At 32.3% G+C, this 144,179-nt stretch overlaps 7 protein-coding genes, 1 long non-coding RNA gene and 2 pseudogenes across 13 annotated transcripts; 6 read left to right on the top strand and 4 right to left on the bottom strand.

Annotated features, from left to right (window-relative positions):
* Positions 1-7,217: 7,217 nt before the first annotated feature.
* On the bottom strand, positions 7,218-8,438 carry LOC111307292 (gibberellin-regulated protein 12-like). Its single transcript, XM_089751766.1, has 3 exons — positions 8,364-8,438; positions 7,645-7,670; positions 7,218-7,514 (listed from the first exon to the last, which is right to left on the bottom strand). Exons 1-3 carry the CDS (start codon positions 8,436-8,438, stop codon positions 7,328-7,330), a joined length of 288 nt encoding a protein of 95 aa, XP_089607892.1. The 3' UTR covers positions 7,218-7,327.
* A 61,883-nt stretch (positions 8,439-70,321) lies between these two features.
* Positions 70,322-77,141, top strand: LOC111307866 (ubiquitin carboxyl-terminal hydrolase 2). Of its 3 annotated transcripts, none has more exons than XR_002692223.2 (4): positions 70,322-70,660; positions 71,075-73,914; positions 76,091-76,437; positions 76,688-77,141. XR_002692223.2 is itself a non-coding variant. In XM_022906167.2 (4 exons), the coding sequence occupies exons 2-3, from the start codon at positions 71,084-71,086 to the stop codon at positions 74,662-74,664; spliced, it is 2,889 nt and encodes a 962-aa protein (XP_022761902.2). In that variant the 5' UTR covers positions 70,322-70,660; positions 71,075-71,083; the 3' UTR covers positions 74,665-74,673; positions 76,091-76,210. The 3 variants fall into 3 exon arrangements, 2 of the variants coding, with proteins under 2 accessions (XP_022761902.2, XP_022761901.2); XM_022906167.2 differs by lacking the exon at positions 76,688-77,141 and adding an exon at positions 74,607-74,673 and having other exon boundaries at positions 76,091-76,210; XM_022906166.2 differs by lacking the exon at positions 76,688-77,141 and having other exon boundaries at positions 76,091-76,557.
* Positions 77,142-77,286: 145 nt separating this feature from the next.
* LOC111307871 (PLASMODESMATA CALLOSE-BINDING PROTEIN 2-like) lies at positions 77,287-82,747 on the top strand. The gene is made up of 3 exons (XM_089751990.1): positions 77,287-77,714; positions 77,819-77,852; positions 82,118-82,747. The coding sequence occupies exons 1-3, from the start codon at positions 77,402-77,404 to the stop codon at positions 82,362-82,364; spliced, it is 594 nt and encodes a 197-aa protein (XP_089608116.1). The 5' UTR covers positions 77,287-77,401; the 3' UTR covers positions 82,365-82,747.
* Positions 82,748-82,986: 239 nt separating this feature from the next.
* On the bottom strand, positions 82,987-88,533 carry LOC111307062 (purple acid phosphatase 15-like; annotated as a pseudogene). The gene is made up of 8 exons (XR_016332136.1): positions 87,697-88,533; positions 86,966-87,166; positions 86,011-86,333; positions 85,395-85,606; positions 85,093-85,283; positions 84,681-84,965; positions 83,440-83,557; positions 82,987-83,234 (listed from the first exon to the last, which is right to left on the bottom strand). The product of XR_016332136.1 is annotated as a purple acid phosphatase 15-like (transcript).
* A 484-nt stretch (positions 88,534-89,017) lies between these two features.
* On the bottom strand, positions 89,018-94,524 carry LOC111307868 (purple acid phosphatase 15-like). Its single transcript, XM_089751989.1, has 8 exons — positions 93,951-94,524; positions 92,147-92,338; positions 91,224-91,557; positions 90,768-90,985; positions 90,280-90,470; positions 89,857-90,141; positions 89,654-89,770; positions 89,018-89,183 (listed from the first exon to the last, which is right to left on the bottom strand). The coding sequence occupies exons 1-8, from the start codon at positions 94,216-94,218 to the stop codon at positions 89,154-89,156; spliced, it is 1,635 nt and encodes a 544-aa protein (XP_089608115.1). The 5' UTR covers positions 94,219-94,524; the 3' UTR covers positions 89,018-89,153.
* Positions 94,525-97,258: 2,734 nt separating this feature from the next.
* Positions 97,259-101,415, top strand: LOC111307865 (ER lumen protein-retaining receptor). The gene is made up of 6 exons (XM_022906165.2): positions 97,259-97,658; positions 99,031-99,296; positions 99,527-99,642; positions 100,740-100,813; positions 101,015-101,078; positions 101,158-101,415. Exons 1-6 carry the CDS (start codon positions 97,568-97,570, stop codon positions 101,192-101,194), a joined length of 648 nt encoding a protein of 215 aa, XP_022761900.1. The 5' UTR covers positions 97,259-97,567; the 3' UTR covers positions 101,195-101,415.
* Positions 101,416-102,427: 1,012 nt separating this feature from the next.
* Positions 102,428-104,384, top strand: LOC111307864 (arginine decarboxylase 1B, chloroplastic pseudogene; annotated as a pseudogene).
* A 1,027-nt stretch (positions 104,385-105,411) lies between these two features.
* Positions 105,412-108,749, top strand: LOC149512512 (uncharacterized). The gene is made up of 4 exons (XR_016332006.1): positions 105,412-105,735; positions 106,913-107,045; positions 107,746-107,952; positions 108,077-108,749. It is a non-coding gene; the product is annotated as an uncharacterized LOC149512512 (long non-coding RNA).
* Positions 108,750-111,397: 2,648 nt separating this feature from the next.
* On the top strand, positions 111,398-113,949 carry LOC111307290 (putative auxin efflux carrier component 1d). The gene is made up of 5 exons (XM_022905306.2): positions 111,398-112,596; positions 112,687-112,915; positions 113,017-113,102; positions 113,193-113,427; positions 113,522-113,949. The coding sequence occupies exons 1-5, from the start codon at positions 111,840-111,842 to the stop codon at positions 113,586-113,588; spliced, it is 1,374 nt and encodes a 457-aa protein (XP_022761041.1). The 5' UTR covers positions 111,398-111,839; the 3' UTR covers positions 113,589-113,949.
* A 7,706-nt stretch (positions 113,950-121,655) lies between these two features.
* On the bottom strand, positions 121,656-126,723 carry LOC111307289 (small ubiquitin-related modifier 2-like). 3 transcript variants are annotated; one of them, XM_089751694.1, is made up of 4 exons: positions 126,059-126,723; positions 123,049-123,198; positions 122,262-122,406; positions 121,656-122,013 (listed from the first exon to the last, which is right to left on the bottom strand). In XM_089751694.1, exons 1-4 carry the CDS (start codon positions 126,146-126,148, stop codon positions 121,946-121,948), a joined length of 453 nt encoding a protein of 150 aa, XP_089607820.1. In that variant the 5' UTR covers positions 126,149-126,723; the 3' UTR covers positions 121,656-121,945. The 3 variants fall into 3 exon arrangements, 2 of the variants coding, with proteins under 2 accessions (XP_089607820.1, XP_022761040.2); XM_022905305.2 differs by having other exon boundaries at positions 121,656-122,406; positions 126,059-126,720; XR_016332005.1 differs by lacking the exons at positions 121,656-122,013; positions 126,059-126,723 and adding an exon at positions 122,835-122,935 and having other exon boundaries at positions 122,268-122,406; positions 123,049-124,631.
* Positions 126,724-144,179: the final 17,456 nt, after the last annotated feature.

Genomic DNA, 144,179 nt, shown 5'->3' with positions numbered 1-144,179 from the left:
AGAGTTACTTTAATTCACTTTTTCGGCAGATTTTGACTGAAATATATTCTGACCAAGTTCTCTCACTAGTGCAGTTGTTTTGTCAATATTATTCAATAGTGCCAGCACATGCTCTTGGCCTAAGCCAAACATATGTTATTCCCGTCTAATAGTTGATTAGTAAGAAGCAGCATGAACCCATGTTTCTGAATGTTGCTTTGGCATCTTCTCTTTTTTTTTTTGTTTTCCCTTATCAAGCCATGGTTTGGTTCCTTTATTCCTTCCACTGTTTCTGGTCTCTAAAACAAGAAAGCAAAATACAATAAAAACTCATCTCTGCACACATCACTATTGCTTTAGTTTTGAAAAAAAAAAAAAAAGATGTGCTTATGACATTCCTTGTTTCTAACCTGATCTCTAGTCTCTTCCAAAACCCTGTTCCTGTTTCCCAACCTGGAAGATAAGAATCTTGAGGGCTGGTAGTTAACAAAATACTTCGGCTTGTTGTGTAGTTTGTTCTTCACTTAACTATCTAATTCAACTGATGGCTCAGTATTTGTCCCCCTCCTTATAGTTGCGTCTTTGAATATTGTCAATTAATTTTTTTATGAAAAAACCTTTAAGGTGAAGGGAGGCCTTTTCATTTCTCGTTTCAATATCAGAACAGACCGTAAGTTTTAAATAAAATTTACATTGAATTTATAGATTATTCACCAAGAAGAACTGCAGACAGTAGAACTCGAACTCAAACTGTACAAGCGAAGTATTCAAACTTTACCAATTCAATCACCCCTCGATGACAATATTGTCAATTAATATAATTAGTGAATCAAGTAGCTAATCTTTAGGGTTTTTTTTTTTTTTTTTTGGGGGGGGGGGGGAACACAAGAAAAAAGAAGCCATTTATAGTGGAATACCAGGGATGATCAAAGCTAAAACAAAGACTCAAAAGAGTAAACTGTTTGTTTCGATGTTCCTTTTCCTATCTACCTAGATGGTTTGATCTCATCAACTGGTCTGGATCTTATGTTTGTGGATGATACATGTTGTTAATCCTAAGAGTCCATTGTCACGAAACATATAAATAAGTATATAACTTTCTGCGATTGCCAATTCAAACATCAAATTCTTTTGATTCAAAGTTTAAGAGTTAAGGTACTTAACTGACCCCAAAAAGAATAGAATAATTCAACTGCACATACAACTAGGCGTGAATTGCATAAGCAACAGATCTAGTCCTTTTTCATTTTTATAATAATTTGGCGAATATTGTAAACATGTGGTCTGATGTACGAAAGAGAGAGAGTTTGTGTATTCATACATGCATTTTTTATGTCAAATAAGTATAAAACATAAAAATTATCGTATCAAATTCATGTCGACACATTAAACATAAATTTTTTATTTTTATCATATTTATATAAATTTTTATTAAAATTTTAAATCATATTATTTTTATATAATTTTTATATTATTTTCGTATTGTGTGATCGTTTAATATTTAAAATTGTCATATATTTTTTTCCTTTGTTAACAGTTTCTGGGATGTAGGCTTCTCAACCTTCACAAGTAACCTCAAACCTTTTGGTTAAAGTTTTATGACATTACCAATAAACTATTTGCTCTCTAGGGGGCTTAAGCTGACCATAAAAATACAAAGTAACATCTCCATTGTCAGATGCAACTACTCTTAGCATTTCGACAGAATAACTTCCCCTTTATGCTTTTATAATTTTTTTGTTAACTGTTTTTTTCTTCCCGGAATTCTTCCTCTGAAATCTTTTTCCCTTCTAATCCTGTTAAAACAGCTCACAGATGAATGATTTTATTTCCTAACATGATCCACACAAAGTTTGATAGAAAAAAACACAATAATTAGGACAAAAAGGTGAAAACAGCAGCATCAAAATGGAATCCTTCCTGTGCAAATGATTCTCTCTTTTGTTTTACACACCACTTTCTTATCTTTTTTTCTGATCTCTACCTCAAGTAACACCTTGTCTAGGTAGGATAGAGAATATATCTTTATGTAAGAATCTTTCCCATCTGACTATCTACAAAAACCTATGACCATCCCCATCATCACTCATTATCACCGTTGATAGTACCTTGCATTACTTCTGCAATGACCTTTAGTACTAAAGATTAAGCTGTCAAGATAGTGACATAAAATTTTCATTAATTCATGATCTTTAATTTTTTATGCCGAATTATTGCATTTGATCTCAATCTTTTAAAATCGTTCCATTTTGACTCAAAACGCATGAAAACTTTGTTTTTTTTAACATGGACAACTCATCTTAACATTGTTTGCAAAATGCCTTCAACATAGGTCATTTAACATGCCTTTATTCATCACTTTCTTTTTTCCATTGTCCAATATACATCAAAATGTTTAAGTTATCAAGATAGTGACTCAAAACGGGTAAATTATTCATAATCTTTATTTTTTTTATGCCGAATTATTATAGTACTTGGTCTCGATCTTTTAAAATGGTTTCATTTTGACTCAGGACACACATGGACAACTCATTTAACATTGTGAGCAAAAAGCCTTCAACATAGGTCATTTAACATGCCTATATTGATGATTTTCTTTTTCCAGTGTCCAATATATATCAAAATGTTTAAGCTATCAAGATAGTGACTTGAAACGGGTAAATTTTATTCATAATCTTTAATTTTTTTTATGCCGATCATTACACTTGGTCTTAGATCCTTTTAAACGGTTTCATTTTGACTCAAGACACATGAAAAACAATTTTTTTTCTTTTACATGGGCAAATCATTTTAACATTGTGAGCAAAAAGCTTTCAACATAGGTCATTTAACATGCCTATATTCATCACTTTTTTTTTTTGGCCAATGTCCAATATACATCAAAATATGACATACATATACGTGTACAGACAGCAAACCCTAGAAGAAGATACAATAGAAAACCTTATCTTGTCCTTTGGAAAAGCAAGTTGTACTTACCTAGACATCTCTCTCGTCATCATCATTATAACATCCACCAAACCCAAGCAACTTGAAAATAAAATATTAGGATTAAATATGCACTTTTTGTGCTTATTTTTAGCAATCCATGATTATCAATGTCGTTAACACTTATCATCATTATTTTGATTAGTTTAATTATGGCTGTAATAGACAAAGGTTAATGGGGTTTTTGAGGCGCCGACAATGGAATCTAAGAGGCTAATTACATGCATGAAAGGAACTGGTTAAACAGAGCCAGCAGCATGCCAATTAGGCCCGTCAACGTGTCAAAATTTTTGCGGTCGCCGATTGCTCACCACAAATTAATTTTATTCTACCGATTTGAGATTAGTTTTGGTTTTATTAATTTTTTTTATTTTATCAGGTTATAATCTCGTTAGATTTCTAATCATGTAATTGACTCAGATTTTCGAATCAGATTGTCATCTCAAGTAATTACAATGTAAAAAAAATAATGAATAAAGCAATAACAAATCAAAACATTAATTTAACTAATATTTGAAAAAAAAATCTGATATTTGGATTAAATTTACACATGATTAACTTAGATCTAAAATTTAATACAAAGTGCTCATTTATGGAACAAAAAACCTCGAAATTTCTCTTGATTTCGTGGTGCACACATGAAATGGATCAATTAATATGGGGTGCAAGAGTTTAGTACATTGTATAAACTCTAGCTACTGTATAAATGTAGGCATATTCATTCCCCTTCGGCAAATATAAAAATCCTAGGATAAGTTTGTTTACTTCAACCTTGTCTCTTCAAAAGACAAAAAAGAAAAAAGTTTCCATTTAATATTCCGTGAAATAAAAAAAGCAACCCCAACCCAACAACTCCATCAAATGAGAAGTGTTTAATCACTTGTTTATGTCATTGACTTGTTCTTTTCCAATTTTTATTTTGTCTTTGTTTGTCACTGACCACACATTGACAACAAAAATTTGGTGGGGGAAAACAAATGTGAAAGTGGAAATAATTATAATTGTTACAATTGTTTTTAAGGATTGCTGAAAGGTTTGTTATATTACATGGAGAAAAAAAAAAAAAAGAAGTGAAATTTTTACATATAAAACAAAACTTACTCTTTTGAGGTTAATATATAGAGTGCATTGCATTAGTGCATGATACGGGTTCGATTCTTACTCTAAGAATTCTTTGTTTAAGTGGGGGTTGTTGTGTTAATTTTTCAAGAATGACAAAATAAAATTGATGCAAAGGATGTGCCTTCCCCAAGTCCCGTTATAAAAGAAAAAAAAATGTGTGGGATTGAAGAGAATGAAAGGCACATGGCTTGAAATTGGGGTTCGTATTATAAAACTTTAACGTGCTTTGAAGTGGCGTGGGTAGCACGTCAGTTTGAACTACTTCGTCACTACTGCCCGATTGGACCACTGCCCTCACTTAACCTAAACTATTTGAACTTTATTTTTAGGGTAAATGACATAAATATACTTAAGATTTAACGCGATTTGAGTTCGTTCCTTGAGATTTAAAAAATAATATTTAATTATTTATGATTTGTTTTATCATATTTTTATTCAAAATTATTATTTTTTTTATTTTTTTCATCTTCAATTCATCTTTTCTCTCTACTATTCATCTTCTATCTCTACAATTCATCTTCTCTCTAAAATCAGATGAATTCTTTCTCTAAATAATTAAATCAAAAATCATCGAAAAACTCTTCTTCACAAACCTAAAAAAATAATCTCAAACTAAAATCCAAAATTTTGATTTTGCTCTTGAATGTTTCTGTTAATGGTGAACTTTGACTATGTTAATTATTTTTGGTTAAAACTTTTAATTTTTTTCTTATCTATTTGTATACAAATTTTAAGTTTTGTGTCTTTTGGGGAATAAAATTTTTGCTACTAAAAATTGTATCAAGCATCAAACAAATAACCAATTTTCATTCAATAGCCACCAAAAAACCAAAGACAACCATCAACAAACCCGGAAACTCAAAAACTCAAAAACCCAGAAACAAACTCAGCATCCATTAGAAAAACTCACAGAATCCAAATCTACCCCAAATTACTCACACAAAATAAACTCACAAAACAACCACAAATCCGCATAATAATAACAACAAATCATCAAAAAGGATTTTTTTTTTATGGGTTACAGTTTGAATTTTTTAAAAATTTTTGGATTTTTAAAACAAAGATGGAAAGAGGAAGAGAGAGAAGATCAACTAGTGGCACATACCATAATAGCATACTTTTTTAACATTTGATCCCCCACTTACGGAACACTGTGAAAAGTTTATGTTTTCAACCTAATTTTTTTTGAAAAATTTGAATATGAGAAAAAGCAAACAAAAAATTTTGAAAAAAAAGTTAAGATTTATTGATTACACGTTAACAACGTTAATAAAAACTAATAGAATGTCACAGATACATAGCTCAAGGTAGTTAAGTATCACTTTTTAAATTTCAGGGTGCAAACTCAAATCGTATTAAACCTCATGATATATTTATGTAATTTACCCTTATTTTTATTTCTTCCTTTATCAGCTCAAATGTTACTAATGCATTTTCTTTTTTTTTTTCAAGACCCACCACTTGATTCTATGCTCAAGGAGTCAAATTCAAATTCTTTTTATTTTTCTTTAAAAAAAATATTTTTTGAGTCAACCTCAAAATCATAATCGTTTTTGTTGTACATGCTTGCTCTAAAAATATGTAAGTAAATTTTCAAAAAAAAAAAATTCGATTAAATTCCAGTAAATTAATGAAATAATATCCCCTAATAAGCAAAACAAAATTTAAATTAATGATAGGACAAAAATAAGGTCTCAATTCCTAAACCTTATGCTTTACCCACTTTGCCTTTTCTTTTTTTTTTTTTTTTGTTGAAAGACCTTTTATATATTCGTAAAGAAGCCAAATATTTATATCATATGGTCAAATAGATAAAATAATTGAATGAACTAAAATCCTTTTTTTTTTTTTTCTTTTTGACTCTTTAATCATATTTTGTAAGCATCCAAAATCACCAAGGCATGTATATTGCAAGTTTGCAACTCATGACTTGGCCCATGATTAAGAATTAGTACTTGGGAAAAGCCCTATTAGCATAGACTATGATAGTTTTACGTAATTGGTGTTATAGTCATTTGATTTTTCTACGTAATTATATAAATCACAATTGCCAAAATATATAACTATATTTTTGAAGTTTATTTTTTCTTATAAAATGCCATTGGTTAAAAAGTAGTGTTTTCTTCTTCCATTTTTCTTATAGAATCAATTAATAGATCTGCTCTTAGTTATATTATAAGTTAGAACCAAACATTTTAAGACAGGTAACAGGATAGGAGAGCACACATGAAGTTTGTGGCGGGGGGAAGAAGTATTTTATCTTCCTAAAGCACACATTGGCATAATTGGTTTTAAGCTTATCCAACTAAATGAAAAGAATTCGAAAAATAAATAAATAAATAATACTGAACATGTTATTTTTTTTATAAATTAAAATAGACAGATAGACAAATAGATAAATTAAAACTATTAATAATATATTTTATACAAAATGGGAAAGAAGAAACAGATACAAAATGTTAAAGAAGTTAGATTTTTTTTTTTCAAGTTTTTTTTTCAATTAATACTTACATTATTACTGGTGCAGTTAGTATGCCTATATAGAAAAAAGTAAGACTTAAATTAGAATTACATCATAATATTTAGCAAGACAATTCTCACATTTTCATCCTTCAATCCTGAAGCCGACTGAGCTAATAGTTCATTGGTTTCTTCTTTTTTTTTTTTTTTTTTTGCCTCTTTAATCATATTGCGTAAGCATCCTAAATCCCTAAGGCTTGGAGATTGCAAGTTTGGAACTCATGACTTGGCCCATGATTAGAAATTACTACATGTCGAAAGCCCAATTGTCATAATTTATGGTTGTTTTAACTTCTTCTTTTTTTTTTTTTTTTTTTGCCTCTTTAATCATATTGCGTAAGCATCCTAAATCCCTAAGGCTTGGAGATTGCAAGTTTGGAACTCATGACTTGGCCCATGATTAGAAATTAGTACATGTCGAAAGCCCAATTGTCATAATTTATGGTTGTTTTAGTTAAGTGACATAGTAGTCCTTTGATTTTTCAACGTAATTAAACCACAATTGGCAAAAAAAAAAAAAGACATTTCCCATGTAGAAAAGATGAGACTTAAATTATATATAAGTTTTAATCATAACACGTAGCAAGACAAATTTCCATATTTCATCCTTCAAAAAAAAAAAAAATTCCACATTTGATCCAGCACCTAAAATTTATTGTAACATAAATAGTGTATGATTTGATAGTGCTGCCAACATGAAGACTTGATTGGAAACCTTTCATGGACATTTGTTCTTGCCTTCCTTAGTTTTGATGTTGTTGTAGCATGGACATTCCTCCCTATCACCGTAAGTACCAGAAGGAACACACAAACACCTCTGGCAGCAGTAGTTGCAGAAGAACAAACATGGTTTCCTATGATGCGTTTTCGAACGCCGAAAATCGCATGCCTTCCAGACAGTCTGTGTACACAATCACAATTTCATTATAAACTTTTTGTTAATCAGGATTTGATTTGATTATTGTGACTAAACATGAGAAACATAAGGGAAAATTTTGAAATTTGTGAAGAATGCTTTGCAATATTTTACGTTGAAGCTTAAGTGATCCTTCCTTTCCAGCCTGTAGACATGAAACAAGTACTATTAGAGAGGTTAATTATTTTCTTGAAATTTTAATTTTTTACAGTGGTAAAATTCACTTGTGTAGACTATTTGTTCTTCTAAAAGGGAAACACAATCTACGGTTAAATTCTAGGTCTATTCCCTGCTTAATTCAAGGAGAAATGTTATACAATTATTTTATCTTTTATTTTATAAATTTGGATATATTATATATGTCATCTAAATTTAATTACTTAGTGAAGGAATCACAGACATGTCAATTAATCAAATCTTCCTCTTTTTTCGATGAATTTATGAGTATTAGTGAAATTATAATCATAATTGATCGAGTATTATATTCATATAAAAGATCATCAAATTAAATAAAAAAACAAATCACTCAATATTAAACTAGTACATAACTAAACAATTCTAATATAGAAGTTATATTAAACCCACATTTAGTAGGATTTAAAATTGATATCGATATAAAAAAAAAGTTTGTTAATGTAACAATGTTTCATTTTAGCATATATATATATATATATATATATATATAAGAAAAAAAAAAGAAGTGAATTGACCATAAGAATATCAAAAGAAAAACAAGCCTATATATTAATATTCAATAATTAATACTTCACACACAAATATATATATATATATATAGAGAGAGAGAAAATAGGGAAGAGATGAGAATGAGATGCAATACATTTGCAGTTTGAAAAGCAAAACTCAATGCAACGATGAGAAAGAAGGCAAAGGGAAGCCAAGAGAACCCGGCCATGTTTATATTTCTTGTTTTCTAGAGGGATGAAATGCTCTAAAGCAATGATGTTTGTTATAATGGTTTTGAGAGCATTAGGCATAATGAATTTTAAAATCGAGAAAAATAAAAAGGAGTTGTCATCAATCTTTATTAAGGTGTGATTGACCACTCAAAAGTTTATCTTTTTAATAAAATTATAAAAACGAGTTTAAAGTTTATCAAAAAAATAAATTTTAATCTACAAAAAATCAGGTTGAGTCCGGGAGTCTGTTATGTGTGGGGAAAGATTAGCACCCCCACAATGCCCATAAATTGGTACCATTAAATTATGCGTTATTTTCGGTATTTAATAAAAATAATTTTAACTTGAAATTTAATACTAATTCCCTTCGTTTTAAAAAATATTTTTGCCAACGTTTTTATTTAGAAATATTGAGAAAATCTTTAAGTTAAAGAATTATCTTAAAATTCTCCAACATCTAGGCAAAATTTAAAATAACTCTTTTCGCTTAAGATTTAACACAACAATCCTTAAAATTAAATAACACTCTTTATAGAAAATTATTGGTGACTCTCCAACTTCTAGGCAGAGTACCAAGAATTATTTCTTTCGAAATGTTATTTTTATTTTATATTGATAATATCAAAAAAAAAATTTTAAATGTATTATTTTTTTTATTATAAAATATTTTATTACCAAGTAGTAAATAAAAATTAAAAACAAAATAATACAAATAATATCTAATAATAACATGTTAACGTATGTATGCCAATGAATGTTATGTAGGATAAGATGCAATTTTAAAGTTGAATTCTTAAGTATAATGAGACCACCCCGATTCTCTAACATCTAGGCAGAGCTTAGGTTCAAGTGTTTATATTTAAGATCCCAATTTACTATTATACTTTTTTATTCATTAATTTTATTATTAAAGCAAATTAAGAACTCTTATGAAAAACTTAATGAAATAAAGTTTCCTAAATACTCTATCATCCAGGCAGCATTCGGGAACAAATAATTTAAAATGGGATCTCACACGTGTCCTTAGGATTTTCAGAAAGTTTTGAGTAAGGGTTTGAGTAGAGATTTTGAAAGTTTGGTTTTAAGGTTTATAGGATTTTAAGGCTTGAATTTTAGGATATAGAAGGTTTAGGATTTTGATTTAAGGGTTTGGATTTTAGGGGTTTTGGATTTTATGGGTTTGGATTTAAGGGATTTTGAATTTTTAGGGTTAGTGTTTAAGGTTTCGTTTTTAAGAAAATACGAACATCTCTAAAAAATCTCCAACATCTAAGCGGATTTTTAGAGCAATTTGATTTTAATGAATTTTGAAAATTAATAAAAAAAATTATTATATATTTCTTTTTATAAAAATTTATTAACAATAACTCCCTAACATCTAGACGAAATTATTTTTTTAGGAAAATATTTTTTATTCCCTCCAACATCTAGGCAAAAAAAAAATAATAATTATTCTATTATTATTTTTTTTAAGCATTTTTAATATATATATTTTAATCATTATCTTACTTATTTTCATTTTTATTATTATTAAAATAAATAAAAAACTTATCTAACAAATATAAAACTTATCATGCATAAATATAAAAAAAAATACTTAAAATAACAAAAATAATAATATATAAAAAATTTAAAAATTCAAAAAAAAAAAATTTACATGAATAAGACCTGTCAACGGTGGTTCGGTTGGATCAAAAAAGGTTTGGTTCAACGCGCAGTTCGGTTGAGCCGGTTGAGGCTTAATTCAGGTCGGTCTAGAGAGCGATTCGATCCAGTTTGATCAAATTGGTTCAAGGCTGCTGAGGTTTCGGGTTAGCGGGTTGGTTATACGGACCCCGGATCAGGTCCGGATCCACGCGCGGATCTTCCCTTGCCTAATATGACGTCGTTTTGGCCTTTAGGCCTTTATATATAACGAAAAAAAAATTTGTTCATTCATTTTTTGTTTCAAAAAAAAAAACTAGGGGAGAGCTCCAGAGCTCTCGTCATCCGGTCATCGGACTGTCGTGCCGGCCACCCCCTAGGCCACCGACGGTGGTCGTCGCCGTTGATCGTCGGTGATCGAAAAATTACTGAAATTCACTGCAATGCCCATCTCGGCCTCCTGAGTTCAGATCCGAGATCTTTTTCGAGAGAACAAGCCCTAATCGACGTACATCGAGGTTTAAACTTTTTTTAGTTTTCTGTTTCTCTTTTTTTTTGTAAAAAGAAAACTGATCTAATTTTTTTATTCTTGCAAAGAGCTTTGACGCCGAGGTTCCTCCCTATAAGGAAGACTGTGTTGTTTTTTTTTTGTTTATTTTTTTCTGCAGTATTTTTTTTTTTGCAGGTCACTCTCTCCCTTTTTTTTCCTTTAATGGTTCGGCCAGGAGCTCATTTATAGAGCTCTGGCCATACGTGGCACAGGGCTCGGCATGAGGTGCAAGCACGGACCTCATGCCCTTTTTATTATTTTTTGTTTGATCTAACAGTGAGGGTAGTAAATAGGGTATGGATAGTAGGGTAAACAGGCAGTGATATGGGTGATTAGAGGGGTGGGGTAAGGTGGTAGGGTATGGTGGCAGTGGTGCCGGGAAAGGCACAACTGCCATCCCTCTTTTTTTATTTTTTTCTGTTCTGTTTATTTTTCTTTTTAATAATTAATTGATTTTTAATTTTAATTAAACCAATTTTATTATTATTATTATTATTAAAATCATTATTGTTATATATATATAAAATATATATATCGGACAAAATCGGTGTCTACAGCTACCCCTCTTTGCACATTACTGAGAATCAAGAATATGGCAAAGACAAAGAAAACGATTTTGTCCGGATGCAAATCATGGATTTCTCAAAAGTTTTTTTTTCTTTTTTTTTTTATGAATCTTTTAACCATAGTTCGAGTGATAAAGAAAATGATTAATATGACATCGTGAGTTGAAAAATAAAGAATCAATTAAGGCAACATCACAAGTCGGATAATAAAGAAAATGATCAGGGCAACACCGCGGGTAAAGGAATAACAAGATCAGGATTGAACTTAAATTGAATCACAAGTCAAAATATAAAGAGACCGGGATTAAATCACGAGTAAAAAAAAAAAAACAATCTTGATTAAACTGCGATTTTGGATTAAAGAAATCGAGATTGAACCGTGAGTCAGAATAACGTCAACTTGGATTGAATCACAAGTCAAAAAATAAAGAGACCGGGATTAAATCACAAATCAAAAAATAACAACAATCGAGATTAACCGGGATTAAACCATGAGTCAGAAAATAACAATAATTGAGAGTAAACTACGATTTTGGATTAAAAAAATCGGGATTGAACCGCGAGTCAGAATAACGTCAACTTGGATTGAATCACAAGTTAAAAAATAAAGAGACTGAGATTAAACCACGAGTTAAAAAATAACAACAATCGAGATTAACCTACGATTTTGGATTAAAGAAATCAAGATTGAACTGTGAGTCAAAATAACATTAATCAAGATTAAACTGTGATTTTTAGATTTAAAGAGATCGAGATTGAACAGTGAGTCAGAATATAAAGAGTTTGGGATTATGCCGTAAATTAGAAAATAAGGAGATTGGGATTAAACCGTAATTCAAAAACTATAAAAATGATAAGGATTAAACCACGAGTCAAAGATTAAAGATAACTAGGACTGAATCGTAAGTCAGAGAAATAAAAGCGACTAGGATTAAACCGTAAGTCAAGAAGCTATAAAAATAACCGAGATTAAATTACGAGTCAAAAATTAAAGATAATTAAGACTGAACTGCAAGTCAAAGAAATAAAAATGACTAGGATTAAACCGTAAGTCAAGAAGCTATAAAAATGTTTGAAATTAAACCACGAGTCAAAGATTAACGACGACCGAGACTAAACTATAAGTCAAAAAAATAAAAGTGACTAGGATTAAACCGTAAGTTGAAAAGCTATAAGAATGATCGGGATTAAACCACGAGTCAAAGATTAAAGATAACTGAGACTGAACCGCAACTTAAAGAAATAAAAGTGACTAGGATTAAACCGTAAGTCGAGAAGCTATAAGAATGATCGAGATTAAACCACGAGTCAAAGATTAACAACGACCGGGACTGAATCGTAAGTCAGGGAAATAAAAGTAACCATAACTGAGCTATGATTTGAGAAATAGGGGATTGGGTACTCCATAAACCGACAGTTTGGTTTTAAGAATTATCTTGGAGGTAACATATTACCTTCAAGGCCATCATATTTGTTTTGAAAAAGAGGACTCCTTCTTGATGTTTCATAAAAAAACCTTTTATGCAACTTACCAAGAGGTATGCGATGCATGTAATAATTGTGATGATTGAAAGGATAAAGATGCAACCAATGAATTATATCATGCGTTTTCATCCAAGTTAATTCAACTTTTGGTTTAATTCTTTCAATCTTTAAAAGTCGCTTCCAATAGTCCTACCTTTCTAAGTCTTTCGATTCTCCTCAAAAAATCTTCGTCTTCTAGTAGACCCATTTGGCTTTTAATTATTTTAAAAATCTTCTTTGAATTCTTTCTTTATCTCTTCTTTTTCTTTGTCTTCAGTGATCAATCAATCTCATTTCATTCTTTCTGACCCCATATTATTATTTTTGTCATCCTTATATTGCATTCTCTTTTTGAGCGATGTATTAGTCCATTATAAACTTTATCAATCATTATCTTAATTTTAAATGACAAATGCAATGATTTTCGATTCAAAATTAGGTGTGAAACACAGTCATTAATGGGGTATTTTAGGTTTGAAAGATAAAGATAAGCCTTTTCGGGACACAAAGAATAGTTAACTTAAAAGTATTTCAAGAACCAAATTATCAATTCTCTAGATAATGAATATTTGAATGACCTTAGCCTATTCATACTAGGTCTTCTCTAAAAACTCATTACATTTACGATCTTATCACATGTGATTTCATATGACCAATCCTTGCTCTATATCTGTGACTAATGGGAACTAGCCCCCTAAAAGTCATCTCCCTTAATTCTAGCGAGAATTCATCCATTTCGTGCCACTCTTTCATTTTTTTAAAGACCTTCTCGAGCTTCACTTTCATTCGAGTCACCTTTTTAGGTTTTCAGCTCAAATGATACTTTTTGATTCAAACCGCCCTTTTCGGGTTTTCAATCTGAATTGCTTCTTTCTTTTTTTTATCCATTTTTTTTAAGCAAAATATTTCTTGACAATGTCCGAATTTATAGGATTTGATAATTCATCACCATCCATTTCTGTAATGATCAAAGCTCCACCAGAAAAGGCATTTTTTACCACATATGGATCTTTTCAATTAGGCATCCATTTTCCTCTATTGTCATGCTGACATGGCAAAATCCTTTTCAAAATCAATTCACCCTAGCGAAAGCATCGAGGTCATACTTTTTGTCATGTACTCACATGATTCTTCTTTGATACATTTGTCTATAACTGAATGCTGAGAGCCTTTTCTTTTCAATAAGATTCAGTTGCTAGGAATGATCCTAAGCCCATTCTGCCTCATCCAATTTTATCTCCATCAACACCCTCAGAGACGGAATTTTCACCTCAATTGACAATACAGCTTCCATCCCATACACTAGTGAAAATGGGGTGGCCCTTGTGGAGGTTCAGATTAATGTTCTATAGGCAAGCAAAGCAAAAGGTAACTTTTCATGCCAATCCTTATATGTGTTAGTCATTTTTCTCAGTATTCTCTTGATGTTTTTATTCGTAGCTTCCACTGCACCATTCATTTTTGGACGATATGGTGCTGAATGATGATGCTTGATCTTGAACTATGCACATAATTCTTTCATTATTTTATTATTCAAATTGCTAGCATTATCTGAGATGATCCTTTTCAAGAGCTCATACCGACATATTATCTCTTTTTTTATAAATCTACACACCACTGATCACGTAATATTAGCATACGAAGCTGTTTCTACCCATTTTATAAAGTAATCGATTATCACAAAGATAAATCAATGCCCATTTGAAGCTTTTGGGGTTATGGGTCCCATCACATCCATTTCTTATATGGATAAAGGCCATGGTGGTGCCAAGACATGTAACGGGACTGAAGGGGAATGAATTTTATCTGCATAAATTTGACATTTATGACACTTTCTAGCATAACTGATGCAATCATTTTCTATTGTAAACCAGTAGTAACTAGCTCTCATAATATGTTTGGCCATCATATGCCCATTAGCATGTGTTCCATAAATTCTTTTATGTACTTTTTCCAGTATCCTTCTTACTTCTACAGTATCGATGCACCTTAGCAAAATTTGATCTCAACTCTTTTTATACAGGATTTCTCCATCAAGCACTAAACCTGCTGCTAATCTTCAATTGATCTTCGTATCATTTTCTGAAGCCTACTCTAGGCAATTTTGACACTTGATATATTGTACAATGTCATAGTACCATGGTTATCGATCTACCTCTTTTTCTATATTTGAACAGTAGGCTGGTAAAATTTTTATTTGTACTTTGATGGGCTAAATTCTCGTACTATTATTTAACTTGAACATTGTTGCCAAAGTAGCCAACGAATCAGTAATATGGTTTTCTTCTTGAGGAACATGCTGAAATTGGATCTCTTTAAAATAATTCATCAAACCAGTTATGTGCTTTTGATATAAAACTAATTTTAGGTCTCTGGTCTCCCATTCACCTTTTAGTTGATAAATTACTCAGGCTGAATCCCCATATACTTTTAGTGTTTCAATCTTTTTTTTAATGGCCATCTGTAATCTCATGACGCATGCTTCATATGCAGTTGAAATCTAACCTTGTAGTATAGGGGTAGTAATTCTCTTCTGGAGATATTAGCACTGCTCCAATGCCATGCCCCATTATATTGGATACCTCATCAAAAAACATTTTTCATACTTCTCTTACAGGCTCTTTATCTTCATCCTGCAAGATTGCCATCAAATTTTCATTTAAAAACTCAAACTTTATAGGTTCATAATCTTTTATAGTTTGATCGATAAGAAAATCAGCAATTGTACTATTTTTTATGGATTTTTATGTCACATACACAATATCATATTTTGATAGCATGACCTGCCATCTTGCTAGCCTGCCTGATAAAAATGATTTTTCAAAAATATACTTGAGGGGATCTAATTTCGATATTAGCCACGTCATATGGTAGAGCATGTATTGCCTGAGTCTATGAGTAGTCCAAACTATGGCACAACATATTTTTCTATTTGGGGGTGCTTGGCCTCGTACTCTGTAAACATTTTACTCAAATAGTATATAGCATGCTCTTTCTTACCAGTTTCATCTCTTTGTCCCAACACACATCCCATCGATTTTTCTTGAACCATTAGATATAAAATCAATGGTCTTCCTACAACTGGTGGAACCAACATCGATGGGCTTATCAAATACTCTTTAATCTTTTAAATGCATTTTGGCATTCTTCATCCCATTCACCAGGATTATTTTTACGAAACAACCTGAAGATGAATCATATTTCGAGGTAAGTTGGGATATGAAGCGAGATATATAATTCAATCACCCCAAAAAACCTTTCACCTCCCTTTACGTGTATAGTGCTGACAATTCTTGAATGGTTTAAATTTTATCAGGGTCACTTCTATATCTCTTTTACTAACTATAAACCCTAACAATTTTTCAAATTTAACACCAAATATACATTTGGTTGGATTCAGCTTAAGCTGGTATCTTCATAATTTTTCAAAAAGCTTTCTGAGATTAATAACATGATTTTCCCCTTCTTGAAACTTAGCTATCATATCATCAACATATACTTTCTATTTCCTTATGCATCATATCATGAAAGAGAGTGACCATCGTCCTTTGATATATGGCACCAGCATTTTTTAACGCAAAAGGCATAACTTTATAGTAAAATGTGCTTCATATTATCACAAATATAGTTTTTTCCACATCTTTACGAGCCATTTTGATCTGATTGTAGCCAAAGAACCCATCCATGATATCCACAAGGGTATCAATATGTGGCAATGAAAAATTATCCTTTGGGTTAGCCCTATTTAAATCTCGATAGTCCACACACATTTTAACTTTTTCATCTTTCTTGGGAACTGAGACTATATTGACTAACCATTCAGGGTACTTGGCTACTTCTAAAAAACCAGTATCATATTATTTTTTTACTTCTTCTTTTATCTTTAGTAATATTTTTGGCTTCATGCATTTTAACTTCTACTGTACTGGTCAGCATTCTGGTTTTAAAGGTAACCTATGCTTAACCACCTCTGTGCTAAGTCTTGGAATATCATGTTAAGACCATGTAAATACATCTATGTATTATCGCAGTAGATTCACCAACTTTTGCTTCTCAATTGATGATAGTGAAGTACCAATCTTAACTTTTTTTTTATTGTCACCATCTTTCAAATTTAATGGGTCAGTTGATTCTTGGTGGGGTTCTATAATTTTCTTCTCTTGTTTCATCCATTTCAACATATCATGAGGTAAATCATAGTCTTCTAAATCAACATTGTTATCAAGCTCGCTAATATGAGTCAAATTTTCAAAATCAAACATGGTGTTATTGCCTTGGTCATCCATAATGTTCATTATTAGAAAACCTGAAAATGGGTGTAATCACAAAGAAATATATATTGATCTTGGCAAGGCCAAAGAGAATGGTAATGATAGAAAAGAAAAATAAAAAATAAAGAACATGGTATAAGTGAAATGCATTGCATTCATCATTTTATTAAAACAATGAAAATAAGCCGATACATTTCCTCTGCATGCTCTTGGGCAGAAGAAATTAGAATTTTCAAGTTAAAAGGTTCAAAGATAACCAAATGGTACACCATTCTTGGGTCTTTTAACCTAAAAGGATCTCCTCATTCTGCATGACTATTTTTTTTGCTCTAATTTTTTAATCGAGAAAACACTTCCTCTAATCTTACTACCGGTTCCCTTTGTTTGACCTCTGTTGATCCAAGATAGACATACCCGCCTAAACGAAATGTTTCATACAAATAAGGGAATACCATTTTTCCATTAATCAAAATTTACCCTTTAAGGTGTACCATTCTCTTTTCTTTCTTCTCCAGCATTACATTCTTTTTATGCAGCCGTAGGCTTATAGCCTAACCCTCATTTTTCTTTATTTTCAATTGAGCATTGTGCTCTTACAATTTCTTGTAAAGCTTTTCCTAAGCCTTACCTGGCTCACCAACCCTTGCCAGCAGTCTACTTGATCATCATATTCATAGCTTTTGACAATCAAGGGATCGATATCTTTGACCTCTCTCTTATGTAAGTAGTGTTTGCTACTTCAAAAGCTCTGAAAGAGCATTCGATCGCTTCTTCTGTTGCCTCAACGTAGGGAGTTGTTAAGGTCTTTGTTACTAATAAATCATCCTCACCATCCATACAGACTTGTTTTCCTTTCATGATGAATTTTACCTTCTGATGTAAAGATAAAGGTACAACTCTAGTCGTGTGAATCCAAGATATTCCAAGTAGATAACTATATGCAGGAGTTATGTCCATTACTTGAAATATGATGTTGAAGGTACAAAGATCGATCTGTAATAAGATTTTTATATCACCAATTACCTCTCTTCACACTCCGTCAAATGCTCTTATAATCATATGGTATTCCGTATATGAGAGGGATCCACTAGAAGCTTTGATAATGTCGTTAAAGGCATAAGATTAATAGATGATCTATTATCAATCAACACTTTGACCATAGTGTGGGACTTGCACTTGATAGTAACATGTGAAGCCTTAACACTATCACGTCTTTTCAGAGGTATTTCATCATCATTAAAGGTGATGAAATTTGGGGCTATAATATTCCTAACCATGTGATCTACCTTCTTAACAAAAATGTTATGCTCGACATAAGCTTGGTTGAGCACTTTCAGCAAAGCGTTCCTATACGGCTCAGAATTCAATAGTAGCGACAGTAAAAAAATACGAGCTGACAGTTTATTTAGCTGGTCAACCACATTGTACTCATTGTGTTTAATGATATTTAGAAACTCATAAGCTTCTTTTTCTAACACCGATTTGTTAACTTGCACTTTCGAGCTTACTACTGATTGAGAATCTTGGCTTTCCCTTTTGTCTTTTTCTCTTATCTTTCCTTTCCCTTTTCTGGCCTTTTCTGACATTTTAAGAGTGTAAATTCGATCACTTCAAGTCATTCCTCCTATTCTGGTTATGTTGACAGTATTCTTCGTACTTAGATTATTCGAGGTCATAATAGACCCTCGCATCACCACATCATAATCGTATCTCTATTGGACTACTTTGTTGATTTGATAAGAAAATGGACTAAGGAGATAAATGGTCATTGGTGCCCTGAAAGAGGAGATAATTTTCTCAATTAGGGGCTTTGGTTTCTCATGATAGTAGACAATGAGAGGTTTGAGGATAAAAAATTTGCCAAGACGATCGTCACTGTCGTAACGTCTAGATCCGGGGATCTATCGCTAGACATTGACTTAAGGGAGTCGTCACCAATCTTTTTTATCTAGGTGCGATTGGCCACCTAAAGAACCTGTCCTTTCAGGGAACACCTAAGTTTAAGGGTCCCTAAAAGAATAGGTTCAGGTCTACTAACCAAAACAGAGTTAGAGAGTTCGGTTACGTGTGAGGAAGGTTATAGCACCCTCACAACGCCCATCAAAAGATGGTACCAGCATAATTTGTGTTATCCAAAAAGCCTTAAAATTTTACCAAGTAATTAATTGTTGAAAATTATTCTCAATTGACTCTAATACTTTTAGCAGAAAATTAAGAAAATCCCCTCACCTCAAGAGTATACAAGAAAAACTACTGTTTCACTTACAGAGGCTCCGTCGTCGGATTATTTAAAGAAAAATAAAGTCAAAATCAAAATAAAAAGGAAAGGAAGAATAATTGTTCTTGTGTAGGAAAAATTGATACTTTCAACTTTTCCCCAAAAATATTTTTTGAAAATTATTTTTAAGGAAAATTGATACTTTCAACTTTTCCCCAAAGATATTTTTTGGAAATTTACTTTTAAAAAAAATTGATACTTTCAACTTTTCCTCAAAAATATTTTTTTTGAAACTTTGATTTCCGAGAAAAAATTATACTTTCAACTTTTCCTCAAAAATCTTTTTTTGAAAATTTATTTTTAAGGAAAATTGATACTTTCAACTTTTTCCAAAAAATATTTTTTGGAAATTTATTTTTAAGGAAAATTGATACTTTCAACTTTTCCCCAAAAATATTTTTTTCAAAATTTATTTAAAGAAAATAGAAAAAAATAAAAGTGAAAATAAATAAAGATTAAAAAAATAAAAAAAGTAAAAAAAATAAAAATAAGATAAAGATAAAAAATATTAAATAAATCTAATCTAATAAATAAAATAAATAAAAAAAATTTTGAAAAAAAAAAAAAAACCTGGAGCGGCTCGGCTATCGGCTCAGCTCAAGGAAGAGAAAACGGCTCGGGTGAGCGGCTCGAAAGCTCGGTTTATGCTCGGCTTGGCTCGTAGGGGGACGGCACGCGCGGGTTAGGAAACGGGTCGACGCTCGGGTCGGGTCGGATATCGGTAAAACGCGCGGATTCTCTAGGTTACTTAAGGCCAAAACGACTTCGTTTTGAGAGGGTATAAAAGGCACTTCCCTCTGTTTTCGACAGAACGCTCCTCCCCTCTCTCTCTCTCTCCTTCCTTTTTCCTCTCCATTCTCTCTAAAAATCCTGAAGAACATCGGTGGAATTTTCGTCGGATTCTGAAAAATGTCGTCAGAATATGGAAATTTCGCTGGAAGTTCACCAGAAATTGGTCGAAAGATCATCGGTTTTTAGGATTCTTTGCCGAAAACTGGGCTGGTCACCGGAAACTTCAAGGTTGGCCGAAATTTTCGTCGAAAAATTCAAACTTCGTCAGAAAATTCACCGAAATCTGGAATTTCCAAAAATTCTCAGAAAAAAAAAATCGCCAAAAATTCTAAAAAAATTCTGCTAGCTCCTAGAACACTCCTAAACTTTTCTTAGCTTCCTATACGCCTTCTTTTCTCTCAAATCAGTAGCTTTGCTCACTGTTTTCTGTGTGTTTAGCATCTGTTCCAGGAGGTCCCTTTTATAGAGATTGATCAAGAGTTCCTGATCAATCCTAATTCCTCCTTGGACGGGAATTCAATCTTTGAGTCTAATCTGGACTCTTCTGATTGAATTCTCATTCACAATGGGATTCTTTAACTTTCAATCCCAGCCCTCCAAAATAAAATAAAAAAATAATAGATAATTAGAAAAGATAGGATAAAAAGAAAAAAATAATAATCAGATAATCAAAAAGAATCAGATAAAATTAACAGATAATTTAAAAAATAAAATAAGATAAACCTAAAAATATATTACAAAAAAAAATAATAATAACAATATAATAATAATAAATATATAACTATATACATATAAATCTATTCTAAATAAAAATAAATAAATACAGATATACAAAAGGAAAAAAAATACAGGATAAAAATTCAATTGGGCCTTAGGGCCAGGCCCAATTGATCTGGGCTTGGACTCAATTGGGTGTCTACAGCTGTCCCTCTTTGCACATTTTCTATGAAACAGAAATTGCGCAAAGACATAGACGCCCAATCCAGACTCAACTCATCATTGTCATTTTTTGTTTTTTGTATTTTTTTTTGTGTTTTTTTTTGTTTTTTTATTTTTTTGTTTTTTTTTTTACCAAAGCTCCTCTAAACGGAGGCTCAACGACTTTGAAAAGTAAATTGCTCCTCTAAAAAGAGGCACCACGACTTTGAAAAAGTAAATTACTCCTCTAAACAGAGGCACCACGACTTTGAAAAATTAAATTGCTCCTCTAAACAGAGGCACCACGACTTTGAAAAAGTAAATTGCTCCTCTAAACCGAGGCATCACGACTTTGAAAAATTAAATTGCTCCTCTAAACAGAGGTACCACGACTTTTGAAAAGTAAATTGCTCCTCTAAACAGAGGCACCACGACTTTGAAAAGTAAATTGCTCCTCTAAACAGAGGCAACGAAACTTTGGAAAGTAAATTGCTCCTCTAAACAGAGGCACCACGACTTTGAAAAGTAAATTGCTCCTCTAAACAGAGGCAATGAAACTTTGGAAAGTAAATTGTTCCTCTAAACAGAGGCACCACAACTTTTGAAAAATAAATTGCTCCTCTAAACATAGGCACCACGACTTTGAAAAGTAAATTGCTCCTCTAAACAGAGGCAACGAAACTTTGGAAAGTAAATTGCTCCTCTAAACAGAGGCACCGCGACTTTGGAAAAGTAAATTACTCCCTGACAATCATGTCCAAAGGAGTTGAAAGTTGTGTTTGAAGGAATTTCAGGAGATTATGCCCAAAGGTCTTATAAATCAACCCTGATACCAAAAGACATCCTGTTTCAAGGATTAGGAACTTACCTGACAAGCTTTTTTTTTTCAATTCTGTAAAATATCTTCATATCTGTCTTCTCTATGTGGGATGTTAGAACACCCCTACTTCTTGAATTTATACACTATACTTTCCTGAAAGTAGTGTATGCTGTGCAAATGCATATGATGCATGCTATGCAAATGCATATGATGCATGCTATGCAAATGTTGGTCAATTAATTCCTGTTTAATGTATGGTACTCAAATTTCTCAAACTTTTTTTTTCTTTCTTGGGTGTCAAGCCCTTTGATTCTTCAAGGATCCAATTACACTGCTCTTTTAAGATCGAACCAGTGTAGCTTTTAATTATTTTTTTCCACTCACATTCTTCCTTGTTCAGTTTCTCAATACTTTGGAATAAGCTTCATCGATCGATCATCACTTGACCATCATTCAATGAATTTCTCAGCACTAACAATTTCAAAACAAGTTTCATCCACCATTACTGGGTCATTATTCATAGGTGTCTCAGCATTAACCATTCCAAAACAGACTTTGTCCACTGATTGTTCTCATCATTCAATCATAACTTACAAGTCATATCGATCAATTCATCCTTGTACTCATCTCTTGGTTATACCACTTTTCAAAATTTGCTCCACATATATCCTTCATTTGATCACATCATATATCCTTCCAAATCATCTCTTTTAGGTCTCTACCATTTCTTCATTTTGTCACCACCATCATCTTATATTTCTTTTCAAATGAATAGAAGACTCTTTTAAGCACATATTCATTCATTCATTATCATTTCAAATCTTGACAAATACAATGCAATCAAGCATTTTTTCAATTCATTCTAGGGGTGAAACAATGAGAGAACACAAGGTGAATTATGGTAAAGATAATTAATGAAGATATATTTTGGTACAAAACAAATGGGAAAGGAAATAAATTGGACATATGTCATTGGGATGGATGGTATGTCCAAATGATGAATATTCAGACAATTCTCAACATTAATCTAGGATTCTTTTGCAAAAACTCATTCCATTTACTGTTGAAGTCAACTTGAGCTTGACGAACTTTGCCCCAGTCTTTGAGGGATCTTCAGATGTCTTTGATCTTTCATTCATGTGAGCCATTTGACCTGGATCTTTTTCTATCAACCTTTCAGGTTTTCAATTTGAATCTTTTTTTTTCATTTTCTCATTTCTTTTTTTTTTCTTTTTTTTTCTTTTTTTTTCTTTTTTTTTTCATCATCTTTTTTCATTTTTCATCCATGGTTGATATCTTTCATGTATCATGATTCCATTGCTTCATCATGAGCATGTATTTTGCTCAACATATGATCATTCAAGTTGAGTATTCACATTTGATCCAAATGGACTTTTCAAGGTTGTAATGTAGGCCAAGGTGAAGGATCATAAAAAAAATGGATATAATAGGCTCAAAACACGTATTAAAAAGGTTCAAAACCAAAGGATCATTTGATACAACTTGGCATTTTGCCCCACATCGTTTCATTACTTTTTTCTTTCCTCAAAAGATTCTCATTACTTTGCCCCAAGTCATGTGTGGCATTTTTTTTCTTTCTTTTTCCATTTTTGAGACCTTTTGTGAAATTTTTTCAAAAATTGGCCCCCAGTGTAGAGGGTGATCCTTGGTTAGGGTTCTTCAGAAAAAGAAATCATAACAGGCTCAAAGGGGTAGCAATAAATAGTTTTTCAAATGGTAAAAGAAAGATGGCCATTTTTCATCTCAATTATGAATACCTTTCTTGAACATCATCTATTGAACAAAGCTCATGAACTTGTATAAAAGATTGCACATCTTCAAGACATATCTATTTCACCTTCGATAACGGCTTACTTTTTGCTCAAATCATCTTCTCATATTAATGTGGATGAGTTCTCAAAAATTAAATCCCATAATTACTGTTATCATTGTCCAAATATTCATCATCTAAATTTTGAGAATGGGAATGTGAAGTTATGAAAGGTAACAGGGCATGGAATAATGGTCGAGTGAAAGAGAAAAATGTAATGAAATGCATTAACTTGCCTTTATTAAGATGATAACAAGTGAAGTCACATTGCAAAAAGAAATCCAACAATCACTCGAAAAGAAATCCTAACATGACAAGAAACCTTCAACCAACCTTATCTCCAGTTTTTAAAATTGTCCCCCTATGCGATCAGGTGAAGAATCTCTATTGACATCTTGTCTCTCAATTCATTGTGACTCTCTGGACCCTTTCTGTTCTTGACTTTCACTCAGAGCACTAACATTAGATGTTATTACTTTTTCTTGATCAAAACTTACCATTCAATCATTGATCAATCGTTGCATCTTATACTTTAAAGCAGTGCAATTTTCAGTGGAATGGCCAGTAATTCCATAATGGTAATCGCAGTGGGCTGTAGGATCATACCACTTTGGATAGGGTGGTTTAAGCGGCTTCACATGGCTGGAGGTAATCAAGTGGCTATTATAGAGTTCTCAATATAACTCTGTATAAGTCATAGGGATTGGATCAAATACAGGTTTTTCTCGAGTAGTTCGTTGTTCTCGTGAATCACTTGCTGGGTTAATAGGGCGAACTTGGGTTCTTGCAGGAGCTTGAATGTTGAGGCTATATGTGAGATCTTGAGGGCTATAAATTGATCGGTATGTGGATGAATAAGGTGGTTGTAGAGCTAGCTGGTATGGGTAGGATGAGGCATTGTTCACAGTAAAATAGTATGGAGAGTAACCTGGGGATGGATAGGGTTGACAACCCCTAAATTGTTGTCTATCAAAGCTCACAGCTTGAGCTTGAGCTTCTTTCTTTTCTGATGTCTTCTTGGTTTCTCCTCCTTTCAACTTACCATTTTTTATGGCACTTTCAATAATTTCTCCAGAGATTACCATGTCAGCAAAATTTTTTGTTGCATTCCCTATCATCTTTTCATAATAGAGAGGTTTTAAAATGCTAACAAACAGCTCTGTGGTCTCTTTCTTCGTCAGTGGAGGTTGTACCTGTGAAGCTATATCTCTTCATCTCTGGGCATAGTCTTTAAAAGATTCGTTTGCCTTTTTCTCCAGATTCTGTAAAGACAAACGATCAGGGGCCAAATCGATAACATATCGATATTGACTGATGAAGTTATGTGCCATATCGCTCTAGGCGCGAATGTGGGTCCTATCCAACTGAACATACCACCTGGTAGCAGAACCAGTAAGGCTATCCTGGAAGACATGCATCAAGAGTTTTCATCATGTGCATAAGCTGCCATCTTTCTGCAATACATGGTGATGTAGGTTTTGAGGTACTTTGTATCGTCATATTTTTCAAATTTCGGTACTTTAAACTTATAGGGGATAACCACATCAGGAACTAGGTAGAGCCCAGCAGCATCAACTGACCCATAAAAGCTAAATCTTTTCACAGCCCGTAGCCTCTACTCTAGCATGCTAATTTTGGAGCTTTCCTCAGCTTCCACCCTTATTTTTTCCTTCTCTTTCTATTTTAAATCATCTAGATCAAGAATTGGTTCTACTGATTTTTCAGTGAAGACAGGATTTATATAGCTATTATACTGCCCTGGGTTGAAAGTTGATGGCATTACAGGACATGTTGGATATGTAAAATGTTGTGGTGGGACCTCTCGGGCAGACTGGGCTTGAGGTGGGCCAAAACTTAGAGGGTACAAAGGGTCAGCCACTTCTTGCTGGCTTGTACTTCCTTCAACTCCTTTTTCTTTATTCATGTTATTAAGGGCCTTCAGAATCTTGCTTAGTTCACTTTCAATCTTCTCCTGAGCTTTTTCTAGCTTTTCAAATCTATGAGAACTTTTCTCTTCCATTTGCCTTGCTCTGGATTTTGTGTTGTATGGATGAGCAGGGTTTTCGCTAGATGGAGCTATCCTCGGACCTTGAGTACCATACTTATGATTAGAAATATTATGCTGTGCCTTATGTATGATGCTTTGATACACAAATGAAATGTACATTTTTCTGAATGAAATCTAGTATGAAATGAATGTAAATGATTATGTTAAAACATGATCATGAAAATAATACAGATGCATACAATCAGACAAACAACATAGTTAGTTCCATGGATGAAATGAAAGTGATGCTGATGCATAATGTTACATATGATAAAAATAATACACAAAGTTAAACAATCAAAATGATTAGACAAACACCCTTTTTGTGTCCTAATTTCAGGGTATATCTATCATTGGGTAGAAAGGACTCTATCTTAGGTGTAGACACTCTTAAGGTTCACTACATGCGTTTTTAAGGTCATAGTCTAAAGGTCCTCAAATTGCTCCTTACATCCCTGTCTATCACAGACTAGTAAGGCACCCTAATCCTCACCCATTATAGGCTACAAGCGAAAAATGTTCAATTTGAGTGGGAGTATTTCGCTAGCCACTACGGAGGCATTAGACCTCACGAAAGTAATAGGTACTTTACTCCCTCCTAGAGGGACGGAGCTCGGGTGTAGAGCTCATGTTATGCACATACACATGAATGACATAATTAACAAAGCAAATAAACATGAATGAATAATAACACATATATACAGAAAGATTCAATTTTATTAGGCTTTTGGATAACACAAATTATTTGCTGACCTGACTCTCAAGGTCCCCAGTGAAGTCGCCAAGCTGTCGTAACGTCTAGATCCGGGGATCTATCGCTAGACATTGACTTAAGGGAGTCGCCACCAATCTTTTTTATCTAGGTGTGATTGGCCATCTAAAGAATCTGTCCTTTCAGGGAACACCTAAGTTTAAGGGTCCCTAAAAGAATAGGTTCAGGTCTACTAACCATAACAGAGTTCGGGAGTTCGGTTACGTGTGAGGAAGGTTATAGCACCCTCACAACGCCCATCAAAAGATGGTACCAGCATAATTTGTGTTATCCAAAGAGCCTTAAAATTTTACCAAGTAATTAATTGTTAGAAATTATTCTCAATTGACTCTAATACTTTTAGCAAAAAATTAAAAAAATCCCCTCACCTCAAGAGTATTCAAGAAAAACTATTGTTTCACTTACAGAGGCTCCGTCGTCAGATTATTTAAAGAAAAATAAAGTCAAAATCAAAATAAAAAAGAAGGGAAGAATAATTGTTCTTGTGTAGGAAAAATTGATACTTTCAACTTTTTCCCAAAAATATTTTTTGAAAATTATTTTTAAGGAAAATTGATACTTTCAACTTTTCCCCAAAGATATTTTTTGGAAATTTATTTTTAAGGAAAATTGATACTTTCAACTTTTCCTCAAAAATCTTTTTTTTTGAAACTTTGATTTCCGAGAAAAAATTATACTTTCAACTTTTCCTCAAAAATCTTTTTTTGAAAATTTATTTTTAAAAAAAATTAATACTTTCAACTTTTCTCCAAAAATATTTTTTGGAAATTTATTTTTAAGGAAAATTGATACTTTCAACTTTTCCCCAAAAATATTTTTTTGAAAATTTATTTAAAAAAAATAGAACAAAATAAAAGCGAAAATAAATAAAGATTAAAAAAAATAAAGAAAAGTAAAACAAAAATAAAAATAAGATAAAGATAAAAAATATTAAATAAATCTAATCTAATAAATAAAATAAATAAATAAATAAAAATTCCAAAAAGAAAAAAAGAAAACTTGGAGCGGCTCGGCTATCGGCTCAGCTCAAGAAAGAGAAAATGGCTCGGGGGAACAGCTCGGAAGCTCGGCTCGGCTCGGCTCGGCTCGGAGGGGGCGGCACGTGAAGCTCAGGAAATGGGTCGACGCTCGGGTCGGGTCGGATCTCGGTAAAACGCGCGGATCCTCTAGATTACTTAAGGCTAAAACGACGTCATTTTGAGAGGGTATAAAAGGCATTCCTCTTTTCTTCTTTTTTCCTCTCTCTTCTCTCTAAAAAGGCTGAAGAACACCAGTGAAATTTTCATCGGATTCTGGAAAATGTCACCAAAATCTGAAAATTTCATCGAAAGTTCATCGGAAGTTGGTCGAAAGATCACCGATTTCTGAGATTCTTCACCGGAAACTGGGCTGGTCACCGAAAACTTCAAGGTTGGCCGGAATTTTCACCGAAAAATTCAAACTTCACCAAAAAATTCACTGGAATCTGAAATTTCCAAAACTTCTCAGAAAAAAAAATCGCCCAAAATTCTAAAAAATTTCTGCTAGCTCCCAGAACACTCCTAAACTTTTCTTAGCTTCCTATATGCCTCCTTTTCTCTCAAATCAGTAGCTTTGCTCACTGTTTTCTGTGTGTTTAGCATCTGTTCCAGGAGGTCCCTTTTATAGAGATTGATCAGGAGTTCTTAATCAATCCCAATTCCTCCTTGGACGGGAATTTAATCTTTGAGTCCAATCTGAACTCTTCTGATTGAATTCCCATTCACAATGGGACTCTTCAACTTTCAATCCCAGCCCTCCAAAATCAAATAAAAAAAAATAATAGATAATTAGAAAAGATAGGATAAAAAGAAAAAAAATAATAATCAGATAATCAAAAAGAATCAGATAAAATGAACAGATAATTTAAAAAATAAAATAAGATAAACCTAAAAATATATTAAAAATAATAATAATAATAATAATATAATAATAATAATAATAAATATATAACTATATACATATAAATCTATTCTAAATAAAAATAAATAAATACAGATATACAAAAAGAAAAAAAATACAAGATAAAAATTCAATTGGGCCTTACCCATTTGAGCCAGGCCCAATTGATCTGGGCCTGGACCCAATTGGGTGTCTACAGTCACCTACTGTATTCACATTATTTCCATCACATTCATCATAAAACTCAACGATGGCCTCATCTATCAAACTCTGCAATATTCGTTTAAAGTTTTCACAACCTTGGATCGAATGTCCAACCGATCCTTTATGGTACTTACAAGAATGGTCAAGGTCTCCATGACTTCTATTGTTATCCAAAAATAATGGTTGAATCATACTCACCTCGCATAAATAGTCATACACCCATTTAAAAAGAGTCTTTATTTCATCCACACATCTTTTGATTTTCACATCTTTTTTCTTATCCACCATATTAATTTTTCCTTCGGTGTGATCTGGCAAAGGGTTTTCATTAACACTTGACTTGAATTTGTTGTCAAAAGTTAAAAGGCCATCATTTATCAGACCTTGCACTTTATGTTTAAGTGCTGTACAATTTTTAGTAGAGTGTCCTGTAACACCATAATGATAATCGCACTTAACGTTAGGGTCATACCAACTCGGATAAAGTGGCTTTAATGGTTTTACGTAAAAAAGAGTGATAAGATGACCTCTCACCAACTGAGAGTATAAATCGGTATAAGACATAAGAATTGGATCAAAATGAGGTTTTTTCCAATTGTTATTATTTTGTAGGGTTCTTTGATTGTTGTTTGGATGGATTGGTTGAGCAAATGGTCTAGTTGGAGGTGCAGAGGTGTAATTGGATAGCTAAGGGTAAAGCTTGGTCTGGGTGGTGGTTGTCAGGGTACTTGGTAATGATATGGTTGTTGAGAAATTTGGTTAGCGACAAGGTAGTAAGGAGGGTATGGAGGGCTTATATTATATGGGATAGAAGGATGATGCGAGAGATTTCTATGAGTAACAGCATATGTCTCCTGCTTTTTTTTTTTTGAACTTGTTGTTTTCTTTTCGAGCCCTTCAACTTTACCACTTTTGATAGCGCTTTCTATCATTTCTCCTGAGATTACCATGTCAGAGAAATTTTTCGTGGCATTCTCCACCAACCTATTATAGTACGGAGCTTTCAATGTGTTGACAAATAGCATAGTTATCTCTTTTTCAGTTAGTGGTGGTTGGACTTGAGCTACCGCATCTCTCCACCGATGTGTATATTCCTTGAAGATTTTTATTGATTTTTTCTTCATATTTTGAAGTGACAATCTATCAAGGGTTGCATCCAACACATACATATACTGAGCAAGAAAAACTTTGGCTAAGTCTTTTCACGAACGAATTTTGCTCCAATCTAACTGCACGTATCATTTTGGCATTGAACCAGTCAAACTATCTTGAAAACAGTATATCAAGAGTTTGTCATTATAGGTATAACCCGTCATCTTTTTACAAAACATGGTAATATGAGTGGAAGGACACTTTGTTCCATCATATTTCTTAAAATTTGGAGTCTTGAATTTTGGTGAGATAACCAAGTCAGGCACTAGGCTCAGCTTATTAACGTCAACAACCCCATAAATGTCATTACCTTCAATCGCTTTGAGCCTCTCTTCAAGTTGGTCATACTTGTTTCATATTTTTGAGTTTATAATAGGCTTCGACATTTCACAGAACTTTTCCTATTCAATTGGTTCATCAAGATTTGGTACTATAGTGGGATCAACTGGGATAGGCCCAACATTAGTATTTAAGTGGATTAATTGTTGGCTAGCAACATGATTGACATAGAGATATGGCTGTACACTTGGTAGGTGTATGTGCATGCCAAGAGGGGATTGGGCTTAGACTTGAGGTGGAGTGAATCCATGAGGATAGAGTGGTTCTTCTGTATTAACTTCTTCCCTTATCCTTGATGCCCCAGTAACTTTTTTACCTTTCACTGAACCAGTTAGTAATTATCTTAATTCAACCATCTGGGCTTTGATACTTTGTTGTATCTCTATCACTCTTTCTCTTATTTCTTTTTGTGCTTTTTCGACTTTTTCAAATCTAGTTGCGTTCTTTTCTTCCATAACTCAAGCTTGAGAACAAGTATTATATCTATGCGGGATTGTGTACTTAAATTCTTCGATTTTGCTATCATTGAACCTTAGTTTATTAACCACGAATTAGAATGCATGATATAATATCATTGCTTATTTGCCTTTATTAAAATGCATGTATGGAATGAATGATATGCAAATTATGGGTATTGTTTTAGATTAATTGAAACAAAAAGAAACTTTCATTAACCATGGGGGCCTTTATACATCATCTGATCATTCTTGCGTTAAAACCATAAAAACATTTGATTTGAGCATATTACTCTCTTGCTTCACACAAGAAATTCAATAATCTCTGACCATGGCTTTGAGTTGGCATAATCTCCTATTCCAGTGCTTTCACCTTTTTCAACCATGTTGCCTGCTTTTTGAACAGCCTTGTAGATTTGAACAGTCAGATGTTCGATATATTGCTGCCTTCCTAAACTTTTCGCTCTCCACATCTCTCTAGCATCCACCTTCATATTACAAGTACGAGCCCAATAATTCTCTCTCTTTTGTCACTCAGTCAAAATCTTGTTTATGTGACTCTGATTGCTTATCAATTAAAGCTCCAAACTCATTAATTCATGCTTTAAGGCTTTTTTCTCACTTTGCAAATCGGAGTTCCTCTTTTGTTCCCTCTTTAGTTTAGCTTTTAGCTTCTCACTTTCTCTTTGGTGCTTTGCTACCTTTTCAGAAGTTCCTGAAAGTTTTTTTTTCCATTCATGTTGTTTTTTGGTGAGTGCAGAGATCATTTTTTTATTCTCTCGAGCTCTATTCTTCCAATACTCTACCATATTTCGTAGTTCTTCCACATCCTTCTTGGATCCCTTTAAAGGTTTACTGTCCAACCTCAGTTTCTTATTTTCTTGATGCAAATTTTATAGATCTTCTTTCAATACTTTACGTTCTTTGGTCAATTTCTATACTGCATCATCTCTCATCATTAAATCATATCTCAATTAGTTAACCTGATCCATCATAGCCATTTTCTCTTTCTCTAACATTTTTTTTTCAATCTTAAACTCTCGTTGGGAGATCTCAAAAGTTGACAATACTAGTATTGAAATAGGAGCTAGTAATTTTTTTGAAACATCAGCTGGTAGAGGCTTAATTTCGTTAACACTTTTCATCCTCCAGGCAAGGTAACCTTTTGTAACATTATCTTTAAATCTAGTTGGACTCATTCGGTTGACTTACTTTCATGCTTTAATGATTTCATGAATCCTTTTCACGTAATCGGGTGTCCCATAATCGAACTCGAGTGAACTGAGTCCATGAGTCATAGAGATAAACTACCATGAGTCATATTGTCTTTGAACTATAAGGGGTGCATAACTCACTGCCCTCCATATTTGTAATAAGGGTACCCATGACTCATTTCCACAACTATACAAGACGACCATAGGAATCATCCATGGTGCCTTCCATGTTACATCCTTACTAGTGAGTTCCAAAAAGAACGACATCCATTGACTTTTTGTCCAATCCCTTTTCCATTCTTTGGCAACAAACTCCCTGATGGAAATGAAATGAATGGAAAATGGTCGAAATAATATCTTTTTTTTTCTCAAAAATGACTTTTGAGCCAAACAAAAAGCAACTGAACAAACCCTATAAATCGCATTTCACACTTCTTTCTACAAAAATTAAGTGATCTAACAGTCTCTGTCAAAATAGTCAGTGAAAGATTTATACCTTTATCCAATTGCTCAAAAAAGTTAACCACTGATGCTTCTATGTCCTAACACCTTAGGGAATATCATCAATCCATACACGGCCAAAGCAAACACATGCAACCCCTGATCAGTATCAATATATTTTTTTATATACTCGAGTAGAAAAGCTGATGGAATGGTCTCAACCTCATTCTTTTTCTTCTTGTGCTTTTCTATCTCTTCAACCTCTACTTGCATGATCTTGGCTAACTTCTTTCTATATCCGATAGTCTTATACTCTTTCCAATAGATCTTATCTTGATTGGTAGACTATATCCAGAGTAAAGAAGAATATTCTTCAATCGTGGGGGCTAAGTCTTCTTGGTTAAATACAAAGCATTAATAAGATGGATCCCAGAATTGTATTACGACTCTCATCAGTTGTTCATCAACTTTCACTGACATAAGCAGTGCCACATCCCTGTATTTCTTAAAAAAAGATTATTTTCTCTCTGTTCTCTACTGTTTCCAAATAACTTTCAATTCTGATATATTATTCTGACTGAGATCCATATGCACTAACTATGGTAGGATTGATATGTGTCCATCTACTAAGCAATCTCCTTCTTTCCCCTGAGTACTTTCTAAATGGCTCTTGACCTCTAAATAGCTTTTACACATGGATGACATCCTTTAAGTTTTTTGAAAGTTTTTCTTGCTAAAGATTGATCCAAAACAATATCCTCTAGAAATATAGTACCTATATGATGCATGCAACAAATTTGAAGACAACAAAAGAATTAAACAAATCAATAATGTAAATAAAACAAATGAATAAAAATGAGTAAATGAATGAACAAGTATAACATGCGTCATAACAGAATATACATAGTGTCCTAATTTAGGTAATTTTCTTGTAAAAGGGACAGCATGGCTCTATCCTAAAGTTGGACCTTACGACTCACTATATGCCAGGTTAAAATTTACGTGTCTAAAGGTTCCCAGACTATTCCTCACATCATTGTTCGTTATAGCTAGTAAGGCTCCCCGATCCTTACCCATTACAGGCTAGTAACGGAATGGGTTCAATCTGAGTGGAAGTATTTCGTTAGGAAATACGAAGGTTATCACCTCACAAGAGCGTAGCTACTTCACTTCCTCCTAAAAGGGATAGAGCCCAGGTTTAGAGCTCATGCATGAATATCAAAGTGTGTGCAAAATAATGTATTAATCAAAATACCATAAACACAAAATTAAAATAAAATAACAACTAACATACAATTTATCTTATTCATTAACACATATTTTTTGAAAAATCAAAATAAAGGAGATTAAATGAAATGTCAAATAAAACCAATTAACTCCAACAAATATTAATAGCGCATAATTAAAAGTTTTGGCTTGACTCTCAAATTAAACTCCCCAGTGAAGTCGCTAAGCTGTCATAACGGTTTTGGGACCGTCAAACGTAATGCGTTTTAAAATCAAGAAAAATAAAATGGAGTGCCACCAATCTTTGTTAAGGTGTGATTGGCTACCCAAAAGTTTATCTTTTTAATAAAACTATAAAAACGGGTTTAAAGTTTATCAAAAAGATAAATTTTGATCTACGAAAAATCAGGTTGGGTCCGAGAGTCGATTATGTGTAGGGAAGGATTAGCACCCTTACAACACCCATAAATTGGTACCATTTAATTATGCGCTATTTTCGGTATTGGATAAAAATGGTTTTGACTTGAAATTTAATACTAATTCCCTTCGTTTTAAAAAATATTTTTGCTAAAGTTTTTATTTAGAAATATTGAGAAAATCTTTAAGTTAAAGAATTATCTTAAAATTCTCCAACATTTAGGCAGAATTTAAAATAACTCTTTTCGCTTAAGATTTAACACAACAATCTTTAAAATGAAACAACACTCTTTATAGAAAATTGTTGGTGACTCTCCAACATCTAGGTAGAATACCAAGAATTATTTCTTTCGGAATGTTATTTTTATTTTATTTTATAATATCAAAAAAAAATTTTAAATGTATTATTCTTTTTTATTATAAAATATTTTATTACGAAGTAATAAATAAAAATTAAAGACAGAATAATACAAATAATCTCTAATAATAACATGCTAACGTATGTATGCTAATGAATGTTATGTAGGATAAGATGCAATTTCAAAGTTGAATTCTTAAGTATAATGAGACCACCTCGACTCTTCAACATCTAGGCAGAGTTTAGGTGCGACTGTTTATATTTAAGATCTCAATTTACTATTATACTTTTTATTCATTAATCTTATTACTAAAGCAAATTAAGAACTCGTATGAAAAACTTAATGAAATAAAGTTTCCTAAATACCCCATCATCCAGACAGCATTCGGGAACAAATAATTTCAAATGGGATTCTAACACGTGTCCTTAGGATTTTCAGAAGGTTTTGAATAGAGGTTTTGAAGAATTGGTTTTAAGGTTTATAGGATTTTAAGGCTTGAATTTTAGGATATGGAAGATTTAGGGTTTTGATTTAAAGGTTTGGATTTTAGCGGTTTCGGATTTTATGGGTTTCAATTTAAGGAATTTTGGATTTTTAGGGTTAGTGTTTAAGGTTTCGTTTTTAAGAAAATACGAAAATCTCTAAAAATCTCCAATCTCTAGGTGGATTTTCGGAGCAAGTTTGATTTTAATGATTTTTAAAAATTAATAAAAAAATTTTTATATATTTCTTTTTATAAGAATTTATTAATAATAACTCTCCAACATCTAGGCGAAATTATTTCTTTAGGAAAATATATTTTATTCCCTCCAACATCTAGGCAGAAAAAATAATAATAATTATTCTATTATTATTATTATTATTATTATTATTATTTTTAAGCATTTTTAATATATATATTTTAATCATTATCTTACTTATTTTCATTTTTATTATTATTAAAACAATTAAAAAACTTATCTAACAAATTTAAAACTTATCATGCATAAATATAAAAAAAAATACTTAAAATAACAAAAATAATAATATAAAAAAAAATTCAAAAAAAAAAAAAAACTTTTTTTACCTGAACCGGACCGGTCAACGGTCCGATCAACGACGGTTCGATTGAACCAAAAAAGGTTCGATTCGACGCACGGTTCAATTAAGTCGGCTGAGGCACGGTTCAAGTCGGTTTAGGGAACGGTTCGGTTCGATTTGATCAAATTGGTTCAGGGCTGTTGAGATTCTAGGTTGGTGGGTCGGTTACGTGGGCCCCGTGTCAGGTTTGGGTCCAGCGCGGATCTTTCCTTGCCCAATATGAGGTGGTTTTGGCCTTTAAGCCTTTATATATATATAACGAAAAAAAAAATTTTGTTCATTATTTTTCTATTTCAGAAAAAAATGAAGGGAGAGCTCCAGAGCTCTCGCTGTCCAGTTACTAGACTGCCACCTAGGCCGCCGGTGGTGGTCGTTGCCAGTGATCGTTGGTGATCGAAAATTTACTGAAATTCATCACAATACTCCTCTCGGCCTCCTGAGTTCATATCCGAGGTCTTTTTCGAGAGAACAAGCCCCGATCGACGTAGATCGGGGTTTAAACTTTTCTGAGTTTTTTGTTTCCCTTTTTTTTTTTGTAAAACGAAGATTGATCTGATTTTTTTATTCTTACAGGGAGCTTCAACGCTGAGGTTCCTTCCTATGGGGAAGACTATGTTGTTTTTTTTTTTTTTTTGCAGTATTTTTTTGCAGCGTCACTTCTTCCATTTTTTTTCCTTTAACAGTTCGGCCAGGAGCTCTATTTATAGAGCTCCGACCATGCGTGGCATAGAGCTCGACATGGGGTGCAAGCACAAGCCCCATGCCCTTTTTATTTGATCTGACAGTGAGGGTAGTAAATAGGGTATGGGTAGTAGGATAAACGGGTAGTGATATGGGTGATTAGAGGGGTGGGGTAAGGTGGTAGGGTATAGTGGCAATGGTGCCGGGGAAGGCACCACTACCATCCCCTCCTTGTCGTAACGTCTAGATCCGGGGATCTATCGCTAGACGTTGACTTTTAGGGAGTTGCCACCAATCTTTTTTATCTAGGTGCGATTGGCCACCTAAAGAATCTGTCCTTTCAGGGGACACCTAAGCTTAAGGGTCCCTAAAAGAATAGGTTCAGGTCTGCTAACCAGAACAGGGTTCGGGAGTTCGATTACGTGTGAGGAAGGTTATAGCACCCTCACAACGCCCATCAAAAGATGGTACCAGCTTAAATTTGTGTTATCCAAAAGCCTTAAAATCTTACCAAGTAATTAATTATTGGAAATTATTCTCAATTGACTCTAATACTTTTAGCAGAAAATTGAGAAAATTCCCTCACCTCAAGAGTATGCAAGAAAAACTACTGTTTCACTTGCAGAGGCTCCATCGTCGGATTAGTTAAAGAACAAAATCAAAATCAAAATAGAAAGGAAGGAGAGAATGATTGTTCTTGTGTGGGGAAAATTGATACTTTCAATTTTTCCCCAAAAATATTTTTTGGAAATTTACTCCTAAGTAAAATTGATACTTTCAACTTTTCCTCAAAAATATTTTTTTTGGAAATTTATTCTTAAGGAAAATTGATACTTTCAACTTTTCCCTAAAAATATTTTTTGGAAATTTATTGTAGACACCCAATTGGGTCCAGGCCCAGATCAATTGGGCCTGGCCCAAATGGGTAAGCCTAATTCAATTTTATCTTGTATTTTTTTTCTTCTTCTTTTGTATTTTATGTATTGTATTATTTATTATTATTATTATGTATTAATATATGTATATATTTATTTATTTATTTTTAATATTTATGTGTATTTTATTATTTATGTATTATTACTAATATGTATATATATATATATTTTTTTTATCTTTTTTATTTTATTTATTTTTGTATTTTTACTTATCTAATTATATATCTGATTTTTTTTATTATTATTTTTATCCTATAATATCTTTTGATTTATCTTTTCTAAATATCTAGTTTTTTTTTCTTTTTTTTTTTTTATTTTTTTTTTATTTTTATTTTGGAGGGCTAGGATTGAAAGTTGAAGAATCCCACTGGGAGTGGGAATTCAATTAGAAGAGTCCAGACTGGATTCAAAGATTGAATTCCCGTCCAAAGGGGAATTGGGATTGATCAGAAACTCCTGATCAATCCCTATATAAAGCACCTCCTGGAACAGAATGAAACACAGAGAAAACAGTAAGCAAAGCTACTAATTTGAGAGAAAAGGAGGCGTATAGGAAGCTAGGAAAGGTTTAGGAGTGTTCTGGGAGTGAGAAAAAAAATTTTAGAAATTTCTGGCGAAAAATTTTTCTGGAAATTTCTGGGAAATTTCCAGATTCCGACGAAATTTGAATTTTTCGGCAACAATTTAAAGTTTCCGACGACCTGCCCAGTTTCCGACGAAGAATCCCAGAAACCGACGATCTTCCGGCCAACTTCCGGCGAAATTTCCAGATTCCGGTGACATTTTCCAGAATCCGACACCGATGTTCTTCAGTTTTTAGAGAGAAAAGAGAGAAGAAGAGAGAGAGAGGGAGGAGCGTTCTGCCGAAAAAACGAAGGGGATTGCCTTTTATACCCTCTCAAAACGACGTCGTTTTGGCCTTAAGTAACCAAAAGATCCGCGCGTTTTGCCGAACCCGACCCGACCCGAGCGTCGACCCGATTCGGACCCGCGCGTGCCTGCCCCTCCGAGCCGAGCCGAGCCGCGCCAAGCCACCAAGCCGCTCCCTCCGAGCCGTTTTCTCTTCCTTGAGCCGAGCCGAGCTGCAATCCTAGCCGTTCCAGGTTTTTTTTTTTTTTTTTTGAATGTTTTTTTTGTTTATTTATTTTATTTATTTATTATATTAGGTTTATTTAATATTCTTTTTATCTTAGTTTTATTTTTATTTTTTTTTACTTTTCTTTATTTTTTATTATTTATTTATATTTTTTATTATTTTATTTTCTTCAAATAAAAATCAAATTTTCCAAAAAAAAAAAAATATTTTTAGGGAAAAGTTGAAAGTATCAATTTTCCTTAAAAATAAATTTTCAAAAAAAAAGATTTTTGAGGAAAAGTTGAAAGTATCAATTTTCCCTAGAAATAAATTTCCAAAAAATATTTTTGGGGAAAAGTTGAAAGTATCAATTTTCCTCATAAATAAATTTCAAAAAAAAATATTTTTAGGGAAAAGTTGAAAGTATCAATTTTCCTTAAAAGAAAAATAAATTTCCAAAAAAATATATTTTTAGGGAAAAGTTGAAAGTATCAATTTTCCCTAGAAATAAATTTCCAAAAAATATTTTTGGGGAAAAGTTGAAAGTATCAATTTTCCTCAGAAATAAATTTCAAAAAAAAAATATTTTTAGGGAAAAGTTGAAAGTATCAATTTTCCTTAAAAATAAATTTTCAAAAAATATTTTTGGAGAAAAGTTGAAAGTATCAATTTTCCCTACAAAAAAAATCATTCTTTCCTTCCTTTCTATCTTAATTTTGATTTTGTTTTTTTTTCTTTAAATAATCCAACGACGGAGCCTCTGCAAGTGAAACAGTAGTTTTTCTTGCATACTCTTGAGGTGAGGGAATTTTCTCAATTTTCTGCTAAAAGTATTAGAGTCAATTGAGAATAATTTTCAACAACTAACTACTTGGTAAAATTTTAAGGCTTTTGGATAACACAAATTCAAGCTGGTACCATCTTTTGATGGGCGTTGTGAGGGTGCTATAACCTTCCTCACACGTAACCGAACTCCCGAACCCTGTTCTGGTTAGCAGACCTGAACCTATTCTTTTAGGGACCCTTGATTCTAGGTGTTCCCTGAAAGGACAAATTCCATAGGTGGCCAATCGCACCTAGATAAAAAAGATTGGTGGCGACTCCCTAAAGTCAATGTCTAGCGATAGATCCCCGGATCTAGACGTTATGACAGCTTGACGACTCCGCTGGGGACCTTGAGAGTCAGGCCAGCAAATAATTTGTGTTATCCAAAAGCCAAATGAAATTGAAACTTGTTGTATATATGTGTTATTATTCATTCATGTTTATTCACTTTGTTGATTATGTCATTCATATGCATGTGCATAACATGAGCTCTACACCCGAGCTCCATCCCTCTATGAGGGAGTAAAGTACCTATTGCTTTCGTGAGGTCTAATGCCTCCGCAGTGGCTAGCGAAATACTCCCACTCAAATTGAACCTTTTTTCGTTTGTAGCCTGTAATGGGTGATGATTAGGGTGCCTTACTAGTCTGTGATGGACAGGGATGTAAGGAACAATTTGAGGACCTTTAGACTCTGACCTTAAAACCGCATGTAGTGAACTTTAAGAGTGCCTACACCTAGGATAGAGCTCTTTCTACCCAATGATAGATATACCCTAAAATTAGGACACAAAAAAGGGTGTTTATCTAATCATTTTGATTGCTTAACTTTGTGTATTATTTTTATCATATGTAACATTATGCATCAACATCACTTACGTTTCATCCACGGAACTAACTATGTTGTTTGTCTGATTGTATGCATCTGTATTCTTTTCATGATCATGTTTCAACACAATCATTTGCATTCATTTCATACTAGATTTCATTCAAAAAATGTACATTTCATTTGTGTATCAAAGCATCATACATAAGGTACAGCATAACATTTCTAATCATAAGTATGGTACTCAAGGTCCGAGGATAGCTCCATCTAGCGAAAACCTTGCTCAACCATACAACACAAGATCCAGAACAAGGCAAATAGAGGCGGAAAGTTCTCATAGATTTGAAAAGCTAGAAAAAGCTCAGGAGAAGATTGAAAATGAACTTAGCAAAATTCTGGAGGCTCTCAATAATATGAATAAAGAAAAAGGAGTTGAAGGAAGTACAAGCCAGTAAGAAGTGGCTGACCCATTGTACCCTCCAAGTTTTGGCCCACCTCAAGCCCAGTCTGCCCAAGAGGTTCCACCACAACATTTTGCATATCCAACATGTCCTGGAATGCCATCAGCTTTCAACCCAAGGCAGTATAATAGCTATATAAATCCTGTCTTCACTGAAAAGACAGCAGAACCAATTCCTGATCTAGATGATGTAAAAGAGAAGGACAAGGAAAAGGTAAGGGTGGAAGCTGAGGAAAGCTCCAAAATTAGCATGCTAGAGCAGAGGCTACGGGCTGTGGAAGGATTTAGCTGTTATGGGTCAGTTGATGCTGCTGGGCTCTGCCTAGTTCCTGATGTGGTTATCCCCTATAAATTCAAAGTACCGAAATTTGAAAAATATGACGGTACAAAGTGCCCTAAAACCCACATCACCATGTATTGCAGGAAGATGGCAGCTCATGCACATGATAAAAAACTCTTGATGCATGTCTTCCAGGATAGTCTTACTGGTTCTGCTGCCAGGTGGTATGTTCAGTTGGATAGAACCCACATTCGCTCCTGGAGTGATATGGCTCATGACTTCATCAGCCAATATCGACACATCATCGATTTGGCCCCTAATCGTTTATCTTTGCAAAATCTGGAGAAAAAGTCAAATGAGTCTTTTAAAGAATACGCCCAGAGATGGAGGGATATAGCTTCACAGGTACAACCTCCACTGACAGAGAAAGAGACCACAGTGCTGTTTGTTAGCACTTTAAAGCCTCTCTATTATGAAAAGATGATAGGGAATGCAACAAAGAATTTTGCTGACATGGTAATCTCTGAAGAAATTATTGAAAGTGCCATAAAAAATGGCAAGTTTAGAGGAGGAGAAACCAAGAAGACATCAGAAAAGAAAGAAGCTCAAGCTCAAGCTGTGAGCTTTGATAGACAACAATTCGGGGGTTATCAACCCTATCCATCCCAAGGTTACTCTCCATACTATCCTGCTGTGAATAATGCCTCATCCTACCCCTACCAGCTAGCCCCATAACCATCTTATTCATCCACTTACCGCCTTAACATTCAAGCTCCTGTAAGAACCCAAATTCGTCCTACTCACCCAGCAAGTGGCTCACGAGAACAACGGACTACTCGAGAAAAATCTGTATTTGATCCAATCCCTATGACTTATACAGAGTTATATCGAGAACTCTATAATAGCCACTTGATTGCCTCCAGCCATGTGGAACCACTTAAACCACCCTATCCAAAGTGGTATAATCCTACAGCCCGTTGTGACTATCATTATGGAATTACTGGCCATTCTACTAAAAATTGCACTACTTTAAAGTATAAGGTGCAACGGTTGATCAATGATGGAATGGTAAGTTTTGATCAAAGAAAAGCAACAGCACCTAATGTTAGTGTACTGAGTGAAAGTCAAGAACAGAAAGGATTCAGAGATTCACAATGAATTGAGGGGCAAGATGTCAATGAAGATAAGGCTGGTTGAAGGTTTCTCCTGTCATTTTGGGATTTCTTTTTAAACAATGTTAGATTTTTTTTTGCAATATGACTTCACTTGTTATCATCTTAATAAGGGCAAGTTAATGCATTTCATTACATTTTCTCTTTCACTCGACCATTATTCCATGCCCTGTTACCTTTCATGACTTTACATTCTCATTCTCAAATTTTAGATGATGAATATTTAGACAATGATAACAATGACTCTGGGATTTAATTTTGAGAACTCATCCACGTCAATGTGAAGAGATGATTTGAGCAAAAAGTAAGCTGTTACTAAAGGTGAAATAGATATGTCTTGAAGGTGTGCAATCTTTTATACAAGTTCATGAGCTTTGTTCAATAGATGATGTTCAAGAAAGGTATTCACAATTGAGATAAAAAATGGCCATCTTTCTTTTATCATTTGAAAAACCATTTATTGTTACCCCTTTGAGCTTATCATTTTTTTTTTTTTAAGAACCCCAACCAAGGATCACCCTCTACACTGGAGGGTAAATTTTGAAAAAAAAAAGAAAAAAAAAACACCACAAAAGGTCTCAAAAATGGAAAGAAAAAGAAAAGCAAAAGAAAAATAAAAGCCACACATGACTTGGGGCAAAGTAATAAGAATCCTTTGTGTGAGGAAAAAAAAAAGTAATGAAACGATGTGGGGCAAAATGCCAAGTTGTATCAAATGATCCTTTGGTTTTGAACCTTTTTAATACATGTTTTGAGCCTATTATATCCATTTTTTTTTATGACCCTTCACCTTGGCCTACATTACAACCTTGAAAAGTCCATTTGGATCAAGTGTGAATACTCAACTTGAATGATCATATGTTGAGCGAAGGTATGCTCATGAGGAAGCAATGAAATCATGGTCTAAAGTTGGACGTATGAAAGATATCAACAATGGATGAAAAAAAAATGATGAAAAAAAAAGAAAAAAAAAAGAAAAAAAAGAAAAAATGAGAAAAAAAGAAGGAAAAAATGAGAAAATGAAAAAAAGAGATTCAAATTGAAAACCTGAAAGGGTGATTTTAGTAGAAAAAAAATCAAGTCAAATGGCTCACATGAATGAAAGATCAAAGACATCTGAAGATCTCTCAAAGACGGGGGCAAAGTTTGCTAAACTCAAGATGACTTCAACTGTAAATGGAATGAGTTTTTGAAAAAGAATCCTAGATTAATGTTGAGAATTTTCTGAATATTCATCATTTGGACATACCATCCATCCCAATGACATGTATCCAATTCATTTCCTTTCCCATTTGCTTTGTACCAAAACAGATCTTCATTGATTATCTTTACCATAATTCACCTTGCCTTCTCTTATTGTTTCACCCCTAGAATTAATTGAGAAAATGCTTGGTTACATTGTATTTGTCAAAAATTAAAATGATCATAAATGAATGAATATGTGCTTAAAAGAGTCTTGCATTCATTTGAAAAGAAATCTAAGATGATGAAGAAATGGTAGAAACCTAAAGGAGATGATTTGAAAAGGTATATGATATAATGGGGCAAATCTTGAAAAGTGATGAATTGATCGATATGACTTGCAAGTTATGATTGAATGATGAGAACAATTAGTGGACAAAGTCTGTTTTGGAACGGTAAATGCTGAGACACCTATGAATAATGACCCAGTGATGGTGGATGAAATTTGTTTTGAAATTTGCTAGTGCTGAGAAATTCATTGAATGATGGTCAAGGGATGATCGATTGATGAAGCTTATTCCAAAGTATTGAGAAACTGAACAAGGAAAGAATGTGAGTGGAAAGGACAATTGAGAGCTACACTGGTTCGATCTTAGAAGAGCAGTGCAATTGGATCCTTGAGGAATCAAAGGGCTTGACACCCAAGAAAGAAAAAAAGAGCTTGAGAAACTTGAGTACCATACATTGAACAGGAATTAATTGGCCAACATTTGCATAGCATGCATTGAAAATCATGCACATTGCATAGCATACACTACTTTCAGGAAAGTATAGTGTATAAATTCAAGAAGCAGGGGTGTTCCAACATCCCATATAGAGAAGACAAATATGAAGATATTTTGCAAGATGGAGAAGAAACTTGTCAGGTAAGTTCCTAATCCTTGAAATAGGATGTCTTTTGGTATCAGGGTTGATTTATAAGACCTTTGGGCATGATCTCCTGAAATTCCCTCAAACACAACTTTCAACTCCTTCGGACATGATTGTCTAGGAGCAATTTACTTTTCAAAGTTCGTTGCCTCTGTTTAGAGGAGCAATTTATTTTTCAAAAGTTCGTTGCCTCTGTTTAGAGGAGCAATTTACTTTTCAAAGTTCTGTTGCCTCTGTTTAGAGTAGCAATTTACTTTTCCAAAGTCGTGTGCCTCTATTTAGAGGAGCAATTTACTCTTTCAAAAGTTCGTTGCCTCTGTTTAGAGGAGCAATTTACTTTTCCAAAGTCGTGGTACCTCTATTTAGAGGAGCAATTTACTTTCCAAAGTCGTGGTGCCTCTGTTTAGAGGAGCAATTTACTTTTCAAAAGTCGTGGTGCCTCTGTTTAGAGGAGCAATTTACTTTCCAAAGTTTCGTTGCCTCTGTTTAGAGGAGCAATTTACTTTTTCAAAGTCGTGGTGCCTCTATTTATAGGAGCAATTTACTCTTTCCAAAGTCATGTTGCCTCTGTTTAGAGGAGCAATTTACTTTTTCAAAAGTCGTGGTGCCTCTGTTTAGAGGAGCAATTTATGTTTCTCAAAGTCGTTGAGCCTCTGTTTAGAGGAGCTTTGGTAAAAAAAAAAAAACAAAAAACAAAAAAAAACAAAAAACAAAAAATAAAAAAATAAAAATAAAATAAAATAAAATAAAAAAACCAAAAAATGTTGAGTTGAGTCTTGATTGGGTGTCTACGTCTTTGCGCAATTTCTGTTTCACAGAAAATGTGCAAAGAGGGGCAGCTGTAGACACCCAATTGGGTCCAGGCCCAGAATAATTGGGCCTGGCCCAAATGGGTAAGCCCAATTCAATTTTATCTTGTATTTTTTTTTCTTCTTCTTTTGTATTTTATGTATTGTATTATTTATTATTATTATTATGTATTAATATATGTATATATTTATTTATTTATTTTTTAATATTTATGTGTATTTTATTATTTATGTATTATTACTAATATGTATATATATATATTTTTTATCTTTTTTATTTTATTTATTTTTGTATTTTTACTTATCTAATTATATATCTGATTTTTTTTATTATTATTTTTATCCTATAATATCTTTTGATTTATCTTTTCTAATTATCTAGTTTTTTTTTTTATTTTTTTTTTTTTTATTTTGGAGGGCTAGGATTGAAAGTTGAAGAATCCCACTGGGAGTGGGAATTCAATCAGAAGAGTCCAGACTGGATTCAAAGATTGAATTCCCGTCCAAAGGGGAATTAGGATTGATCAGAAACTCCTGATCAATCCCTATATAAAGCACCTCCTGGAACAGAATGAAACACAGAGAAAACAGTAAGCAAAGCTACTGATTTGAGAGAAAAGGAGGCGTATAGGAAGCTAGGAAAGGTTTAGGAGTGTTCTAGGAGTGAGAAAAAAAATTTTAGAAATTTCTGGCGAAAAATTTTTCTGGAAATTTTTGGGAAATTTCCAGATTCCGACGAAATTTCTGGCGAAATTTGAATTTTTCGGCAACAATTCTGGCGAACATTGAAGTTTCCGACGACCTGCCCAGTTTCCGGTGAAGAATCCCAGAAACCGGCGATCTTCCGGCCAACTTTGGCGAAATTTCCAGATTCCGGTGACATTTTCCAGAATCCGGCACCGGTGTTCTTCAGTTTTTAGAGAGAAGGGAGAGAAAAAGAGAAGAAGAGAGAGAGAGGGAGGAGCGTTCTACCGAAAAAATGAAGGGGATTGCCTTTTATACCCTCCCAAAACGACGTCGTTTTGGCCTTAAGTAACCAGAGAATCCGCGCGTTTTGTCGAACCCGACCCGACCCGAGCGTCGATCCGATTCTGACCCGCTCGTGCCTGCCCCCTCCAAGCCGAGCCGAGCCACGCCAAGCCACCAAGCCGCTCCTCCCGAGCCGTTTTCTCTTCCTTGAGCCGAGCCGAGCCGCGATCCGAGCTGTTTCAGGTTTTTTTTTTTTTTTTGAATGTTTTTTTTATTTATTTATTTTATTTATTTATTATATTAGGTTTATTTAATATTCTTTTTATCTTAGTTTTATTTTTATTTTTGTTTTACTTTTCTTTATATTTAATTATTTATTTATATTTTTTATTATTTTATTTTCTTCAAATAAAAATCAAATTTTCCAAAAAAAAAAAATATTTTTAGGGAAAAGTTGAAAGTATCAATTTTCCTTAAAAATAAATTTTCAAAAAAAAAAGATTTTTGAGAAAAAGTTGAAAGTATCAATTTTTCTTAGAAATAAATTTCCAAAAAATATTTTTGGAGAAAAGTTGAAAGTATCAATTTTCCTCAGAAATAAATTTCAAAAAAAAAATATTTTTAGGGAAAAGTTGAAAGTATCAATTTTCCCTACAAAAAAAATCATTCTTTCCTTCCTTTCTATCTTAATTTTGATTTTGTTTTTTTTTCTTTAAATAATCCGACGACGGAGCCTCTGCAAGTGAAACAGTAGTTTTTCTTGCATACTCTTGAGGTGAGGGAATTTTCTCAATTTTCTGCTAAAAGTATTAGAGTCAATTGAGAATAATTTTCAACAACTAACTACTTGGTAAAATTTTAAGGCTTTTGGATAACACAAATTCAAGTTGGTACCATCTTTTGATGGGCGTTGTGAGGGTGCTATAACCTTCCTCACACGTAACCGAACTCCCGAACCCTGTTCTGATTAGCAGACCTGAACCTATTCTTTTAGGGACCTTTGATTCTAGGTGTTCCTTGAAAGGACAGATTCCATAGGTGGCCAATCGCACATAGATAAAAAAGATTGGTGGCGATTCCCTAAAGTCAATATCTAGCGATAGATCTCCGGATCTAGACGTTATGACATTTATTTCTAAGAAAAATTGATACTTTCAACTTTTCCCTAAAAATATTTTTTTTTTTGAAACTTTGATCTTAAGGAAAATTGATACTTTCAACTTTTCCCCAAAAATATTTTTTGGAAATTTATTTCTAAGGAAAATTGATACTTTCAACTTTTCCTCAAAAATATTTTTTTTGAAAATGTATTTCTAAGGAAAATTGATACTTTCAACTTTTCCTCAAAAATATTTTTTTTTGAAACTTTGATCTTAAGGAAAATTGATACTTTCAACTTTTCCTCAAAAATCTCTTTTTTAAAAATGTATTTCTAAGGAAAATTGATACTTTCAACTTTTCCCCAAAAATATTTTTTGGAAATTTATTTCTAAGGAAAATTGATACTTTCAACTTTTCCCTAAAAATATTTTTTTTTTTGGAAAATTTGATTTTTATTTGAAAAAAATAGAATAATAAAAAATATAAATAAATAAATAAAAGTAAAACAAAAAAAATAAAATAAAAATAAAACTAAGATAAAAAGAATATTAAATAAACCAAATATAATAAATAAAAAAAATAAATAAACAAATAAAAAACATTCAAAGAAAAAAAAAAAAACCTGAAGCAGCTCGGATCGCGGCTCGGCTCGGCTCGGCTCAAGGAAGAGAAAACGGCTCGAGGGGAGCGGCTTGGGCTTGGAGCGGCTCGATTCGGCTCGGAAGGGGCAGGCACGCGCGGGTCAGAAAGCTTGTCGACGCCCGGGTCGGGTCGGGTTCGGCAAAACGCGCGGATCCTCTGGGTTACTTAAGGCCAAAACGACGTCGTTTTGAAAGGGTATAAAAGGCACTTCCCTCTATTTTTCGGCAGAACCCTTCTCCTCTCTCTCTCTTTTCTTCCTTTTTCCTCTCCCTTCTCTCTAAAAATTGAAGAACACCGGTGGAATTTTCGCCGAATTCTGGAAAAAGTCACCGAAATCTGGAAATTTCACCAGAAGTTGGCCGAAAGATCACCGGTTTCTGGGATTCGTCGTCGAAAACTGGGTTGGTCGCCGAAAACTTCAAGGTTGGCTAGAATTTTCGTCGAAAAATTCAAACTTCGTCGGAAGTTTCGTCGGAATCTGGATATTTCCCAGAAATTTCCAGAAAAAATTTTCGTCAAAAATTTCTAAAAAATTTTTCTCACTCCCAGAACACTCCTAAACTTTTCTTAGCTTCCTATACGCCTCCTTTTCTCTCAAATCAGTAGCTTTGCTTACTGTTTTTTCTGTGTGTTTTTCATTCTGTTCCAGGAGGTGCTTTTATATAGGGATTGATCAGGAGTTTCTGATCAATCCCAATTCCCTTTTGGACGTGAATTCAATCTTTGAATCCAGTCTGGACTCTTCTGATTGAATTTCCATTCCCAGTGGGATTCTTCAACTTTCAATCCCAGCCCTCCAAAATCAAATAAATAAAAAAATAGATAATTTAGAAAAGATAATAACAATCAGATAATCAAAAAGAATCAGATAAAATTAACAGATAATTTTAAAAAAATAAAATAAGATAAACCCAAAAATATATTAAAAATAATAATAATAATAATAATAATAATAAATAATAATAATAATAATATAATAATATATAACTATATACATATAAATATATTCTAAATAAAAATAAATAAATACAGATATACAAAAAAGAAAAAAAGAGAAAAAAAGAAAAAAAGAAAAGAAGGAAAAAAAATACAGGATAAAAATTCAATTGGGCCTTACCCATTTGGGCCAGGCCCAATTGATATGGGCCTGAACCCATTTGGGTCAGGCCCAATTGATCTGGGCCTGGACCCAATTGGGTGTCTACACTCCTTTTTTATTTTTTTTGTTCTGTTTTTTTTAATAATTAATTAATTTTTAATTTAATTAAACCAATTTTATTATTATTATTATTATTATTATTATTATTAAAATCATTATTGTTATATATATATATATATAAAAAAAAATATACCGGACAAAATCGGTGTCTACAATGTTAAGAAGGAAGGTGTGTGCCCTAAACCATCCATTAAACCCTGTTTATATACTCTTACAACATAGCCAATATTATGGCTGTCCACCAAAGAATCCTCTCCCAATCAATGCCTCATTTTAAAATCTCATTAATGCATATTATTATTCAATTAATCTTTCTATAGTTAAATCTCCCTTTAAGGAAAAACAGTAGAAAATCACTTACTACTCCCTTTACTATCACTTTAATTTCTCCCTTTTTATAGAAATACAACTTATAGAAATACGACTTAAATTTCTATATTCATGCACAGGTTTAGCTGATTTGTAATTCCATGTGTTGCTTTAGCCACTAAGACTTGACATATCTATAGTATATATAATTAAATGCTCCAACTTTAGAAATTACACCTTAAATTAATTCATACTTGAAAATTATAATTAATGACACAAATTAAGATGCATTAATCTATGGGAATTGTCTTTTTTATATTTAATATTGTCAAGATTTGAATCGGATTATAAGAATTAAGAATCCAATATTATATCAACAGATCATATGGTTGGTGATTGATGTCTCATTTTCATTAATGTAAAATTTATCTTTTGTTCTTATTTATCTTGAGTATAAAAATGAAAATGGTGAATGTAACACCATTATTATTATTATTATTATTATTATTATTATTATTATTATTATTATTATTATCTTTCTTTTTTTCTTTCTTTTTTTTTTCTTCTTCTTCTTTTCTTATCCGATTCAGTTTGACAAAAATCTGAGTGCATTAAATGCACTCTCCCTAAAGTCCAAAATCACCACCGACAGTCGCTTGATACCCTACCTAATTTGGTAGCATGAATCTCGACCACCAAAAGTTTATCATGTCAATTGAAAAATTGGGATTTGAATCCTAAAAAATCTGAGATTTGAATCCCAAAAAACTCTATAAATAGACCTCATTTCCTACACGATGACAAAAAAAGAGGAGCCATCAATTGAAAAACCAGATTAAAAAAAAATAAGGTTCTGCCATATTAAAAAAAAAATCAAACAAAAACCCTTAGATCAAGCAAACACAGAAACTCAGCCTCTGGAAACAAGGACCATAGCACCAAACAAAAAAAAATAGATAAAAAAAAATTGACCAAATCTTCCAAACCAGATTTGTGTCGTTTGGAGCCTTTTTTTCACAAAATCAGGCTCAGATCTGAACTCTGAAGGTTGTGAAGAACATTTTAGTTTTTTATGAGATTTTTCGATCACCAACGACCGGTGACCTGCAGCGACGATGGCGGTGACAACTACCGGTCGCCCCTTTGAGCTTTGTCTGAAAAGGGAGAGAGGAAAGGTTTTTTTTTTTCTAAGAGAAGAGAGAATGACCGAAAAAAAAATTGGGGCCATTCATATAAACTGCCAAAACCAAAATAAAGTTGTTTCAATAAAGACCAAAACGACATCGTTTTAGCCCCTCAGGATTTGCGCATCAATCCATGACTCAATCCAGGGTCCGCGCACCCGACTCGATGACCCGCTTCTCTTTCAACCTCTAACTAGTCCAGCTGAACCAACCTAGACCAAACTGATGACTCCAAATCGATCTAACCAAACCAAATGATCGAACCAGATCGCGCGCTAACTAGACTGTTGATCAGTCCGGTTCAAATTAAAAAAAAAATTTGATTTTTTAAAAATATTCTTTTTGTGATTTTAAATTTTATTATTAATATTTATGAATGTAAAAAATGTTTAAATGTACAAAATAAAATTTATTGTTTTATAATAATAATTAATAAAAATAAATAATGAAATATATAGTAAAAATTTGTGATAATTTTGTTATTTTTGAAAATAAAATTATAATAATAAAATAATAAATAATGTAAGAAAAGGAAAATTTTATCCGATGATGAAATTTAAAGGTACTCCGAGTAATGATACTTATGAAATCTCGATATGAGAATATTTTTTTAAATACTACCAATGTATTGGAGTATTTATATAAAATCTTCAATACCATAAAAAAAAAATTTTTTACTAATAAATAATAATAATATAAATAAGAAAAAAAAATTTTCAATGATAAGATTCTAAAAGTATTCCGAGTAATAATGCTTTATGAAATCTCTAGGTGAAAATTTTTTTTTAAATATTACCAGTGTATTATAATATTTATAGAAAAATTTCAATATAGTAAAAATTCTTTTTTTCTTCAAAAATTTAAATTAAAAAATAAAAAAATCAAATAAAATAATTAATAAAATTTTTAAAATAAAAAATAAAATGTGTGCATCAAAATGTTATTATTTGTTTTGCATGCATAAAATAATTTTTACGAAAAATAAATTTAAGCCTCCGAGGATGGGATTCTAAGGTATTCCGAGAAACGATGCCTAAGAAATCTCTATGTGAGAAAAAGTTCTTCTAATATTATCAACATATTGGAACATTTTAAGAATTATTTCAATGAAAATATTCTAATTTATTTTTCTCGAACAATATATAAAAATCAATTTCCAATAAATGAAAAATCAAGAAAATTATTTTTCAAACACCGAAAATAAGATTGTTTTTATTAAAATCAATTAATAACACATAGTTAATTGGTACCATTTTAAACGGGCGATATGAGGATATTAATCCTTCCTCACGCGTAACCAACTCCTGAACTCAGACTATTTCGCAAACCATAAAATTATCTTTTTAATAAATTTTAATTAATTTTAAAATTTAATTAAAATGATAAATTTTAATAGGTGACCAATCTCACCAAACCAAAAAAAATTGGTGACGACTCTTTTTTTTTTTTTTTCAAATTTATCGAGCAGAAACAAAATCGTTACGACAATGAATATAAAGTTGTAATAACAGGTTCTATAACATCGAGCATTTGATTTAATTGTTTTCATGTTTAAAGAATTGAATTTGAATATTTTTTATAAGCAAATAAATATATAATAACTATGTCTGACGCAAACATTAAATATATGATGTTTGATAATTTATATATAGAAGATGAGAGTATATGATTTATATGCCCAAAATAGCTTTTATTTATTAGGTAATATGATTTTTATTCTGTCTTGAAGATGAAGTTGAGAAGAGAAATATATCTTATATAAATATATAAAAGTTAAAGCATTTGATAAAAAACGAAATAATCCAATGTGGATAGTTTATAATTTTGACATGTAGATGGGTTTAAAAAATCACCATGTGTTTTCTAATAAATGTATTTTATTTATTTAAAACATTTTATTATTTTTATATTAACATTTTTATTACTTAAAAAATAATTACTTAGACTAAATTAATTATATTTATTACCTTTTGAATATCCAATATTTTTACTTATATGATTAAGTTACAATTAATTTGGTTAATAATGCAAATAAAAATAGAGACTAAATAAAAATCTAATTACTTATGAATAGATTTTCATATCTTTTAATACTCATGAAAAATTAAATGAAATTTAATGTAGCAAATAAGTAAAGAGGAATTAGCTATTTAATGGTAACAAGAATGATGTCATTAAATTAGGGAAGATTTTGTTTTTTTTTTTTAAATAAAGATTAAGCAAGAATTCAAAATTTATAATTTTAAAGGAAAAATCACATTAATTCCATATCTTTAATTACTTACTACATTATACGGTTAATAATTGTAATTTTTAGTATATTAATGATAATGTCTCTTGATAGCAATATAAATACAAATGTTCTTTCAAAAAAAATATTAAGTAAATCAAATTTGATTATTCTTCAACTTTGTTTTACTGTAATTTTGTTTCTATTATCTTATAAGAAATTTATTTTGCAATCTTACTTATTATTCTTTTTGTAAGTTTATTGAGATTCTACTCATATTTTTTTGTTTGTACAATTGTTAAGTTTAATAACAATTTTATCAACTATATATTTTAGTATAACTTTTTCTTTTATAATTTATAATTTAAAAGCTAATTTTTAATCTTTTCTATATATATGTTGAATGTGATGTTACTAGAAAATTCTTTTTTTTTGTGGGGTAGTAGTTAACAGAGGCTTAACGATTTTGTTTTATTTTTGACGATTACTCAGTAAAATTATATTGATTTACAAGGCTTTACAATCAAATGCCAATGACAATTGATTAATTTTGATGCTACCATACTTGGTAGATAAGCATTGGTTGGAAGCCAAAACAAAAAGATTCTCTAATATTGTATTGTAAATCAAATCAACTTAAAATGATATAGTTAATTATGACCTAGCAAAATATATCTTGGTTTCCATTGAAAATTTAAAAAAAAAAATTATTTTCTAAATTTTAATGAATGAAGTTTTAGATGATGTAAAGGGTGTTAATTTGTAATTTTTACTAATCTTATAAAAATAGAACAAATTCTTCAATTTTGTGAAATTTACCATTTATTTCATTAAACAAATCTTAAAATTTTGGAAATACTCAAACTACAATTAAAACTCTTATACCCAATTTTCTATAGTCTTCAATATTTTCTTTTTTAGACAAATATTCTTGATTTAATTCCTTTTTCTTATAGATAGACATTTCAAGATGTCATATTGATATGCCACTAATTCATAACAAAAACACACACACAACATTAAAATAAAAATGCCAATGATTTAGTTTTAATATCAGTTCAACTCTCTTTAAATATAAAATATATATTAATACAATTCTTTCATCCATTTGAAGAAAACAAATGTACAATTAAGTTTTAAATTTAATATATTAATATTACAAAAAATAGTTCTACAATTAATATCAAAATTTATTTCCATATTGATTTTTTTAAACATATACCTTTATCTAATTAATTATTTCTATGTCCCCTAAAAATTATGTGAATATATATGGCATTTAATTTAAAGTGGCAATTATATTTTAGATATTCAACGTAGATTCACGATCTTGGAAGGAGTGGAGAGTTTGTAATTGTTATAAATAAAAATAGAATTATTGATTTTACCAATTCCTTTGAGGAAGCAAACTACATTGCTGATTCTTTAACAAAAATTGGAGTGGAAAAAACATAATTATTTTATGCCATTGGTAGTAGACTCCAATGGGGTTAGATAATGTGCATTTTTTTTTAGAAATTAGATTGTGTGTATTATTATGTATTATTACAATTATTTTTCTATTTATGCATTGGAGTCTTTTTTAGTGAGATTCTTAAGTTCTATAATCCTTTAGTTTTATAAATGAAATTATCTTTTTGATTGAGAAAAAAGATCTATATTACACTTTTTTGTTTTGTAATTTTATAGCTTTATTTTTAATAATCAAATCAATGTTATCTATTAAATTGTAAATAAAATGATGATAAAAAATTATTTAGAATGACTTATGTTTTTTTATCAACTATTATCAATATATTTGTAATCATGAAAATAAAATTTAAATCGTTCTCTAAAATGATAATTATATTAAATTTGGAAATAATATTATATTACAAAAATTATTATTGATACACTTGCTCCATGCATAACACAAATATAAAACTTCAAATTTTTAAATTAGAAATATTTGACAATTAATTTTATGAATTGAAAAAGTTTGCAATTTCTTTACCCTAATTTTTTGAAATTACATAACATTCTTAAATCTTCGACAGAAATAAAAAATGACTTTTCAACATAGTAAAAAAATGGGTATGTTAAATATAGCCATATATTTATTATATCAATATAAACCTTCCAATATTTTACTTATACAATTTTTTTAATTCTAATAATGTTATATGTAACAAAAATTATAATCGTTTGCTCACTCATGCGTAGCACGGGATTAAAACTAATTGCTATTAAGTATCATGCTTCATTCATGGAAATGAAAAGTGAGAAGAATAAAATATGTTTGTTCGTTGGTCTTGAACTATTGATTTTTAAAAAATTATTTATACATTTTATGATATTAATTTGTTTGGTAAAAAATTATTTGATTAAAAACATAATTTATTGATCAACAAAATGAAATTTATTGAAGACAATTCTTAAAAAAAAAAAAAAAGGACTTATCTACGGTTAAGTTATTCTTGAAAAGACCATGAACATAGTTTGACTTGAACCGGATTTTTGATATAATTTTTTTGTCTAAATTTACTTTAAATCTACTTGAAATATTATTATATTAAAAATATATGTGTTTAATTTTAACTAAAAATTTTCAAAAATTAATAAAAGTCTTTTAATATTTTAATTTTAAATATTTTATTTTAAGTATCATTAAACATAAATATTTTTAATATTTTAATGATAAGTAACACCGCATTATTATTTTAATAATAATTTTTTAATAATGTAAAATTTTTTAATCATTTATTAATATTTTAAATTTAAATATATAGTTTTTTAATATTGTTAATGACATGTTTTTGTATTGCGATTTTATTAATAAATATATATGAATAAATAATATTTTATATGATTTAATAATAAATATTTTAATATAAAAATATTATTATTCTAATAGTATAAATATCTTTCGTAATTTAATAATAAATATGTTTATATATTTTATTAATAATAATATTGTTTTAAAATTTTAAAATATTAATATAAATATTTGTTAATAATAAATAGTGTCGTTTTAAAAGTATAATATTAATATAATGTGTTTATTACTTTATTAATAAATATATATTACTATTAAAATATTAGTATTTGAATATTTTAATAATAATAATTTTCAATATTTTTATTAATATCAAAGGTATATTGATTTTAGCCACAGAGTGGTCACGACGATGGGCCATCTGTCCGAGTTTTAAAGATTTTGGGCTGGGTTGTCGATGATGCTTGTCGTCCCACGATGTTGCTGATCCCAAGTCAGGTGGAATGTCAATATGTAATGTAACATCTCAGCCTGGGGTGAAGTTGGATGATAAATAAGTAGTCGAAAATTAAGTAAGATTTAAGGATAATAAATGTAGGTTATGCATTAATTATTTGGTACTTTTGGGGAAATTAAAAGAAAGGCATTCCACATTTTATGCATTTGGAAATAGAATGTTGCAACCTAATATATATATATATATATTTTTTTTTTTTATATTACAAAAAAAAAAAAAACTTTAGCGTGAAAAAAAAAATTTAGCTGAACTCACAAGGTGATGGGCCATGTTTTTATTGAATCCACACGTGGTCCAAGATTATGAAACGTTACATGTTTAGGGGCTTTAACTAATTAGTTAAGCACTAATCAATTTTACATAACCCAATAATACACATTAATTGTTTTAATTTGATCAAACCATTTTTTTAATTTTCTAAACTATCCTGGAACCACCCGACCCCACTATTGGTTAAATTCTTGGGCCTGGGTCAAAATATTTTATTGTACTATTTGTAGATCTTTTTGATGACATCTTTGTCAGTTTGTTCCCTCGACATTTAATAGAATTCTCACGCTCGCGGGCAACTCAACCAACTTTTGACACCAAACAGTATCAATGTTTCCAAATTGTACCACATTTAACTCAAAGATAAAACTTCAACACGAGAATGTGGTGGCACCATATAAAAAATATATAAAAATGATATATTTTAAATTTTAATAAAAATTATATATATTTAATAAATTTAAAATATATATTTTATAATTTTATATAAACATAAATTATAATATATAATTTTAGTATAAAATATAATATTAATATAAAAATTATTAATATTTTATATAACATAAATTATTAAATTATTAAATCTAATAAAAAATTCAAGCAACCTTTCAAAATTCAATTGAGGTTTTAAAAAGATCAAGCTGTAATTGCTTCAAATCACCAATGCTATCTCGTAACTTTTTTTCATAGTTGGACAAAGATAATACTCATTATATATTATGTTTGATATATAAGAAGACAGATAGATAAAATAATAATCATTATATATTATATTTAGTTTATATCTAAAAAAAAATTAATAAGATTACAAAAAAAATTAATATCTTTTTGATATAAAATTATTTAATCTCTTCAAAATAGAGATGATTATTTTTAATTTATAATATTAAATTTACATGTATTATATACACTTAAAAATTATATCAATAATTTAAACTATATAAATTTTTAAAAAATAATTTTGATTAATAAATAAATTATTTTATTTTAATCATGCATCAAACATAAAATAAAATAATATTATTTTTTTATTGAATAATCTATTTAATTAAGGTAAAATAGCATCTGTATTGGTAATACAGCCAGATAATGATCCCTCCCATATCAGCTGGCCTTGTCCTTTATCTTCCTAAATACCCTATTTTCCTATCTTCCCAATATGAGCGGCACCCTTAGACAGAGATCATTAGACAAATCTTTATGAATACATGCCTTGACATCATTCTGTACTTGTATGCTTGTGTTAGAACTAAATAAACTAAATTGCTGACTTATGTTCACAACCTGACCCGAAGCCTTCCCATACTGGCGAAGTAAATCAAGAATTGTCTGCCCCTCCAGTACAGCCGCTCTGAGGAAAAAGATGCTGTCATCCGCAAATAACAAATGAGAGACTCCTGGCGCCATCTTTGTTACCGCAACTTCTTTTATGTTTCCTTTTAATTCAGCTTGATTGAGTAGGCAGGGCAGCCCTTCCACACACAACAGAAAGAGATATAGAGACAGTGGATCTCCTTGCCTGAGTCCTCTCGTCGGAACAATCCTACCACTTGGTTCTCCGTTGATTACCACCGAATGAGTAACAATACGTACACACGTCATAATCCACGGGATCCATTTCGCAGTACTAGGCGTGCCTACTTTTGGTATTAACACAATATTAGTATGACTAATATCCGAAAGGGACCCCCCATCATTCAAAAATTTCACGACTGCCTTGGTTACTCCCCCTCCTACAATGCGCCAATAATGTTGGTAAAAAAACCATTCATCCCATCCGGTCCAGAAGCCTTATTTGGATTTAATTGAAAAAGTGTTTCTTTTACCTCTTCAATTGTAAAATCCTTATCAAGCTTCATATTCATCCCATCAGTAATTCTTCTATCAATATTGTCAATCACCCTCCCCATATCAGTAGGATTAGATGTAGCAAAAATGTCCTGAAAAATAGTCAAGACACTATTTAATCTAATTATATTTACAATACCAATTGATCTTATCTATCATAATCTTGAATACCAAACACATAGTTAGTTGTTTTAGTTTTGTGTCTGAAACTCAGGATTCAATTAACTTAAATGGGTTAGATTCAATTTTCTTAACACAAACTCATAGTTTGATATGAGAATTAGTATATCCTGAAGGTGAACATCTGGGGAATCCAAAGCCATCATCCTTCATTTTTATTTAATCAACACTTTTAGGTCATGTTTGGTGTATAAAATAATAGATAAGATAGGATGATAATCATCATATATTATATATAATTTGTATTCAAAGGGATAGGATTACAAAAAAAATTAATCACCCTTTTGATACAAGATGATTCAATCTTCCCAAAGTGAAACAAAATTACTTTTAATCCGTGATATTGAATTTTTATGTTTTGTTATACCCTTAAAAATTATATTAATAATTTAAATTATATAATTATTGAGGAAAGATAATTTTAACCAATAAATAAATTATCTTATCTTAATCCTTACATGCATCAAACAAAAGATAATAACATTATTTAATTTAATCATATTCATAATATTTTCTTATCTTATCTTATCTTATCAAAATTTTGTGTATCAAAAACATCCTTAATTTATATTGCTAAGTCCTTTTGTGAGAGAGATTGAGCTTGTATGGACATTTTGGACAATTAAAAGGTCTTCTAGCAAGACTAATATGGGACTTTATGAAACTTGTCTATATTAAATTCGAATACAAAATTTTTTTTAGTGCAAATGAGGCTCTAACCTGCTTAAAGAGAGATTGTAACTATTGTAAATTTATTAAATGTCATCTTTTAAAAGAGACTAAATGAACCAATTGAATTAAACTTTTATTTAATTTTAATGAAAATTTACCTGAATTCAGATTGCTTATTTTTAAACTCAAGTTCCATTTCTAATTTAATTTGTCTATTTACAAATTATTTTATATTAATATTTTCATACTTAAATTAAATAAAAATTATTTATTAATAAGATATTTTAATTAGACTGGCTCCAATCTAAAAACGTATAAAATCCTAATGCAAATTTTCAAGAAATTTGTATCATGATTTATTTTAGAGTTGTCCTATAGCATAACTTAATTAAATTAAGTCCTAAACCAAGTTAAGTTAAGTTTGCAGACTTGAGAGTTACCCAACACATGGATAAATCTAATTGCTACTTAATATGTACAACTTTTAAAGGAAAACTAAAATGATGATGGATACGATGTTGATAGCATTGACATCAAATCCGTGAATATCAATATTTCACTAAGAAGAAGAAGATTAATTTTTCTTTTAAAAAAATTAATTTATTCTTAAATTTTTTTATTTTTGTATTTATTTAATTGAAAAAAATAACACACACATAAATTCTTTTAAATTTATAATCTTCAAACATTAATTTTATTATCAGTCAAAAAGTCATTCGATAGAAAAAGATTAATTAATTCTTTTATCAAAATCTATGCCTTCTCAATATAGTAAAACATTGAAGATTTATATAGACACACTAATGATGTTTATATAATATATATATATATATAAAGGTAATAGTGAATATATTAGAGCGATATAATATAATTGTAGCTCGTTACTTTTAGATAATCTAGATAGGTATACGGTAATTTAGCATTTATTATTGTTATTATTATTATTATTATTATTATTATATAGTATTGCACTTACGTTATATTTGAATAGATATTAATAAAGGAAAAAAAATAAAATGAAAGTTTTTAAAAAGAAAAGAAAAAGTATATGTACTCTTGTTTGGATATTCAAAATCAATATAAAAAAAAAAAGAATGAAAGGAATTCTAATAATCATTGTTTGGATAAATAATAAAAAAGAAAAGAAATAATTTATTATAATATTTTTTCAATTATAACTTATAAAGTGACATATAATATACATATATATCTTTATACTACCTAATTTGTATAAACAAAATTTTCTAAACAAAATTGAGCATGTTTAATATGATAAGATGTATTAGTTAATTATTAATTTTCTTTTAATTTTATTTTTAATTCAGCCTTTTTAATTTATTCTAACAATAATTTGTCTTGTTTTGTTGTTAAGACTTGAAAAATTATAAAATATTTTTAAACTGTTATGTTATATAAAATGCTCATAAAAAGAAATTATTTTTATAGGAAGTATCAGTTATATAATCAAATCTAATATTACAATAAAAATATAGATATAATTGTTTTTTTATAAAAATAAAATTTTTTCAACTTTTCGTTCTTTAATTTTTTTCCCAAATTGAAGTATTAAAAAGGTAAAAATTACAAGAGAAACTAAAGATTATTAAGTTTTCATCTCTTTCATTTTTAAAAAAAATTAAAAGTTTATTCAAACAAATGAAAAGTTTTTCTGTTTCCATTACTTCCTTTTATTTTCCTTTATTTTCCTTTCCTTCCCCTCCTCTTAATCCAAACATAGTTGTAGACACCCAATCTGTCCGAGGTCTACCTTTTGATTAATTAAAAAAAATAAAAACATGAAAAAAGGTAGATGAATTGGTATAAAATTAGGCTAAGGAGTTTGAATTGAATTGGGAGAGGTTGGATGAGACTAAAAGTCCAGAGGAGTTAGGATTCCCATTCGCCTTTGGATTATGTTCTATAAATACAAATCTTAACTAAGCTTGCTAGGATACACAGAGAAACATGAGACAGAAGAAAACAGAAGCAAAAAATGGTTCTGGTTAGAAGCAATTTTAGGAATCTGTGAGAATTTTTTAGAATTTTTTTAGCTATTTTTTTTCCTAGAAAATCTTTGAAAAATCCAAATTTCGATGAATTTTTCGATCAGATTCAAGTTTTTTTACGACTTTTCTGGCAAAAAACCCAGTTTTCGGCTATAAAACCCATAAATCGATGGGAATTCCGTCGGAGTTCTTGGTAACTTGGAGAGAAAAATAGAGGAAAATGAAGGAAGAGAGAGAGTGGAGAAGCAGTCTGAGAAAACGAGAAAATTTTCATATTTTATACCTAAGCAAAACGACATCGTTTTGGGACATCGAAAGTGGGCAGGATCTGTGCGTCACCCAAAATCTGACCCGACCCGTAGCGCATAGACCCGCCAACCCGTTTTATTCAACCTCTGTTGAGCCGTTAAGCTAAGCCTCTGAATCGAGCCATTCCAACCACGTTTGTCTCTTAAGCCGCGTCCCTGTTAAGCCGAGCCAAGTTGTTTCAAGGTTTGTTTTTAAAAAAAATTATTTATTTATTTATTTATTTATTATTATTATTATTGTTGTTATTATTATTATTAAATTAGAATTATTTGGTATTCCTTAATTTTTTTATTTTTTATTTTTTTTATTTTCCTAAGATAAAAATTCTCAAAAAAATTTTTTGAAGAAAAGTTGAAAGTATCAATTTTTCTTAAAAATAAAATTTCTAAAATAAAAATTTTCAAAAGCATTTTGGGGAAAAGTTGAAAGTATCAATTTTTTTTTAAATAAAATTTTCTAAAAGATATTTTTTAGGAAAAGCTGAAAGTATCAATTTTTCTTGAAAATAAAATTTTTAAAAAATATTTTTAGTTGAAAGTATCAAACTTCCTTGAAAATAAATTTTTTTAAAAGATATTTTTGAGAAAAAGTTGAAAGCATCAATTTTTCTTGAAAATAAAATTTCTAAAAAATATTTTTAAGAAAAAGTTGAAAATATCAATTTTTCTTGAAAATAAATTTTTCTAAAAAATATTTTTGAAGAAAAGTTGAACATATCAATTTTCCTTAAAGTAAAATTTCTAAAATAAAAATTATGAAAAAATATTTTGATGAAAAGTTGAAAATACCAATTTTCTTTAAAAATAAAAATTATCAAGAAAAACATTTTAAGGAAAAGTTGAAAGTATCAATTTTTCTTAAAATAAAAACTCCTAAATGCTTTAAGGAAAAGTTGAAAGTATTAATTTTTCTTATACAAAAGCAAATGAGTTTTTTTTTTAAATGAAAAAAAAATATTTATATCAAAAGTTGAATCATTATTCTTTTTTATTTTATTTTATTTATTTCATTTCTTTTTTTTCTTGATATCTTTTTAATATTAAGTAATCTAACGATAGAGTCTCTGCAAGTGAAATAGTAGTTTTCTTGCATACTCTTGAGGTGAGAAAATTTTCTTAATTTTCTACCAAAAGTACCAATTAAGAATAATTTTCAATAATTAATTATTTGGTAAAATTTTAAGGCTTATCGGATAATATGAAATTAAGCCGGTATCATCTTTTGATGGACATTGTGAGGGTGCTATAACCTTTCTCACTCGTAATCGAACTCTTGAAACCTGTTCTGGTTAATATACCCGAATCTATTCTTTTAAGGACCCTTAAGCTTAGGTGTTCTTTAAAAGGATAGATTCTTTAGGTGGCCAATCGCACCTAAACAAAAAAGATTGGTGACAACTCCTAAAGTCAATGTCTAGCGATAGATCCCCAAATCTATTTGTTATGACAGTTTTGTGACTCCACTAGGGACTTTTGAGAGTCAAGTCAGCAAATAAATTCATGTTATCTAAAAGCCTAATAAAATTAAACCTTTTTGTATAGATTTTTTATTCACTCATATTTATATACTTTGTTAATTCTGTCATTCATATGCATGTGTATAACATGAACTCTATACCCGAGCTCTGTCCCTCTAGGAGGGAGTGAAGTACCTATTGCTTTTGTGAGGTTATAATGCTTCCATAGTGGCTAACGAAATAGGCCCACTCAAATTGAACTTTTTTCGCTTGTAGCCTGTAATGGGTAAAGATTGGGATACCTTACTAGTCTATAATGGACGATGATATAGGAAGCAATTTGGGAACCTTTAGACTTTAACCTCAAACCATATATAACGAACCTTAAAAGTACCTAACCTATAGATAGAGCCATCTATTTCCCTTTAGAATTGACTAGAAGCATAGGATTCATTCATCTTATTGTATGTGATGTTTTAATTTATTTAGTTATTTATTTTTTTATTCTCTTTATTTGATGTACTAATCTCTTCTCTTATTTATGTTTGCATGATCTATACTCATATCATAAAGTTGCATAAAGAACATTTACCTGAAAGACGGTCTTCAACAATGAGTTTTTCATAGACTCTGCAGAACAACTAGTTTACTCTTCGTCTGTATTAACTCCTTGGGAGTCACCCAACAAAGTAAAGGTCCAGTAAAAAAAATTTAACTAAAAATAGGTGACTATTTACCAATCGGATATGCTTTTACCTTGTCTCAAGAAACATCTATCCTCCTCAAATAAAATAATCTAGAGGATTTGGTTGATATATGAAAGAAGATGAGTCTATCAAGGTAAGAGAAGTTTTGCCAAAAACATAGACATATAGCACACCTTCTTGCAGTAAATGTTGACAATCAACTAATTAGAGCTACAGTGCAATTTTAGGATCTGCATATAAGTGTTTCATCTTCAATAAAGTTGATATGAAGCCAATCGTCGAAGAATATTCGATTTTATTAGGCCTACACCTCAAAACTCCTGACAAGATATATGTCAAAAAACATAAGTCAAGATTTCGTAAAGATTTGACCCATCTCATGGGGGTTAGATAAAAAGATTATGGATTCTCATATAAAGAAAAAACAAGAATAGGTTTGCCTATCTTGGAAGTTCTTTCATGATTTCCTAGTGCAACATGTCGACGAAGAACGGAGGTTAGGCATATTTGCCTTAGCCATATATAGAATGGTGATATTTCCAAAGGTTCTGGGTTATATTGAAATAGCAGTGATTGACTTCTTCAAAAGTGTGATCAATAGCTGTAACCCTTCAACGATAATATTAGCAGAAAATGTCAGATCTTTGAGTTGTTATCGTCGGAATGGAACGCATTTTATAGGTTGCATATAGTTATTGTACCCATGGATGAAAAGCCACTTCAAATGGAGAAAAGATGCTTTCTCGAAGCTTTATGTCCGCAATCGAGCTACGATCAAGGAATTTTATGAAAATAGATGATCAAAAAAAAAAGTCTAAAAAAGAATGGGTAGCTTTCTTACAAAAATTGACAAGTGTCAAAGTAAGATGGTTGGTCTCGTGGATGAATCATGAACCTATGCTATATCAGTGTAGAGTTAACACCGTGGTCTCACTTCTAGGTTTATGAAGAATAACAAGTTATGCGTCACTTTTAGTAAGGAGGCAGTTTGGGGTAGAACAATTCATTCCCATGACGTAAAAGCTTCATCAATCAAAATTTTCTTATAGTGAAGATGAATGAAAAGGGTTACAATGGCTAGGCCAATCCTTGGTTGTTGTTTAAGGATTGTTTTGAGGCTACTTGTGATGTTGTGGTTTAATGTTTATTTTTTTAGGCTAATTTTTTGTTGTTGCTTAAATATTATTTTTAGGCTACCTACGATGCTATAGTTTAACGTTTATAAAAGGACTTAGATTTTAAAAACCACATTGGTTCAAATTGGTGGGTTTTAAGCTCAATCATGCAAATCTCATAAACTCTTTTGTTTTTTTTTAGAACTTTCCTTCATTTGAAAATATGAACATAGACCTATATTATTCAAATGAAATGCTTGCCTTCTATATTATTAAAATTACTACTTTTATTATCAAGATTTTAACATGTTCATTAAAGTTTACTAATGCAATACTTTTGCATATTGTAGAATGAATACATTGAAGAGGCACATTTCATGTTATGAAAAAGAGAGATTAAATGAAATTAGAGAGACACAGACATGGGTGAAAAAAAAATCAAAAGAAAAAAAAAAAGAAAAGGGGATAATAAAAAAAATGGAGGGGAAGTAAGCAAAAAGAATCAACTGCCATTGTCGATTGAAGCTACAATCAATGCCACAAAACCAAATTGAGATGCTTGAAGTGGTATTAAACATGGCAAAATAAATTCTAGTTTTGAACATGATGAAATAAATTTTGGTACATCCATATTATTATTAATATTAAAAGCATAGTTTGAGTTACAAAAAGGAAAAAAGTAGGTGGTTCAATTTATTTATGACTAGATTGAATCCATGTTAGTGTTGTGTCTTTTAATTGATTATCTAACTTTTTCAAAAAGCTTACATCTTTTTCTTTTAGGGATTTGAATAAACTTTTCTCTACGCAAGACAAAGTCAAAACCTAAGAACTTATTTTTAACTTTAAATTCCAACTTTATTGTATTTATTGAATTTAAATTGCAGGAGATGAGGTATGTCTTCTTTTCAACATTTTATGAATTTAATGGTGTTTTCCTGCTAAATAATTTTGTACATTAATTGATTCCAATTTTCTCATGTACATGGTGGACTTTAGTCAAACCTTTTTTACTGTCTTGAATTACATTCATTGATTTTGAGTATTGATTATTAGATAAAAATTTTTGTATAGAGAAATATGAGGAAAAAATATAGAAATATAGAGAAAAAGAGATAAAACCACTTATGTTGGAATCTATGTGTTGAAAAGTTTTACGGACGAGATTAGGAGGTTTTGAAATTTGGTTTGATGCAACACTGATGCAATTTTTGTGGAAGCCAAAATTGAATTTTCAGTGAATTTAGTAATCAATTAAAAGCTTAAAAATGCGTGGTAGTAAAGAATTTGGTTTCTAGACCTAAACTAAATTGTTAGGTATGCCTCTTTTTTAAATTGGCTAAGCATACCTATATTCAAAAAAAAAATTTAATATATATTTAATATTATAAAGGGGTATTAACTTTTAACAATTTTGTTATTCTTATATATCAAGTTGTCCATATGATATCAACATAATACTTTGAAGTTGTAGAAAAGAAGACATTTTTTTAGTGTTTTGTTATCTTTTCTTATTTAATCTTATTATTTTATATAATCTCAATTTAAATGGTGTTTTAGCTCTTAGTTTGTATTAAAGAGTTTTGAGATTTAATTTATTTGCAAGGTACAACTACAAAATTACTAGCGTACAAGATAAGATACTAAAAGTGTTATTAGTGCAGAGCTCAAAAGCAATCCAAATATAGCCACCCATCTAAATGGAGTGGCTGTTTCAATTGTTACCTCTACTAGGCTTAATGTGAACATTTAATAATAGTTACATTTGTAACTTTTATGATTTACTTATTTTTCTTTGTTTTTGCTTTTTAATTTAATATTATTTTTTTGTGTAATCATTTTATCTGATGAGATGTGATGTGGCATTTAAATAGAGAATTATAGATTTTAAATTGTGCAATATTATTATGTTTCTCACAATGATTTTGTTAAAAAAAAAAAAACTTAAATAAGTAAATGCTGGGTTGATGACAAACCTCAAATTCTAAGGTACATCACATTCTCCTCATCTCTTTTAAAAGGTTTATTGCTAAACAATGATATAAGAAATATGCTTCATTACAATGGACTTCTTGTGATATGTATAATATAACTATGATCTTTAACTGTGCAAGAATTTTAGAAATTTTATAAAATTGTTAATGGGACAATCAAAGTTTGATGAACTTTTTATTTTCATAAAATTGAATTAGATGAATACAAAGTGACCAACAAAACATGTATGATCAATATATGTAAAAAATGTCTTTTTTCACCTTCTTCATTGAATTATAGAGCATTGAAGGTAGATCAATCTAATGTATTGGTCATAATTCTTTTTTTTACAAATGATAAGTAGTATTTCCTTAATGAAAGAAGTTTTATATTGCAAGCTTCACTATGAGCAACTCTTTAAGGAGATTAGCAATTGCACAAAAAAATTTCAAAATGAGAACCCTTTCCTTTCCAAACCAATTCTTTACACGTGGCCAAGCATTAGTACTTTCTTTCATTCTTCATTTTGGCTAACAATTTTTTGCTTCTTTATAGGTTTTTTAGTTGAAAAATTCAACAAGTTAAATGTACTAGTACTCAAATTCTTTCTCACTATCAATATAATCGATATTTTAGCATTGACAAGAGGTATGGTCAAATGCCTCACATCTTTTCTTGCATTCTAAATATTTAGCTTACACAAATATTGAAATTTAGTGTCTAATATCTTTTTTTCAATAGAATCATAATATTTTATATAATTCATGGACATATACAAGCATTTAAGGAACTAACTCAAAATTATGAAATAAGGAGTTTACCCATTTGACATAATGCATAGACTAATAACAACTTTAGAAATATGTGCGAATTAACTCAATTTTAGATAAAAAAAAAAGTTAAAAACAAACAAGCATGTTATCCATCACTCTAAGATGTACAACTTAAATTAAATAGGCAATCTCCTAAAAGTCACTTGCTCATACAACTAGAAACTATTTCAAAATAGGTTGTCAATACAAATAATCATATTACATTTACTGAAATTATGTAGCCAATAACCTCTTCTCGAGTATTAGAGCCATTGAGTTGAAGAGTCTTAAGCCCTTCACATTTGATACAAGCAATCAATAAACTAGTTTACCATATATTCCTATAGAAAGATAAGAGATTAAAATAATATCACATGTCAAATAAACATCAAGTGCATTAAAACATATTAAGGAACAAAATTTCAAAACTTAAAATACCATAACACAACCAACTTTCAAAGAAGTTTAGAAAACAAAAAAAAAAATCAATAAGATACCAACATTTGATGCAATTATTTATCAATCATCTAAAAAAACTAAATTATTTATAGGCAAACACATAAATCAAAACAACAAGATATATATATATATATATATTTGAAATATGAGTAATCAATCAAATGTAGAAATTCAAAAATATATTGGTTGCACTTACAAATGGAGCTAAAACATCCTTTAAAATGATAGTAAAATAGTAACCAAAAAGGATTATAATGTTAGAACATTATAACATTATAATATTATTTTTTGAACTTTGAAATATATAGCATCCTTTAGAATATTTAGCATGTTAAATATTTAACAGACAATTTTAAATATATCTTTTGAACTTTGAACTTAATTATTTAATATTAGAAAATATATTAACTCCTTTTATTATAATGTTATTTTCATTTTAGTTATCATTATTATGTGTGACAATGTAAATGTCATAATGAGCCACAGTGAAGTGCAAGTCATTGTACTAGTTTATAATAAAGATATATGTGAACTTATTAGACTTAATTGGTACTTTCAAAAGCTTTCACACAACCCTGCTCGATCCTTTCATGGAAATCTAAATAGGCTTAGCTACAATTTAGGATAAAATACATGAATAATCACTTATTATATGAATTTTTTTAAAATGATCACCAAACTATTAAATTTTTTAATGTAGCCACTAATGTTTAAATAAGTGTTTTTTTTTTTTTCACTAAGCCATTCTAATTGCACATGCCACATATGGTGTCAATTGTCACATGGCATGTCCATGCCATAAAAAATACCACATAGTTAAAGCTTATATGTCATTAACAACAAAAATTAAAATTAAAATATGAAATAATTTTTTTCTTTTAATTTTTTTTCATTTTTTCCTTTGGATAATAAAATTTTTATTTTCTTTCTCTTTCCTTCATCATCCTTACCTTTCTAATTATCCCTTCTTGTTAAGTTTTAACAAGTAAACTAAAAATTGAGGCAAATAAGGTCATCATCAACAGCTAAAACATGTATACTAATTGGATACCAATCATTGTTGCCATCTTCACCATTAGAACCTCCCATTCTCTTTTTCTCCATAACTGATAATTAAAATAAATGACTGAAATAACTCATTAGAAAAAAAAAAAAACCCAAGTGGCCATATAGCCAAAATTTTCAATCTTTTCAAGTTTATCCATTGTTTTTAAAACCCTAAAACAAAACACAAATAACTAAAACCCTATAAAAATCCAAATAACCAAAACTTTAAAACAACTGTCGTTATCCCCATGTAAACCATCTTTTATCACCACAAAAAGGTTTCATATTTACCTTAAAAAATCACAATCAGAACAAAAAAAAAGAAAAATAAATAAAATTTAAGCTTCATCCTTCAGAAGAAGAAGCAAAACAAAGTATAAAAAAAAACCAAAAAAGAAAGAAAAGGTTTCGGGTTTGGCTTGTTCTAGAGGGTTTTTGGACTCAAAAATTAGGTGAAAGGAATGTCAAGGGTAGAGGAGAAACAAACTAAGATGTGGTTCGATTTGGAGTGATGAAGTTTACATTTTGGGTTTGAAATCACAAGACTAAATTCTAGATTTAGGCTGTCCAAGCATTTAAAAAAAAAAAACTAATTAGAAGAGTGAAAAAAAAAAAAGAAAAAAAAATCAAGAAAGGCCTTTTAAAGCATTTCTAGCTTCAATGAACAACAGTTGACATAGTGGATATGGATCGAAAACTAGATTTCTCGTGTTCTGGATGATTGTGGTTGTATTTTAATGAGAAAAGGAAAAGAGAATTGGGAAGAGAGAAGAATAAAAGCAAAAAAGTGAAAAAAAAAATTGACTTTTATACACAGTTAGCTAATGTAACACTTAACAATTAATGTGACATGTCTAGTCAATATTTTGTTAAAAATTAACTACTCAGCGATAAAAAAAAACTTATTCAAATGTTAATGACTAAATTAAAAAATTAATAATTTGATGATCATTTTAAAAAGATTCATATAGTTAAGTGACTATTCATGTATTTTACCTTACAATTTTTTTTTTGTTACATCAGGAAGGTAAAATACTAGTACAAGTAAAAGAAAGATAGAAGATTTGGTTCAAAACTAAGCCCTTAATGTTCTTTGAAACACCTTTAACCACTAAGCTAAATGTTTAAGGACTTACTCTATAATTTATCATAAGGAAATAATGCATATGTGATTGCTCATGGACAAGTCTGATTTTTAAATAGATTTTATAATTTTAAAAAAATATTTTCAATACATTTAATAATTCAAAATAACTATTTTTCTTGTCCTTTTTAGGTAGGTGTTGTTCATTTAATCCCTGAATAGATAAAAATTTTCTATTACTCTCAAACCTTTTATCTTTGTATCATTTGAATCATAAACATTTTTAATTAATGGTTTTATTTTGAACTTCAACTATATTGTAACTTATGTGATAACTTACGTGGCATCATACATGATATTACATTTTATATTATCATTTTTCTTAGTTGTTATGATATTACATTCCATATGACCATTTTTCTTAGTTGCTATGAAAAATACGATAAAAAAATCAAAATAAATAATTTTGAGAGATTGAAGACCTAAACAAAATAATTTAAAAGTTAATGATTAAAATAAAATCCAAATAAAACCTTAAGAATCATAGTTGAAATTTATCCATGTGAATAATAATATTTGTAAATTACTTTCGATAGAATTTTAGATGATATTCTATCATTGAGGTTATCAATGAAATTTCAATAAAAAATACTATTCTGTACTAAAAATTAGGGAATACAAGAATTGAATAAAGTGTAATTTAACAAAATAATAAAATATTAAAATAGACGTAATTAATGTGTAAAAATATTTATGAATTGAGTCGAATAAAACTTTGAACAAAGTTTTCTTACAGTCTAATCTAACTCATAAGCAAATTTATTATTGGATATTTACGTTTATATGTATGCATTAAAATAAGTATATTTCCTTTAAAATTGATAAGTTTTTGGATAAGTTTGTAGTTTACAAGTACATGAAAAAGACTTCAAATTTAATTCCAAAAGGTGTTTTACATGTGTAATGTGTGCTACTCATTTATTATTAATTTGAAAAAAAAAATACTCCTCTCCTAAAAGAGAAAATGATTGATTCTCTTTTATATTTGGAAAAATAGAAAATGTAACGTAAAACAATAAATTCATTTGATGTATTAAATAAAACATATTTTGTCTAATTAACTATTATTACTACTTGCTAATCAGAGACAGAAGTAAAACTTGGAGGGAGCTGAAGGTGTGCCAGCCAAACCCCTTGTTATTGCCTACGCCACGCTTTCATCTTCTTCTTATTCTTCTTCCTTACTCAGATCCTAAATCTCCAAAACCCCATTTCCTTCTGTATTTTTTTTTTCTTTTAGTTTCCCTCATGTAAACAAGCCCTTTCTTTCAATTGGTCCTCTTCCTCCAGATTTTCAGGTAGAGTTTCTTCTCTTTCCTTTTTCTTTTTCTCTGTTGTTTTTTTTTCAATCCTGGTTTTTTCTATAGTTGGCAGTCCTTTTGTTGGCTTTCTTTGCTTGACCTGCTTTGTCCTTAATCCTAGTTTGGAAGCTTCTGTTTGCATTTTTCAATCCAAATCATCATCTGGGTCATCTTCTAAATTTACATTCATTGTTGTATTTTTTTTTTCCAATTTCTGCTTCGGTTTAGTAGATACTTAGTTTGGGTATTTTCATAAATACTAATTTTCATCATATATGTATATGAAAGTAGATAGTTCGGATTGTTTTTTATTTTCATGGTTTTTCATTTCTTTTTTGATTGCTTCTGTGACTTTTTGGTATTGCTTGGAGGGTTTAAGGTGTTAATGGTTATTTGGAATTGGTTTTTTAGGAACTAATAATGGGGAAAAGGGTTAAGAGGAATCGTCGAGTGCCTCCTAAGGAGAAAAACGTTGTGGCAGCCCATTCTCCAAAAATTATACCTAAGGAGAAAAATGCTAGTGTCGAAAATGTTGATGATGGAGTCACAGTCGTAAAAGAGAGGAAATCATGCCCCCATTTCGAGAAAGGTATTGACGTGGATAAATTGTTGACTAAACTTAGGTCCTCGGAGCCTATTAGATGTGAAGATTGCAGGGAAGGGGAGAATGATAGGAGAGGAGGTAAGGGAAAGGGTAAACATGGGAAGAAGAAAGGAAGTGCTTCAGTTGATTCCAAATCTGAGTTAAAAGCAATTTGGGTTTGTTTGGAATGTGGACATTATATGTGTGCTGGAGTTGGTTTGCCAACCGCTTCTACCACCCATGCTGTTCACCATCGTAGACAAACCCGTCACCATATGGTGATTCAGTGGGATAATCCTCAATTGAGGTGGTGCTTTGCTTGCAACACATTCATTCCTGTTGAGAAAACAGAAGAAAATGGTGAAAGAAAAGATGTTTTGCATGAGGTTGTAAAATTGATTAAGGAACGATCGTCTGAACCATCATCAGCAGCTGATGTTGAGGATGTTTGGTTTGGAACTGGCAGTGTTACAAGTGCAATCAAATCAGCAGGAACTCTATCGAATTCTTTGGATGGAAAAAATGGCTATGTGGTTCGGGGTTTGGTTAATCTTGGGAATACATGCTTCTTTAATTCAGTAATGCAGAATCTTCTTTCTCTTCATAGGCTAAGGGACTACTTCTTGAATCTTAATGCATCCATGGGGCAGCTAACTATTTCTTTGAAAAAGCTTTTTGCTGAAACAGGCCTGGAGATGGGTTTGAAAAATCCTATCAATCCAAAACCCTTTTTTGGGTCCATCTGTGCTAAGGCTCCCCAGTTTAGGGGCTCTCAGCAACATGATAGTCATGAGTTGCTTCGTTGCTTGCTTGATGGGCTTTATATGGAAGAGTTGGCTCTGAAAAAACACATTAATGCTTCTAAAAATGATGTAGTTTCAACAAATCAGGATCTTACTTTTGTGGATGCTGTATTTGGTGGTCAAATTTCAAGTACTCTCTGTTGTGAGGAATGTGGGCACTCCTCAACAGTGTATGAACCTTTTTTAGATCTCTCGCTTTCAGTTCCAACTAAGAAAACACCATCTAAAATGGCTCAACCAGTCTCTCGAGCAAAGAAAACTAAGCTGCCACCAAAAAAAGTTGGCAGGGCTCGAGGAAAAGTTAACAAAGATGCAGATCAGGCACCAGTTGATGGTGTTACGACTCCATTGGCAGGCAGTGAATCTCCAGGCCTAGGACATATAGCTGCACCTCAAATAGAAACCGTATTGGCATCTTCTGGTGATTCTTTGCTATCAAGTGCTGTTGGCCCAAGTAGCGAGGCCAATGAAATCAGTTATGCTTCACAGAATCTCTTAGAAGTTGCAGAGTCTCAAAATGAGCAAGTAATGGAGAATACAATGAAGGAAAATGCAGCTGGGGCAGATGATTTTGCTTGGATGGATTACCTCGTAATGGCAGATACACCCCAGGAAGATGCTGCTGGGGCAGATGATTATACTTGGATGGATTACCTTGAACAAGGAATTGTAGCTGATGAGAATGATTTTGTTTCCCAAAGTAACGACATCTCTCTTATCCAGGATTCCGAGGACAAGGATTTGGTTCTGAATGAAGCTTTAGGTGAAAGTCGTCGGGTTTCTTTAATCGAGGGGGAACCAATTCAAGGACCATATGATTCTTCTAGAAACCTTCAAGAAGAGGAGCTTCCTTTGCTGGTTCAAGATTCTGAGGTTCTGTTGCTTCCTTACAAAGAAGAAAGTACTGGTACTGAGGGGAGTGTTAGAGAAAATGAGGCATCTTCATCAAATGCATGTCATGGACAAGAGGAAGTGGAGTTTGATGGCTTTGGTGACATGTTTAATGAGCCTGAAATTACTGCAGGGCCCAGCATTGGGCCCTCTTTGGCAAATGAAGTTGCTGAAACTGGTTTTTTGGCTGGGAATATCAGTGATTCTGATCCTGATGAGGTTGATGATAGTGATTCTCCAGTATCCATAGAGAGCTGTTTGGCTCACTTCATAAAGCCAGAGGTTCTTTCTGATGATAATGCTTGGAATTGTGAGAATTGTGCAAAATTTTTGTTAAGTCAGGAGTTGAAAGCGAAGAAGCAAATTAAAATGACAAAGAATTTAATCAGTGGTGGTGAGACTCAAAGCCAATATGAACCACCAAGTTTAGATAGAGAACTTCCCTGTCCTGACGGAATTAGAACCATCAGTAATGGCGAAAGCTTGGTTTTACATAATGAGATAACTGATTCTTTCAATCAAAATTGTATAAAAGTTGAAAATGGTCAAACAGGTGAGCTAAATTCAGTTGTATCTAAATGTGAAGAAGGGAAATCTCAAATAGAAGATGCAAGTCTGATGAAATCAAATTCTTCAGTCTCCTCTAAATATTGTGTTCAAGAACAATCTGGGGGTATCCAACCTGTTGATTCTTGCAATGTTGAAAAACATAGTGGTAATGATAAATTTCAGCAGAGTAATTCACATATGGCTGAAAACTGTCAATCAAGGGAAAGTGATGATGAAGAGATAGACTCTAAAAACGTGAAGGTGAAGAGAAATGCAACAAAGAGGGTCCTCATAAACAAGGCACCGCCTATTCTGACTATTCATTTGAAGAGGTTCAGTCAAGATGTTCGTGGTCGCTTAAGCAAATTGAATGGCCATGTCAATTTCAGCGAAACAATCGATCTTAGACCATATGTGGATCCCAGGTACCTTTCCATATGTCTTAAAGTTCAAGCCTTGCTTCTTGTCAAGTTTGTTCTCTTTTGCTTCCTTTTTCTTCTAACCTCTCTTATAGTTAAATTCTTGTATTTTAGTGACCTCTTTTATTCTTTTCATTTCTGTTGTTTCAATCTGTTTTGATTTGCAAATAGCTGGTAGTATTTACTTTTAGTCTCTGCAGTTTTATACTCTTGATTAATGTATTTCCTGCTTGTTAATACATGATTTCCCAGAAAATTTATGAAACAGACCCTTGTAGCAGAGTTTATTATATAGGAATGATGAACTGTCTGGTGTTTAAGATGGCGAGAAACAATTCTACGGCATTTATAAAGCAAATGCAAGATCTCTATAGAACATAATTTTAGGAATATCTTATAGTTAATATTTGGATTGTTTAAATTATTGTTTCCCCTGTTGTTGGATGTCATTATTTTCTTGCATTCATTTGTCCGTTTTTATAGAATGCTTTGTCTGTTTCTGTGAGTAAGTTAAAAGAGAATTGAACAGGAAGTAAGTTAAAAGGGTGAATTTGGAAAATGGAATAGGATGGTTTGACCAAGAAAAGGATAAACTTTGCAATATCCTATTTTGACCTTGTTACCTGAATGGGATGGTTTATTTCATTAAAGTGGTATGAGCTATTGTTAGAAAAAGCTGATATCTTTTGTTCTTGCAGCTTCTTTTATCCCTTTATTGTGTGTCAGCTCAACTTTATTCACTTATGTGGCTTTTAAAAGTGAAAGGTGGGCTATTTATCCATTCGATTAATTTTGTTAAGAGTTAATGTTGTAAGAATGCCAACACAAGCCTATAACAGTATCATAACCTAGCTGGGAATTGGATGTGCCAGCCTTTCTCTTCAGCTTCTAAGCATCTGTGTGATATTACAAAGGTTCAGCTTAATAATGGTGATCATAACATACTAACTGGTAATTGGACATTTATGGTGAGGGTTATGGTTTTGTAACTGAGTTGGACAAAATTTCAAGATGCTCAGGATAAATTCTTTAAATTCTAATATTTTCCCCTTGAAGTACTATCCTTTTACCACTGAACATTGTCTGTAGCAATTGCACTACTGAGCTATATTATGGATGGCAGACATAATGATTTGGCCCCAAAGTGAGTGGCTGAGATGGTCCAAACTCTTATAAACATTGAGAGGTCTAGAATAGTGGCCAGAGATTTTGTTTTAGATGAAGTTCAAAAGAAGAAATCAGGGGACCTATCCTAGCTAGTGATGTTTCAAAATATCTGCCTTTTTAAATTTCTGTTGGGGAACATGTAAAAAAATACTTTTTCTTTGTAATCTACTTATTCACTACACACTCTCATGCACCTCCTTAGCTGTTTTTCAGTATGTGGCTCTCTTGATCACCTACTTTATTTTGATCTCTGTGTCTGTTTGCATGAGCTCACTATAACGTGTCTGTACGCATGTACATGTTTCCGGGCATTTATGCATGTATTTGGATATTGAAGTCCTTGGTACTTTGCTACAGATGGTACATTAATACATAATAGTCCATCATCATTCCTATGGCTTTCCACGCAAGAGTTTGAAAATTTCAAGGAACCTCTTTATTTATCTAATATATGTTTTAGTTTTGAAACCACCATTCATTATATTATCATTCTAAGGAACCTGGGATGGTTTTATATGTACTTGATATAACAAGTTTTATTGGAGATTTTACATTATATAACTAGTACATTACACTTTATTGCTTATGCGTCCAGTTCTCTCGGTCTCATTACCTTTTCATAAGGCAGCTAGAACCCCTTGCAAAGTGATTTTAAGGGAAAGAAATGGTGTTTTCTTGGAATGAAATAGTTGAATAGTTGAATTACTTTTTCCATCTGGCTATCTATTGTTTGCCATGAAATAGTTGAATTCTTAATAATGTTCCTAGCAAGAATTATTTTGGTTGTAATTGCATACAAACCAGTGCGTCTCAAGCAAATGTTGAAATATTATTATGATAAGTTCTTTAAGTTCTGTCAATTTTGTCAGTAGAGTGTGAAATGATATAAACACATATTGTCTATGAAATCTGTTGTTAGTTAAAATATGAGTCATACTAATGAAAAACATTACAAACAACAAGAAAAAAAAAGCATTGATTTTATGTGATTTACAAACATGTTTAAAATTTGCAGGTCTGAAGACAAAGATAATTGTGTTTACCGTCTGGTGGGGGTTGTGGAGCATTTGGGAACAATGAGATGGGGCCACTACATTGCATATGTGAGAGGAGGTGAGGAGAGGAAAGAAAAGGCCGAGATTGGACATGTCAGTTCTCTGTGGTATTATGCGAGTGATCTTTGTGTGCGCCAAGTATCACTTGAAGAAGTTCTTCGCAGAGAGGCATACATTTTATTCTATGAAAAAATTTGAGCGAAAGGTTTTGTTCCATGCTTGTTCTGTTTCTTGTGACACCAGGGTGCCTGGTAAAGTTAGTACCACAACCCCAGAGGAGAGAGGCACAGATACCTGAAAGGAAGAGGTGAGTGTACAACAACAATTACCATATATTGATACCCATTTTTGACATGTAATAAGTTCTAAGATGTATACCATGAAATTATATCCTCAGAAAAGCTTCGGTATTCTTTTTGATTTGGTCCTATCGCCTTGAGAGCTCATTTCCTATTAATTGAGGTTATTTTTATAGGAATTTACGTGTCAAAGGCATTAAATTGATTGTTTTGCAGATGAATATTTTTAGTCATTCATCTTATGGATATTCTGTGTAGGGCTTTGTTTCCTATTTGTGGTGAAGCTGGGGCTAACCTTTTGCATAACAGTTGGAAAATATGAGCTTGGATTGAAGTTCATGATCCTATGACAACATTTGCTCATTAATGTGGCTATCCTATAGTGTCACCTACTTTTTTAAACCTTTTTTTTTGGAGGAATATTCCCTACTAAACTATTAAATTATTATGTACATGTATAGTAATATTTTGAGTTTTCTACCAACTGGAGTGATAGATGGATCAAAATTGTCCTGGATTAATCAAACTGAATGGCTTAATAATAGTTTGGATTTTCATTTTGGCCAATGTTTGGCTACAATTTGAAAGAAGACATCAACCGGGTGAAAACTGTGCGAGAGAATCCAGTTCTTTCAGAATTAACAGCTGTAAATTATAATGTACCGAGGACAACTGAGAAGAATCCAATACCACTTTCAAAAGAAATGGGTAATTTTGTAAATCCATTCTTGAGAACTAAGATCTAAAACAGGGAATAGTACAATAATTTTATTTCTCTTTTCCTTTTCGGCCAACAAGGCCAATTATCAACCCATGAAAGTACCCCCACACCATATAGCATAAATATAACCACAATAAAAACAAAAAAAAAAAGGGGGGGAAAAGACAAGCAGAAAAGAAGAGAAAGGGCTCTTCCCCCCTCCCTCTCTTTCCTCTATCTCTGTCTTGCTTTACCAACTTAAACTCTTCTCCATGGCAGTACCAGTCTTAAAGTTGGTATTGTTCATCCTCTCCTTGCTAGTAAACAGCTTCTTGGTTGTTCAAGGAACAAGCTGGTGTGTGGCCAGAAGTGATGCAAGTAACCAAGCTCTGCAAACTTCACTGGACTATGCATGTGGCTCTGGTGCTGACTGCAGCCCTATTCTGTCAAATGGGCTTTGTTTTCTTCCAAACACTATCCTGGCTCATGCCTCTTATGCTTTCAATAGCTACTACCAACGTAGGGCCATGGCACCTGGTTCCTGTGACTTTGCTGGCACTGCCACTGTTGCTAAAACTGATCCCAGTTTGTTCCTTCTCCTTCAACTTCCTTTTCCTTTTTATTGGTTGGTTTTTACGACAGGGTTTTTGCTTATTTTATAATATTTTCCTCTTTTTTTTTTTATATAGGTTATGGATCTTGTATGTACCCATCTTCTCAAAGGTATGCATTTTTTTTCTCTTACATTATTAAAAAGCTGTCTTTAAAACTTATTATGTGTAAAAACAAACTTGGGATTCTACTATTTTCATCACAAGTACATTGCATTCTTTTGCTTTTTCCTTTTTTTTTTAACAAGGTAGCTTTAGAAAGATTTTGTTCTATTTTCTTCAGCTTCAAGCATTCTCTTGATTTTTTTTTTTTATACAGTCACTAGTACTAGTAATAGTAACATAATTCGATGCCTGTGATTCTTGAGGAAGAGTGAGCTTCTCTGATGATGCTCTAATTTGATAGATGCATGACACGTGTCTATATGCCTGGCATCTTGATCTCTAACCGTTCAGTTTTTTCCTGATGACAGTCGTGACTTTGTGCATGTCAGTTTTACTAGGCTTATGTCTCTTGTGCTCTTCTTTAACGCCTTGGCTTTCTCACTTTGTAGTGTTTTACTTATGTAATGTTTTGATGGAACGAGCTCATTTTTTTTAACCGTTGGATGATACTCTTTGTTCAAGGACATCCAACGGACTAGATACTCCAGATACGGGCATGCTGTGGTTATCCGTGACTGTATGTTTATCTGTGTCTGCGGTATTGAATTAGTGATGCAAATATGCTTAGTTTTTGTCTAGCAAGAGATGGCTTGAGTCTTGAAAATATATTATTTACTATTAGGGGGGTTAGGTTCTCGGATTTTAATTTTAATTTTTTCTTCTCAAATTTAACTTTTTGTCATTTTATTTTTAAATTTGGTTGGATTTTTTTTTTTTTTTTTTGCATCAAGAATTTTATATTTTCAATAGTGACAAAAAAGAAAAAAAAAAGTAAGAGATTCAAAATTTTTTTTATCCCTAATTTTTTTTTCAGATTTCAAACGGAAAGTAAAATTTTTATCTCATTTATCTTCACTTAATTGTGTCTTTGGATTATATAGATAATGTTATTTTCCTCATAAACATAGTAATTTTTTTATAAAATATTATAAAAATAAATTTCTTTAATATATTTTAAACAAAAATCATGTCTTTTAGATTAAAAGCATGATCTTCGTTATATTTTCAACAACTTTATCGCAAAGGTCGATTTGCATATTTTTTTATGTAGAGACAATCAATCTCAGAATAGTGATTAGGCTTTGTATGATTTAACAACATTTTGAAAATATTTAACTAAATATATAAATAATTTATAATAAAAAAATCCCATAAAATATTAAACAAATAAGTTATTTTTATATTTTCATATTTTTCATATGTTATTAATGTGTTATCAAAGATTATAATATAAATGATTTTATTAGATAATATTAAAATTTTCTAACCAAATACAAAAATGGTTTTACATTTGCTAAGGTAAGAAACCTTAGGAAGTTCCCAATTGTCATATTGGTTTTTTGTTACTATATTAATTTGATTTATTTTTTTTTAATTTTCCTTGAAATACTCTGTGTCTGTTAAGGTCTTGCGTCTATTTCATTAAATGATGAGGTCTTCTCACCACATTGTTCCACTTTACATATCCCTTAAGCTAGGATAAACAAAATGCTATGCATATTTTGAACACATAAGAGTGTAATAGCCCATTTGGTACAATGGAGAGCTATGGTGGGAGAGCTCCTCATCGCATTGCATACTTAATTTTTGAATTCATTAAGGAGCTCTCTCCACCAGACCATCCTATTGTACCAAATGAGGCCTAACTATAGTTAGATTGTACACTCTAAGGTATCCATATAATATGCACATATTAGAAGGTTGAGTTTTGACGAGTTATTGGTTGCGTCTTTGAGCTTTAGGTTGCAAGATTCTTTTTTAAGTAAAAAAAAAATGTATTTTATATTATAAAATTCCAAGAAAATGTTAAAACACTTATTAATCTTAGCTATCCATGCGCTACTTACACTAAAGTTTATGTATGTATTGCTAAAATGGTTAGGATCACAATAGACGATAGTCCTTAACAAATTAGACAATACTTCTTAACAACTTCTTGGAGCTCTGGCAATATATATTGAAGGGAAAAAATGTAACTAAAGTTGTAAACTTCTTAAGAAATGGCAATGCCCTTTGTTGAAGGGGAGGAAATGCAAATGGCATCACACTCCATTCAATGAAGTAAATAGGAGTTTCAGAAAGCATAACATAATCTTACATAATTTACAATTTGTTATGGATGGGATGGCTTTGTTTACTAGGAGGGGAGAGGGTTAAAATCCAATTGGACTTTAATGGTCCAGTCCTAATTCCAACCCTTCATCACAATCACCCTTTCCAGTTATTTCCAATTATATTTGTCACTTTTTTTTGTCATTATAGTGCAAGGATGAAATTGTCTCTGCCCCTAACAATTTATTATATATTATATTAAATTAAAAAGTTATTCAAAAATTTTAAAATGAAAAAGAAAAAAAAAAAGAAAAAAGAAAGTTAAATGGGTGAGATATTTTCCTCCTGCTACTATAATCCCAAAGATAAAAAGGAAAAAATGGAGGATATGGGCATAATTGAAAAGAAAGGCTATGGTGCGAAGAGGGTTTTGGATTGTGGGATTTTAGGCCATATGTGGTTGTTAATGGTCGAATCGCATTGGTCTTACCCGTATGGTGGAGGCCTTCAACTGGCCTAAATTAGAGCTAAACGTCCATCCAAATGAGGCCCTGATGAGTAAATGTTTCTAGATGAGTAGAAAAATGCTTGTATTAATAGTTTAAGTTTCATATTCCAATAAGTACTCTGCCCAAAGGAAGGAGACGAAGCAAGTTTTTTCTTCCCTTATCGGCTTAACGATTAGTGGGAAAGGATCCTCTCTGCTATTAAAAAATAATGGATGTTTTTACTGTTTTTATCACAAAACAACACATAGTAAAAGCAGTGGAAATCTTTACTATTTTTTTAATAACAGAAAGGATTCTTCTATGACTCAACTAGGATGACCATACTTGGACAATTATCCAATTTGAGGACTAATCATTTTACTACCTCAACTCATAGTCCTAAGGTTTGGTATTTAATTCATGGTGACTGCATTTACTCTTATCGATGTTAGGGCCATCAGTGAGGCCAAGGTTAGGTCCATTAAATCCAAGTTATCTTCTGTGTGGTTTCTGAATGATAACCACGCAAATATTTTTTTTTTAAGGTCAAGGTTTGGTGTTCTTTTGATGAGGTATAAGGCTGCTAACCAAAGGACTTTTAAGGCTATGAGAATGTGGTAAAGCATGGCATCAAGAATCCAGTATAGCTCTTGCCTGCGCCACTAGGCTCAAAGCATGTCCATTAGTGGCTTGAAATAGAATAGCCCCACTAAGCAGTTGATTGTAATTTGCTGTATGGAAATAAAATATATATATATTAAATATTCCTGTAATCAACTCAAACAGTGTGGATTGTCGGATATTTAATACAATATATATAACGAACAAGTGAAAGGCTGAACTCTCAGCCTGCCATATCACCGCTTTCGCCTGCCCATTGTAGAGTCCGAATATGTATGTTGTTCGGTTCTTTATACTTTTTCTCCTTTTTTTTTTTTTTTTGCTTTGTTTTAAACCGTTTGATTGCTTCCGGTCTTTGTAAATGGGTGGAATGCCTTTTTTGCTATCTGTTATTTATTTGGTTTTTTTCCAACTCATTTCTCTACATCGTATGTTAGTGGTTTTCTTATTTCTTTTTGTATGTTTCAATATTTCTATCATTTGCTTCACTTTTCAAGAATGCTTTTTCATTTTTTATGTGAATTTGGAAGGATAGGCACTACTACTTTATTAGAAAATGGGCAACTTGGGAAATTTTTCTTAAGATGGTACTGGTGGTCCACCAAAGACTACTTTTGGACTAGTTTTTCTTTTTATTCCCCCTCTTTATGGTAGTAAAAATAAAACAGAAACATTTTACAATTCTTTTTCCCACAAGCATGTTCCTACATGGTCCTATCTTAGGACAATTAGTTGATCTTAGTTTAGACTACTGAAAGCTCTTAGACAAACTTTGATTGGATTTTGATTGAGCTAAGTCATGTGTTGTTGTTTACCGTAACTTTGGTCAGGTTGGTCCATCTTGCTAGGCAAAGCTCACTTGTCTAAACTCTAATTTGATCTTTCAACAGTTCTGGATTTTGACAAACACCAACCAAATTGGTTTTGTGTAAGCTTGACTGGATTTGATCAGATGATTCTTACCAAACACTTCTATGCTGCCCTATCATTATTTGTAGTTCTTGTCTCCGCTCTTTGTGCGATTAAACAGCTTGAGTTGTTAAATTTCCAGCACAGCCGGAGGGATAGCTACACCAACAACAGTGACAGGCAACCCCAATGTACCGACAACTACGGGAACTACACCAGTCAATGGCGGCAATGGCAGTACTGGACAAAATAACCCTGGAATGACCCCTCCAATACCCACAACAGATGATTCTAAAGCTCCATTGGATTGTATAATCGCCATAAGCTCAATCTCAGTTATGCTCTTACTTGTTCTATCATTTATTTTGCACCCCATATGGATCTTTTAAGAGATGCATGACCCAACGACGGGAAGAGGCGTTTTTGTTAGAAGTTGGAGCCTTTTTCTAGCTTTATTGAACAACACTCCATGATTTCGCCTGCTTTTCTGGACATATTCAGGCATCAAATTGGTTATTCTAGAGATCCAATCTAGCATTATTAGTAGCAAGGAGCTAGAGTGAGCACTGGTAAGATCTCTAATAGAATCCAACCTTCTTAGCTCTCTCAAATTCAATTCAATATTTCAATGTTATTCTTCAATGTTTCCTGGTGTGTGTGTATATATATATATATATATATATATATATACATATATATATGAGATGTAAACAAAACAGCTATCATCTATGGATTTTCCTTTTATGAATCTAGATCTTTTCTGGGTTTGATCATTACCTGTTTATTGCCAAACGTAGATCAGGAGAAGTTGAGTTGAACAAGTTCAAGGTTTTTATTCGATCAGTTCTCAGTTCATCGAATTAATTGATCCAATCGAATTAATCAAGTAAATGTAAAATGGTGAAATTGTAACAAACTCCTTTTTCTTTCTTATAAATTGTGGTAACTAGTGATATAGCAATACCAACAATGAGCATTTGGGATCTGCCTAATTATACGAATTAAGCCCCTGAAGAAAATGAACTTGACATAGAAAATCCTAATCTTGAGAAAATTTTAATATAGTAATCTTTCCGGGTTACAAATGAATGGATCCTAAATGACAAAGAATGATCTCGAACAAGTCCAGATATAGAAACAGTTTTAAGTCAGAAAAACACTACTGGTCATGAAAATGGTGATGGTACCCTCAGGCTTTTTTTCTTAACAATCTGCTCCTCAATCTTCTCTTTCCTTGATTGAGTCTGGGACTTCTATACCTGAGACAGAAACAACGTGTAATAAATAAGCAAGCAAAATATTGGGGAAGGGCTAGAACCAAGCCACAGTTTTTCCTATGGAATTAACCCTTTTTTTTTCCTTTTAATTTGCATTGTTTTTCATGCATTTTTAGATTTAAAATCACGCCACTCTTCACTTTCAATTTCTTGACTTTCAGCTGTCAAAATTCAAAAGCTTAATGACCTTTGGGTCAACTGGGGCACCGATCTGGCTGCATTACTATGTAAATCACATCGTGACCAGCCCAGCGCTTGTCCTGATTACGGTACCAAGCCCACAAGGCATGAGTCTGATTTTTAACCTGTGAGCCACACAAACGATACTCCATTAGTGGGCACTCTTATTACGACTATTCAAAATTGAATACCTTTCTGTATATGTTTCTACATAGTTTAATTTATACTAGATATTAAATTTCATAATTTAAAATATAATATGATAATATAATATAAAAAAGACATAAAGTTAACATATTAAAATTTTAATAAAAATCATATATGAATTTAATAATTCTTAAAATTTTTATTTTATTTTTCTTACGTAATATTAATTGAAATATGTAATTTTCATATAAAATACAACACAAATATATAAATTATCAATATTTTATATTATATTAATATACGAATTGTTAGATCTGCTAGATATAACTAATTCCTTAGTATATTTGAAGGCTAGCTAGATTTTAATTGGCTACATGAAACTCTGTTAGTATGTCACTGCATAAGAAACTCATGGCGTCCAGTAAAAAATTGTAATGATACAAACTGAAGCTTCAATGTTGGTGCTCCAATTTTGTAGGCTTTTTTCTTTTTTTTTTTAAAGGGTAAATCACTTCCTATTTGGAAAACCTTGCTAATTGTTTTTACCAATTCAAGAGTAGCTTTTTAGTCATTCCCAACAGAAACAGACTGTTGACATTTTCATATAGTAGTTGTAAATGACAGTGCAAGTATGGCAATATGTGATTGTGTCACGTATTCATTACCTTTTTCCTTTAAAATCAGTTTATTTAAGGTATGCAACGTCAACATTTTTAAATTTCAGTGATATCCTTCCATATTTGATATAAGATTAGAGTATTTGTATACTTCTTTCTCTCCCACTCAATCTTGTGACGCTTTTGTTACTGATCACTTTACTTATCTTCTTTCAAAACGTTTGACGTAGGTCAAACGATCTAAGATCTGCTCTAATAACACTTGTCACATAATCATTACCCTCTCCCCTCAAAACCGACTTATCAAAATATGCAACGTCAATATTTTTAAACTCCAATAATCTCTTTTTCATATCCGATATGAGATTAAAGTATCTTATCTGCTCCTTTTTGACAATTGCAACATGTTATCTAATGTGCATTTGATGTGCATGAATGAGTTTGAGAGAGAGAGAGAGAGAGAGAGAGAGAGAGAGAGATGTACCGCAAGAATCCCATAGCCAAAGCTAGTGTCTCTCTATGCACTATATTCAGGCTGTTCATTCCAGCAGAAATTACCAGCTGCCGGTCCTGATGTAAAATTGAATGCACAGAAGCCACCCATAAATCTGTCTGGGGTAGTAGAGGGTTCTGGACAATTACTAGGATCATCAGCATGCTTAAGTGTCAAGTTCTTTTCATTTCCACCGCTACCAACAGTGATATGAACAGGACCACAAGGATCCAAAGTGTAGTTGTACACTCGGTTTGATCTCTCATAGGCATTAACCTGATTCATTGTCAACAAATTTTCCTTTTGTTTTAGTACCCTCTAGTATTCTAAATCAAATAAACTTTACAGTATTGTTTATAACATTTTGTATGGGCTTATCACAGAGATGGTAAACTGATCTTACTTGTCCATTGAAAACAATGTCGACACCATGCTTATATAGCATTTCTTCCATTTCCACTCTCATATATTCTGCTTCTCTATAATGTTCATTGTAGGTGCTGTACCAGGGAGTGTGCCAAGCAGCTGCCTGCCATGGTGTCACACTTCGGTTGACATTACTCAGATCTCTTTCGAGCCACTTATACTGATCAGCTGCAACCAAAGAGCAAGATAGTCTCATTATGAGGCAAGTAAACAAGAAGAAAAGAACATGTACAAAATAAGAAAGGATAATGAGGAAAATGGGTGAATTGATGACTTTACATGATTTATCATAGGAAACATATGCACCGAGCATCACAAAATGTATTCCGCCGGTATGAAAAGAATAGTACAATGTGGAGCCACTATTGTTGGATGGAAATGCAAATCGAGAACTGTAAGCGTTGAACATCTGATTATCAGCGTGTTTTTCAATCTCATGATCCCCTTCTATCACCATTGTTGGAACAGTAGCTGTTGGAATCTACATAAACCTGCAAACAATATCCCAGTTTCATTCCTGATTTTATCTCTAATCCTATAAACAAAATCACAAGATTATATTGTGGACACTAGTTCTCAACAAGGATTTGGTTTTTCTGCATTGGTAAATTCATAAAGAACCACTGAATTTGAAAAGTGGAAAAGAGCCTACCAAAGGGGAAGGCTGCCTACAGTGCAGATCTAGGATATTTTTCTTGAGTATCCACTTATAACATATATAGAACGCTGTTGATGAATTTATCAATTTTGTCCACAGAAAAGGTGTCTAAAGGAAAATTTTTGGTGTGTCAGCGCAAAATTTTCCTTCAAATTTTTTTATTTTCCAATTTTTTGGGTGTCCATTCACACCCGAATCCAAAGCATAAATCCGCCCTTGGCTACCTAAGTTCCATACCTTCCCCGATAGTCCCAACGAGGCTGATATGATTCCTGCAAAGGAGTTTGCGGGGATGATCAAGAGCTACAGTTAGAGAACTTTCCATTTGTAAGATATAAGTCAGCAAAACTTAAATCCCCAATCAACAAAGCAAGATCTTGACGGTTGGCTAGCATGTGACTAATTGTTGTACTTGTGTTATAAGTAAGACCCAGGTCTCCAACCACCGCTACTCTGCTTGGATAGTCTCCAGGCGGGGAACGCATTGTCCTAAAATAATGAACAACACTTATTGCTGGTATAGAAGGATCTCCACATTGATATTCATACAGAGTATCAGGATCCAACGCTGCAGAAAGACATGAGAGTAAAGTGATACTAACTCAAAAGATTCAAGATTCTATGCCCTCATTTGCACCAAATGCACACCTCCCTCTTCCCCATGCATGAAGGACAAATATTATGTAAGAATTTACTAAATGAACCCAAATGTTGTTGTAACTCAACTGAAACCATCAAGAAGTAAAAGTTTGTTTTGATTGACTAATAGAGTTTTAAGTCTGCTTTTGACTGACATTGTTTATGATCATCAATATTCAATCATAGGAATTCTGAATCAATGAGTATGTTAGTGCCACATGAAAACATGTGACACAAAAATTAGAAAATACAGTCCAAAGAAAAAATCAACAATCTTCCATGGTTCAATATGTGATGATCAATCACTCGGTCACAAGGAGCAGATGTCCTGCTATAATTCATATAAGCCCTAACAAACTAGAAACCAAGGTAATGCAAACTGCAAAAGATGACTATGCATGAGAATCCAGTGAAGAACTCAACGCTTCCTGGTTCACAAGAAGCAAAATGAACAGAAGAGAATAGACTACAGCTGATGAACTTTTATTGAAAACCAAAAAGACACTTGAAGAGCAAAAAAAGTGCATAGCTCTAGCGTCAATATGATGGATTATCTGATTCCTGTGACAATAACTTGGTGGATAATTCCAGAAGTGTAGTTTTTTAGGCCTTCATTAGGATGTTCTTGATTGTAAACAAAGGAATTCCCTGTAGCTTGATTATTCCTGCCTGATTTATAGATTCCGTATTGAACAACACTTGCTACACTTTTGAGGACCCAGTGGTTTTATATCATCACCAATTTGATATTCCACTGAAAATTTAGTTCATAAAAAATTAATGAAAAATCAGAAGAAAGCAAATACTATAATCAAATTTGAGGAAGACATGACTCCTGACAGAAAGGCAAATAAAAGAAACCCAAAACTCAGAACAATAAATCAGCATGAAGCATGAAAAAAAAAACAGTTTTAACACAATGGCACAAGGACTTCGATGACTCAAGAAATTTTGTTTTTCCTGTTTCCTGAAAACAGCTATTTAAATTCGGTAGCAAAACTTGTCTTAAAAGCACCATTAACTGATTGGTAATCTGTTAAAATTGAAGTTCTTAATTACGATATTCGGTATTTGAAGTTGCCAAGATTTGATATCCGGTCATTAGAACCAAGAATTAACTATTAGTTAAAAAAAAGAGTTCAACAGTCTACCAACCAACCATACAACAGCTATTCGATATCCATAATTGCCATGCCTTTACAAGAACAAATCAGAAAGTAAAAACCAGATAAAAGAATACATAAACAACATACAGCAGATTACAAAAAGGAAAAAGAAAAGTACCTGTGATCCATGTAATCCAAACAGAGCTATAGTGTGAAGAGAGAGAAAGTGAAATTTGTTCAGGCTGAAAATTAATCTTTGGCCTTAGCAAAGGATACTTATCAGTTGGCAAGCCAGTCATTTTTCCAAGAATGCTATAGTTTACAGGCACAGTAACTGGCTTGAAAGGTCCTTCAAGGGTTGATGGAAATCCCCCATTAACTACAAATATGAAGCTCAGCAGAATCAAGCGATGTATTAGCCTGTTTAAAATCACCATAGCCAAAACCAGCATGGAAAAAGAAAGAGGCAAAGGTTTCTAAAAAGTCATACAGAAGATATTGAATAGTCTTTGTACATATAGGTGCAGTATAATTATAAAAAAATTATAAGTTTATAAACAATAAGATATCAACTTTGATTCAACTCCGAATTGTTGTAATCCTTATCATAGTCTAACAAGGAGAAATAATGGGATTTTAATCCTAGCTCTGTTTTATTTTTATTATTGGAGATCATACATTTTATTTTTCTTTTTTTCTATATATATATATATTTAACTCTCCTATCAAATTTAGAAAGTTATTATTTTATTAAATCAATAATGTATCATTAAATTTAATATTAGTATTTAGCCCCTGAATTTTTTTTAATTATTTTGATAGTAATGACATAAGCTTTTGGGCGGCATTGATGTGTTTGCAGGTAAAGCTCAAATTGAGCCCACTTAGGCCTGCCCATGGATACAAATTATTTTTTAAAAATTAAAATAACAAAAAAGTGATGAGGATTATTATTTAGATAAATCTTTATAGTTTTATTATCTTCAAATAAATTTTTAATTTGAATTTATGTCTAAATAAGTTTTTAATTTTTAATTTGTATCCAAGTAAGTACTTAATCTTTAATTTATATCTAAATAAATCTTAAATATAAAATTAATTTTTTCATTTAAAATCAGAATTTATTTAGATACAATAAAAATATAAATGTTTATTTAAATAAAATAATAAAATTTTAAAAAAATTAATATTTTAACCTTACCTAAAATATGATTTATTTCATGACAAAGATCAAAGGATAATAGATTGATTCTTATTTATCAATGATATCTCACTGTCAAGGTAATTGATTGAATCTCATGAAATTATTTCATAAAAATTCATTAATATCTTTTTCAATAATCCATTTTATTTCAATTTTTATTTAATTATTTTTATAATTATTTTTAATTACTATTAAATTAAATTTTGACTAAATTATCTGTTCATATATATATATATATATATATATATAGAAAGGATGTAATGTTACTCATAAAAGATGATGGTACAACATATCGTCACTTTGATCGGGTCAAATTTATGCATTTACTTCAAAGTAAGAAACTGGAAATTATAATAACGAAATGATCCTTTTGAATCTTTGATTATTGGCTTTTCAATCTTTCTCTATAATTGTGCTTTGGAAGTCTGAGCTCACCCTTTGTGAGAAAACCTTGAAATTACCTGGCAAAATGAAATATTAAAAGAAAAAAAATGAAAAACAAGTAATCTATTGTCAATCTCTGTGATCAAATGCTAGTAAGTAATGTCATACAATTTATATATGATAACTTAAAATTCGATTTAATAATACAACACAAAAATAATATAAAATAAATATGAAAGTAATCCAATTTAAAAGTTCAACAAAAACATATATGAAGTTAGTAATAAAAAATATCATATTTTTGTGTCAATTGACTTTGTAATTTTGTGTTTTATATATATTTAACATGAAATAAATACAACATAAATAATTCAATTATCAAATCTAATACAATTTGATAATGACAGAAATTTTCTTTTAGCTCGAATGACTCAAAGCATCTTATCATAAACAATCCATTTGTGCTTAAATATCAGCCGGTTGATTTTGGTGTTTTAAGATGCAATGGATTTGTAAGAGTTGAATATGCATAAGTTTAAAAGATTACCTCTGGTTCAACAGGGCATCTATCAGGTTGCCTCACTATATAAATCACATCACCTGCAGTGCCATAAGCGTCCTGATTGCGGTACCATGTCCACAGAGCATGAGTCTCATTTTTCACCTGAAAAACACTTGCTGATTATGAGTTTGTAATTCAATTTTAAGAACTTCCATTGAAAGAAGCTCTATAAAGTTTCTGCAGTATACCTCTAGAATTCCATGGCCAAAGCTGCTTTCTCTGTATGCACTATAATCAGGCTGCCTGTCCCAGCAGAATTTACCTGCTGCGGGGCCAGATGTAAAGTTAAATGCACAAAACCCACCCATAAATTTATCCGGCGTGGTTGATGGTTCCGGGCAGTTTCCAGGTTCATCGGCATGTGTAATTGCCATTTTCTCTCGGTTGCCACCATCACCAACTGTAATATGCACAGGACCACAAGGATCCAAACTGTAATTATACACTCGGTTTGACCTCTCATAGGCATGAACCTGTTGATTGATTATTGCAAAATTGATCATCAGCTCTCCAAGTGCATGTAATTTGTCATTGACAAACAACAATTATATGCTTTCATTCACAAACATAAATTCAAGTTAAATGATGTTCATTGTAAAACTTTGACTTACATGTCCATTGAAGACTATGTCAACTCCATACTTGTATAATAATTCTTCCATTGCGACCCTCATACACTCTGCTTCTCTATAATGTGCAGTATAGGTGCTGTACCAAGGAGGATGCCATGTTGCCACTAACCATGGAGTCACTTTTCTGTCAACTTTATCTAGGTCCTTCTTTAACCACCGGTATTGATCCCCTGTTGAAAAAAAAAATAGAGGATTCTAATTATTTGGTTTCTAAGGCTAGGCGATTGGCTTTTTTCAGTCCTGTATCTATGGAGTACTGGCGCTTATCAGCTTAACGTTTGTGTCATGACAAGCGTTCCAAAGGAAGTAGCAGGGTGTTTTAATCTCACATCCAATAAAAAGGAGAAGGTCATTGGGCATATAAGTGTTAGCTTTGCGCACCCAATGCCAAAGGGTAATGGCCACATGATAAGTGGAGTTACATATAATGGAAGAGGTAGACAGATGGTATTGGCTTTTGAGCTCACCTGATTTGTTATAGTTGGCATAGCCGCCTAGCATCACAAAATGAATGCCACCTGCATTAAAAGAATAATAGAATGTAGATGATGATCCACTTTCTTCGGATGGAAATGCAAATCGAGCACGGTAAGCTGCAAATGTCTGATTCTCAGCCTGTTCTTCTATCTCATGGTTCCCTTCTATCATCATCATCGGAACTTTAGACACCAGAGCCTGCATAAATCTGGTAGCAAGTACACCACGATGATCTTATCAGGCAAATAATTAATTTGCTTCTAACGTTAAATGAAATGCAAATGTGGCCAACAGCCTGGTGGATTGCTGGACTTTTATTTCCACTGATCCGAATTCAAATTCCAACAACCTTAAATATAAAAAAAAAAAATGCAAATGTGACAGAAAGTAATTTTATTTGGAAACTGATTGAAACAAAAGAAAGATTCAGATCATAATTAATTCACCTTCCCCAATAATCCCAACGAGGCTGATAGGTTTCATGAATAGGGCTATCAGGAAAGGAGCAGGAGTAGCAATCAGAACCAGTTCCATTGGTAAGATACAAGTTTGCATAGCTTGCATCCCCAAGTAACAGGACAAGATCAGGATGATTTGTCATCAGGTGACCGATTGTTGAAGTTGTATTATAAGTAAGCCCCAGGTCTCCAACCATTCCTATTCTTCCCGGATAATTCCTTGGACCAGAAACTGGCATTGTTCTAAAATAGTAAACATCACTCGTTGCTGGGATGGATGGATCTCCACATTGGTAGTAATATAAGGTGTTAGGTTTCAAACCTGCAAAATTTTCAATTTCATCGGAGATGTAAAACTTTCACAAGTTGGTATTTCACATAAATACAAGTGACATAACTAAAAAATAAAAATAAAAATAAAATGGGCCAGTTCTTGATTATTTAAACATATTAAATTAAGTGAAAAAAAAAGAGGAATTAACATATAATATATCACTTTCCACTAAAATGACTAATAACGCAATATTAAAAACAAACAAACATAAACAGTTCATAAATATATTCGATTTTTATTCATTTATTAAGTTTATCAAATGATAAATTTATATGTTTTTTAGTTTCCTTATTTTGGTGCACATCTTGAGCTCTTAGAGGGATTTTTTTTAATACAATCAAACTAAGCTAGATATTTTTATTATTTTATAAGCTCCTATAAATTTATACATGTGATTCAGTCTACGAGTGGGGTTCGAATTTTTTAATCCTCAAATAAAAACAAAAAGTGATTGAGCACCTCAAGAAAACTGGCCAATTGCAGATATAGCAAATATTCAATGGAAAGAAATTGTGAGAAGAAAACAAAGCTGAAGAGAAGAGAAGAGAAGAAAAAATAAATGGTCATGATCATTTACCAGTGAGACGAACGTGATGAATAATTCCAGAGGTATAGTTTTGGAGGCCTTGGAATTGATAAAGTTGGCTGTAAACTAGGGAATGGCCCACTGCTCGATTTGTCAATGCGAATCGTAACATGCCATATCTAACAACGCTTCCCACCCTTTTTCGATCCAATTGCTTTACATCATTGCCTATCTGAAATGCCCCTGCAATTTTTTATTTATATAGTGAAAGGGGGGCAATGTCAACACTTGTCATCAATTAATGGGAAGCTGAATTCTTAAAAAAAAAAAATTTATATTCAATGTTGATAGTATTTGAATTTTGATAATTAAAGAACCAACACTTTTATTAATAATTTGTTAGCAAATTTTTAATTTTAACGATCAAATTTTATTTTTTTATAATCTCAAATATAAAAAAAAAAATTAAAATATCAAAAAAATCTCAAATTTGAAAATGATAACACTTTTATTGGTTTAAACTAATATAAATGAATTTATATTTGACACAATAATAATATATAATTTTATACATTATCATTAAATGATAAATTATTATATTATTAATGAGCAAGATTTAAATAATTATAAATCCTAAAACATAAATAATAAAAGTTAATTTTAATTTATTTTTAAATACGTCTCAACTTTCAAATCTGTTCGATAATATGTCAACGAATTTTTGTAGTCTAATATAATCTCAAAATTTTTTAGGCTTATAAACAATGGAATATTCAAACAATATGCGTAAAAGATTCCTTTTCAAAGTCAAATTTTATAAACTTAAAATGTTAAAGTCTCGCGATATAGTCCCTGTCGTTTGTAATATCAGTCTCAAATTAAAATTTTATTTATTTATTATATATCTCACAAAAAATAAAATTATATTAACTTTTTTAGAGTTTATAAGATTTGATGCATTATGATTTAACATCTCATTTAGTAATTTTTTTTATAAAAATATTTAAATGAGGGGAGGATAGTCCGTTTCGGGTTAAAGATATGTAATAAGCTTCAACAAAAATTTATATTGTATTTATGTATCATTTATAAAAAAAATTGCTAATAATAAAAATCAAAACCTTATAAGATAAAATAATCAATTTTATCAATTTAATTAATTTCGTTGGCGATAATGAATTGTTAATTTTAATTAAGTATTTTATTTAGAGTTATGCTTTAAAAATTGAAAATGTACGAGGTAGTATATAGTTAGTATATATATATATTAATTTTCAAATGTAATTTTGAATCAATTTTTTTTTATTTATATTAAATTTTTATGTTCTTAATATGCACTGCAAAGGCTGTTTTTTCTTATAATTTTATTGGAAAGAACACTTGTCTTACTTATACTAAAACTTTATTTTCGTGATATAAAAAAAAATGTTCACTCCAAAGGCTGTTCTTTTTATAATTTTATTGGAAAGAACACTTGTCTTTTGAGCCCTAGCCAAGGCATTCATTAACAAGTCTTGTCAAACTCATGCGTGGAAGCAAAGAAAATCAAATGAAAAGCTGAAGAGATGGTAAAGAGCTAGAGAGCGGAGACCTGTAACCCAGCTAAGGCATTTATTAACAAGTCTTGTCAAACTCATGCGTGGAAGCAAAGAAATTCAAATGAAAAGCTGAAGAGATAGTAAAGAGCTAGAGAGAGAAATCAAATGAAAAGCTGAAGAGATGGTAAAGAGCTAGAGAGAGGAGACCTGTAACCCAGGCAAGGCATTCATTAACAAGTCTTGTCAAACTCATGCGTGGAAGCAAAGAAATTCAAATGAAAAGCTGAAGAGATGGTAAAGAGCTAGAGAGAGGAGACCTGTAACCCAAGATATCCAGACTGAGTCATGGTTTGTAGAAAGAGAGAGTGAGATTTGCTCAGGCTTCCAAACCTTAACAGTCCTTTGAACTCGAGGATCGGTGTCAGGCAAGTCTATGGCATGCCCACGAAAACTCTTATCAAGATCCACTGTCGCAGGCTTGAAAGGTCCATCAAGTGTAGTTGGAATAGCCCATATACTTGTGCTTATTACCGCAACTGAAACAAATACTACCGCAATATACAAAGAAACTGAAACTGACCCCATATCTCAACTAAGCTTTCATGCAAGGCTAAGATTTGATGGAGAATTAGAAATATAACAGGAAAAGAACAAGCATATAGATAGCAGAACTAAAGCCTTGATGGCCTGTAGCTGAAGCTGAACTGTTTATATGGAAAACACACAAGGCAGTTGAAAAGGAAGGAAAATAAGGATGTTGAATAGGAAAGCATTTGTTTGTTGAGTGAAGGAAGATGTATATTTGGAGAAAGAGTGATTTTAGTAGGCTTTTATAATGAAACTGATCACTATTTGTCTATCAAAAAAGGGAAATGAAATGGGTTTTCTTTTGAAGCTATATATATAGGTAGTTATACTGCAAAATTCTCGTTCCACTTCATATGTGATTTTGTATGAACAGGCCATTAACTTGTTTCTTTTATTAGTTTGTTTATTGCATTTCGTCTTTTCCTTTAAAGTGTTACAACTTGTTAACAACTCACTGGCTTGCCTTTGAATGCTCCTTTGATCGGAACCTCAAGTCTTTTGATCCTGATTTTGGCATATTCCTTTGAATTCTCAAGTGATCACACTTGTAGTTTTTTTTTTTTTTTAATTATTTTGGCAACAATCTAATTTAGGAGCAATGCCGTATCCTTTCAAATGCTTCCATATTTACTAAAAGATGTACCTATTTTTTACAAAAGAAATCCAATTCTTCTTTTACTTATTTTTAGTGATTTCTTATAAAAAAAAAATCGAAATCTTCTTTTACTTATTTTTAGTGATGGATTCAAATTTTTTTAAGGGATCCATTTATGATATATATATATATATAATTATTGATGGAGTTTTATGAAAAATGTGTTTACTTATTTCATTGCGTATGTCGATACCATCGACATTGTTTTTGATAGGCAAAAGGTTCCAAATTTATTAAACATTTAAGTAAAAAAAAGTATAATCAAATCAACAATCATTCATATAAAATATAATAATTTAATGTAATTTAATATTTAATTTTTCTACCTCTACAAATGAAAAAAAAATCCATTAATTATAATAAATTACAAATACAATTACTCAATTACTTATAATTAATATTCACGAATCTTCTTACTATTTTTTAAATAAAATATTTTCAACCCAAATAATTATACATACATATCCAATCTTACAAACAAACATATATATATTGCCATTTTTAATCTTTTATAGTCTTATGAATGTCTCTGTAATAAAATTCTACAATTTTATTATATATTTTTTATATTTAATCTTGTATAAATCTTATTATTTATAAACATGTTAACTTGTTTATTAAAAAAAAATTTCCTCTTAAATTTTATTTTACAAATCTTTTTTTCATCAAACAATATTTAATCAATCTCAATAAAATCATAATCAAATTTCTTATAAAATTTGAATTACTATTCCAACAATTTCATCAAAATATCAAAAAGGTAAAATTAATTGTTTGCCCGTGTGTATAAGCATAGTGCTCTGTTTTGCACCCTGTTTTCCTCAGTTAAATCTTTTGGCAGAACCACAAGGTCAATTGTTTTGCGGCAAAGTAATAAACCTCTCGAACAATCGTTTAGCAGTTTCAAATTAAAATCCAAATCATTCCAGCTTAACAAAAAAAATTAAAAAAATTAGTGCATTTACATCTTGTCGTCATGATTTTACTTCATGACTGTGTTATCATAAATAATAATATAGGATATATATGTACCAATTATTTGTTTTAAAGATTATATAATATCTCCTTCCAAAAAACAATTATATAACATTGACATATAAATATTTTGTTCAAAGATATATATATATATATTATTTGATATATTGATAATAAAATTTAAAATATTAGGTTATTATCTTTCTTATCTGCATTATATTTTTATTATTATTATTATTATAAGATACATGGTTAGGACAATTTCTTCCATTAAAACATTTCTTCCATTTTTCAAATTCCTATTTTTTTCCTGGTTACATAAAATTCAAAACTGTTTGACCAGGCTCAATCTTTGTCTAATGGGTTCATTTACTTGCAACTCAATAATCTAGTATTTGCATAATAATTTTAAGGATCTCACATTAATTGGCATTATTGATAAAAAAATTATTTGATACACCGATAGTAAAAATTTTTAACTTCACAAATAATATTAAAATGATAACATATATACTATTTTTATTTTAAATTAACTTTTTAAATATATGAGATATATGTATCATCATTTTAATTTAATTTGTAAAATTAAAAAATTATCAGCATATTAAATAATTTCTTTTATTATTATAGTTAAATTTTTTATTTGATGTCTAAAGTTTAAAATTTTATAATTGAGTACTTAACTTAAAAACTGTGCTCCTCACCATTACTTTGTACATCGAGACTAACACCGTTAATCAAATAAATGATTTGTCTAAAAACAAGCCACAAAAGCATGGAACGTCAATGTGTGACATATTGTAACATCTTATTGGATGTTTTAGACATGTTACTCTTTTGACTATGTGTATCTTGTATGCAAACTGATAGGAATAAAAGCCAAGTTTGATTATTTAATTACGACTTTTTAAACTTTAAGTACTAAATTTAGAATTTAACTATAATGTAGGCATCATATGTGTAATTAAATTTGTTTATGGATTGGATTACTTGCCTAATCTTGTGAGTCAATCCCTATCTAGTTGGGCCATAGCTTTAATTTCAAGTCTGAGTTGGGCCTACAAATATAAATGAATACATCTATTCCGTGTAAATCCTAAATTTTGTTAACTTCTTGAATGTGCAGGCCCCAGAGGCCCAAATATAGGGCTTCGTCGTCTTAAGAATTATATATGACGAAAATTTTTTAAAAAACTTTATACATTTATAACTCTATTTTAATAAATTTAAGGAATGGAAAGATAAGGAAAAAGTCGAAAAAAAATAATTTTTTATCTTAAAACTATTAAAATTAATAATTAAAAGATCATATAAAATTAAAAAACTTGATCATTCTTTTATGATATCCATATACATATCTACATCTATATATATATATATATATATATATTATAAAGCTCAAGAGCTAAAACATAAGTCCATCTAGTAAATTCCATAATCATTTTTCTCGTTATTTTTCTACCCTTTTCTCGGAAAGTAGGGGAATTCCTGAAAACAAACAAAACAAAAGAAAGAAAAAAAAAAAAAAAAAACCCCAAAAAGAAAGGAAAAGAAATTAGCCGTTTTTCTTTTGGATCAATCCGAGATCTGCTAAAGTTTTCCTCAAGAAACTTTCCCGGTTGATCCTCACACTAAAAAAGAAAAAAAAAAACCATCATATTATTTTTTTTTAATTTTCACAATTTGAGTAATTTTGAGAAGAGAGAAAAGAGGAAAATGAATATATTCAGATTAGCTGGGGACATGACCCATTTGTTAAGTGTTGTTGTTTTACTGCTCAAGATCCACACCATCAAATCTTGCGCTGGTACGTCCATTTTCTAGTATTTATTTTCTTCTGGGTTCGTTTCATTTTATTTTTATTTTTTATTATTTCAATAATTTACTGCTTAGAATAAAAAAATTTTTAATTTTTTGGTTACATTGAATGTGGGTTTTTGTTAATTTATTGTTTTGTTTGAGTTGTTGTACAGTTTATTGCATGCCCAAATTGGAATCATGTGAAATCTGGAAGTGTAGGTTAATAAAAAAAAATGTGACATTTGAATGTGCATGTATAAACTATGTATTCATGTAATTTTCGGAATGGGTTTTTATTAATTTGATTGTGCTTGTATGTATTTTTGAAGCTTAGAAGCAAGGAGGTGTGATCAGTTAGGACTTTATGTATAGCTTCTATTAAAGTTTAGTAAGTTGCTGGATTTAGTGACAATATTGAGATCAAGGGGTTTGTATTGGTTGGATTTAGGGGGTTCATGGTTTGTTAATTTGGAGCTCCCATCTCGCGAAATGGCATCTTATTTTTGCTAATTTTCCTTCTATTTGTAGCAATAAATCTGTAGGCATTTGAAATTTGCAATATGAGTATTCTTCTGGGAAGGAGATTTTATGGAAATCAAAGGATGATTTTTTTATGTGGGATTATAATGTAGTTTAGTTATTTGTATGTCTTGCTGGCCTATGATTTGAAGAAAAACATGATAAACTCTGTATATGGTGAGGGTCTAAAATATAGCTGTAGCTGAGGTAGTGTTTGGTATGCTCTCACCCTTTGGGGTAGCAATGCCCCCTAACTTAGAGTTGCTTGATCAAGTTGATTATTTCTGTTTTGCGCAACTAGCTTTTTGGAAAATTTTATTTTTCTGTTTTTCTTTCCTTTTAAAATGTGACTGTGTGGTGGGATGACTGAAGGATTCAGGGGTAGCTAAAGCCATTTAACTCATTGGAAGTTGAGGCAGTCGTTATGAGAAGTTAGAGATGTTTTCAATTGAGGATGTAGTGAGCAAAAGCTTGCTAAGATTGATTGACCATATGCGTACATGATCGAGGTTCTATCACATTATGATGGAGTATTGGAAGCTTTTTCTTTATAAGTTACATATGCATACATATGCTTATCTAGCATCTCGTCCATGATTACTATTATGGAAAAAAAAACCATATCATGTAATTAAACTTAAAATGTAGGAATTCTAGATCCTTGCTTTCATTCATAGGCATGCTACAGCATTTGGGTCTTGTCTCTTTCTATTCTATCCTGTGTTTATGTTACTCCATTATGCCATTGTCTCTCTGCATTCTACATCCAGTTCTGTCTCACACTCCCTGTCATGTCTTATGAGCTGTTTTCTGGCTCTGAATCTTTTATCTATGATATGAAATCCTATAATTTTTTGCAGGCATTTCCCTGAAGACTCAGGAACTCTATGCCATTGTCTTTGCTACTCGCTACTTGGACATATTCACTAGTTACATTTCACTTTATAACACGATCATGAAGCTAATATTCCTGGGGAGCTCTTTCTCAATCGTATGGTACATGCGATATCACAAGATAGTTCGTAGATCTTATGATAAGGACCAGGATACATTTCGCCATTATTTCCTTATTCTGCCTTGCCTAATTCTTGCCCTTCTTATAAATGAAAAGTTCACCTTCAGCGAGGTATCAACATGTTTCTTTCTATTTCTTGGAATAAAACAGTCTGTTTTATTTCCATGTAGTCAATACAATCATGATTCTGTATGTTAAATTTATTCCGGTTACCTTAGAAGCTATGTTACATTGTTTATGTGTTTATATTAATTATTTGTTCGGAAGTTATCAGGTTCTATTATCTTTCAGACTATATACCTTCATATATTGATATTTGCCTGGAAAATTTGGTTGAGCAGGTCATGTGGACTTTTTCCTTATATTTGGAAGCTGTTGCCATCCTTCCTCAGCTTGTGTTGTTGCAAAGGACTAGAAATATTGACAACTTGACTGGACAATATGTGTTTCTCCTTGGGTAAACTTCCACTCTATAAAACCTAATTTTCAAGTTTGCCATAATTTTGTTACGTTGCATTAAGGACCCTTACTTCCTGGCTTTCATTTCCATATATCGTTGCCTCCTTTCATGTTAATTTGGAGGGAAAGAAAAAGAGAGAAAATCGCTAAATATAGTTGACACCAATTTTCTTTTCGAGGAAAAGTTGATATGATTTTATGTAGGACCAAAGTTTTTGTTTTTAAATGTGATCAACTACTTTGCTAGTGTGTACAATTTTTTTTCTTCTATTACATTTGTTTTATGCTATCATGGTGCTTTTATTCTTTGTACGCTGTTTCCTGTCTATCTATACATCCTACTACCATAAGTTAGGAGATGAGGCAAGATTAAACCAGTATAAGATTTCTCGGAACTGCGTTAAGTTGTTAAGAAAGGCAAACCAAAAGGGAGGAGCTCCCAATATTTTGTAGAAGATTGATTTGATTTTGACCTACTGGTGCACTAAGAAAGAAAGGGAGTAAAGAAGAATTCAAGAAAGCAGTTTGTTCAACATCTTGAATTGTAAAAGAGAAGTCTCAAGGAATTACTTAAACTAAAATGGCTGTTATCTGTAACCATAGGCTTCATTTAAGTATAGGAGAAGTGCAAAAAGAGTTGAGTAGAATACATATTGTTGGGGCTATCACAAATTAGGCTTGCATAAGAGTATGCATGTCATCAAATATCAGGAACAATATTGATCTCAAAATTTATAACCGTGTAGCATTTACTTTCTGTTCCCTTTTTTTTTTGGTTGGAGAAGAGGGGAGGGGGGGTAACCAGCATGTACAAACTTTTGCACTCAACATTTGACAACTTCTTGCAATATATCTTTGCCCCACCAGTTAACCAAACTACCTTTGGTTTCATCCCTTTTCACAACCATGGTATATGGTGCGTTGAAAGATACTTTAAACATCAAGACAATATTGCAGAATGACTCCCTTGGAGGATTTTCATCTTGCCTCCATTTAGCACCATGATATGTATGCATTTTTTTTTGTCTTTATAAGTCACTAACATCTTAATGTTTAATTCTTGGTTTGGGGCTAATATAATTCCTTTTGTTGCAGTGCATACCGAGCATTCTACATATTGAACTGGATTTATCGGTACTTTACTGAAGAGCACTTTGTCCACTGGATAAGTATGTTTCTTCTCTCTTTCTCTTTCTCTTTCTCTTGCTCTCTGTCTCCCCTCCTCTCTCACCACATGTCAGTGCCCATATGGCCATGGGTGTATAAAGGATGTCTATGCCAATGTATCTCTGTGCATTGCATTTGGGATATTTTATGTTAGACATGTATCTTATTTCTTACACCTTGTTTATATGATTGCTCTCTTTCAGCTTGGATTTCAGGGCTTGTCCAGACATTGCTTTATGCTGATTTCTTCTACTATTATTTCCAGAGGTAAGCACCTCAATCACTTTGAAAAGCACCTCATACTTAGGTTAATGATTGTAATAAATCCAACTTTCTATGCCTGCAGCTGGAAGAACAATGTAAAGCTCCAATTACCAGCTTGAGACTTTGGTGGTACAAGTTTGTAAGTAGCATACATAGATATAAGCTGCTCTGATTTGGTTACTTGTGCTTTTACATTTGCCCCTTTGTTCGGGACTCTTTTTTTTTTTTTTTTCAAGCTTGTAAGCAAATAGCTTGGTTTAATATCCTAAATACCATACCTTGAGAGATTGTAATCCATATTGTGGATTCTTTGTAATGTCAAAAATTTTGAACTTATTCATATGGTTTGCATCATGTGGACTATAGAATTAGTTTATGCTTGTGGTTTAGACAAAATAGAAAAGAAAAAAGAGATTGTCATTTATGTGCAACATTCTACTGCACAATTCATCTCAGAAGGAAAAAATTCTCAGTCCATTGCATGGGAAAGGAAAAAGGTATAGGAAAAAATTTCATGATACCTCAGCATTAAGAGGAGAATGGAGATTCCAATCAGATTTCCATAGACTTAGAACCAACTTTTAACATGTGAGTTGTATTTGTGTCACTTCCATGTCAAAAGTTAAATATTTGAGCTATGCGTATGGCAAGAAAATCAAGTGATTAACTCCCCTGATCAGTCAAGATGGAAACAAAAATAATCAATAGCATAATAAGTTGGAAGTCAGTCATCACTTTGATAAGAGTTTTGTCGATCTTCAAAACATTATTCTTGAAATCCAAGGATAATAACTTTAGACCAAGAACTCAGATATATGACTGAAATTAACACTGAATTCACTCATGCTTTCAATGAAAGAGAGAAAGAAATGAAAAGTTTCAAAATTCAACTTACAGATTTTCAAAATTAGTTCCGACAGAAACAACAAGAAGAAGCAAGCAATCTTCAGCTACAGTGTCTTCACTTCAATCAATATTGGCATGCATGATACCCCTTATCAAACTTATACCCCTTCTCTTTATCAACCATAGAGCTAATGGCGAAAAAAAAGGAAACAAATTAATGAAAGGAAATAAGTTATAAAATTAGACAAAACCCCCACAAAGAACAGCCAACAAAAATCACAAGGGAGATGCCAATTAAAACATAAGTTAATAAAAAACCAATTAAGAAAAGGAAAGGCAAAATGGGCAACAAAATCTGAAAATATATGAAAATCTGGTACACCCCAAATTTGGGAGATTTTCTCTTCCAAACTCGTCTCTTCAAATTTTCTCAGAGTTAATTGTAATACTATTTTCCAGGAAGATTTCTCATTCCAATCTCAAGATCTACTTATAATTAGGGTTATTATAATTTCACTTTGCTCTTGATTCTGCTACATATCCTTTATAAACCATAGGTATGAACATGTAAGAACTTCAAACCAAGGCAAACTCGATCCAATGGATTGGTCCCATTGGTCTCCATCTCTCTCATCTCTTCTTTACAAGATTGAAAAATGGGGTGCTCCATACTTCTCAGTGCACTCTTCTGGCAATATTTCTATCCGTCCGAATGGCCTGAACACCTCTTCAACTCATCAGGAGATTGATTTGCTAAGGGTGGTGAAGCTAGTCTCGGACCACAAGTTGTCAGGTGGCCTTGGATTACAACTTCCTGTAATAATTCGCCTGCCTGCTGTTTTGAAGAACCGCTCGGAGTCCCTTCACTCTGCATGTGAGTCTGCCATCAGCTCTTTAAATTATAGGTCTCATTACCAAGGCGTTTATCCTGTGAAAAGTAACCAGGACAGGTTTATTGTGGGAGATTTTGTGAGATTAGGATTCCCTTTTCGATTTGGCCTGGAAGTTGATTACAAGCCTGAGCTCCTTCTAGCAATGAGTTCTTTATGCAAAGGGCATCCAGAAGCTCTTTTAATTTGCAATGGCTTTAAGGATAATGATTATATTTTACTTGCTTTGATCGCAAGAAAGTTTGCTTTTAACGTGGTGGTTGTTCTTGAGCAAGTGGAAGAACTAGATTTAGTTATTGATTTAAGTACAAAACTTCGTATATCTCCTGTCATTGGTTTGCGAGCAAAGCTAAGAACAAAGCATGGTGGTCATTTTGGATCAACTTCTGGTGAGAGAGGGAAGTTTGGACTAACACCCCGGCAAATTTTAAGTGTGGTGAACAAGCTTGAAACAGCGGGGCTGTTGAATTGCCTAAGTTTACTGCATTTCCATATTGAATCTCAGATTCCTTCAATCTCATTGTTGGCAGACGGCATAGGTGAGGCTACTCAAATCTATTGAGAATTGATCCGTCTTGGAGCATGTATGCAGTTCATTGATGTTGGAGGTGGCCTTGGCATTGATTATGATGGATCATAATCTTGTAACTCTGATGTTTCTGTCGGTTATGGGCTCGAAGAGTATGCTTCAACCGTTGTCCAAGTGATTCAACAAGTGTGTGATAGCAAATCTGTTAAGCATCCAGTGATCTGCAGTGAAAGCGGTAGAGCTATTGTCTCCTACCACTCAATTTTGACTTTTGAGGCTATTTCTTCCAGTGTGTCAGATTCTCCGGTAATGTATCCGGAAGGATTGCAGCATTTCGTTGAAGGGCTAACTGAAGATACTCGCTTAGACTACTCAAATTTGTCTGCTGCAGCAATTAAAGGTGAACATAGGACCTGTCTATGTCACGGACCTAAGGGGCAGGTATTCCCGATTGTTCCAATTCATCGACTCCGTCCAAAGCCAACAGTTAAGGGGATTTTATTAGATCTAACTTGTGATAGTGATGGAAAGATTGATAGATTCATTGGAGGTGAATCAAGCTTGCCACTGCACGAATTGAGAAGCAATGATAATCACAAGGAATCCATTGGAAAGAAATATTACTTGGGAATGTTCTTGGCAGGGGCTTATGTGGAGGCACTTGGTGGATCTCAAAATTTGCTTGGGAATCCCAGTGTTGTTCAGGTTTCACAAAGTTGTGAACGAGAGGGGTTTGTAGTGACAAATGCTATGCCAGGGCAGTCTTGCAGAGATGTTCTTCGAGCGATGCAACATGAACCTGAGGTCATCTTCAAGGAACTTAACCAACGGATTGACGTGTTTGGTCAGGTTAATGGCACCACAGATGAAATGTTGCAGTCTGTTCTAGCAGGCATCTTCAGCAACATGCCTTAACTAATGAAGGGGTCTTCTTGTAGCTGGTCTAGCTAATTGCTGTTCTGTCAGTAGCAAATTCTTGGAGTTTATTGTATTGGAATGAAAAAAAAAAGAAAAAGAATCCCAGTTATAATTTCAGGTGCCTGAGCAGATCCTTACTGAAATACCAGGTGAGGTTGAGATTCTAAGGATTTGAGTTGCGTATTAAGGTAAAGAGCATACACAATTGCTCATTGTATAAAATGATGGCAACATTTTGTCTTCTGATTCAGAACCCTCCAGGCGTTGTGTTTATTACCTGTATGGAGCTGATCAGGCAAAGCAGTAACAACTATATTTCGTAGGAAGAAGACCAATTTGGCCATAACAAGTTAATGATAAACAATAATCATCAGATTGCAGTATGCTTCTATAAGTGTTGCTTCAATTGTGTCCAAAATGAAATATATTTCACATAATGAACTTTTTTTTTTTTTTTGGAAAGGTAAGACAAAATGAATTACATTTCATAGGCTGTGAATACGTGAGTCCTTCCAATTAGGATGGAGGAATAATCCACGTCCATCTAAATCCCTAACAAAAGATAAATCCCAAGATACATCCAAGAAGCACTGAATTTTTTCTTATTATAAAAGTTTAAGATGTGAAAAAGTTTAAGATGTGAAAACGTTTTTCTATTTCAAAATTAGAGTATGACAGGTTTTAAAAAAAATTTATATTGAATTTGCGAATAATTTATCAAGAGATATTGTTGATAGTAAAATTTAAATTTAAGTTGAAATATTCAAAATTTATCAACTCAAATAATCCGTTGACAATAACTATTTAAATCTCCAAAATGCATGCAAACCGAATTTTTTTTTATCTTAAAATAAATATAGCAGTTTTCAGAAGGAAATTCATAGTTCTTTATCCAGAATGCCCCTTATTACCATCGCTCCAAATATCATAATTACTAGTACTTGAAAAACAGTGGAAAAAACAAAAGAAAAATGCTCTGATTATTTTGGATTAGATGTTGGAAGTATCTTACCGTATTCAGTAGACAAGACAAAAGCAGCAATTAATAGACACTGCATTGAAAGGAACAAGGAATGTACTTTTTGGTAAAACAAACAGGGAATGTACTAGAAAGACATGCATTAACTTTGTCCTGTCTGTCCTTGTTAAAAATATGACAGAAATGTGGACATTCAAAACAAATGAAAAGACAACTCGTCTTTGCTTCTAGTTTTGCAGCCAGCCACTTTTGCTGCATTCCAAGTTGCCATTTGCCTTCTTCTACTCATCATTTTTGTTGAAAACCCTTTGGATAGCCTTGGGGAAACCCAGCTTTTGGATTTTGTAAGGAGATAGAAAAAGACCCATGTACATATATTGAACAAGAAATAAAATCTGTTTTCGGTGTTGCTTGTAGGTAGGTTCCTGACGTAAGAAAATGTCTTCTAACAAGCGTGACGATCCACCTTCTAGTATCAATCTCATTATTATAAGCCAGGTTCTTTGCTCTCTCTTTCTATCTCTCTTTCTGATTAATTTCATGGTACCCAATATAGATAGATTTGTGTGTGATTACACTGAGGAGTTGAAGATTGATGAGGCTTTTTACATTTACCTGAATTATTTCTTGGCCACTTGTAACAGTGTGATGAAAGGAGCAATTTTAGGCCATAGTCTGTTATTTTTTTGGCAATGTGTTTGTGGGTCTTATCTTATTACCAAAAAAATTATAATAATCAACGGTTGATTGAGTTAGTAAAGTTCGAATACTTTTAAATTTGAATCTCATTGCTAATAGTCTTCCTTGATGGGCGATCTGTAAATCCAATGTAAGTCTCTCTAAGACAGCGGTCTACCCTGGACTTGGTATGAAGAAGCCTCTTCTCACCCTAAACTTTTATGTACCGAAAAAAAATTATAGTAAAGGTGAAATAGGTGATTCTTAATTGGAGCAAGGAGGTAGGTTCTTGGTTCCTGGAGGGATGTAAGGTTGTCAGGATGTTAGGGTTGGATGGAACCAATAGAGAAGCATGGATTGATATTGGTGCGGAATTATCCAAATTGATGCATGTTGTTTATGGATAAAACTTCAGCACACATTAGTCTGGACTAAAATAATTTGATTTAACTATCTTTTTCAATTCATTGGGTATGAGAGGTTGACTCCTGAATAGACTCATTTTTGTTTCTTTTCTGTTCTCCGTGATTTTGCATCTCCCAGAGGAGTGGAATTGAAGCTGGGATTTGAAATTAGATTTTGGGCAGTTTTTCCAATTTTGATTCTCAGCCATGTTATAATCACTCTTAAGTACTGAGAGTGAGAACGAAGTGAATCTAGATGCATTAAAAGAATGTTGGATACTTTTGTCATGTTTCTTTCATTGAGTCCCAGTGAAATGGTGAAATTTGAGTGTTCTTTACTTCTTTGATATAGTAATATTTTAGAAGTGTGATTTTCTCTTGTAATATTTCACTCCATATGCACTGTGGAGGATAAGTTTATCTTTGTTTAGTAGATCAATTTAGGCTTTAAAGGTTCATCATTAATCCATTATATCTGTGTTTTTCTTTTATAGTGTGAACCTCGAATTCAAACTTACTCAGTTAACTCTGCCTTCGCCTCCCTTCCATCAATCCTTCCTTGATCATGCTTTCATATTGTGTATTTGTTGTAGAATGGAAATGAAGTGCATTTCAAGATCAGATGAGGAACCAAAATGAGGAAGCTTTTCGTTGCTTACTTTCATCGTCATTTTTTGGAACACAATACTGTTCAATTTTTTATCAATGGTCATTCGTTTGCTCATGGTAGGACTCCAGAAGAAGTATAATGTTTCTTAAGGTTCCTAATAGATCTTACACATTTGTTGAAAAGTTAGGGTCCTCGTGATAAGAATCACATAAGTTTGATACATACTAGTAATGTTTATGTTTTACAGCTTGCTTCGAAATTTTTTCTCTTCACAATGGTGAAATGTGTCATGTATGGCAAGAAGATCTTCTGACATCTCAAAATTTTAGTGAAACATAAATGATTGTCAAAAAAAAAGGGAACATGATTGTTGAACATGTCTAAGAAAGTGTGCCATCTTGAGAAACTAGTAGGTTTTGTACTATCTTTACCCCATCCTATTTTCTCCTAAGCAAAATTCTGTACCTAATATGCAGCAAGTTCCCTGAACTAGGCTAGAGGGTTCCTTTTTTGCTTTCATTCTTAAAGTCTTCTGCTAATTATGCAGTGGCTAGTGTAATATCTCTTAATCATTCAAATTATCTTTATTGGAGCCATATTTATTTGTTTCTATTGTAACATTCCTTTTGAAGATGAGGAAGCACTAGAATCTCAATCATTTTGCCATTGGTTGGCTATAGCTGGTCTTCCTTTTGGCATTGAGATTCTGCATTTATTTGCTGAAGTAATCGTATTATCTAGAACTCATTATAATGTCTTATAGTTGTGTACATTGTTATAATTTTCTTTGATGTTGAATTTATCCTATATGTGCAGCTTGTATTGGAAGATGGATATGAAATTGATGCCATGGTTCATGTGAATGGAGGTGGTTATGATGTTGTCTGACACTCAGACTTCTCATGGAAAAGTTTCATTACCAACAAGTGCTGTACTTGTACATAGTAGCTGGATTTTAAGATGTATTTCAATTTGACCTTCTCCTTCTATTGGAAAGTTCAATCCAAGACCAACGTAGGTAAGGTGAGATTACTTCCAGAACTTTTTTTTTGTGTGGTTCATTATGTATCGATACTATTAGAAATAAAAAAAAAAGGAAAATTTCATCGCGTCCCTCACTTTTCCTCTTTCATTGTGTCCATTGCAGAAACGAATGCAAACATTGACATCTTATGTAGATGAAGCCGCTTCATTGTATTTTGTTGCACAGGGCGCTTTTATTTCAATGGTAATTCATATGAACTTCAACTATGAATCTAGAGATTATTCAAGTAGTATGATTGTTTGCTTTTTAACAATACTGCTAACAATGTGTCTATTTGCTGGAGCATCGGAACAAAGTTATTTCCTATATAGCCAATGTCAAAAATTATGTCTCTGAGGTCTGAAATGTATATTATCTGGGCATTAGGACTAGTCCAGGCGTTAGGGTCAAGGGGACTACTACTTGCTTTTAACATAATAACGTTTGTGTATTTTATAGTAGTAACTGATCCTTGGAGGATCCAAGATATTCCTTATGTCTGCCAATGCTTTCACTTCATTGGTTAATTGATGCCAAGGAAGATTTTATGGAATTTTCAATCCTTCACCTTTTCTTCTTTACCAAACGGCAAACGCTCCCTAGGAATTGGGTGGCCTCTGTATCAGAGCATTGGCTATCCCGGAGACTGTTAAATGATGGAGCTGCCTAAAACACAATGGCAATGAATTGTATTTTCTTTTCTTTTTTTTCTTTCAAAATTTATTGCTAAACCTTTGTTTTGTTACAGTGGGAGCTCCTATAATCTTCCAAGACATTCTGGAAGACTTATTTTTCATCTTCATCATCTTTTAAATTGTATTTGGTTTTGAATTCAAGGTTTAGTTTAATTGGTTCCTGCTAAAAAGTGGCATCTAACAGGTCTAAGATTTAAATTTATGCAATCTCTTCTTTTATTTTCAAACTACCGCAAAAAAAAAAAAAAAAAAGGTTTTGACAGCATTTATTTGATTTCCAGCCAACATATTGCATTTCTCTGTCAAAGATTGAACAATTATGGACACTGCAAAAAAAAAAATTGAACCAACATATTTCATTTCTCTGTCAAAGATTGAACAATTACTGACATTGAAACAAAAATGAGAAAAAGAGAGATAATGGCAATCTGAGTTGAGCACAATTTTGTCCATATGCAAGCGTAACTTTGCCAGCAATTTCATGATAAAGTGAAGTTAATTTCTTATTAATTAAGTCAAATCCCCCAAATGAGCCTATACCTGTAGATTTTCTCTTCCATTGACAAGTAAAGATACCAAAGAAAAACTACGGGCAGAGTTTCCTATGTAGAACAGAAAACCAAAGCCAAGCATCATCATAAGAACAAAGAATTGAAGTTAGTCTAGAATTCATCCCTAAACTGAATTCTCTAATATTTGTGTATAAACATAGGACCCCATAACCCTCAGGCATGACATTCAACCGTGAAAAACCATCCAAGATAAGAGCAAATGATAATATAAATTATTTTTTGGAGGTGATTCTTGCAAAAGAAAATCTACGTGTTTTTAAGACTCGAGTCGTAACATAGATCGTAAGTGGGTAGAATGGTATTTTGCATCATTGGCATAGAAAAATTTCTGCATTTTGGTGCTGTTCTGATTTTAAGAGGCAGCTGGGACAAGATTCCATTTCCGTGGCTTTGTTATTGGATTGATGATCTTGGAACCGACCTAGTGTACCATATTCTTGCTTTAGCACCATTGAAACTCAGAATCCCTTTTGAAGCAATTCTCCACCCTTCAACAAAATTCTCCTGGCCTATGAGGGCCTTGAATCTTTCTTAGCCTCTAGTAAGAACTCAAATAATTTGATTGAGCATAACCTTTTTGAAGCATATCAACAATCCTTTTTAACATTTTTTTTCTTACTTGTTTATTGTATTTGACTTACAGTAACTCTGTGATTTTGATCTGTTTAGTTAAATTATACTAGGTCTGATCTCTCTCTCATCCTTTAAAACTAATTTCTTTTATTCTTTCCTCTTGGGCGATTTCTGCAAGATTATGCATTATTCATAAATACAAAGGGAGGATGATATGAATTATTCATAATTGTTTCTCTGTTAGTATCACTTTAATCTTATAAACTTATAAACGCTTGACTGTATTATTTTCCACAGATTGAAAGTTTTATTTCACATTTTTTTCCAAATAGTTCAAGAGAAGATGAATTATGCTAAAAGGTATGAAATTTTAACTTCCAATGAGTTTAACTGAGATATACACTTTATACATGATATTGGTTATTTCAAGAAAAGTTTTTCAATGATGTTTAGCTATCAATTCTATCTCTAACATTCTCCGTTATAAGGTGAACAGCTCTCTTTGCACCCTGGTCTTCCCCTATGTAATCTGGTATTCCTTCTTTTTAAAGTACTGATAACTCTGAGCAGAACAAGACAGCTTAACCAACCTAACTGCAATGAAGTTTTTACCCCTAAGAGCCTTTCTACCCTGACTAAACTTCCTTTGCCGGATACTGTTAGAACATGCACTGTAGGCTGTGAACTCTCCTCCAAGTAGCTAATGGCATATCATAAATTTGCAACAAAAATAAAGCTATAGTTTTCTACTTATTCTTAGCTGTAAGACAAAACTACTTTAACCCCCACTGTTGTTTCCTTGCATAACATTTAGTTTTCAATTTTATTATAGTTCAATTTAGTTACTCCTCAGCATTAAAGTCTGATTGCGGAATGATTTTGTTCTATACATGTTTTGGGGACCAAAATCAAATTATTGAGTTTCTACCGACTGGAAGAGAAAAAAAATTACAAAGCCTTCTCATAAATTGTAGACATTATTCTAAAGATTATGACATGAGAGAAGACAAAAAAAGATAGAGGAGACAGCATCATGCTGGGGCCATGCGTTTTGTTGAGCCATTCCTATGAATCCCACATGCTTTTGCACAATACCAACCCTGCATGCATGTAATGCATAATTTCCAATCCATCTATGCACTCTCTTGACATTTATTTCCAGTTTCGTCTTTTCCTCGAATCTTTGAATCAAAGTCTTCAAGCCAAACTATTTTAAAAACTTTACTGTCTCGGGTGCCCTAGCATACTCTCATCATAAGTCACCTCATTGCATAAAACAGAAGACATGATGGAGGCTGCTTCCTTTACCTTGAATACGTGCTTTATTCCTATTGGCTATGAAAAATACTATGTTACTCTGATCCTTCATCTTTGGTGACATACACGTGTTGGATACTTCGGTATGATTATTTCAAGCAGTATAAGGGTAACAATTTAAGGCTGTTTAACTAGCATGTAACTTAATGGTCATGGTTTCATAAGTGAAGACTGATGTAACACCGTTAAAGAGCTGAAATTATCATTCAACCTTTGTTACTCAAACCGCTACATGTCAATTCTCAGTTGATCAAGTAAAAAGAACACTTGCCAGTAACTTTTAACATGATAAATTGAGTTTGTCTTTACTGATATCAAACCAGAATGCTTGCTGCTAACACCAATCTCACACAAAGACATCTCTTCTACTTCATTATACCAATTAGCCTTGTTGATGCTTGTTAAACCAACAAATTGGGTTAAAAAAAAATTTTTTTCAAGTCTAAAAGTATCTCAAAAAACTTGATTGTATCAATCCGAGAGTCTGGTTATGTTAACCTGATCAGTGCCTATAGCTACTTGAGAAGGAGTCTGTAAATCTGGAGGAGGGAGATTCCTGTTCTAGATTTCTTGTGCAAAAGATCGTTTAGAGTAGCAAAAATATTCCATTCCTTTCTCCTTATTGTCTTTAAAGCGTCAAGCTATTCATTCTTTAAGACCTGAGGTGGTGTAATACAATTCATGCCAAGGGAAAAAAATATATTGAAGAGATAAGTGAAGCAGAAAACAATGATTGGCATCAAGGATTTGTACAGTGTTTTGACTGCAGTAGTACCTCTTTATGTCACCATGTTCTTGGCTTATGCTTCTGTGAAATGGTGGAACATATTCACTCCCGAACAATGTGCTGGCATCAACAGGTTTGTTGCAACCTTTGCTGTTCCACTTCTCTCCTTCGAGTTTGTTTCTAGGATAAATCCTTACAAAATGGACCACCTTTTCCTTGCTGCTGATGGAGTCTCAAAAATTTTGATATTGTTAGTTTTGCTTTGTTGGGCTAATTTCTCAAAAAAAGGGAGTCTGGACTGGTCCATCACCCTTTTCTCACTCTCCACTCTCCCAAACACTCTTGTGATGGGAATTCCCCTCCTGAAATCAATGTACGGGGATGACAAGGAATATCTAATGATTCAAGTTGTGGTATTACAATGCATAATCTGGTATACTCTATTACTATTTTTGTTTGAATATAGAGAAACAAGAACTGTTGTCATGAGCAAGTTCAAAGAAAGTCGTTTTAGTTATCCTGAGAGAGAGGAGAATTTTAAGGGAACTGGGGAAAAGATTGGTGGAAACTGCGGCAGCGAAGATGAAGTCATTAATGTTATTGCCACACCACCATCTAACCAACAGACAGCTCAAAACGTTAACAAGATTGCACCTGATCAATCTCAGCGGTTCAAGCCTATGGTTGCAGCTTCCATGGAGGGAGAGGGTAAAGAGCTCCATTTATTCATTTGGAGATGTGGATGTTGCATTTCTCCAGGCAAGTCATAACACGATATTTGTACATGTTAATCCAGATATTTTTCTTTCACATTTCACATAAATTGTACTAATGTATGATGATATCCAGATGGGACAAGTACTTGTGAGCAGTCAGCGCAAGCTGGTCAAAGAGAAGAAAGCAGTGGAAAGGTAATTGCCAGAGAAAAACAAGGTGATGTCGAAAATGCCAGCATTCCCTCTTCTCTTTTTTCATCAATGATCCTGAAAATATTGAGACAAGTCTGGTTCAAGCTTGTGAGGAACCCGAACTCTTATTCAAGTTTACTGGGGCTAAGCTGGGCTTTAGTCTCTTGCAGGTTATTTTAGAGCTAACTCACTCGGTTTCTAGATGATCACTCTCTTCCTGCCTTATTAACTAATTAATTGCTTTTTGTCTTTGTTTATATCTGTTTAACAGATGGGATATAAAGAAGCCCCAAATAATGGAAAATTCAGTCACAATATTGTCAAGTGCAGGTCTTGGAATGGCAATGTTTAGCCTTGGTAAGATCTATTTTTTGGGTTCTTGTTTGTCGTTAACCCCATTAATCTATGAGTTGCTCACAACTTAAGCTGAAATTTGTTAATTATAAGGATTGTTCATGGCTTTGCAACCAAGGATCATAGCCTGTGGAAAGAAGCTGGCTTTCTATGGGATGCTTGCTAGGTTTATCGCAGGACCGGCACTAATGGCAATAGCATCCATTGCAGTAGGCCTCAGAGGCACCACTTTAAAGGTGTCTATTATACAAGCAGCATTGCCCCAAGGGATCGTCCCTTTTGTTTTTGCTAGGGAGTATAATTTGCACCCTGATGTATTAAGCACCGCGTAAGTAGCACTACAAATGTCAAATGCAGTACAATTTTTTTCTTTTCACCGTTGGGGATTAATTATACTAATATTATCCTTTTGAAATGTGCAGGGTGATATTTGGAATGATAGTTTCTTTGCCTATCACGATTCTATACTACATTTTATTGGGTATATGACGAGTCAAATATTAATGAAACGAACTTGTTCACGGATACCTTACGATCTAGGTTCATTCAGAGAGGTAGCTCCGAGATTATGGTCAACCAGAATTCACATGTTAGAATATCGAAGTTTTATTTTGAGTTGATGTTTAGTTTTGCTCAGGCATGAAGCAGCACTGGTTTCTGACTATGCCAAATCCTTTTTTGAAGGGTACATATCAGGCATTCCAAGTTCATGTATCCTGTTTCTAGTAATATATATGCATGTATATGGTCATGGATAGACCTTAAAAATTGTATTGAAAATGGCCAATATGATTAGTAGACACATATGAGTTTCCATTTCAGGTGATCAATGAATATTGAGTTGCATATATCTGAATCAGAATGATCAGAATTAACAATTGCATGGATCACAGCAATTCTATAATTTGCAGAAAAGTATATCAAGTTCTTTACCACACTCAAATAATTCTTTGAGATCCATTGTGCTTAATTGGCAACTTATTGATTGAGATTTCTTGCACTGAAAAAAATAAACCAGTACAGCAACAAAAGTTAATGCCACTTGTTGGAATCCTGAAGGAGGGACGGGCATGTCTGGGCCACGAGAAGACATGCAGGGTCCTGATTAGTGGTTTCAAATGCCTCGGCATAAGCATCTGCTTTATGGCTCATAATTTTGGAATGATCGACAAGCAGGCACATGTATTTGCAAAAATAATGTCACTGAATGCCATTTAAGATGTTAATCTGGTTTTTTTTTTCTTTCTACTTTTTCATGGAAACCTTTCTTTCAGGTACAGTATCATTTAATTTCACTTTTAATCTTAGGTTGAGTTTACAATGTTCTAGACATAGTTACTTTGGACACCCACGATATAAAAATATATATATATTAAAGTGACTTATTTTAAATTTTTATTAAAATAAAAAATATGTTTCATATTTAATATATTTACATGAATTATAATATAATAATTTTTATATTTTACATGTATTTGATATAAAATAATTACCATATAAATTATCAAATCTAAAAATTTCTAGACAAAGAGAAAATTTTTTGTCATGGGACCCAAAATGCAAATAAACCGTATTGTGAAAAATTAAAGAAAAGACATGTATTTCTACAGCAACATCTAAGGAAAGGCTGGAACGTCTTCATGGTACATAACCTGATCATGCTCTGAACGTAAACCGAGCTGAGAGATAAAACTATGGCACGATAAGTGTCATGGTCAGGTCTTGGTGTGTCTTGATTTTGTCATGATTGACTTTGGATTGAGCAATGGTCGAGACCAAATTGGTGAAAAAGTGATTTTAAGAGATGTGGACATGTATTTGGAGCATTGGAACAGGTTACTAATATATTATACGGGCAATAGGAGTTTTGGACCGCAAGATATACAAGTAAATTCGAGATAGTGGTCAAGCACCCTCAAGCCATATAGTCCGACAGGTGCCATCAATGAAAGTAGTGTGCGAGCATTCTGAGCATGGGAATATGTTGGGATATTGTGCATGGATAGACTGAACCCTAAATCCCAAGATACGCAGGTAAGTGTGAGGCAGTGCGCCGGTGCCCTAGGACCAGCTAGCTAATCAAGTGCTGTCAGTCGAAGCCATGTGCAGGCACCTTCGAGTGGGTTGGTGGAGCAACGAGTAGAATCAATGAATAATGATGACCAATAGGAAGGTTATAGGGCCCTGAGTTAGTCGGAGAAAGGTCCAAAGATGGCTGAGGAGAAAAGTGTTCCCATTTCAGACAATCTTATGGTTACTGGTAAGAGACTGAGAAAATCTCTTACGCTCTTTATAGGGGGATGACTGGTGTCAGCTCTCCACCACCCCCTTAGCTAGCAGGCAGGCAACGGCCTAACTAGTCTAAAATGAGCTATTCCTAGGCACTAGTGGTGTCTAGGTGGGCGGGCATCGTAGGGTCACAAGCATGGCACGATGTTTCCTCTGGTCATGGTAAACCCGAAGACGGTTGGGGTCAGCGGGCCTTGTATCGCGCCTTTGCGTTAAGCAATAAGGTTACGCGATAGAGTTTGTTATGTCCCTCAGTTTTCCCTCCTTAAGCCAGAAAGATCATGAGATGGTGTTTGCATAGGAAAGATGCCATCGAGCTTGAGGTATGTACAGGCTAGTAGGCAGACACACTTGTGGCCAATCGGTAGAGGTGTGCTGCAGTTGGGGCAGTCCACCTAAGTCTTCCTTGTGAGACTAGCCTGAAATTGGGTGTCAATCATGCGTGCGGACAGTCTACATAGAAGCTAAGGGCCTAAGCTCTAAGAACTGAGTCCCGTGGGATGAGATGAGCTTAGAGGCTCCGAGTTGGCTGTTTGACCAGCATAAGTGTGAGGCAATGCACCGGTGCCCTAGGATCAGCTAGCCAATCAGGTGCTGTCAGTCGAAGCCATGTGCAAGTACCTTTGAGTAGGTTGGTGGAGCAATGAGTAGAATCAATGAATAATGATGACCAAGAGGAAGGTTATGGGGCCCTGAGTTAGTCGGAGAAAGGTCCTAAGATGACTGAAAAGAAAAGTGTCTCCATTTCAGACAATCTTATGGTTACTGGTAGGAGACTGAGAAAATCTCTTACGCTCTTTATAAGGGGATGACTGGTGTCAGCTCTCCACCACCCCTTAGCTAGCAGGCAAGCAACGGCCTAGCTAGTCTGAAGTGAGCTACTCCTAGGTACTAGTAATGTCTAAGTGGGCGGGCATTGTAGGGTCACGAGCGTGGCACGATGTTTTCTTGGGTCATGATAAACCCGAGGACAGTTGGGGCAGGCGGGCCTCGTATCGCACTTTTACGTTAAGCCATGGGGTTATGCGATAGAGTTTGGTATACCCTTCTGTTTCTCTTTTTTAAGCCAAAAGGATCATGAGATGGTGTTTGCGTAAGAGGGACGCCATCGAGCCTGAGAGATGTGCGGACTAGCAAGCAAGCACGCTGCTAGACCCTTGTGGCCAATCGATAGAGGTGTGCTGCAACTAGGGTAGTCTACCCAAGTCTCCCTTGCGAGACTAGCATGATGTTGGGTGTCAATCATACGTGCAGACAGTCTACATAAAAGCTAAGGGCCTAAGCCCTAAGAACTGAGTCCCATGGGATGAGATGAGCCTAGAGGCTTCGAGCTGGCTGTTGATCAGCATAAGTGTTGTGCTTGCATAAACTTGATACGAGAGTTTGCGTACGATACGGGCAGTCATGGTGTTGGATTCTCACCATATCAAGAAGTAATAATATTATGAGAACCAGGGCTATGCGTCTTAACTAATATTAGAGGATCAGTGCTCGAGACCTTAAGCCCTACGACAGAGATGGGTGTTCGGGGCCACTTTGAGAATCGTGGACTGAGGAGTGATGGGAGAGTTAAGTTCCTCCTTATAGAGTTTAAAATGAGCAACCCTACGAGATCAAAGCCAGAAAGACTCCTGAATAAATGGCATGAAGGATAAAATTAAGCTGTTTAAAAAAAATTAGACTCGAGGAAAGGTTGACCTCGACTATGAGTAGTCTTGGTGTCGTGCGGACGCGTGATTTTAAAATGAGAAACGTGTGGACCGTGACATCGTGGTATTAGAACCCAGGTTGGGCTCAGTGGTGAAATTAACATGACCCATGTGTGGGCCTAATGACATGAAATTGAGGTGGTACTAAGCTCAAAAAAGCTATCAAGATGCGAATGCGGTCCGATGGCTATGGGGGCTCGAAAAAGAGCCAATGTGCATGCTATAAGAAATTTTGGCCTATGAAAAGGCTCTCGAGTAGACTCTTGGATGCCAAGCAAAAAGGCACTTGAGTCTAGCCTCACGTAAAAAAAGATGCTGGCATGTTTTGGGGCATGTGATGCCTTTACGGTGAAAGAAACCGTGATGAGACCAAAATACGAAAAGGGGCTTACACCATAAAATGGTGTTGGGTAAGGCTAGTGAGGTCGAGTGAGTCTTGTCCTGAGGGACATGAGACATGCGTATCAAGATTAATTACTAATGTGTGCACTTGTTATATTGTGCAGGTGCCCCAGCGGGGGTGTAAGCAGAAGTATTCGGGTCCAAGCATGGAGCCATCACACAGAAGAGTATGAATTAGCTGATGATGAAAGCCATGAGTTGTGATGGTCAGTGGACCATGAGTTATGTTGGTCGATGAACCATGAGTTCTCATGGTTAGAGGATCATAAGAGTGTGTGAGTCAGTGAACCGAGTTTTATGTTGGCCAAGAGGGAAGGCCTCACATGTGATGATGATCAGTGGACCACAACAGAATGTAATCTAATGGAACAAGTAATTGAGAATTGGCCAGTTGACAAGGCCTTCAGACGTGTAGGTCAGTGGACCTTAAAAATTGAGTAGGTGGCTTAATCCTCGAGTCAAACAAGTCAGTGGATGAGGTGATTGGTTAAATCAGTGGATTGCTGGTATGAAGTGGACCTTAAGATGCCCTAGGAGCTATGCCAGAGTCAAGATAGACGAGTTGTAGAACCATTGAGGAGACATGATTGAATATAATGCTGAATCGAGTTTCAAGTAAAAGAGGGAAAGACCTGTGATTCCCTGTGGGACTGAATCAAGACAGAAGAGCCTGAACAAATGAAGCATAGTGTTCGAGCTAGGAAATAGAGACCAAAATAGCGCGCGTTAAGGTGCTGCATTGAGGGCGGTTGGCCAGAGGGCCACACCTAGAGAGGTGACCTTAAAGGGGCCGAAAGGACCCAAGTTGTAAGATAACCAAAGTGTCTGAATGCCACCGTGGTAGGGTCTATCGTGTGTGGTGTCGTATGAGTGCGGTTAACCTAAGTACCATGTCCAGAGGGGCACATCGAAGAGTCGATGCTGCAGGCGTGCAGTTGGTGTGAGAGGTCACGTCTAGTGGGATGCACCAATGAGTGGCAAAGCGTGATATGATCAAGGGAAGCAATGTTGTGGCACATATGCGGCAACCAAGATAGGGTGAGACAGTTTGAGTAAGAATAGAGCGGAGGTGCATTTGTTCTAGGATATGACCAATCTACATCAATAATGGACGAGTACTGTGGGTGGTGCCCTATGTGACGGGACCTCGATCCAATCTTTAAGGGCACGAGTGAGAGACATATGAGTAAATGTCAACTATATGCAACAAGAGAGTTAGGTGTGGTCGTGGCGTCGATGAGGGCATCGACATAGTAAGTAGGGGAGAGTGTCATGGTTAGGCCTTGGTTTGCCTTGGTTCTGCCATGACTAATCATGAACTGAGCAGCGGTCGAGACCAAACTGACGAAAAAATGGTTCTAAGAGATGCGGGTGAGCCTTTGAAGCATTGAAATAGGTTACTAATATGTTGTGCGGGCAGTGGAAGCCCTAGACCGTAAGATATGCGAGTAAGTTTAAGATAGTGGTCAAGTACCCTCAAGCCAAGTAGCCCAGCGAGTGCCATCAGTGAAAGTAGTGTGCTAGCATTCTGAGCATGAAAATATGTTGGGGGATATTATGCATGGATAGTCTGAGCCCTAAACCCCAAGATACGTAGGTAAGTGTGAGGCAGTGCACCGGTGCCCTAGGACCAGCTAGCCAGTCAGGTGTTGTCGGTCGAAGCCATGTGTGGGCACCTTCAAGTGGGTTGGTGGAGCAATAAGTAGAATTAAGGAATAATGGTGACCAAGAGGAAAGTTATGGGGCCTTGAGTTAGTCGGAGAAAGGCACTAAGATGGCTAGGGAAAAAAGTGTCCCCATTTCAGACAATCTTATGGTTATTGGTAAGAGACTGAAAAAATCTCTTATGCTCTTTATAAGGGGATGATTGGTGTTAGCTCTCCACACCCCCTTGGCTAGCGAACAGGCAGAGGCTTGGCTAGTCTGAAGTGAGCTACTCCTAGGTACTAGTAGTGTCTAGATGTGAGGGCATCGTAGGGTCACAAGCATGGCACGATGTTTCCTCGGGTCATGATAAACTCGAGAACAGTTGGGGCAGGCGGGCCTCGTATCGCGCCTTTGCGTTAAGCCATGAGATTACGCAGTAGAGTTTGCTATGCCCTTTTATTTCTCCTCTTTAAGCCAAAAGGATCATGAGATAAGCCAAAAGGATCATGAGATGGTGTTTGCGTAAGAGGGACGCCATCAAGCCTGAGGGATGTGCGGACTAGCAGGCAAGCACGTTGCTAGACCCTTATGGCCAATCGGTAGAGGTGTGCTGCAGCTGGGGCAGTCCACCCAAGTCTACCTTGCGAGACTAGCATGATGTTGGATGTCAATCATACGTGCGGGTAATCTACATAGAAGCTAAGAGCCTAAGCCTTAAGAACTGAGTCCCATGGGATGAGATGAGCCTAGAGGCTTCGAGCTGGCTGATGATCAGCATAAGTGTTGTGCTTGCATAAACTTGATACGAGAGTTTACGTACGATACGGGCGGTCATAATATTGGGTTCTCATCATATCAAGAAGTAATAATATCATGAGAACCAGGGTTGTGCACCCTTACTAATATTCAAATATCGGTGTTCAAGACCTTAAGCCTTACGGGCAAAATGGGTGCTCGGGATCACTTTGAGAATCGTGAGCTTAGGAGTGATGGGAGTTAGGTTCCTCCTTATAGAGTTCAAAATGAACAATCTTACAGGATCAAAGCCAAAAAAAATTTCTGAATAAACAGCTTGAAAGATCGAAATTAAGCTGTCAAAAAAAATTGGATTAGAGAAAAAGCAGACATCGACTACAAGTAATTTTGATACCGCAAGGATGCATGGTTTAAGGAGAAACGTGCGGACCGTGATAACAGGTGTGTGGCAAGAGCCTGCGATCACTCAACTAGTTGGCTAGTCTTTTGGGTTATACTGGGCCCGCTAATTCAACTCTATTATGTCGACTAACAGGACACTACAGAGTCAGAGTTGAACCCCACGAGGAGGCGTCGATCTCCGTAAAGAAGGCATCAGTTTGGGTTATGCCTGCCATGGCTCCGTAATGTTAGCTCAAGGGTGGTGGGACCGAGTGTGCCACTTACTCGTTTGACACCATCGCACACATCTCCTCGGATATGATAATTTATGTATCAATATAATGTTATCATGTTAAATATATCAAATACGAAAATTTATAATATTAAATTTGTATGACACTTTAAATATAAAATATATTTTTTTTTATATAAAATATATATATAATTTTTTAAAAAATTTTATTTTTTATCGTATTTTCATATCCTGTTTAAAAATTAAAATTGTCAGATCATCTGTTGAGCAAGGACGTGGGAATGGGATAATGTCGTTTTAATGCCATGCCGGTGACTGTCGGAAAATCATAGTTTTAAAAGGGCTTAAATATCATGATATTTCTCGCCCGAAGAACAGGCGTACTATCAGTATTATTGGCTCCCATAAGGAGAAGATTTATGCAGAAAGAATGGTACGGTACTAGATATTCTTGTCGACTATTTCGTGGAGTTGGTCTCTCTGGAATCCGTCAAGTACTCAATCAGCATGGAACGGGGAAAGGCTAGACTTTAATGATATCAAACTTTCAAGCATTGCCTGCCACAAAATTTACCACCATTCTTGTGGGCAGGGAAGTGTTGATACTCATATTTTTTTAGTTGAGATTGTTAGGTATGGAAGGGTTGATACTCATGTTTTTTACTCGAAGATTTTAGGAAAGCTGATCGTTAAAATTAAAAGTTTATCAAATCGCACTAAATTCGTAACAATAAATATACTTTTAATTTATTAATAGATTATATAATTTTCGACGTTGACACTAATATCAATGTACGTACTTTTGACCACTTTAAATATGCTTAAAAATTGATCCAAATGATAATTAATTACAAATTATTATTATTAATTAATTAATTAATTTTTTTATTAGATGCACGTTGAGACACAATATTATAGTTTCCACATGAAAATAAAATTAGTTTATCAAAAATAAATTCTCTTAGATCATGCTTTATTCTTTTTAACTAGTGTTACCAACTTCATGGATTCATGCAAAAGTAATCATCAGTTTATAATTAGCAAATTAAAACCAGCCCTCTAACCGAAGGCCCTTTCCATGAATCAAAGCTGCTGAATCCATGGATTCATGCACAAAAATTGAAATTTGAATCGAGGGCAAGAGCCATACCCACAGAATATCTTTGGGGCTAGACCATATTGTAAAGGTCCTAATCCAATATTACATAAAAGGTTTGTGTCTAAAGGCTGTAGCTGGGTAAAAAAAATAAAAAGAGTGCATTAAGCCTTTACAGGCAGTTTCAGAAAATATAACCAGAATGTTGAATTTCAATCACTACAATTGATTCTCAGAATCACCCTTTGGGCCCCTGATATTAATGAATAAGTAACTAGTAGACTGCCAGATTGAGAACATGACTAGAACATGGTTATGCACGTAATGGTTCGCTCCAGGTTGGTTTAACTCGAACCCAGTAAGCAGCATCTAAGAAAGTAGCTTCTTCCCCAATAAACAGAAAAAGAAAATTTACATTACCGACAGTTGAGGATCAAGATGTCGACTAAAATGGAATAACTGTCTTCTTATCACTGTTTAAAATAAGGTTCAAGTGGTTGAATGAAAATGCACAAAAGTTGTACGATCCTGATATGTTTTCCCTTCAATAAGTTCAGGATTAATATGTAAACTAAATGGAACAACATTGATCATTACAAATTCGACAGAGTAAAACCAATTACACTTACGTTGGTCATCAGTCGGTACTGTTATATCAAAGAGGTGCAGCTGGTACAATAAGGTAAAAGCCTCAGTAGTCTTTGGCATGATATAGAAGCCAGCTCCCATTTGGTGAAACATACAACAAATTTCAGCTCCATCCTCCAATTTAAGCTACAGCATAAGATTGACAATTAAAAGCAATAAATCACAATGTTGAAATTGATGGAAAATCATGAAGTAACACAAAATCCTTAGATAATGGTAAAAAAATACTAATGCACTTGACAAGGGCACAAACAAGTTGTTTGGATGTGAGCATGAAGGATATCCAAGGTGAAATGAGCAAAGCTCAAATTATTTAGACATCGAGTCTGTTGTTCACTTCCCAGATCAGCTGAGTTTCTGAAGGAAATGGTTTCAATGACTATGTATGTCTGTGTTTGCCACATCATTTGAAATCAAGAGTATTATTCTTCTTTACGGGTACGGAGAGAAGGCAAAAAGGAAAAAAAATGAATCTTAAGAAATTTGTGGGACAATTTGTTGTACACAGAAGAGTAAAACCTATATCCACTAGATTCTTAGGATTGCAGGGTTACCCAACAAGTTTTATTGTAATTCGGAGAAAGCCAACTTGGATCTATAGAGAGATTGCCTAGGAAGTTCTTGACCTGATCAGAAACTTCAAAGAAATAATATCCTGAAAAAACAGTTCAGTGAACAGTTTCTTTAATTGTTATGTGATGTTGAAAGAAATCTCCATTCAAAGCACATTTAATAGATTGGGGGATGGAAAAGAAGAAAAAAAGGTACCTTATTTGCCATATATTTCCCTGGAACACGATGACCTTCATGAACAAATTGTGCAGTATGAAAATCCAATTGCTTCTTTTTGCGGTAAGCATGCATGAGTTTGCTTAGCTTGACATTGTGTGGAATCCAACAGACCACAATACTCCCATCCTACAACACACATACACAGTTAAAATGCAGCACATCATGCTAAGGGACATCTAAGAATGAGTATAAGAGTTGCTGAATTATAATATCAACAAAAGATAAGAAAATGGACTATATGCTGGAAGAAAAGTAAATATTATGAGATTTACATCATATGGAAAGGGTTGCCAACCATACCAACCTTGGCAAGCTGGATGGGAAAGGTACAACCGAACAAAATCTGAAATTTCTGGAACCAAAATTTTGATTTTATTTGCTAAGGCAACACTCAATCTGACATTTTTCTTGTATTCTTATTTGAAGAAAAAAATAAAAACATTTCTAATGACCACAGATCCATTGAATCAAGGCTTGTGCACCAAGCATGATGAGTAGCCAATCAAATTTAGGATAAAGTATATTAGATTGATGACTTTTTAAATCATTCACGGAAGTAAAAACAAAAAATGATTACTTACAACAACTTCCCTTGAGAGACATTTGCTTAATCTAATTACAAACTTGCTTCTATAAATCTCTTTGAAACGAGTATTATTTCCCTCAGATTAATATGTAAACTGGCCCCAATTAACCTTCAAGCCAGAAGATGGCAATGAGCACACACTCTGAAAAAATTGCCTAAATACCTCAATTATGATTGTTGATACGGGAAGTGGAGGCTTATGATACAAAATCAAAGTTGCAGTAACCCAAGAGTCACCGAGAACAAAATACTTTACTTTTAGGGTGGCTTGTACAAAAAAAGTGTCCAATACGCTATTAGTGCTTGCAATATTGAGGTTTACCTCTCATTGCTTCATAAGATCTAAGATTTTGTAGGTTGCATATGTACCAGCCCCACGGTGCATCAATACACACGACCTAATAATCCTATCATTTAAAGGTCACTGCCAGACACTGTAGTAAAAGCCTTAGGTACAAATGGATTTACCATTCCATGTTAAAAATGCTGAATGGTAAAAACATATCCCTCTAAATAGATAATAAGCATATTGCCCTTACGTCCTGTTATTTAATCATTAGACTTATGTCAATATCATTTCTTTTGGGAAAATCTGTTTCATGTTACTACATAAGCTTTCAAAAAATAAAAATGATAGGCAAGGTAATAAAATTAGAATAAGACCAAGTTAGTTTCAAAATAAAGAAGGTTACTTATTAATTAACAAGGGATTAACATCCCTTTTACCCCTGGAATAGACACTGAGTGGATAGTTCTAATCATTATCAAGTAACATATTCCGAGATCTTGATTCCTTATGTAAGACAGTTCTTTTTTATTCAAACTTCAGAACAGAAAGTTTTCCTTGTAGGGGAACAGTAATGGGTTCCACATGCATGAGAACCAGGCCTTCTCTAAGGAAGAGTAAAACTTAGAACCAATTAGACAGAGCAACTTCAGAAACTACAGCTGTATTCAGCACACTCCAAAGAAAAGAAAATTGCTATTGAAAATTTGTTCTAAAACTTATATAACAAAATGCACCATTTATGAACATGATTAACTCTTGATGACATTAGATATTACAATTAAACTGCCAAATCACATTTTTAAGTACATGAAACTTTAGATGAATAATAGAATATTATTAAGCTGATAAAGACATATTTTGCTGATATTCGATGAATTATCTTAAAGTAGGCAACATTCACATAGCAGCCAAAGACTGCATGAAATATTAGAAGTGGTAAACAAACACTCCCTCATTAAAGCTCAAACTAGGACTAGGAGTCTACAGTTGCTGTGCAACAAAAACAATGTTTTCAACGTTTTGAGATTGAAATAAATAAATTATATAAAGTTTATGATGCTATTCCATACACTTGAAGCTATCTTACACTATGTACACAGTTCACCGTAATAAAGCATCTGATCTGACACTATAGACATGAGTCAGCTTGTTGATCTTCTACTAGTAGGAATACTAATCCCTAAATTAGTTAGTCTTCAAACACCATTTTGTCTTGATAAAGCTTCACTATAACTAGCAGTGGAAGCCACTTACCAATCATGACGGGAAACCATGTGCTTGTGCTACCATGAGGACATGCATTCCTATATTACCTCATGAAGCTACCAGTTTAAACATTTCTATCTTTTGCAAGCTCTCCACATTTTCATCATAGTAGGTCATCAGCCTGATTTTCCACAACCAGAAGGCCATATAGAATTCACCCGCTTTTCGTATATCATCAAGCTTTTGTATTTCAGACACCCAAGTATTTTATCCTATACCGCATTTTTCTTTGTTGGACCAACGTAGGTTGTTATAAATTTGTAGCTAGCATTATCATCATATCCCCATGAAACTCACTTCATTCATTTCCCTCAAATTTTGAATTTACTGAGACTTGATGCCCAGGTTCAGATACATCTACTTTGAACCCCAGCATTAAACTACCTACTCAAAACATTCATATTCTTTAAGAAATAAACCAGTCAAGTTTAATGTCTAACAAGGGCTACATCCTAGTTATTCTTTTCAGTTTTTGACCCCTTCTAGTAATCTGCAGAGAACTTGGTTTGACCAATTGTGAGGTGGATTATTAGCCTGAGGACAATGTGGCATTACAAATCATAGCAGGGAACTGTTTTGGTGATCTATTGCATGACCCAAACAGAGCACTCATGCACTCATTACATGACAAATTTGCATGAAACGGGCAAAACCCAGAAATGCAAAAAGTTGCAAAATCACTAGAAAGTAAAACCAATTAAGTTTCACTTTATACATATATAAAACCCGATTTCTGGGAAAAAATAATGTAGATGATAGAAAACTAGGTATTGAAATACTAAGATTCAAAAAGTTTTCAACTAAAGAAAAATGGCACAAAAAAAGAAGGAAGGAAGCAAGAACACCTGATTCTTCACGCTAACGTGGATTGCCCCTGCTTGATCATCAGCATTCTTTTTTGGCTTTACCACCACCACCACTACTACCTGAGGCATTTTCCGGCAAGAATCAGAGGAGGCCAAAACTATTTTACAATGCAGAGAGAGAGAGAGAGAGAGAGAGAGGAGACAGGTTACGGTTAAGAAACAAGTAAACAAAAGTGGGCAGCAATGGTTTTGTTTTATGTTTGAACTTTGAAGAAACCGAGAATAAAATAGGGAAGATTTTAGAGAAAAGATTTGGATACTGTGAGACTGATTCTATGACGTGCAAAGGTCAAAGTGAAACAATTTCAGTTCAGAAGACTCTGAAAAATAAACTGTCACTTTCAACTCCTGCACCAGGGTGCTGGACTGAATCACCCATTGCTTTGGGAAAATGCTGTGATCACACTCCTCGGTTCTTGAGTAATTAAGCTATACCATTGCTACAAAATATCATCCCAGTAGTAATTGAGTCATCGGACAAGGCTAGCGATAGGCACTTCTCCGGTTGCCTTTTAACACAGGCTTATCTATACGGTAAAGTCAAGTCATCCACACTTTTCGGTTTTTTTCTTTTTTTCTTTTTTTTTTCTCATAAGAGGTCGCTGCTGGTATTCAAGGCGCCGAAATTTTAACCTTGCATTTGAATGCGAATATATTAAAGCTAATCACATAAATCTATCCAACAAATGCTTCTTCCGCACTTTAACCGCTTCCTTCGTTTACGTTATGGTTAAAACAGATATTAATAAAGGAAAGGAGAGAAAAGAAAATGAAAATGAAGAAAAGTTTTTTAAAGAAAAAAATATGGTACATGTATTTTTGTTTTGTATAATTAAAATTAATAAAAAAAAGAAAATGAAAAGAATTATAATAACCATTAATTGGAAAAATAGTGAAAAAAATAAGTTATTATAATATTTTTTTTAATTATAACATTTTTTTAAAAAATAACATATAATATATAAATATAGTTTTATATTACTTAACTTGTATAAATAAAATTTTTTAAATAAATTAAACATATTTAATATGATAAAATATATTAGCTAGTTATTGATTTACTCTTAATTTTGTATTTAATTCAATCTTTTATGGAGCATTTGGTTCATTAAATCTTATATTTAAAAAAAAAGTATGATCCTCGAGAATGTTGATACCCAAAGTTTTCTTTTATTTTCAGGGTATTTCGTATTCAGATTCACTCATTTAGTTGGAGGTGTGGAGATCCACCCCTAACTTGTGATGTATTATTTATTTTAACCCGAATATCTCACGATTTTGTCTCATAAAATGTGTCTTATAAGTTTAGGTTTAGATCTTTCTCTTTCTCTATATATATCATAAGTTTGGGTTTAGATATATATATATATATAATTTCTTATCTAGATATTCTTCGAATGTGAGATTGAATATGTTACAATCTCTTTATTTTTAAAGCTTGACGTCTTTGTCAAGCCAAGTTCAACTACAGAACTAAGATCACTTCATAAGTTTGGATTTAGATCTCTATATATATCATTCTTTATCTACACATTTTTTCAATATAGGATTAAGGGCGTTACAATCTTTCTGCCTTTAAAGCTTAATGTCTTTATCAAGCTTGGTCTAACTACAAGAGGATTCTAAAAGTGGCCTTTTATCATGTAGCACTTAGTAACTTTTACGGCCCCATCGTGTAGCACTAAGTTCCTGCCAACTGGTAACCTGGCTCTGATAGAATTTGTAGAGACCTGCATCAAACCTGTGAGGTATTATCTGCTTTGACTTAAAGATTTCACGATTTTATCTCACAAAAAATACCTCACAAGTTTGGGTTTAGATTTTTATATATATATTATTTTTTATCTACACATTCTTTCAATGTAAGATTGATGGGTTACAAAGGAAATTCACATATGTTAATTTCTAAATAATTATCATAATCTCCTTAACATATATGATAGTAACTTTTTATTAGTTTTATTAATAATAAATATCCAAATGACAAATAATGCATTTAACAGCAAAAGAAGACAAATATTTTATTTGATTATTATTTTTATTTTTAAAATATCATCAGTAGAAAAATATTGAGGATTATTTAAGGTAAAAATGCCTTAAATAATCCCTTTTATTTTTTTAAAAAAGATTATTTAAGACATCTTTGATTCAAAAGCACCTTTAATAAATATCATTTAAAAAATATGAGAGGATTATTTTTTGTAAAAAACAAACGCCTTAAATAATACTCTCCAAATTTTTGAAGGATGTTATTTAAGGTATTTTTGACTAAAAACACCTTAAATAACATCTAATATTTTTTTAAAAGGAAAAATACCTTAAATAATACCTTTTAATTTTTTGAAGAGTATTATTTAAGGCTTTTTTATCAAAAATGTTTTACATAATTTTTAATTTTTTTAAAAAAAATTATTTAAGACGTTTTTGGTCAAAAATACTTTAAATAATCTCTAATATTTTTTTAAAGAGAATTATTTAAGGCATTTTTGGTAAAAAAATCTTAAATAATATCTTTTACTTTATTTGACCATATTATTTAAGATGTTTTTTACAAAATAAATATCTTAAATAATTCATTTCATTACTTATAAGATTTAAAAGATAAAATACAAAAAAATTAGAGTAGCTCAATTGGTTAGAGTATATAATTATTAACCATAAAGTCGTAAATTCGATCATTCCCTTTAGCTTTTATTTTTTAGAGATTACTTTATTTTTTTTAGATTATATAAGAGGATTACTTTTTTTTTTTGGATTATTTAAGGCTAGAAATGCCGTTAATCAATTTTTTTAGAAGATTGTTTAAGGTATTTTTTAGAAGATTGTTTAAGGTATTTTTTGTCAAAAAATACCTTAAATAATTTCATTCAATTCTTTTTTAGGATTATTTAAGGCATTTTTCATGCCAAATGCAATTAATCGCAACATAAAAAAAATTTGGCAATAGAAATTTACAACTAATTTGCAGTCACTTCCAAACGTGCTTTTCAAAATAATAACAACTATTTCATTATTTTTTATTCAGGTCCAATTTGAAAATAACGTAATTTTTTTCTTCGGAATCCTAAAATAGCATAGGAAGATGTGAATTTTTTTATTTAGGGACTTTGGGTACTGTTGAGAATCTGTCACTTTTTCTTATAATCAGATTACTTTGAATCAAACGTTAGAATCAAATACCCAACAGTAAGATTTCAAGGAAAAATGCATGGATTCTCCCGAACCAAACGTCCCATTAATTTATTCTGATAATAATTTGGCTTATTTTGTTATTCAAACTTGAAAAATCATAAAATATTTATAAATTGTGATATTATATAAAATATTTATAAAAAATTATCTTTATAGAAGTTGTTAGTTATATAATTAAATTTAATATCATAATAAAAATATGAATATAATATCTTTTTCATAAAAATAAAAATTTTTCAACTTTCCTTTTCTTAGCTTTTCTTCTAAATTAAGGTATTAAAAAAAGTGAGAATTATAAGAGAAACTAAATGTTATTAGATTCCACATCTTTTCTATCTTTTAAATTAAAAGTTTATCTGAACAAAGGAAATGTTTTTCTATTTCCATTACATTTTTTTTTTATTTTCCTTTCCTTTCTTTCCTCTTCCCTCAATCCAAACATAGTGTTAGTGTTGTGAAAAAATGAGCCTACTCTATCGCGTGAGATATATTATCTAGAGATATATTAGCTACTTGCTTATGTCATAGTCCTCTTCAAAGTCCTTTTGTACAGATTAATTATGGTAAGATTCCAAATAACAGTAGATAATTATTATAATAGTAAGAGTAAAATTAATTATGAGAATATGCGTTAAGATCTATGCTTTGATTTAAATACAATGATAAAGGTTAAATAAATTATAGTAAGGAGAAAACTTATTATTAAATATATTAAATTAAAATGTATATGTAATAAAAATTTTAAATTATTTAAATTTTATAAAATTAATAAATAATTTAAAAAATTATTAAATTATTTAATATCAAATAATAGTTTTGATAATAAATAAATAAAATTTATTTATTTATTTATTTATTATATACTAATACATTTTACTTATTTATTATTTTTATAATTTTAAGGATATTTTTGTCTTTATAATTAAAATTTAACTGAAGCAAGGATGGGTAGTGGCTTATCGTGATCAATTTTGCCATTATCCCACTTTGTTTGGATTTTACTATTGCATTTGACACTATTTCTCATAACAATTAAAACCCTTTTTAAGGTTTAGTGAAATTCAAATGAACCCTCAATAATTATTCTTGAGTCACCTTTTGATATATTTTAGGGTGTCAACTAATAGAATACGAATAAATAATATATATAAGTAATTTATTCATTTATTTTAAAAATTATTTGAAATTGATTCGTGTTTGATAAAAAAATTATTCCTTATGTTTGAATTTGATTTATTTAAATAATAAAATATTCATATTTGATTTATATTCAGTTCATTTAAATTAAAAACTTATTTGTGAACATTAAATGAACTTATTTATAAATATTTAAACAAATATGTTTATAAACAATAAATAAATTACAACAAAATAACTTTAAATAAACAAACATACAATTATAAAATTAAGAGTAAATAAATAATGGATTTTGTCATTATTTTTATTATTAAACAATAAAATGAATATAAATAAATTTTAAACAAAAAAGTTTTAATTGATCTTATTTGTGCCGAGCTTCGACCTGAGGGTAGTTTTTTAAATACAGAAGAAAGGAACGGTTAGAGATAAAGGCAAAGGGTGTTCCCAGTGTTTGTACTTTGATGCGTAAGTTAGTAAAAGTTGGGTCAGAAATGAGGTGAAAAAGTAAGAAGGAAAGAAATGTATGAGTTAGATGAATTTGGCTTCATGGTACCTGAATCTTCGTATTTATAGATAAGGAGAGAGGAACAAAAAGTGGACAATTAGGACGGGGTCGAGTTGAGGTGGCATTGGAGATGTCAGATCGACCTGACATGTCATGTCAATACAAATGACCAAGATACCCCTAGTTGTCTGCTGGAGACTGAAAAAAGAGAAAAAATCACTATACCTTTTTTACTATTATATGCCCTAACACTCTGTCCCTCTATCAAGCAGTCTAAGTATCAAATCACCAAATTTGTTACCAATGTCCCCGGTGTAGAGTAACCTGTTACATAACGTTGTAAAGGGAGGTCAGTTATGAATAATGTCTAACTTTGAGCCGTGGTTCGACCTAGTAGTTACTCGATCTCACACATATATTTTAGGATGACTACATAATCAATTTAAAAGTTATCGAAGTGTCAATTGTCTGAAGTAATTCGAGATTATGGTTGGAGTTTACAAAGCCATGGTGAGACTTGTTTTTTTTTTTAAAAAAATTTAGGCTTGAGCCTTTGATTTAAACCCTATGAGTGAACTAAGCTCTTGACTTGCCTCTGACAGTCATCCGATTCGATTAATCTATTCTAGGTTCGTCTAATTGGATCGATTTGACAATATTAAATAAAGAAAGAGAAGGTTTGAACGAGGATGTTTATAGTAGAAAGACGAAAAGAGTCTACTTATCTATTTTTTGACATGTGGTGAGGATCATGCCATCCCTTTAGGTTGAAATTTGTCTATATAAAAAGGTTAGTAGGGCTTTAGCTTTCCATCTTTCATTTTATTTGCTCTTGATTCGACCTAAAATTTTTTATTTCCATAACTTTCTTGCCTTTCAAGTTCTTTCAACTTTTACTTTAATACGTATTTTTAACCATATCTTCTAGTATGAATTTTAGAGGAGCTGAAAGTTATAAGGGAGAGCCAAAGGAAGGTTAGCAAAAGCAATAAGATGATGACCTGATCCCCCATGTTATTAGAGGTCATAACTATATGAAGATGGCTTATCGATTTAATCTAATGTTTAAAAAAAGACAACTGCGTAATGAAGAGAATGCTTGGGTAAGAGAAGAGTGAGTTTTAAGCACTGAAGAGCTATATGCTCAGATCAACTTTAAGCTTTAAAATCCACTTACTTTTCTCATCTTTTAGGTCAGTCCATCTTTTATGGTCGACCTTCCTTCCTCTTCAAGTATTCTTCTTTTCGAGGTTTTATCTCTTTCATCTTTTTCCACTTCTACTCTCTTCCTTCAATTAGTTTTTCTTGATATCTCATCCTCTCTTGACGGGTCTCTACCTCATCTCTCTTTCTCTGGGATCAAGCTACTTTCATCTACTATTCTTTTTTAAGATCCATTTCTCACTTTAAAGTCAGATGCTTTTGATGAAAAGGGTTTCAAAAAAAAATTGAGTACCTCGATCGAATAAAGTGATGACTAAAGAGAGAGTCCTGTAGAGCAGGACAAACTTATTGAGGTCTCTGTATATACTCCGTGTGACCTCGACGTGATCTCCAAAGACTTGATAAGTGAGCTAAAAGGTAAAACAAATCTTAAGGACTATCTCAACATGTATTCAACTCATCAACATGTGCTCAACTCATCACGTTCGAGCTCTGGTTACCATTTTTTTTCTTAAAAAAGAGTATAGTATAATAACACTGAACTCTTCAAACCAAATCATTGATAAACTAGAGCCACATCGACTATATGTATATTAGGATTCGTTCGTGGCTAGTCTGAGGTTTTCACTTCATCTTTTATTCATTTCAATTTTTAATTCTTATAATTTGACAATAACTCAGTTTACCCTTAATATGTTCGATACATAGTCTCTTTTATCATTTTTTGTCAACATTTAAGCATTTTTCCTTCTTTTTTTATTTAAGGAGTTCTTTTCTCTTAAAAAATATCATAGTGATAGTAGGTGATTTTACATCACAGCTCGACTAAATAAAAAGATTCTCATCGATTGCTCGAGCTTAATAAAGAATTTAAAGTTACCTTTCTATGCCTTGAAAATTAGAAGGCCAATAAAGATAGTGAAATCGAGGTTGAAACTTGAGAAATAAAGAGTAAACCTAGTTTCTTTGTGGATGCATTAGTGGTCCATCTATCTTTAATCTATCAGATCGAAATAAAATTTTAAATTTTACAAAAGGAAAAGCTCATTATCAACGCTCACAGGCTGACCTGCCAAGAAGTAATAAGCATTACAAAGTATTAGGGTAGGTTTGAAATAACCTCATTGGGTTTTGTTTTGGGTTCATTTTTCTTCTAATTGTTAGCTCAATTTTCTAGATATGACTGAAGCTGGAGAAAACTTCAACATCGACCTCTTTCAACAAACCCCGAGGCCTAAAAAGGGAAAAAAAATCCAACTTGGGGCTTTAATGCTTGGGGGAGATATGGTGGTCAGCACGACCATACCCTACATTCCCTTAGGTCAAAAGTTGAAGGCTAGCATAGGTCAAGACCTATCTTTTGCGTCAGCACCAACACCATTTCTAGCTAAAAGACAATGGGTAGATATGTTATCTACTCCTCTTGAGAACCTCAAAGTTAGGGTGTTAAGACCTAGCTCAGAGAGGATAACTATAAGGTTAGAGTTTACCCCAATAAATGACCCTATCTCCAATCTCGATGTTGCTAGAAGGTTCTACAAAGTCATAGTTTCTCTTTTTAGTGATGATTTCCTAACTTTAGCTTGATTTTTTCTTACTATTTTTATTTTTAGTTTTTTAAGTCTATAGTTTTTTCTTACAGTCCAAAAGAAGTTTTTACCTCAACTTGTGGAGAATAGCAGGCGAGCCCTCCATTATGCCATTTTATAATGAAGTATATGTTGAGGGCTGAGAGAGATGTCGTTACCCTTGCTGAGGAGCACAAAAAGAGCTTAAAAGCATTGGATAGTGACATATTAAGCCTTACTTTATCCCATAATAAAGAGACACAGCTGAAGAGAAAAATAGATAACTTGACAGTCGTCTCGATAGATAAGGTCTTAATCAAATTGATGAAAGAATAGGTTGAGTTGAAAATGAATGATGCTCAAATTGAAATTACAAAGTTGAGGTTTGAATTAAAGGCTCAAGATAAAAGAGAGAAAGTGTTGTGAGTAAAGGTTATGAAAAAGTACAAAGCCTCCAATGAGTGTCTCTAGATGAAGTGAAGTTTTTCAAAAAAAAAGTTCTTAGTGCCTTCCAACTAGAGAATGAAGAAGTGCAATTTAATTCTTCTCTCATAACTTTAACCTCTCTGATATTAATATCAATAATATCAAATCAAGACTTATTTTAAATCAATCTGAAAAGAATGAGAAAGAGGACAAAGAAGAAAAAGAGAAGAAAGATGAAAATTAAGCCTTGAAGGAATAGCTAGAAGTCGTCATAGGGATAAAAAAGAAAAAGATGAAAGTCATTAAAGCTGAGGTCATTTCTCTTGTTGTCGCTGACAAAAGCACTCTTTCAACTGCTGCTGATGAGGGTACTCCTCTCACTGGTGCTATTACTTATGAATGACTTTATTTGTTTTTATAAACATTTTGTACACTTTTTGTACTCCAACTAATGTACTTAGTTACATTGGAATAAAAAAGAAAATTTTTTAAGTTTTAGCTTATTTTTACTACATTTTTATTTTATTTGTATTAGTTTCAGAATGGTTTACCTATCCAAAGGCAAATAATTAGGCTACGAACTCATATAATTGTTTTAGGTCAAATTAATGTAACATGAGTTCTAGGTTAGATTATTCAAATGGCTTCAAATCACTTGTAGACAAGCTTATTAAAGATAATTCCATATGTGAGTTGGGTTAAAACCAATCTAATGATAATAGATTTTTAATTGCATTTTATATCCTCAAGATAAAATAACACTAGTATGAGTTCAGTTTGCTCCGATCTACTAGTAAGTAAGTTGATTTGTATTTGACATACTTAGGGTGGTAATGACATTAACAAAATAATAAAGTGTGAGCTTAATTTATACCAAGCTACTAATAATAAATATTTAGGTTGTCTACATTCCATATTCTCGAGACAACATTGTTGTTGAGGTTTTGTAATTTATAGATTATGTCATGGATGATCTCTTTAACAACATACGATCTTTTTCATATTAGGGTTAACTTGCCACATTGATCATCTACCCCTAAGGTTTCTACTTTTTAAGTTTCAGATTGTTCTTCCTTATGTATTTACGTTAGACCATCTTATTATAATAATTGGCTACCTTTTGTTCGATGCTACAATTGAAGTCAAGGCTATGTCATTTTATTCTTTGGTGAGGTCTAGTTTGGCCTTAAGTATCTTTTCATTTTTCTTCTTGGATGTTAATTTAACTCTTAAGGTCGATAAGATGATTTTAATCGATATTATGACCTCTATTCCAAAAGTAAAATGACAGAGGGTTTCACCTGTAGAGACCTTTATGGTTGTCCTTAAGGCCTATAAAACTCTTGATAGCTCATCGACTTTTTTTTTGTGTCACACTTTTTTTAAGAGCTTCTAGTATTGTCTTATTTACAGCTTCAACCTGCTCGTTGGATTAGAGGTGGGCAATCGAAGTGACCCTAAGGTCAATGTAAAGATTTGAACACCATTTCTTGAACCTTGAATTATCAAATTATTTATCATTATCTGTTATTATGGATCGAGGTAGATTGAATTTGTAGACTATGTTTTTTCACACTAATTTCTCAACTTGTGCTTCCATGATAGTGGCTAGGGCTTCAGTTTCTAACCATTTTGTGAAGTAATTTACTATTATTACTAAGACAAATCTTTTCTGACCTATGGTCAAGGTGAACGATCCGAGGATGTCTATCTTTCATTACATGAAGAGCCATAGACTAATGATAGGAGTGAGCTCAATTAAAGAAAGATGTTGTATATGGGTAAACCTTTAATATTTGTCGTATTTCTTCAGCAGCTTGGTTACATCCCTTTCGATGGTGGGCCAGTAATAGCCTTACCTCAGCACTTTATAAGCCAAAAGCCAAAGTTCAAGGTGATTTCCATATATTCCTTCATGGATTTCTTTCAGGACGTGCTTTATCTCCTTTTCATCAACACATCTCAAGCAAGGTAGACTAAAAGATCTCATGTATAATTTTTTCTTGATCATCGTGTACCGAAGTGCCTTTTTCATTAGTGTCTTTGCCTAAACTCTTTTATCGGGTAACATTCTCATGGTCAAATATGTTTTGATTGGTATCATCTAGGTTTTTTTCTTTATGATCTATCCCATGAGCCTGTCTTTGGTGCTTTTATGCATCAGTTCCTTTATTAGAACTTGGTCTGAGCTTTTCATTACTGCCCTTAAAGCTAACTTAGACGTAAAGTCTGCTATTGAATTTTTTAATCTCGATATCTTTTTTACTATGACTTTCTTAAAAACAGCTATCAAAGCTAGTGGTTTGCCAATATAATTTCAAATTTTATCTTTTTGAGCTTCGAACTCCCCATTTACCTGATCGACCACCAACTGAAAGTCACTATAAACTGTTATATGTTAACTTGGTTGCCAATTTTAGGTCGGTTATCAGGGTCTCATATTCAGCTTTATTGTTGGATACCTTGAATTTGAATCTCAAGGCATATAGGTACTGTAACCTCTTTGGACTAATTGAAATGAGGCTAATTCTTCCCTTTTGACTTGTAATAGATCTATCAACAAATAGTTTCTAATCATCATTATTCGAGATTTTTTCTTTGTTCTTTGACTGGCCCTTTAGTTATGTTGAGATGTGTTTTACTATGAAATTAGCCAATACCTATGATTTTAATGCCAATCTGGGTAAAAAATATAGATCAAATTCATTGAGCTTTACTACCCATTTGATTAGCCTTTTTGATATTTCAGGCTTCTGTAAAACTTGTCTTAGTGGCTAATTCGTTAAGACGTGGATTGTGTAGGCTTAAAAGTATAGCTTGAGTTTCCTGGTCGAGGTGACTATAGCATATGCCAAATTTTCAATACTGCTATAGTTAACTTCACGCCTTATCAATACTTTACTTACAAAATAGATTGATCATTATTTTTTTTTCTCATACTAAGATCGAGCTAACAGTCTGATCTGTGCTAGCTAAGTATAAGTACAATGTTTCATCAGTCCTTAATTTTGATAGAATAAATGGAAAGGATAAGAACTCTTTAAGTTCATGAAAAGCTTTTTGGCATTGAAGAGTCCATCTAAAGTCAAAAACATTTCTAAGAGTTTTGAAAAATGATAGACATTATTCTGTCAATCTAGACATAAATCGATTGAACGTGGCTATTCTGCCTGTAAGCCTTTACACTTTTTTCATTGAGGTCGATGCTTTCGTTTCTAAGATTGTCTAAACTTTCTCTAGATTCACCTTTATCCCTCTTTGGTTGATCATATAACCAAGAAACTTGTCCAATGTAACCCCCAAAGCACATTTGCTCAAGTTAGGTCATATATTGTACTTTTTCAAAGAGTTAAAAGTTTCTATAAGGTTTTTCAGATACTCGATCAAACTTTTACTCTTAACTATCATGTCATTTACATGCACTTCCATATTATGATCAATCTAGTCTTTGAATACTTTGTTAACGAGCCTCTGGTAAGTCGTCCCTGTATTTTTCAATTTGAAGGGCATGACTATGTAGTAGGAAAAGCTTTTCTCAGTAATAAAGGATATTTTATCCTCATCTTTTTTTAAAATCTTGTTTTGATTATAGTCAAAATAAATATTCATAAAGCTAAAAAAGTCATGCTCGACACTATCATCCACTAACCAATCTATGTTAAGAAAAAGAAAGTTATCCGTTGGACAAGCCTTATTTAGTTCAGTAAAGTCCTGGCATATCTTTCATTTTTATTGGATTTTTTGATCATAACCACATTGGTAATCCATTTGGGGTAGTAGACCTCCTTGATAAAGCTAGCTTGTAATAATATGTTGACTTCTTTTTCAATGGCTTGTTGTCTTTTTAAGGTGAAATTTTTTTTCTTTTATCGAACTGGTTTAACCTTAGGATTAATATACAATATATGGACCATTACTTCGATATCAATCTCAAGCATATCGGATGGTGTCTAGGTAAACAGGTTGGCATTATCTTTTATAAGTTAAATCAATTGGTCCTTATGCTAGAGCTTGGCTTTGATCTATATATGTTTTTGAGGAGTATTATCCTAGAACAAAATTGTTAAGAGGTCTTTAACCGGCTCAGGTCAGTTTTCATCTGACTCTAATCTTTGATCGTGTTAGCTTTATAGGTTAGATGGTGATCCAAGAGAGGGGTGAATTGGATCTCTTCAAATTATTTTCAAACAAATGATTTCAATATAGTTGAATGAAAATTAAAACAATAAGCACTTTTGATGAAAATATAATGCAAACAATAACAATTAATGAATCTAAAATCAAATATAAAACAACAATAAATTGTAAGGAGATAGAGATAGAGAAATCAAACACAATGATTTATAGAGGTTCGATCCTTCTCCACAAGGCACCTACGTCTTCTCTTCTTAGTTATCCATACCAAGGCTTCAATTCATTATTCTTGAATTCAAAATACAACCTATCTTTTTCTTTTTAAGGCTTAAGATAGAAACTTCTAACCTTTGTAGTATTTTACCTAATCTTACTACAAAGCTTTCAAGAGGATAACTCACCTCTTATTATCTTCCACTATTGTATATCAAAGGTAATTTTGTAAACTATAGAACAACCTCTCTAAGGCTAAGTGTTTGCTAAGTTTAAGTACAAAAAAATGATGAATGAATAACAAATAAAAATTGGATACAATAAATACAAAGATATAAACTTTAAAGCTCTAAAAACTCTTAATTCTTTGAGAGAATGAAAATATGACTTATTGGCTCTTGCTCTTTTGATTCTTTTGTACACTTGGTGTGTTGAAGTGCCCAATTTATAAAAAAATTAAGGAACAAGCCGTTGAGGAAGCTTGGAGTGAAGAAATGCCCATTGGAATCATGCAAAAGTAGCTGTTGGAGTGTTCTGGGTCTCAGGGGATCGATATTCTCCCTTAGGGGATCGATTGGGTCAGCTTTAGAACACCCAAGATCGTGCATAAATGGCCTTACCCGATCGATCCCTTGCTTGAGGGGATCGATCTGTTATTTAGGTGATCATCCCCTATGTGAGGGAATCGATCCCTTTTGTTTATTTTCGAGTAGGGAGTGCTTTTTATTTCATAACTGATCGATCTCTTTAATGGAAAGATCGATCTCTTGCCTAGGTGATCGATCCCTTCTAGAAGGGATCGATCTTGTCTATGCTAGGTGGTAGTCTCTTATTCTGCACTCTACTTACTAATTTGATTATATGTTCAGTTATACAAATCCAAATTACAAACCATTTAAAAGATTTAAAAACTAGACTTAAAGGGCTTTTTATCCATATAAAGTTCATCACCTAATTCACTATGTACGAATTATAGTGAATTTTCAAAGTTACCTCTTGTGCAGTTTTGTTTACAACTGTAGAGTGTCTAGTAAAAATTCAAAATCTTTTTTTACAAAATTTGGATTTTCATTTTGTTTAATCCATTAGAAGGTAGACTTAAAGAGCTTTCCAACCATATAAAATTCAAATATTAAAACTTTGTGAATTTATATAGAAAAATAAAATAAGTTCAATGTTGAAAAACTTTGTTATTGTAAAACAACTTTCCTAAGTTAATCTATTTTCCAAAACCAATATTATCAAAATTGTATTAAGTCCAAAATGAATAAGTTCACTTTAAAAACAACACTTGGACTTTCATTTAAACTTAAATAAATAATCTTTAAAAGTAGATTTAGTTTGAGAAATATGACACCAAAAAAAGTTTGTTTAAACTTTGAAAATCATATTATTTATTTAGTACCAAAATATAAAACTTAAAAACATGTACTAAATAAATCTTTTTCAAAATCTTGATCAAGTTTATTTAGCTTTAATGTTTTGTCATTTCAAAATAAAGATCAATTCAAGGCTAACAGATTAATTATCTCTTTTTATTTTAGTAGGTCGAGATTATTTTCTGTGAAAACAGGTCCCGACATGATGATCAATATATTAAATAACTTGTTAAGTGTATTGGTATAAGTGAAATGTACTCTTCATTTAATGTTATGTTTTAGTCAATGTATTAGCTCAATCCAAGTAACATTAATTGTTTACACTAGCTTAAGACCTTGGTTGCTTTTACTATTATCTTAAAAAATTTTAAAAATTCAAAAAATAGGATAAAGTTAAACTTTTATAGAGCTTAAGAGCTCAGAGCAATTTAAAAGCTCATTTTTATAAAATCAATCTTATGTTTTGTGCTTTGTTATCGATTTTTTGTTCCTTATCAGCTTTTTATGTCAATTCTTTTTTATCTTCTATCTCGATGTTGGTCGAGCTATCTATTTGTTTCTCAATCCTACCCTTCATCATTGTAACATAACATTATTGTGCTATGGATTGGTCCCTTCGAACTTTTCTAATCCTTACAGTTGTCAAAATTTTTGCTTTCAAGTAGGAAGCTGAGCCCATGAGTGGCAGAATAAACTGATTGGGTCAGCCTAACATCATATTATAGGTGAAGGGATATTTACTACCATGAACTTTATGACAGAAGTGATTATTTTCAGCTCTATTCTTAGAGAGATAAAGAGTTTGATGGTTCTTCTTATTGGCACCTGTTTATTTTTAAACCTAACTAATGTTATGATGATCGACTTCAACTAATCTTTGTTGATCCTCATTTTTTTAAAACAATCATAGTACATAACGTCAGTCGAACTCCTATTGTCAAATAGGATTCTTTTGATCACATAGTTATATACTAGGGCTATGATCACTATGACATTATCATGTAGGTGTTGAATCCTCTCTAGATCTTTTGAGTTGAATGAGATCGACTTATCTCTCCAATATTTTTCTTGTTTAGCCGTAGTGCCTATTGTCATTAAGAAGCTCAAGGTGAACTTTTTTTTTGTCGAGATGGAGTTACTTTCTATGATCACGTTAATCACCTCTAAACTTGGCCTACTATTATTAGTTCGACCCTTTTTCTAATTCAACTCTTTCCTTTGAGCATCCCTTCTTTCTTAATCTGATCTTTTTTCTCTACCTCTAGTGGATGCTCTGTGTTTATTTTTGTAGTCCCTTTTAAACTGGTTTTATCTTTTTTGCCTAACAAACTTTTTAAGTTGACTTCACCTAATCAGAGCTTTAATATCATTTTTTAGGTTGACATAGTCTTCTGTATTATGATCAATGTCCTAATAAAAGGCACATCTTTTGGTTAGATCCCGTTTTGTATTTTGTCTCAGTGGTTTAGATCATTTGAGATCAAAATTTCTTTTAATTTGTATCAGCCTCTTATATGAGGCATTTAGTGCAGTGTAGCTTTTATCTCTGCTGAAGCTTTTAGCTCTTTGTTGTTTCTCTTTTGGGGGAGGATTGTAGAATTTTTTACCTTTTTATGACCAAAAAAGAAAGATAAACCTCTCTCACCTTAGCTGTCAAGAAAAGGGAATAAGCTTTTTTCACCTCGATTTATTTTCATTATAGCTTTAGTGTTGATATATTTCTCTGTTATTAGCAAGACGTTGGTAAGAGTTTTAAGTGGTTCTAGTGACAATGTCAACTTCAAGTGGTACTCATTATCATTGAGTCCATTCGTCAATGCGATAATAATGACCATTTGTTCTAGGTCTTTAACCTGTAGGGCTTCAGCATTCAAAGTATAATATAACTTTTTAAAGTTTCATTTTACCCTTGATGAATTGACATCAAGCTTAGGGTTATTTTTTTAACTTTTTGGCTACTCATGAATTGAGCCAAGAATGAGTGGTTGAGCTTTTTGAAAGTGATGATTGACCTTGGTTCCAAACTATTATACCAAAATCGAATTGTGCCTTTCAAAGTGGTGGCTAGACTCTTGTACATTAAAGCCTCGTTTGCCTCTTGTATCATCATATTAGTTTGATAAAGTTTTAAATAATCAAAGAGGTTAAAAGTACCATCATTTGTCTCCAAGGTTGGCATTTTGAATCTCTTAGGAGGCATGGCTCTGTCGATCTATTCGGTAAAGGGTGAGGTCTCCAAAAAATTAAACTCGTCATCAAATGCTACTAGCTTCATTTTTAACTCTTTCTCTATAACCTGCATCTAAGCTTCTAGATTTCTATTCGGTTGGGGTTCATAGTTTGTTTATTTGGACTTTTAGGTTGTAGCACGTGTAGAATTATAGTTGGGGTGGTAAAGGGTTGGATTGGTGTGCTTTTCTTCTTTAGAGGCTGAGGAGGTTTCATCTTTTCATAGCTTAGCTACCTGACAATAGCTTTTCAGCCCGGTATGACTAAGTCTGAAACTTTGGAGACTTGTTGTGGGGTTATAGTTTGAAGCATCTGTTTGAGGGCTTGTATTTGCTCGGTCAAAGCTTGAAATTGCTCCATGGTTAGCCCAGCTTTTGGTTGAGCTGGGTGGACAGAATGCTGATTTTGGTGAGTTTCTTTTCTAGCCAGAGCAATTGTCTTTCGTTTCTTTTTGGTTATTTTTTTTTGGTAGTATTATTTTGTGCTAGGCTATTATGAAAATGCTAGTCCCTTACGTGACGTGCCAAATGTTTGTGCTGAGTTTCAACTTGATGGTAGTTTTATAAATACAAAAAAAAAAAGGTTAGAAGCAAATGCATGGGGTATTCCCTGCGTTTGCACTCTGATGCATAGGTCAAAAGAAGGTGAAAAAGTAAGAATGAGAGAAAGGTATGAGTTAGATGAGCTTGGTTTTCATAGTGCCTGAATCTCCGTATTCATAGGCAAAGTAAGAGGGACAAAAAAATAAGAATTAGGACAGGGGTAAGCTGAGGTGGAACTAAATATGTCAAAGTGACTTGATATGTTAGGTAGGCACAAATGATTAAGATACCCTTCTTTATTTCTTGGAGATTGAAAAAGAAGAAAAGACCACCATTATGCTTTTTTTACTATTATATGCCCTTAATAGATCCTTAAATGATCAAATAAATTTTAATTTATATTTGATAAATGTAAATAAATATAAAAATGTAATTCAATATCATTTACTAAATTTAATAAAAATATAAATAAATAAAAATTAAATATATTCACAAACAACTCATAAAAACTTAGATCATTTGCACCTCACGATATTCGTATTCATAGTTATATTTGTCTTGTTGTTTTTTAGACATAGAAAACGACCCTCGATTCTTTCTTTGTCGACCTTTTGGATTGTCATTTGTATTCAAATTTGGGCTTAGAAAGCCCTAAACCAATTTGGGTTGCCCTTCTTTTTCTATTTCCTTTTAATATTTTACTTTCTTTAATGACTTAATAAAAATATTATCTTTTATAAAATATATTATTTTCTTTTAAATAATGTAAACTAAAGGTATTTACTTTTTTCCATTATGGTTTATAAAATATGACAAGACTTGACGAGTATGTCTATATCACTAAAAGAAGTTTGAATCCCTTATTGAAAGTTAAAATAAAAAATCAATAGCTAATTAGTTCAAATAATAAAAAAAATATGTAATTTTTATTATTTATACGAATTTAAATTTATTAAAAGATTATAAGAAGATAATTTTTAAAAATTTTATTAGATTTAATATAAATAAGTTTGTTTTGACTTATTTGAAAAGAGTGTTTCGAACGGAATCTAAAAAAAATTTATTATTAAATAAAAAAATCAAATTTGAAGAAATGAAAGAGTTAAAGCCTTTTGTTTTTTGTTTTTTGTTTTTTTTTTTTTCCAATTTCCATTATGTCTCCCTCATATATCATTCCAAACCTTTTGTTTTTTTTCCTATTCTTGTCACTAAACCAAACATGAAAGTTAAGAATCTAAGAATCCTCCCACCAACAAAAATTTTTTCACAATATTCTATCGTCATTAACAAGGATTTGGTAGGTGGAAGTTATGTGTAATTTCATTAGGAAAATTTGTTGACATATTTAGGAGCACAAAAATTGTATACATTGAAAACTAAGGGCTTGATACGGATGAGTACTAATGAAGAGAATGATTAGTATTATTTTTAATTTTTATTGAGCTGGGGGAAAGAGAAATCAAATTTGTTTTTATTTTAATAAAAAAATTATATATTAACTATTGAACCAAATGCATATTGATTAAAATCTTATTTATTTTAAAAATAAAAAAGTGAAAATTTGATAATAGTTGTTATTGGTGGATTGGTCCACTAAAAGGAAGGATA

Source organism: Durio zibethinus, chromosome 22, assembly GCF_047325235.1.
Source record: "Durio zibethinus cultivar Kanyao isolate XHJ-2024 chromosome 22, ASM4732523v1, whole genome shotgun sequence".
NCBI lineage: Eukaryota > Viridiplantae > Streptophyta > Magnoliopsida > Malvales > Malvaceae > Durio > Durio zibethinus.
The sequence above is the reverse complement of the archived record's forward strand: the minus strand, read 5'-3'. Positions and strand labels throughout refer to the sequence as shown.

Bases quoted from the DNA above. Each gene is read 5' to 3' on its own strand.
- LOC111307868 (XM_089751989.1), bottom strand. From the start codon at position 94,218: ATGGGGTCAGTTTCAGTTTCTTTGTATATTGCGGTAGTATTTGTTTCA. The intron at 90,142-90,279 runs GTAAGTCAAAGT...ATCAATCAACAG, and splicing joins ACATAGTCTTCAATGGACAT to GTTCATGCCTATGAGAGGTC. The intron at 89,771-89,856 runs GTATACTGCAGA...AGTGTTTTTCAG, and splicing joins TTGGCCATGGAATTCTAGAG to GTGAAAAATGAGACTCATGC.
- LOC111307866 (XM_022906166.2), top strand. From the start codon at position 71,084: ATGGGGAAAAGGGTTAAGAGGAATCGTCGAGTGCCTCCTAAGGAGAAA. The intron at 73,915-76,090 runs GTACCTTTCCAT...TAAAATTTGCAG, and splicing joins AGACCATATGTGGATCCCAG to GTCTGAAGACAAAGATAATT.
- LOC111307871 (XM_089751990.1), top strand. From the start codon at position 77,402: ATGGCAGTACCAGTCTTAAAGTTGGTATTGTTCATCCTCTCCTTGCTA. The intron at 77,715-77,818 runs GTTTGTTCCTTC...TTTTTTATATAG, and splicing joins TGTTGCTAAAACTGATCCCA to GTTATGGATCTTGTATGTAC. The intron at 77,853-82,117 runs GTATGCATTTTT...TTAAATTTCCAG, and splicing joins ATGTACCCATCTTCTCAAAG to CACAGCCGGAGGGATAGCTA.
- LOC111307865 (XM_022906165.2), top strand. From the start codon at position 97,568: ATGAATATATTCAGATTAGCTGGGGACATGACCCATTTGTTAAGTGTT. The intron at 97,659-99,030 runs GTACGTCCATTT...AATTTTTTGCAG, and splicing joins CACCATCAAATCTTGCGCTG to GCATTTCCCTGAAGACTCAG. The intron at 99,643-100,739 runs GTAAACTTCCAC...CTTTTGTTGCAG, and splicing joins CAATATGTGTTTCTCCTTGG to TGCATACCGAGCATTCTACA.
- LOC111307290 (XM_022905306.2), top strand. From the start codon at position 111,840: ATGATTGGCATCAAGGATTTGTACAGTGTTTTGACTGCAGTAGTACCT. The intron at 112,597-112,686 runs GCAAGTCATAAC...GATGATATCCAG, and splicing joins TGGATGTTGCATTTCTCCAG to ATGGGACAAGTACTTGTGAG. The intron at 113,103-113,192 runs GTAAGATCTATT...GTTAATTATAAG, and splicing joins AATGGCAATGTTTAGCCTTG to GATTGTTCATGGCTTTGCAA.
- LOC111307289 (XM_022905305.2), bottom strand. From the start codon at position 126,148: ATGCCTCAGGTAGTAGTGGTGGTGGTGGTAAAGCCAAAAAAGAATGCT. The intron at 123,199-126,058 runs GTGTTCTTGCTT...TGTGTGTTGTAG, and splicing joins ACGTTAGCGTGAAGAATCAG to GATGGGAGTATTGTGGTCTG. The intron at 122,407-123,048 runs GTACCTTTTTTT...CTTATGCTGTAG, and splicing joins GGAAATATATGGCAAATAAG to CTTAAATTGGAGGATGGAGC.
- LOC111307292 (XM_089751766.1), bottom strand. From the start codon at position 8,438: ATGGCCGGGTTCTCTTGGCTTCCCTTTGCCTTCTTTCTCATCGTTGCA. The intron at 7,671-8,363 runs GTATTGCATCTC...TCATGTCTACAG, and splicing joins TTGCTTTTCAAACTGCAAAT to GCTGGAAAGGAAGGATCACT. The intron at 7,515-7,644 runs TCAACGTAAAAT...GTGATTGTGTAC, and splicing joins AAGGAAGGATCACTTAAGCT to ACAGACTGTCTGGAAGGCAT.